Source organism: Rhea pennata, chromosome 3 (assembly GCF_028389875.1).
Source record: "Rhea pennata isolate bPtePen1 chromosome 3, bPtePen1.pri, whole genome shotgun sequence".
In the NCBI taxonomy this organism is placed as follows: domain Eukaryota; kingdom Metazoa; phylum Chordata; class Aves; order Rheiformes; family Rheidae; genus Rhea; species Rhea pennata.
The window spans coordinates 63,984,638-64,128,816 of record NC_084665.1 but is presented as its reverse complement, the minus strand read 5'-3'; positions in this window follow the sequence as shown (position 1 = coordinate 64,128,816).

The following is a 144,179-nucleotide window of genomic DNA, read 5'->3' as shown; positions in this document are numbered from 1 at the left end:
CACACACCATTATCTACAATATCCAGTCCCATGAACATTGGAGGGTAAATCACTAAAATGGGCATCTCTTGGCTGTTGCTGTCTAGAATGCATTGCTATGCATTCCTGCAGACATAGCTGTGTTGACCAGAGGTGTGAAGAAATGTGCTTCTTTCTCTGTCTCAGGAAAGGACAAGCACACACTATAGCTTGTTTGCTCAGGACAAGCTTGAGTTAAGTTCTCCTGGTTAAAATCAAAGTGTTGTTAGGCTAAGGCTGCTTAGAAATGCTTCTTCTGTGGGCAGCTTTTAAAAGTTCAGTGTATCACACCTCTTCCTGCTGCCATCATGGGCATCGCGTGAGTGGGGAGAAGCAAATTATGAGGCAAGATTATTGTGGAGATGGTTTGGTGTGTTCAAGGGATACTTATCAATATCTGAGCTGGCTCCCAGACTGGCTGTTATTAAATTGTTTTTATGAAAGCTTTTCTCTGTACCATTTTCTGAGGAGCTCACTGTCCACGTTTAGCTCACTCAGGATGTTGCCCATACATCCCCCCACCCCTTCTCTTCTGTCTGACTTTTGGGGCTTGAACCAAGAAGTTCCAGCCCTGGCTGTGTACCTGGTCAGGTTGATAGGACTCCAATGGCACCTCCCAGCAATGATCTGTTTTTTCTACTCAGAATTTTTAGTTGAGTTTACTCTGGCATATCCTTTCTCATTAAGCAATATGACATTGCATGAAAGCCAGTGTGTATCATAGCTGAGGACAGAGGATTTTTTTCCTCCACATTCACCAAGGGGGGATGTGGAATAGCAGGCCAGTATTCAGATTCTTATATGGTCTGATCTGGAGCAGCATATGAGCTACAGGTTTGCAATATCTAAGGCTATAGTGTATTTCACAGCAAGTATCTCCTATTGAAGCTGTTCCACTTCACTGGTGCCTGTGAGACACCAACCAGCTAGTTAAGGTGGACCAAGGTTCAACTATGTTCCAATAAATGTATAAAAAGTTTATACAAAGTGGAGAAGCTACAGTAGGACAAATTGAGACAGATTTTTTTCAAAACACCCAGTGACTTTGACTGTGACCGCTTCCCAGGGAAACAGGAGAATGAATTCAAGTTCATGTAATGAATGTGGCAAGGAAGCTTCAGAATCCATTTTCCAACACACATGCGTGTGCCCTAATCCTGGCAGATGTGTGCCCTGACTCCGCTGCTCCCTCTTACCTCCCTGAAATGCTGACTGCGAGAAAGCCAGCAGCGCTTAGGCATAAGGTAGGACTCTGGCCCATGCCTACCTGTAGATCTCCTGCTCTGCCCTGAAGTTTAAGCAGCAATTGAAAGGGATTTGTGGATTGTGGCAATGCTGAAATGTTAACCTGAGATACCTAACGGTGGAGTTAGGCACCCAAGTCATTTGTGGCTTTAGTTCATAAAATCTGAAGTGTGGTGTAGCTTAATAATTGGTTTCTATAATAAGTGCTTCATTTTAGCAATAAAAATTTGTTTCATGTATGTATAAATTGGCATTTTTAATTACCCATTTTTCTAATACCCTTGTGAGGATATAATTTATACTGTAATGTCATGGCACTCAAATGTAACTCAAGGAATAGCATTTTTGGTATGAACAGGTTTTTTCTTGTTACATTTTATTGAGCCTTTTAAAATTACAGTCAGCTGAGAGAGTACGCACAGCTTTTATTATAGATCCTTTCTTAAACTGATTCTAGATGTCCAAAAAACTAAAAAATAGTGACTTGGCATTTGTAACCTCTCCTTTCAGTAGATTTATGCTTTTAAAACTTCATCATTAGCTCATGGCAAAATGTTCTTCATGGTGCCACACCTCAGAGACAGACTAAAACTCCCACTGGAACAGAACGTGCATGTGCTCTTGTTTCGTATATGTAACAGTTTTATGCTTTTATTCTGTAAACTGTGATGGTTTTTGATATGTTTAGGGTTGCAAGATAAAGAATTAGCTTTAAAATCTCAGAACCATAACTATGTTTTGTCCTAGTTAACTCAAAGACCCTCTCCCTTTCATCTATGATAATATGGAATTGGAGATATCTGAGAAACTTGAGCTAGCAGTCAGATGAGGGGCTGGACGCAGGGCACATCCAAGTCAGAAATCTATTACTATGAAATTTGCTTTCTCCATTTGTTTCTGGAGCATGAATCTGTTGACTTTTAAGTCATGCTGTTTCTTCTTCTACATCTTCTCTGGGGAAGAAAGGAGTATTTCTTGTTTTTTTCATTTTTTTTAAATTTTTGAGAGGGGCAAGTAAGAAGGTCTTAAGTTTTTGAACACGAGTGCTCTTCATGAGTACTTAGTCTTAAATGGATGGGATATGGACATTTTAACAATGCTTAAATAAATAAACAGTGTCATAATGTGACATAGCCTTTAAAAATATTAGCTGTCTAAAGTACTGCAATTTTGGTCACTTTCACTCATGGAACTGGCACTCAGATGACAGATACCCAAGGTGTTTCTGACCTTGGGAACATTACTGAATAATTAGTCATTAAGTAAGCATGAAGTGTTGAACAATTTAGTCAATGTCTTTGGCACTTAACATACTTTCCCTTGAAAGCAAGCATCTTCTTGTTCCACCTTCTATTCCAGGACACAAATTTGTTCTAATTTAAAGGGAATACCATTCGATATTTTCCTTGTTTGCTTTTTCCCATCATGCATCTACTTAATGGGAGTAACAGCCTTCTGTTCAGCTTTTGCTTTTTGCATGTGTTTCTTATTAAAAGTATAATAAAGCTTGAATTGCACATCTTCGGAGAGCATAATAATCTTCAATGTATATGGGCTGAGTTTGACATTAAGATTGATATGCATAATGCCCATTGAAATAAATGGGCGAGCATGTTTATATTTGAGAATAAAATTTGGTTGTCTGAATGTTTCTTATAGAATCCTGTGAGGAAGGCAAGCAAAGCTTTATCATACCAATCTTTACAGACAATCAGAGACAAAGAGGATTAATGAATTGTCTGGATACATTGAGAGAATCATTAGTTAAAGCCATTACTGGCACTGGGTTTGCAGTTGTATGCACAATCCACTTGGTCGTATTGCCTCAACTGAGGCACCCTCAGGTGGTGGGTAACTCACTGTACCAGCAGGTTCTGTGGAAGGTTGGTTGTGTTCTTCAGCTTAGCATACAAAAAACCACATCGCTACTTACTCCTCCATGCTTCTTGGCAGTGCATGAAAGCAAATGAGCAGGGAATAAAAGGCTCTGAAGATCAGGGGGCTCTCTGAAGGTCATGGCTGAAGGGTCGGCTGTACCGTTTGGTGTGCCTTTGTGGCACAATTTGTGGGACTATGTATGCTCATCACACACCAGTCAGATCAGGGCGAATGGAGGGGAGGCAGGGGAGGGAACGTCCTGAACAGGGTAGGATGGGATGGGAGGAAGAGGAAGAGGAAATGGGAGGAGTGTGAGAGAAAAAGCAGAATGTGATGGAAAGAGATCATGGAGCTAAATTAAACAAAATGTATTCTGACTTATGTGTCATGTCTCGTAGGTTTTAAACGAGGGTCTATTATATATACTCATCTGCTTATTCTGTATGCTTTACGATCATGCCGCTATTAAATACATATTCCAGGAATTATTTATTTATTCTACAACAGGAACACTAATATGTGTTTTAACTATTGTTGATTTGATCTTCTGTTTTTTTTCATTTCAGAGTTGGTGTTAAAGTTTGTGATAGATTGTAACTGCCTTATGGCAGGCTTTTTTTTTTTTCTGGTCTATACTTATTAATGGACATCTTCGACATTCTTACCTGCTGTATCTACTTTTAGTTTAGGTGAGTCACACCACAGTTAACAATGTGTGCTAGATACAATGATGCAAAAATGCAGTAGTAATAAATTGAGGAAAGAAATCAAGCAAAACCGTAGGGGCCTCCCATTTTCTTCAGGTATATAAATATTTATAGCAGGGAATTACCTCCCAGACCTTTGATAAGCAGTATAGATGTCAGAATTGCTAGCTGAAGTATAGTGAATTAAATCAATTCCTGAAAATATAAAGGTTTGCACTTATTTCCACTGATTTTAATGTCAGATTTCAAATTGACTTTAATTAAAGCAGGATTGTACCCTTACATGAAGTCGTGTATTTCCTGAGCTTTACTTCTTCTATTAAAGGCCATGGATATCCCTTTCACAGCTGGGAATGGAATATGTATGCCCACATTTTAACACTAATGCTCCAGTGTAAAATATGCCCAGGACCACATGACTGAATGCTTTTTTATTCTGAATTACTTAAAGGGACATTTCTGGAATTTTAAACTTCCTGACTAGAAATATGTACTTTCTGGTGGGATGCATTTAAGTAATATACTTTGAATTATTAAAAAAAAATCATAGAGGTTTTTTATTCCCTGATGAAATCTATGAGGTTGTTGAGTTAGGGAGAAACGAGAGTTTGAATATGCAAAACATGTATATAGCAGCTTATATTTAGTATGGGCACATAATCAACTGTCAAAAATTCAGATATGTATTTCTATATTGTTTTTTTTTCAGTTAGCCTTAAGTGTTTTTTCACTATTGTAGATACCAAATTTGGTAAGCATAGCAAAAATTTGGTTTGCAAGCTGACCCTTTTAAGGCAGAATAGCCTGAAGGAAAAGCACCCATTCTGCTTCAAAGAAGATCTGTCAGTAGGAAGGAGGAATAATATGCATGCATAAGTAATTAATAATGATCCGAAGCTTTGATATTTTGTAAGGCCCAGAAAATTACATTTCTACAGGATGTAATATATTGTTGGGTTGAAACAAAGGGTTTAATTCTGGATCCCTTAACAACATTTCTGTTGAGATAAATAGGAACTGAGCTTAAGCAGGGACAGAAGTATCAGATGCACTGGTTTTAGTGGTATGTATGTCCTTTTACAGTGAATACAGTTTTGGATATCACTGCAGTCCTTAATGGGATAATATGGATGAGGAAGATCTTCAATATGGAGTATAATGAGGTGCTCAAATAGCCAGACTTCTCCCTTAATTTGAAGAATTCATTCCCCTGAAAAGCTCCATTTTTACATACCTAATAGTGCAACATGAAATTCAGAGCCCAAATCTCATTGACTAGATTTTGTTTGAATATGTTTTAAAACAGCTGCTTTGACTTCATTAGATGCCTTTAATGTAGCCATTTGTAAAGTCCTTTTCTTGTATAATAGATTAACTTGCAGAGAGAAACTGCCTGATACAGCCTTTTGACAGTCCTATTTTTAGAATCAGAGAGAGGTATAGTCAAATAAACTGTGCTACGGTTAATAAGCTAGATCTCAAGCATGGATTATTATGGGGAGACTCCCTTTGGATTTTAACAGCTCTGGGGGGCTTCCTGCCCCACACATAACCACAGAGAATCCTATGGGCAATTTTTACAAGATGCAAAAGCATCTGTGCATTTATCCATTGCTCTCTGTAATAGCGATATGTGTGTATTTTTTCAGGGGCAAAAAAAGTGAACCTGACTATCAACTTTCGCTACTCATTTATCTCTCCTCTTGTCTGTTGTTTCAGCTGGGCATAAGGATATTGGAGTAACAGGTAAACTCCCTGTTATCTGCCCTGTCTCCAGCACCACCACCTCTGGTATGTTACACAACAGAAGCAGACCACGGTGAGACAACCTGGGGAATATATTCTTATGGTATGCTTGGAACAGTTAAACTACTCAGGACTCAAATGCTCAATTATACAGAAATGTGGAAAAAAACCCAGGAAAGTTAATACTAAACCCCCATGGTTTTAGTAAAAGAAAAATTGCAATTCTGGAGTCAAAGGAAATGGACTATGAACAGGTAAGCTTTTGCTACACTATTGGCACAGGAGCTTTGTGTGGGAAAAATATATCTTCCCTATGACAGACTTGCTGATTAGTTTAATCTTGTGCCTGAGACATGACTTATTTGTAACATTGTGCATTTTTTTTAAGTGTAAGTAACTGATGGAGTTCACTATAGAAGACATCTGTGTATTTTTGTGTGGATAAACTGTGTTTTATATGCAGTCAGGCCCTGGTTGATGTGATTATTGTCAGAACATGGTTATTGCCATAGGATCACTTGAAGTGTCTGCCCACTGAAGTGTGTCAGGAAAGAAGAGAGGATTAGATCCAAGGTTTCCTTCACCGGAAGCTTGGATTAGCCAACTGAGGTTAGTTAATCTAAGTTAGGAGTACATCTTCTTCTGCACATTGATATATGTCTGGTGAGAAAGGCTGAAGATCAAATCTACAAATGCGACTTCCCTGCCTGCTAGCTACATTCAAGTTCCTCTAGTCTTCTGCCGTCTTGTACATTCCCCCTACCTTTTCCCATGGATGCTTAGATAAATTGGTTGTGCTCTCTCATTGAGCACTGGAGAAGAATTTGCGGAGCAGTTCAGCTTAATACAAACCAGTGGTGCTGGGGTTGTGCTCCCAGAAGTCCTTCTATGTATTGCATGACTAGATTACCACTGTGAATGCAGCCACTTGAACACTATTTTGTAGTACTGCTCCTCTAACTTAAATGTGGATATCTAAAGCATTCTCTAAGTATATGAGGCATTCATGATACTTCCAGTTATCAGATATTTTTGGCCACATTCAGACAGTCCTGTTCAAGGTCATTAGTAAGCAACAGAGAGCTAGACACACATCCCTGAGGAACTCATCTTATTACTTCTGTCTTCTGCAATTCATTGTCATCACATTGACTTTTTGTTTATGCCTGTTGGAACAGTTTATTATCTAATTCTGTATATTTACATCCTACAAACAAGTTATCTATTCTAATGCCTTGTCTAGACAAAGACTTAAAGGTGTGATGTTAGCACATGCAACTAACTTTAATCCATGCAAACCTGGCAGAGCCCAGGCTTTCTGAGGGGCTGCAACGCAGTGTAGTAAGTGTTGAAGATAATGTGTCTTGTCTAAAGCTTAAGAAAGAGATTCTTTGACAAAAGCTTTAGGAAGACAGCAGTGTATATCACTAGTTTCTTTGTGTTGTAGTTTGATTCCATCCCCCCCCTTAAAGCTGGCATTTTATATTTTTGTAAAACAATATGTTTTTGTTTTATTTATAAACCTGTCTATCATTTCTGCTTTTGTAGAAGCCTTCACAGTTTTATCTAGGACTACCTGAGGCTCTGTTTGCACTGAGTTTTCAGCAGATGTATTTGCAGTTGTGTTTAATCTGTAGTACGGACTTCTAGGTCTACACTGAGCTAGTCAGATAACTTTCAGAGTAAAGTGTAGTCATACGACTTACTTTTTCATCAGGGTAGTATGTCTACATTAAATAGTGTTGCCAGGGTTGTCCTATATAATATAGAATGTCTTGAATTATGTGGTCATAGTCAGATATTCTATTTAATACACATTGAACTCAACTTTTCAAAGAAAAACTGTCACAAAAAGTATCCAAAAAAGCAGGTTTTATGAATATAAAAATTACATATATATAGTTTGTCTGATTCTTCATTCATTAGAACAGTTGATTGCTGTCCTGAGCAACTTCTTTCTGTATACAATGAATCAAATAAAGCATATGCACAACTTTTCTATTTAGGATGGTCTTGGATTTCAGCATTTAAATCCTGACAGCTGTAACACTTGGTATTTTATCAGTGTACAACCTCTGTACAACTATAGTAATTTCCCACCCCCCCCCAAAAAAAAAGACTTCATTGTCTGTTGACATTAGCGAAAGATTTATCTTCCCTGTGTAGCCTTGGTGTTTCACATTTTCACAGTTTCACTGTTTTTTTTTTATAGGCCATTCTATGTCTTGGGTACATGCCTTAGGATAGCATGCATATCTTATTTGTACTGATCGATTTTCATGATCATTGAATATTCTCAGGTGTCAGCCATTTAGGACCAACAGTATTCCAGCCTCTTATCCATATAGGTTCATCTTTATCATCCAAGCCTGATGGTGGCAGATACTATACCACTGTATTCATCTCTTATCCCTTGATATACTTAAAGCATATTTAAAGAACATATTTGTCAGCTATTTTTTTTTAATGACTGCCTTTTAATGGCTGCTGAATGAGGTAGAAACCTCATTCAGATCCTCAGATATTCTCATGTCCTCTGTCAAGGTCTCTGCTAGTTCAGTTTTTAGTAGTCCGATATCATAGTATTTTGCACTGCCATGCCCTTTACGCAGTGATTCTCCTCATACATGTCCTACACAACTCATTGAAAACAGTCTCCATTTCATCTTTTCACCTCTCACTCACTACCCTTCCACTTTTTATAGAGAATTTTTCTTTTTTGAGAACATAATTTTCATCTCTCTGGTAAGTCAAGATAACTGTTTTGTGCTCCTTCTCGTGTTCTTGAAAACCAGGATAAATCTCCTCTGAATGATAAATAGAACCAAATTAAATATACCCCCTCATATCTTTATTCTCTTGCCATTAAAATACTGCATGTAGTTCCAGCTAAGCATTTTGAATGCCTTCAGAAAAATCTTTGCTGTTCTTCACACTTTAAGAGTTCTGTCTGTCTGTCCAGCAGTCAGAGGATCACATCATCATGAACTGCTCATGTTGCCAGCAGGTCCTCAAAATTCAGTACCAAAGCAGCTCTGTGGGATCAGTTGTAACCAGTCCCATAACACCTTCAAATCTGCAAAAGAAATTTCTTTTCTCATGACTCAGTGAAATGGAAGCACTGTCTTTTAATAACCCATACTCTGATAAATAGTAATCTTCATTAGCATTGGATTTATTCATGTATTTGATTTCATTAGGCAGCTGGATGATGAACACTCATTCTGCCTCATAAATGTAACTTGCACTAGCCTAGTGTTATAATCTGGTGTGAGTTACATGATCATTGTTCACAAATACATTCTTGGGGGGAGGAGGTTGCGTTTCAAATACAGGCACAAGAAATTTGACACCATTTTGACTTGATGAGAGAAGTATGCAGGTGTCCTATCATGGACTGGATGCTGTACCTTGTTCATTAGCAAAGAGATAGCATTTCATCCATAATGCACACAAGCTGTTTAGAGTGATAAGGCAGAACGAGAGACTTGCTAAAGGATGGTCTGCTTTTGCTGAGGCAAGCATGGGACTCCTGCCTTGGTTTTGTTTGTCATTCCCCCTCCTGCGTGACAGTGGTGAGGTCAGGAACACATTCCAGATTTTCATGTTATAAGTTGGAGAAGGTCGAGTGTAATCGCTTAAACATTCAAGAGCTGGAATTCCTCTGTGGAATATCTTTTCCATTGGTGAGTGTGAGCACAAGCACCAATTCTGTATGTCTCATGCCTTGCCCAGTAGGCCCTGATACTCTCATGGAACAGTGGGAATACAGAATAATCTATGGACGAGGACTCTATTTTTACTGATGTTGCTCCCATGAACAATATAACAGCAAGGAATCATTTTCTTTTAGAAAGAAGAGATCCCTATGCAAACTAGTTTTCTCTCACTGCACAAAATGTGGTGGTGTGATCAGCCCAAGGTCATAGGTGCTGATAGTGTCTAATTACTTGTGCTTTTTGTAAAGTTCTAAGAACAATTTTAAATTCTTTCATTATCTTGAGACAGGTGGAAGCCCTGTTCATTAAAAATTTAGCACTCTTTTCATTTATTCAGAATAGATTAATACAGTGGTGCACTGTGAGAGGTGGTTGCATGTGAAACCAGGGATGCTATTACCCTTGAGCTAGATATGTGTCTCTTTCTTAAAAGGATGCTGTAAATGCACATGATTCTCTATCAATCATGATAAAGGCACAGGATTTTTCAGAAGTGTCTATTAGTTTCAGGTGCGTCACTTCTATGGTGCTTATCTTTGTACAACTTAAGAGGAGCCTGATTTTCAAAGAGCAGGTGTCCATCATTTTGTAAAAATTCAGCTATATTAAATTGTCACTCAAAAGTTGAGATATCCAGATGTACTAAGCCATTTTTTGAAGTCTTGTTCAAACCAGTGTCTTCTGCAAGACTTTGTAGTCTAATTTAGCCAAATACAATGTATAGAATAAAAACAAGATGAGGCTTGAGAAGAGAGAGTGACATCAAAGGGAACAGATTGAAAACACAGAATTTGTCATATCAGAGCAGACCATTGATCCAAAGAGGACTGTGTTCTGCTTCCAGCTGTGGCCAGCTCCCTGTGATGTAAAAGAGGGGCCCAAAAATGTGATTCATAGTGTGCCATACAAAAATCCTTGTAAAGGTTCTTCCTTGTGTTGTTCAATGTAAATAGATAGGTTAAGTAAGAGTAAGGTGGAATAAGAAGCAGTGCATTCAAGTTGATAGCTGATGAAGTAAGCGTATCTGTGTCTAATACACAGGCAAAATACTACAAGAATAGTTCACCCTTAGGAAAATATTACCCCTGTAATGCTGTCAGGTTCAGTGGCTACACTGGTTATGTCTACGTTGAACAGAAACTGTGAAATTTGCAAGATAAACTTTTTTCAGAATGGTTTAACTTTTTTCTTCTGATTGCTCAGGAAACTTTTATGTTCTTTCATTCATGTCTGTGGTTCATTTCTCCTTTGTGCAGGAACTATTGCTTAACTTTGCTTAACTCAGAAAACACAGTTCATCAGCTGAGACATTACTTCCTCAAAATGTGGAGGTCGAGTTGAACACTCCAGGTCAACCTGTGTGTCATATCTTTCTCTCTCTTGCAGCAGTTCAAACTTGCACTTTCCTAATTATCAGACTATAAGAAGATCTGAGTAGAATTGTAGAATGGACTAGGCTGGAGAGGATCTTTTGGAGGTCAGCTGGTTGAACTCCCCTGCTCAAAGAAAGACAGACAAATGTTAGGTCAAATTGCTCAGGGGCTCATCCAAGCAAATTTGGAATATTTGCAAGGACGGAGGTTGCATGACCTATCTGTGCCCTTGTTCTACTGTTGGACCACCCTTCTTGTGAACATCTTTTTTCACTTGTATCTAACCGGAATCCTCCTAGCTGCAGCTTTTGAGCATTGCCTCTTGTCCTTCTGCTGTGCACTACTGAGAAAAGTCTGTTCTTTCCTGCTCTATACCCTCCTCTTAGGAAGCTTAAGATAGAAATTAGATCCTTCTTTTAGTCTTTTCTTTGGGTTGAACAAATCCATTTTTCTCAACTTCTTGCCATGTCATGTGCTGCACCAAATTTATGGATGGCTCTCCGCTGGACTTTCCAGTTTGTAAATGTCTATCTTGTACTGGGGAGCCATAGACCAGATATAATGCTTCAGATGGGATCTCATAAATGCTGAATTGACTGGAATAGTCATTTATTTATAAAATGGTTCATGATGGGGTCCCTCCTCTCTCTTTTGCCTTAGTACAAAATAAAAACAAAGTAGGAAAACAAGATTCCTGGGCTACAAGAAAGAGGAACAAAGCCACTGTGATTCTATGCTTATTTTTTTCTTCTGGTTCTTTCAATTTTGTTTTTGTTTCTGCACAATGACACAACTTCAAAGAAGGGGCAGATGGTGTTGCTACTGATCCCAGCTATCAAAGAAATGCCCTCTTTGGATGGAAGTGGGATAGGGATTTCAGCTGCTTTCAGCTTAGCCCTGTCAGCTTTTTTGGGGGGGATGCATCCATTCAGGGAGGACTGAATATAAAGTTAAATAGTCCCATAGATGGGACTAACTAAACTAACTAAAGTTAAAGACATCCAATAGATGTCTCTTTTAGGCATCCAAAATTGTTATTGTTTTGAGGATTTTCTATATTTGCCTGTATTGCAAGCACTCTGCAGCCCCTATTGCAAGTAGAGTATGTGTGCAATAGCTTAGACTGGGCTGTTGCATCTTTGGAAATGCTGCATGTGGTAATTTGTTTGGAAAATTCAGTGCTTGGCTGATTTAAACATAGGAATTGCCCCTTCTAGTTTCTGGTTTTTATTGCAGCTTAGAGTGGGGCAAAGTTCTGTGCCTGAGAAGTGGGGCACTTTCATGACAAAATGCCAGCTGAGTCTGGCAGCTCTCAGGTAGGTTATTTTGTGTCTGGGCACTTAATGTTGTCCTAAGTCCTATTTTAATCATCAGAGTCCTCTTGTCATGGAGTCTAATTCTCAAGACTCAAGTCTTAGAAGTATTGAGGCAACTAAGTGAGCAGATTTTAAGATTTTAAGCAGAAAATAACAGATTTTAAGGAATTTTCAGTGCTGCGGTGCTTCAGTTTCTTGCTGGTAACATGGGCGTAATACTATGTTCTATTCTTGCAAGGATGTTTTGAAGATGAAATTACATCATCAGTTACATATGCAAGTTCTCAGACACTGTGTTGTATGTGGGCCATAAAGTTACTTCATCAGGTTTTATGATACAAAGTTTAATGCTCCTCCTGTCTCAATCCAGTCAATCCTCTGCTTTCCTTCTGCTTGCATGCCTTTTCCTTCCTGTTTTATTGTGATATACTTCTGTTATTAGAGAATCACACACTGATGAATACTGATGGCTGACTGAGGGTTGTGGAAGAGGGCAAGGGCAATTGTTTTTTTTTTTTTTTTTTTTTTTTTTCCTTCTTCTTCTTTTTTGCATGACACTTGCACAAAAAAAATAACCGTAAAGCCATCATGAATAAAACCCAGGCTCTCTGTATCACTGTACAGAGTATAAATCAATGAAGAAGCAGCCTCATGTTTGACTTTAGAATATGGAGCAGAACTGCCTTCACATAGTCAGATGCTGATGCTACGGCTGCCACTCCTAAGCCTCTCCCCCTCTTCTCCCCCCCCCACCAAAAGCTGCTGCTAATAAATTACAAACACATTTGCTCTCATTAATCATTCTTTGAAATGGCAGAATAGTCTTTGCTGATTGAAAATAATTATTAGCTTCTCAAAGGATTAAACAGCCTGTTTAGATTTTCATTTATATCACCATTTTGATGGAGTGATGTGGGGGTATGTACACAGCCTTTGTCTTAAGAGTAATAATAATAATTAATGCTGTGTAACAAAGAGTTTCAGAAGGACTTCAGACAAAGAGGGAAAGAAAAGGCAGGCAAGGTGAGCAGTGGAATAAATGTAGGACACAGAATTGAACATAAGCTTGTGTTGGGCAGGAAGCCTCCTACTGTAGCAGAGCAGTGATAAACACAAAGGAAAATACAACATTCTCAACATAGCAGTGCAGAGACTTGAAATTTCTGGCTAACGTCACAATCTGAGCAGTGTAATTAATCTAGAATTGAAAGAATACCACAGATGTTTAAAATTATTTTTTTCTACTGACTCAGTATCCAGCACATTTACAAATTGTAGGTTGTAGATTAATAGCCCCTGAGGTTCATTACCCGATGGGCCTTGCTCCAAGCTTTGAATTTGCACTCAGCAAAGTGTATTTGAATTGAGATAATTTCCTAAAATCAGGCCCCAAGTTTTTAAAATAAAATGTGTCTGCTCTTGAAGTGTTCTGGGGACACTGGGATGGGAGTGCTTGTGAAAGGTATTAAAAAATAAAAGAAAATGCTGGATAACTGTTAGCACATCTGTACTTCATGATGCAATGCCAAGGTGCCCAAATAGCATAATTCTGTTAATGTCTTATACCTTAAACAGTGGAACACTGCTAATATGATATTATATCCAAGCTTATATTTACCCCAAAGGGGAAGGACTTTCTAACTAGAGCCACCTTTATACTAATTTGATCGCACTGTGCTGATACCTCCACGTAGCGCAATCCAGCTCTCTGTGGATGTACCAGCTGGGAGGTACCAACTAGTTCAGCTTCATTACATGAGGCAGGCATGCCTTATACGAAGACAGCAGCTCTGATGTAGATAGTCTTTGGGGAATTAGGACTGTGGAATGTAAGGGCAGCAGCAGAGCGAGGGTGGTTAGTGATACAGTTTAGCCTGTTTCTTCAGAATCAGGACAGTGTTTGTGCCAGAGAATACAGCAGTTAAAATAGTTCCTAAAAATGAGGATGTATTCAAATCTTAGCACTTGTAATTGCATCTGTCATTGGCTTTGTAAAGCCTCACAGCACTGATTTGTAGGTTTTAGTTCTACGGCTTTATAGGCCAAGAACTCAAGTGCAGAAGGACGGTGGGTCACATACAGATAGTGTGAATTCCACTGAAGTCCCCATGCTTGATATTTCCTATTGGATGTCCCTAGGCAACTCTGCCTTGTGCCTCATTTAGGTCCCTTAAATCATTCCTGAGAGTCTGTCAGGGTGCCTGGTTCTCTAGACACAGGATTTAAATGTAAATCGAGTACAACCATCTGTGATCAATCCCACTTCATTTAGCATCAGTGGTATGCTTGAAGCGAGAACCCAAACACTACATTCATAAATGGAAGCCCAAGAATGGATTGCCTGGAAGGAGGGAATGTGGCATTCCAATTTCTGCTCAAAGAAATATTTACATATTGTTCCAGTTACAGGGATGGAGGTGTGATCTCGTTGATTTGGAAGTTATGACAGATATTTAAGGGTTGAATTTAAATCTCCGAAGTGGAGTTAGGACTTCCATAGCTGTTAAGTAGAAGAGTGACCAGGAACATCCTTGTTTTTATATTTACTAATTTTATGATTTGATGAGTGCATCCTCAGCAAGTTTGCTGATGATACCAAGCTGGGAGGAGTGGCTGATACACCTGAGGGCTGTGCTGCCATTCAGAGAGACCTGGACAGGCTGGAGAGCTGGGCGGAGAGGAACCTTTTGAGGTTCAAGAAGGGCAAGTGCAGAGTCCTGCACCTAGGGAAAAATAACCCCAGGCACCAGTACAAGCTGGGGGCTGACCTGCTGGAGAGCAGCTGTGCAGAGAAGAACCTAGGAGTGCTGGTGGATGACAGGTTGACCATGAGCCAGCGATGTGCCCTTGTGGCCAGGAAGGCCAATGCTCTCCTGGGGTGCATTGGGAAGAGTGTTGCCAGCAGGTGGAGGGAGGTGATCCTGCTCCTCTACTAAGCCCTGGTGAGGTCTCATCTCGAGTACTGTGTCCAGCTCTGGGCTCCCCACTACAAGAGAGACATGGAGCTACTGGAGAGAGTCCAGCGTAGGGCTACAAAGATGATCCGAGGGCTGGAGTATCTGCCCTATGAGGAACATCTGCAGGAACTGGGCCTCTTCAGCCTGGGGAAGAGAAGACTGAGGGAGGATCTTCTCAACGTGTATAACTACCTGAAGGGAGGGTGTCAAGGGGACGGGGACAAACTCTTTTCAGTTGTCCTGAGTGATAAGACAAGAGGCAATGGGCAGAAATTGAAGCCCAGGAAGTTCCGCCTGACCGTGAGGGGGAATTTCTTCCCTGTGAGAGTGACGGAGCACTGGACCAGGTTGCCCAGAGAGGCTGTGGAGTCTCCTTCTCTGGAGATCTTCAAGGCTTGCCTGGATGCAACCCTGTCTAACATGCTCTAGGTGACCCTGCTGAGCAGGGGGGTTGGACTAGATGATCTCCAGAGGTCCCTTCCAACCTTACTGATTCTGTGATTCTGTGATTCTATGAATCTGGGCTCTTGAGAGGGAGACTTGGATGTATACCTCCTCTGTGAATTTTTTTGAGACCCAGTCACAGATTGTCAGGACTTGGGTTGTTGTGTGCATAGCTACTAAACATATTGTTGACTTTACCAGTGGAATTTAAACCTGCAAGGGAATGTCTTAAGTAGTGAATGTTCAAGTAGTGCCTAAGTGTTGGACTCAGAAATCTAAAGGCACATGTAGGGATGTTGTAAACCTAACTGGTCAGCCCCAGCATAATTTCCCGGTGCTAATTTTTGACTATTGCTTCTTGTCAATGAAAATAAAAATCTAACACGGATCTAATACATATTTTGTTTCTCATCGCAAATTGTACTGAGAATCACAATGCAAAACCTTATCTAGATGTTTTTTTGAGTAATGGGTTTGTGGCAAGGGTCAAGGAACCCTTGACTTAATTGTTTGACTACTCTCTGGAGCATTAGTTCTCCAACTGTACAATGGGAATATTAATTTCTCTTACACTTTGTTTTGCTTAGTTAGAGTGCAAGGTCTTTTGACGGGTCTAATTTCTTAAAATATGCATAAATACTTTAAGGGCCTGTGCACTGGGTCACCATTTCTGCTGAGTGCTGTGGTGATACAGACAACAAGATGGTGCATGGCACAGGGTGCTGTAGAAGCATGAAGTTAAAGACAATATCTGCTCCAGAGAGCTTGCAATATAAATATCAATGATTTATTTTAGCAGTTGTTTACATAATTCTTATATCAGTGTGAAAATTATCTATGAAAATATTTGTAAGTAAATGTAATTTATTCTTCCAAAGTTCAGTATGTGGTTCCTAAACATGGAGGTCCAGATGGAGGTTTATTTACTAGAAATGTGTATCTTCCTGTACGTGTGGTAGTATATGCTCTTCTTTCCCTCTTTACAGTGTGTTCATATTCCTACATGCAGGCTCCATTCTGAAAATACTCAGCACCAAACATTTTATTTTTCAGTGACTTTGGAAGACATTTCTGAGAACCGTATATGCTGAAAAAGGGTCATGACTTCCTCATTTTTCTCACAGAGCTCCTTAATAAGAATTGCATCAATTCTTTATTATATTAGTTGCTACTATATGTCCTTCTCTTATTATGTTAGATTTGAAAATTTCCAATGCAGAAATGTGAACAGGGTAGAGTAAGTCAGACCCACAGGCACAGATTCATTGATTTTACCAGGAGAAGGAATTGGTCTAACAGGTAGTTATGAGTTGATTTCCGTAAAGAGCTGATGTCACAGCTTTCCTTGTCAACAATAAAAATAAGAATAGGTTCAAATTATCAAAGTTGTAGAGAATGATATATCAAAATATACCAGTCTTCCAAATAAAACAACAAAGTATGTCTGCCTTCTGGATATTAGTCTAATTCCTGCTTTCTCTGGATTCAGGTCTACTTTGGGAGTCACTTTGTACAGCCAGATAGGGAAACATTTTCCTCATATCCCAGCCTATGTGCAGGGAAGACCCTAACTGCAGTGAAAACTGCAATCTCTTTGTGGCACAAGCATCTGATGTGTGGGTGGACAGAAAGGGAGGACCCTTGACTGAGTCTCTTCCAACACCATCAGCATCATATGGAATGGGAAGGAAGGTGTAGGAGGTAGAGAGCTGCTGCTGTGTACTTCTGCGGTGGGTCAAGAACTTTCTGAGCTTTATGAGAAAAGATGGAGCATTTCTTTCATAAACAGGATTTGTTTGCATGTTAGCTCCCAGTTCTGTATTCATACACACAGGTCTTAAAATTAGATAGTGCCTGGTAAATAATTTTAACTGCTGGGCTTTTGGATTATGAACAATTCTACAATTACAAAGCAGAAACACAAAAGATGAAGAAAATAAGTGAATTAAAAGCAGTAACTCAGAAAGATAATATTTTTGTGTAAACCTGAGCAGGATTTATTAATTACAGGATTTTATATAGCAAACTACATTGACAACTGCTAAAGGCACTGAGAAAGTGGGCAGAGACAGGGTAGCAATGAATATTCTCTTTTTATGCAGTTCTGCTTTATTAACTTGTGTTATTGCATCTGTTTTATTATCACTTCTGTTTTTATTTTTATACTGTTTGGGCCTGATCTGTTATTTTCTTACCAGGAAAGGATATTCTTTGAATAAGACAAATAGGATTTTGTCCTCTTGTTTGTTGGTTTTGTCTGCTCATTAGAGTTCACTTTTGTCTGAGCTGTTAAGTCTGTCAGTGTACCTTAAAGAGTCTCTCTGGATCATTCCTTGATAATTAGGAAATTATATAATATAGCAAATAAAACAAAATAAAATAAAGTATAATAGATGATTGCTCTATAATTTTTTGTAATTGTTACTTTGATTGATTTGTCTATTCTAAATAAATTTTACTGTGCTATTACAATTATTTTACACTGGGAAACAGTAAAAGAAATAAAGGAAGAAATCATATAAACTTGTACTTCTAGGGAGAGAGTAACAGGAGAAAATACCTGTAACATTAATAAACAATATTTGGTTCTGTCTTTTTAAATCCAACAAAAATACATTTTGTGCATGAAACTGAAGTGTATTTAGATTGTTTTATTTTGCTTGGTGCTAGGATAGACTGTGAAACTAAATATGTTCATCCACAGATAACTTAAGTTCCTGCTCCTGTTTAGATTTCATCATCTGTTAGAAATCTCCTAGGTGATTAAACTAATGCACTGTAAAAGAATGAATCAGTCCTTCAGAGCGCTCTCTGTACAGAGAATAACTTGCTCAGTTAACTACTACTGGGGTTTTACTAAATTAAAATCGTAGGACTTTTTTGTACATAACATATTTTATCTACAGAAACTGAACAAAATTTTCTATGTGACTCTCAAACTAAATTCCTATGGTAATTAATAAAGAAGATTTGAATACATTTCTGGTAGAGTCATCCTCAACCAATTTAATAACTTGATTTTCTTAACAGAGAAAAACTCTTATCTCTCAAGACTGTGGTAATATTGGGACACACCATGAAATTGTTAAGAGAATCAGAGGGTCTGTTCTTTGTTGGGAGAAGATGAATTCAGACTGGAAACTTATCTTTTACTGATTCAGGTGCAACACATTATTAGTAATTATTTAATATTTATATTTCAGTTCCTGTATGTATTACAATAGATCCCTGAGACTCTTATCAGAATGATCAGATCTCCCTTGGGTACCTATACATGAAAATGTGACCCCTTCCCTCAAAAGCTTACGTTGTTGGGCCCTGATAAGGCTGCTTACACACGCAAAGTTGGCTCATTGTAACTATTCACATGTTTACAGATAAGCATGAATATTGCCTCTTTCAGGTCTGGCAAAGATAGGCAAAAAATAGAGTCAGATATATACTCTTGTAACATACATACACACACTTGGTCTTTTATTACTAGATTTATTAAATGCTATTTATCACCCCCCCTCTTGGCCTGTTTTTTATGACTGGAACAACAAAGGGGAATTTGAAAGGGGGGCTAAAAAGAGATGCAGCAATGATCTTATCTGTCCGCTCAGAGATGGCATTTCATGAGTGGCATTTTGTGATTGTAGCATGGAATAAAAGTGAAGATATGTACTAATTTTATTTTATTTTATTTTATTTTATTTTATTTTATTTTATTTTATTTTATTAGGGGGTAACACTTGGTCTCCAACTGCAACTTACTCTTGTCCACTTCACTCAGTGTAGTTGTAGATAAAAACTGTACGGAATTCATAGTAACTCAATAAAGCTTCCTCTTATTGTATAACTTAGCATTTATGTGTGCATTCATTGTCTAATTCTAATATAGTCTTTGATTTGTGATTATAGTGACCAGAAATAATTAGCTCAGCTTTTTCATATGATAATTGCTTTTTCATTTGGTAAAGTTTTCTTTTAAAATTCCACATAAACATCTAACTGTGCTGCACCCAGTAAGTGCCTGTACAATATACACACTTCTGTAGATTGCTATATCAATGTTAAATCTGACTAGAGTTGACTGAATAGTGGAAAAAATTGTATGCAATCACTCATTCGAATTCAAAAGCAAATTTTAATTTGATCATGTCTGCTATCTTTTCATATTGCTGTTTCTGAACACTCAAGCACTTGATTCTTACTGCTGAGACTATCCCAGGAATATTTAAGACTAAATATTTGATGAGAACAAATGTTGGTATAGTTCTAACAGGGACAGATTTCTTTGCTGTTTTTTGTAATAAAGCTTGTGATGGTATTAGGAAACAATACTTGTCTTTATAAAGAGTTGGTTGATGTGGAACTTGATTTGGAAGAGAGACTCTCTTGATTAAATTCAATAGGCTTATGCCAGTTGGGGAAGACTCCTGTATTACTTAGTGAATTAGCCTGATGGTTTTCCATCGGAAAGTTACAAAGTGACATAGTGTTCTATGTGAAATGACCAATATTTTCAGGACACTGTTTTTTATGCAACAGCACTTGGCAGATGATTGGAAAGGAGGATTGCATAGTATGGAAGAGTATGGATAGCAGCTCAGCAGACAATGCTTTTCTTAGTTGCTTTGGAGCAGTATGAATAGCTGGCTCTTGCTCTGATGTCCTCCTAAATCAACACTAAAGGTTGGGCAGCTAAGTATGAGAAATCTGATGCACTGTTAATTAAGAAGCTACCCTGATTCAGAGCATTGGGGAGATGAAGAATGCAGACAGACAGATGCAAATAGAAGGAGGAGCCTTTGCTAGGATACTCTGATAACTTCTGAGCTCTACTTCTCTAGATTACAGTCCTTTCTCCACTGGGGAGGAAAGGCTGATTTAGTTCTTTGTTTTCCCTTATTTTCGGAGTAGAGTCACTGCAATGATGCCTGTTCAAATAAAATATTATGGACATAGCAGAATATACTGAAAGTCAAAAGGATTTACTCACATGATGTTGATTTATAGCTTATATTTCCATGAAAAACATTGTCCCAAACAAGAGAACAGTAGTCGCTGACAGATGAAGTCAAGACAGATCCTTCAGGAAGGTCTTTCAGGAGATGGCATTTTGACAACTGGTAGGTCAAGGAATTTCAACTTTGCTGCAATGGAGATTTGGAAGTTTTTCCTCCTTTAGCAGGGAACGCGACAGTCCAAATTTTTGAAGAATCCAAAGATAGCAAAGGGATGAGTAAAAAACAACAACAAGCTGGAGGGAGCACAGACAGACATTTGAATGAACTTACTTAAGAGTAAAATGGCTGCTATTAAAGTATGCATTGTCTTATTAAAGTCAGCAATTATACTGGAAGATTGGAAGATAGCAAATATTGTAGCTACATTTATGAAAATCCACAGCAATAACATGGAGAATTACAGACCAGTAAAGCTTACTTCAGCTCTTGGCAACTTAACCAATATGGTAATTAAAAATGCAGTTATAAAAAAAACTCAGAAGCACAGAATTTGATGATATATATAGTAGGTGAAAAATTCAGCATAAATTTGGTAAAAGAATATTGCATCTCACAAATTCTTTAAATGTGTAATGAATTAGTAGATAAATTAAAAAAATTGATGAAGCATGTTTGTATATATAATCTCTGATTTTTTTAAAGTGACAGCTAATGAAACTAAAGCACATAGATTTCCATAAAACTAGCTAGGGGAGCTAAAAGTCTAAGACCTAGGTGTTCCCTCTGAATCAATGTAGAAGAATTGATCTTATATTCTCTGGATTCAAAGTGACTGTTCAAAACAGTCAAATCTACAGAGATTTCCAAGATTTCAAGGAATGAACTTTTCTGTCTCTTTGTTCTGATAGGATTTGCAGCTCCTGCCAGAATGCCTGTCTGTGCTGAACTGATGCCTACACCCCTCCCATATCTATCTTACTGCTGTCTTGCTTAGCACTTTCTCTGTCAGCCAGCTTCAGGAATCTCTTTGGCAGGTAAGCGTGCCCTTAGACATCGGGGCATGCCTGTGTTGTAGTAGCACTTCAGTATCTTTGATGTTTTGAGTAAAGTAATACTATGGCAGTATTACCTTTGGAGTATCTCAATATTCCACACAGGGACTGAAGTTGGCCTACTTACTAATAATTTGGAAAATGGAAGATTGAGATATTAAATTATACATATGCTCCAAAATCATGTAATCAAAATTGGAGAAATGATACAAACTTCCGCAGGACCTAACAAAACTGGCAGCAAAGTTGACACAATAGCAGACTGAAATAGATGTTGTCTAAAGTTGTGGTCCTTAAATCTTTTTATGCTAAAGGTACTGTCAAACATTCACTTTCATTATGGATGTCTTTTAAAAGTGTAAGTGCAATGATGTGATCATCTAAAATGAGTAACAAGCTACAGATTCAAAATAAATTTAAGAAGAAAATGCATTTTCTTCTTATCAGACAATGAATTAGAGAATTTGCTATGCTTCTGAGGACTGTCCAAAATTTACTTGTCATAGCTTAGCAGAACTCCATAGAAACCACAAGAATTTGGTTCAGGATCTCTTGGCCTAAGAAAAGCACTACACATTGAAAGATACAGAAGATGATACAGCTTTAACTATTTTTATATCTTCATGGTTTTAAAAACCTGAATACCACTGTTTGTAGTTCAGCAAAGTCACCCATTGGCTCAGGCAGTTTTCTGTACCAAAGGCATACCTAATGTTTTTCAACTTTTTTTTTTTTTTTTTTTCATTTATAGATCCTTTAAATTTTTCTATTAGAGGTGCAGGTTCTTGTGTAATAGATGCAAGCTTTCTAATACTAGGATTGCTTTTTAAAAAATACCATTTGTAAATCCCTTAGCAGTCCACAGAGACCCAAGTGTCCACGGATCATAGGTTGAAAAATACTCCTTTAGCTCAATAGACATTTTGTTTCACTCATGAAAACTCTGGTGATTAGGATTAGAACAACTGTGCCTAAGCAAATTATGGAGTGTATTTTACATTTCGTGCCATAACTCTTTTTAGCATCCCTACTTTATGTTTTTCTATTTTAATTCAGGTCCTTTGTTTCCATTATGACTGAAAAGGAAGGCATTTTAGAATAATTAGAACATCACTGCTCTCTCCATTCTATCTTAATGCTCCCTTTTTTCTTAGATTTTTTTTTAAAAATTAAACATTTGTGCTTCTGAGACTTTCTGAGTGCATGGACTTGGGGAAGCAGCAGGAAAGCAATATACTTAACGTGGTGAAAGGTGAGATAGCAAACTTTTATGTGCCCTGGGTACCAGGTATTAATCTCTTGGTAACTGTGTTCACATTTGAACTTTCCGTCTCTTTTGTGAGATCCAGCAATCTTTGTTTTTTTTCTGTTCTAAGAGCAATTTTCCGAATCATTAATTTTCAGTGGCCAGGCTTCAATTAGCTTAATCAGGCATTGATTAGATTTCTCAAGTCCCTGGCATTTATTTTCCACCTTGCCTATATGGTTCCTTGACTCCATTACCTGATTGTTCACTTATTGCGTATAAGGTTGATTCCTCTCCATTAACATTCCCTGATGAGGCGTCTCGTTAGCCATCCAGCTAGCCACTTTCATTAGGGACGGTGGCGGTTCATGGCGAAGGCCAGCTCCTACTGCCCTTGCAAGGGAAGATACCTTCTTCTGAGCAGTGTCACTGAATCAGCAATCTACTCGTAGACTAAAGTACTGAATATGAATATGAATGTATTATGAATAGTTCTGATCCAAAGGAAAAACGCTTTACTTGGAATATGTTTAATAGTTGGTTTAAAAACTTGTGAGATATTGTACAAAATGAATGAAGTAAACCATTCTTATTTTTTCAAAGCATACATTGTAAAAGTTTGGGGATTTTTTTTCTACCACCTTTGTTACTGTTACACATTAAAACACATTTTCCTAGCCAACACTCCTAATTTCTGCAAGAATTTGATGTAGTTTCATTACCACAGATGGTGTAACTCATATGCAGAATCAATGTCCCCAGAGACTCCCGGCCCCATAGACCCTTTCCCTGTTCCTAGATATCACTCGATCAGCAGTGACAGCTCACTTTCAGACACCATCCTCAAGGCACATGATTTGAGGCGATGATGGCAGGTAGCAAGACAGGTGACGCTTGAGGCTGGAAGAGAGAGGTGTAGATCCCAAAAAATTAGACTTTGGGTTCAGGTGATTTTTTCTGGATTATAGAGCGTTTTGGAGATCTGAGTCTCTAAATCCTGCTCAGGGTCTCACATTGTCTATGGTCAGATCTGTTCATTATGCTTTGTTTTTACAAACATGTCTTCTGGAGGCATGGATGTCTCTGAAAATGTTCTCTTTTTTATGTCATAGACCTGCACTGTTGCTTGGACTAGAGTGCCCTGAGGTTCAGTGAGCTAGTGCCAAAACTGATAGCAGTGAAGTTTGAACAGCATTGAGTTTTGATTTTAAAATATTTTAGTAATAAATGTTAAGTACAATTTCTAATAAAAAGTTATTTTAAATGATAAATACAGTTTACAATTACAAATATGGATTCAAATGTTTAAGCAATTTTGCTATAACTTTTTTTTTTTTTTTGAGTTGGGAGAGTTGCCAGCATTCCCCTTTCTTTGTAATCAAATCAAATTTGTTTAACTTTGTTTTTGATGATTCAACATTTTTGAAAAAAATAACATTTTGCAGGAAGCTCCTGCCCTGCTGTAATTATCACACACTTATATAATTAAATACATCATTTGTTATATAATATTGGCTCCTCTTCCAGTCCTGGACGTACGCATGCCTTCTAATTTAAATGATAAAAGATGATCCTTCTCAAAATTCAACATATTCCCCTCTTTCTTTCAGATTGTTCTCAGAAATATTTTGAGTGTTATTTTCAGCGTTTTACTCAAACATGATATCAGAAAAAAATATTTTGTAAAAACCACTTTTCATGATCCCTTTCTTCATAACAGCTAAGTGAAACAGTGATTACATTCAGCTCAAGACTGTTCTGATGTTCATTTCCTCTTTTTATATCCTTCGTTTTTAAAGATTCATTGTGACTTGCTGGATATTTAGATAGAGATGGAGAAGATCTCTTCATTTTCCCATTCAGTTCTTTGACTGTCTTTCATGACATTATTATACCCCCCAAAACTGTAGCCACCCATGTGAGAAATATAATTTTTTTAAAAATAGGATTTCTCTCTTGAAATTCTTCTAAAATGGTTTTTAAGGGGATTGCAATAGTTCTATGCACGTATATGAGAATCATTCTTTCTTTTTCTTAACCCTCTCCACCCTCTGTTTTGAAATAAAACAGCTCCATGAAACAGTCTCATCTTCCCCTCCCTTTTGAATCAGAGGTCCCCTTCAGCAAAGAAATTTTCATGTGTCTAAAGCTACCTTTCTGTAGAGACCATGGTCTCCTGTGATGAAAAAGCCCTTTGAAAATATCTGACATTTCATCTTTGCAATTAGTAATTTTCAGTTACTGCATTCAAAATGGCATGGAGCATTAACATATCAATATCTCCGAAGTTACATCCAGTGTCATCACTCCTTCAGTTTTGATCATAATCGATCAGTGAAGTTCTGGGCTTCCTGGGGCCATTCTGGACCTCTGTCTTTTCTGATTAGTGAAAACCACTGTGGATTTACTGCGATACTTAGGCAATTATTAAGTCTGTATGAGTAACTGCTAGGAAAAGATATTTAGTTAACTGTAAGGGTAATGTTGGGGGCACATGTTGCTCCAGAATCAACAGCATAATTCTGCTAATCTCACCAGCTGTCTAACCATGTCTTACCTCCAGTTTTGCAGCTTAAGCTCACTGATAGAATATGGGTAAACGGCACTGTTCAACAGTGAATCTTTTAGATATGAGTTTATCTGGTTCACCCAGCTAAACCACCCTAGCACATAGCAGATGTGAAAATGGTTGCCCTGAAGTTCTTCTCCTACCCTCTCAGGCAGTCCCAAAGGGCACTGTTGGGAATTACACTTCCAGTACTTTCCTCATGGGGGTATTTTAAGATTTTGTTTAAAAATCCCTCAAATTCAACATATACATAAAATAAGTTGTTAGGTCTAGGAAGAAAGCATAATCTTCTGCAGAGTGTGCTTTTTAAACCTTACCTAGTTTTGGCTACTCAGAAAATTGCTGTAGTACATGTCATTTCATTTGTGTTTTTCCTGTTGATAAAACAAATATACCTATTTATTTCAGATCCCCAGCTTACAGCACTTACCAACATCCTTTTCACCTCCTGACTGGTCCATGGCAATATGCCTCCACAAGGCAGCATCTTGAGATCTCAAGATTGAGGCTAGTAAAACTACTTGAGTTACTGAACTGCATTCCTTAGAAAAGTCCTGTAACATCCTGTTGCTGATAGCTCAAAACTTTTGAGCAAAGGTGAAGTTACTGGTTTTACTTAGAGCCAATCCGAGTAAAAGGAATAGGAGCCCAAGAAAATCCTCATCAATGTTTGTTTCCATTTTTCATCGAAGCATTCTTTCTACTGAATTTTTCGGAAATGCAGAGATTACCTACTTAAATTTAGGTGCAAAAGCTGTCAAAGATCAGTGTTTAGTTCTAGATTCTGCAGTCAAGGGAGAAAGACAGGCAAATCTCAGGTTTACATGAGCCTAATTGCATACCGATACGATTCCTTCTCCATTGGCTATAGATGACACACACAACAGCCAGCTAATTGAAGAGCTCATGAAAATAAGCTTAGATAAAATGCAGAAATGTAGAGGGAAGAATCTAGACCTGAGGATCTTCACTGCAATGGCAATGGGTAGATGGGGTGGATAAACTATGGCTGTGTTACCTTAGGATAGGGAGGTGGCTTAGGAGGATGGTGACGGGAAGGGCAAAGCGAGCCATACTATCCCCAAAGCTGAATGTTGAATAAATGACCCAGGAAACATTTAGGACTATTAAGCAAAACTCCTTCTGCCAGAGAGGCTTAGTTGCAGGCTGAAAGGCTCCATCTAATTCCAAAGGGTTGAAACAGACAGATTTGAGTGCAGAATTTTATTCTTAAATATATTTTTCTTTCAAAAGACATCAAGTAAGAACAAAAGATAAGACCTGGTCATAGTCTACCACTTCTTTATCCCTAAACATTTTGAAGTAGCTTGAAAACAAAATTTATGGCTGAAATTCAGCTCTGTATAAAATAAGAGCTTAAAACATACCAGTGCTTGCTCTTCATATATAGTGGTTCACATTTTGTCTTTTTGAAAAATAATGAATTTCAGTGTAACTACAAGCTTAAAGTTGTATATCAGGAATTATTGCATACTTTATTAACTGCTTCAAGGTATGTGATAATTATAAATAAGATGTATTTTCTTACTAAAAGTGAAAATAGATTTGGTACATTTTGTGCTGGACCTAAATGGAAAGAATAATTCATTGGCTTTTGGTGAGGTACAGTAGAGTTGTGTATTTATTACAGCAAAAATACATTATGTCATGGCAGAATGTTTTTTCAGTGTGATTTTGAGACAACAATGTTACTAATGATTAAAGTAGAGTAGATCATCTCATGCTGGTATCAATAATACCATTATATCATAGTACTTTATGCATTAAATGTGATACATATATTGTGCCAACAGAAAAAATATTTTCAAGGCAGTTAGTTTAACAACTGTATTGGAAAAAAAATCTTACTTCTTCCTCCTTGTAAACTCTGTAGTAGTTTCCACCTGTACATCTACCCAGAGCCTCAGAGGGACCATAAAAAGATCCCTGAAAACAACTTTAAAATATTGAGAGTTTGAAATTTGATATTTCAAGGAGTTTTAAGAGCTAGATGGAAGCACAAGGACCTATTGGGAAACCTGTGGTTTCTCCTTTCAATTACCATTTCTAGTTTACAAGACTGGAAAATTTCAAGTTTTAAGATATAATTTTTATTAATACAAAATCTCTCTGGGACAGAGTTTGTCCATCTTGGTCCTTAGGAGTAATTTGTGAGGAAGAAAAATAAAGATTTCAGGAACTTCTTAGGGTCCTGAAATGTTAGACTAAGTCCCAGACAGCTGGATTAATGTGCAGGGATGAACGATGCTTGATAAAGTTATTTTTTATATACTTAATTTCGCACATGATTCTTAGTGAATGTGTGATTTTGCCATATCACTCCACAATGACAGGTAAATTTATTGGATGGTGAGCATAGGAATTTCTGCAGATGGAGGAAACATTTTTCCTGGCAGATTGATTTGAAAATAAAATAGTTTGTCTCTGCAAATGCATCCAGAAGAAAAAGGGTAAGGGAATGAATTAAAGGTCAGTAAATATAATAGGTGAATCATATAAATGTGTACATGTACTCAGATGGTGCAGATTTGACTGAGTATTCCTTGTTCTCGTGAACGTTAACCTGGCCTGGGGTTTTTTGTTTTGAACATGTTGATTTAGGGAAACTAAACCTCTTTATAGACGCACACTTAGTTTTACCTATATTTTTGTGTTCTTCAGGCGTTAGGAGAGAATCTGAGTGGCGGAAGAACAGCCACCTTTTCCCCGGAATAACTCGCTGAGTGACGTGGACGTGAGCGAGCAGGCAGGGTCAGGGGCCCGTGCGCTCGGACTCGATGCAGGATGCGAACCTGTCTTCCATGCCTGGGGTAATGCCTTTCCCCTGGCTGCCCTCGCTGCAGAGGGAGGAAGTGCTCACTATGAGTTGTATAAAACAGGCCATTCTTAACAGTCAGACTTGTGTGTGTGTGTGTTGGGGGGGTTGTGGTGTAAAGAGAAATTCTCAGACTCTGAAATTTCAGACATAAAATTTAGATTTTCTGCAAGTTTTCTTTTAATTTCCGTATTTGCTTTTGGTTTTATTGTGTAATATTTAAGTTCCTTCACTTAAAAGTGTCCTGTTTAATAAAATTCCACCTAAGTTCTTTTCAGTATACTTCTTCTTCCTTGTGATCTCTCCTTTGTTTTCTTCTCTTACTTCTGGCTTCAGCCATAGAGCACCTAGACCTGAGATGGCCTCCTGTTCTAATATTCCAATTTTTCCTACAATTCCTGATTCAAACCACTACTTACACAGTCTCTACTTCTTCTCTCATTGCTTGTAATAATCCTTTCACATTGATCTCTGTTATACAGATGAGACTGAGTTTTGTGGCTGGGTCTTACCACTTTCATTATTCTTTCAGAGGTGTTCTTTTAAGAAATCCCTAAGGTTTTAGAGGTTTATAAGTCAAAGTTGAGAGGAAGATCTGGTAAGGGTGCAAGGGACTTTGCTATTCTTTGCTCCTTTACCCTGTTTTTTTCTTCTTACAATATTTTTCCATATGCAGCTTTGCTCCATTAATAGCAGTTAGAACCCCTGGGACCTGTTATCCAGTCACCCCTATTCCTAAACATTTAGGGTAAAATATAATGGAATCCAGCCCACGTAACCTCCTGCTGTTGGGCAAAAGTCCGACTAATGCTATTTTGATAAAACACCAAAAAGCCACCTCCACCCCTACCCCCAAGCAATTTGGGATTTATTTTATACTTTTGAATTTTACAGAAAGAAGCCGGCGTTTCATTTAGCACCTCCTGCCTCTGGGCGCTCTTTGGCAGGCTGCGAAAGGCGGGGTGCACCGGGGCGAGCACCCTTTTGCGTTTTGCATTACCAGTTCCCGGAGCCTCTCCTCCTCCCCAAGCTCGTGCGTGCATGCACACAAACAACGGCCTATCTGCAACCCTGTTAAACACTGCTAGGAACTACAGCTTTTTGTTTAACTGTATAATTGCTCTCTGGGTGGGTTTTTTTTTTCCTGTCTCAATTTGTTTTCTTAATAACTAAGAACAGTACATTTATATGGTCCTTTTCTTTTTCTTTTTCTAACAAGCATATGAGATGTAATGAGATATGCGGCTAAAAACATTAATCATATTAAAACTAATTAAAAACTGAAAAGTTTCTATGCATTCCAAACACCGGGGGTGGAAGGGGGTGGGGAGGTCTTTGGTCTGAGCATTCTTGTTTCCTGAGTGCAAGCAAATGCCTGACACATGGACTTAGCCGAATTCCAAAATGTAGCAAAACAGTGCCTGCATATTTGGCAGGAATTACAACCAGTTCAGGTCAGTGTCTGCTTCTGCAAAAGATGAAGCCCTGCGCGGAACAGAGGGCTAGGAAAATAATTCAGAGGAAAACGGGAGGAACAACATGTGACATTTTGTAATTGCGGCACTTCGGTTACCCAAGGAGCACCACTCTGCAGCCTCTCTGTAAACACTTCCTCCTATGCAACTGGGCTTGAACAAATTTTGTTTCATGGGGGGAGGCAGAGGGAGGGGTGAGTAGGAGGTCAGGGCTTTCAAGCTGTTAGGATGTGAATGAGCGAGGCTTCTTTTTAAAAACTTCTTCTTTTTAAATGGTGAGTGCAACTGTGTAATAAATGTTTTAAAGAGACACCAGTGAATCCGTGGCCTGAGGTGGATCCATGGTACAAGGGCTGCTACGAGAGACTGCAGCCCCGGGTGCCGGCTGGTGCGGAGCCTGCAAGCGGAGGGGGACAGGGGGCAAGGCCAGGGGACGGGTATGCGTGCCTGAGCTCTGCAGCGCGATCCTGGGGTGCCCAGCGCGTGGGAGGACCGCTGGGACCCCTGCGCCCCGCGTCCCCCCTCCTGCTTCCCCCGTGATGCTCGCCGGTCCCCAGGGCTGGCTTCTCCACCACCGTCCTCCCTGCGGGGCAGCCTCGCTGGCCCCAGGGCACAGCCTGACCCCCTAATGCATTTAGGAGCAAAGGAGCCTTTTGAGCCTCTCCTAGGAAAAGCAGGAGCAGGTCATGGCGATTTTAAATAGCGTTTTGGCCATTGTCTTTTCGCTGCTTTCTTGATGCTCAGCCTGCTCAGCTGCCTTTGTTGTGGAAGAACTTGATATTTCTTCAGAGATAGGGCTGTATCACTTGTTATTGTAACACTTATTGGTGATAAAGTTCAGACTAAAAATTAAGCAGCTGCAATGTTGCAGCACAAATTAGTTTAATGTAAGCAGTCAGGAGCAGCTGTTTGGCTCGGGACTCCAGTTCAGCAGTGGGGGAAGGGCCCTGTGATGCTGACAGTGTTTTTTTCTCTACATAAACATTTTCGGCTGTTGCAGCTTTTGTGCCGATCATGTGACAGTGTCCCTAGGCAGATAATTTATTTCTGTAGCTTTCATGAGCAATCATTAACCTTCAGACACTGAGCTTGCTTTCTGCTTTGTGGCATTTGTTATTTTTTTGGTATCCTAACTAGTTTAATTCACAGAGTGTCAGGAGAAAATTACAACCAATTTATAATAGACTGTAATGCATAATACTTATGTTTCTATTAAAACAGACCTTGCTTACAAGACCGTTCTTACGGCTTAGCTTGTGTTCATGGATCAGAATAATTATTTTCAGTGATGTAAGTGCAGCTGTCATCATGATACTCCCATAGTGTCTTATTCTGAATGCAAAGCCCTTCAGAGTCTTGGTTTGGGACCACCCTTTTGATTTCTCCCTTTGCCAGAGACACTGCAGAGTTTATTGAGATGCAACAGGCTTGGGAGAAAGGGCAGAGCATTTATGCTGGCGATTGCTATTCTCCCGCCCCGGTGACCGCTGAACAGGTATTGACTGCTCCGAAAGCGGGTCTGGAAGAGAGGCGAGACGTTACTAGTAACAGCTAGAGCTTGCACATGTGCTGACTTGGTTGAGGGTTTCCAAGTAGACTGACCAGCCAGGGCTGAATCACAAAACAATTGTGGTTAGGAAAAGGCTTAATTTTTATTCCCATTCATTTTCTTACAGCAAGGGAAACAATAAATTAAGTGACTTTGTCAAGGTCACTGAAGAAATAAATGTCAGGATAGGAATTTCCCCTTCCACGATCCTTTTCCCCAGGTCCTGTGGTTTTGCCTAGAGAAGATGACAAAAGGGTAAAAAATACAGTCTCAGGCAAAAGGACTGAAAAGTAAGCAATACAAAGGAAAAAGATATATAAAAAGAGCTCCAAATCAGGATGAGTGCTGACTTGCTGTGAATATCATTTTCCTTCAGATCTGAATGTGATTTTTGCTTTTGTTCACTGTCTCTTTGCACTGTCTTAATTTCTTTTTCTAACTGGTCATTCACTAGCACCAGCAAGTTCATCTTTTTTATCAAAGAGTAAGATAGTACTTTTGTATGCACTTGTGAATAGGTGTACTCTAGCCATGTGTATTCCTTTGTATGTTTTTTAAAGCTTTATATAACTTATCTCACAGTAGAAGGAGACATTTTTGATAGAAGCTAGAGTTAATATAGAGTTAAAAATCTTTAAATGGACAATCCAGACAAAGGGTGGAGGGGAACCAACATGGAAAAGTAAAAGATGAAGATGATGAAGAGAATTTTCCAGTGCTCGAAGGAGGAAAGGGGACAGTATCATAACCTGGTCAGTAGAAGAGCAATATCCTGGTAACTGAACTATTGGCCTGTCCACTTAGGACTCAGAGGATACTTTGACTATCTTTGGATTACTCATTAATTTATGAAAAAGGCATGTAGCCAGACTAACTGTAGCAAGCCACCAAAACATATACCTAGTATGAGATGTGACAGTGGTAGATGCTATATCTTCCTGTGAAATGTAAAAATGGGTGGACAGATTTTGCTCTCAATGTCAGGAAAAATATTTCCTTTCTCATTAGTTAAAAATAATAGTCTGAAAGGAGTGTTTTAGTGATGCTGGCTTTCTGTGTGGAAAGATGAATGAATGAGTGGCTCACTGTTTGAAACCTCCATCTTTTAAACTGCTTAATGAAAATGAAAGTGGAACATATGGTACATGTGGACTGGAATCAGGGATAAAAAAAGTAGAAAAAGCCTCTGATGGGCCACCGAAGGGCAAATGATACTAAGGAGTGGCTTGGTGTTGCATTGCATATAGAAGTGTAACATTTTTGGATGCATCAAAATGATTTAGGAGCTATCATCCCATTGACTTTTGGCTAGAGTTAGGATTTAACTGCCTAAATCAATTGTGAAAATGGGAATTAGATTTCTAAGTCACTTTAAGGTGCTTTTGAAATTTTTACCCCTAATCCCAGGGAGATTAATTTGTAACAAGGTGATTCATTTATATCTTTCTTGTCTTTAGTAGACTGAGTGACACGTTGCAATGCACTCTGAAAGCACAGGTAATAGTCAGACTGCTACCTCAGCTACTCTAAAAGACAATTGATTAATTTGAAGGGTTTAAAGGGTTCTGAAAGCAGGAATGATGCTTTGGAGCTGCTTGGGTTGAACCGTCACTTCTGTGCCCTTGTCTTCATTACTATTGTTTTCTGAAAACAACCCCCATCTTCCCCCACTGCTGCTAACAGCAATGCAGACCCTCTGGTGACAGAAAAAAATAGGAATTCCACTGTAGATGCTTTGTTCTACTAAATGGCTGAGTAACTTTAGACAAAACGGTGTCCAGGAAGCTGCTGTGAACTTGTCTCTGCTAGTTTGCCCTGAGAACTCCAGGTACTTTTGCTGGAGCTGCCCCACTGATCGCAATGCTAGGAGAAAGGATTGTACAGATGCAGTTAGGGCGGCAGTGCTAACAGTAAATGCAAGCCTGCTAACCTGCTAATTCATCAGAAGATAAAATAAGACCGATTACTTTGGTATTTCACCAGATTTTGTTAGATTCTTGGTAAAAACATACTGTAGTGTTTTATAAACTTTTTTTTTTATTATTATTACCACCTTAAAATTAATCTACTGTTGCAAAGCCGGGACTGTAGTGGTACCTGTTTAGATGTGGTCAATCTATTACATAAATGTCTGTCTACTGCTGTGTTAGGTCAGGAACTTTGTTGGGAAGGTTAGTTTCCATGACTCCCATGAACCGCTAGGTTTTAGGGCGTAACTCACAACTTTTCTGGAGTAAAAGGAAGACTGCCAAGCTTGTCTTTGTGTCTTTTCAAAAACATCAGTGCTTAACAAAAACAGCAGACATTAGAAACCCAGCTGAATATTCAAGCTGGTTGTACTTTCAGAATCAAAGAATCCACTTGATGATCACAAAAATTCTACCTCTGTCCTGATAGAGCTGTGACCAAATCAGATTCTCTGCTTAATTTGGAAGCTGGTGTCTGGTATTAGTTTTACTGTTTGGATTAAGGAAGTCTGGGTTTGCTTGAATGCGTTTAAGGAAAGGAGTACAGAGACTGAATGCAATGCAGGTTTGATTTATGGACTAATATCTCCAACTTTTGACTGTGGAAATTATTTTGCAGAATGATTTGTTTCATGCAGTTTCAAAATAGTATCACTGAGAGCTACAAAGTTACCTAATTTTTCTGTGCTGCAGGCTGGAGAGACTCATGGTCCCAGTGAGCCCTAATGAACCTCTCAGTGCTTCAGCAGTCTCCATGACTTTACATCTTTGGATGGAAGGGTTCCCAAAAGTACCTAAGGAAGACTGGACACTGGAGAGTAAAAAGGGGAAACATCCCTCTGAGAACATCCTTTAAAGCTCCCTACTGTCATTCACAAAAGAGTAAGAAAAGAGAGAAGGTGCATCTCAGTCTGTCAGTCTGGGCTGTAGCATCTGGGCTTTTATTTCCTGGGTTCATTGCTTGGGACGGGGAGGGGGGGGGGGTTGGGGGGGGAAAGTGTTGCAAATCATCACTCCTTGAGGAATGAAGTGCCTTGTATTGATAGCCACCCCTCCAGGCATTTCTGGCTCACATAGTTGTTTAGGACATTCAGTCCTAAGTTAATGAGTAACAGAGCTTTCCTGCTTGGTAGCCCCAAACTGTAGAAAGTATTCCCAGAAGACCTAAGGCTACCGTAAATTTTGCCACCATCAGTTCTTTGAACTTGCTCCTTTTTTAATATGAACTGATACAACCTGAGCGTGTAATATTTAGAAATATTCTAAGACAGATTACAGGCTGTTTGCGTGGCTCTCAGGAGAGAATGATGAAACAGATTGCTTCATGCACTAAATGGACAGGGCTCAGAAATGGTGATGAACACAAATAAGAATGTGTATAGAGCACAGTAAACCTGGGCTTTGAGGGACTTGAACTGGTGAATTTCTTTCCCTTGTATTTTTAACTGCTTCAAGGAAAAAAACAACAACCAACACCCCCAAAAGGCAAACAAAACAAAACCCTAACCAAAACCCTGCACAGGAAATGAAACCACAAGAACATTTTTCATGCTAGCTGATTTCAGGGCTTCAGCATAAGCACAAGAAGTCTAGGAAGTTCACAGGTGGAGTGTCCATTCTTTAGATTGCAGATATGTTGGGCTTTCTTGCTCAATGCACTACACGTACGCAATGCTCTAATGTAGTTTTAAGCCTTTATTTTAACAGTTTGATTTTTTACCACACCTAATCCACTCATTCTTTTCACTGCTTTGCAGCCAACTAGATCCAGAGGCTTCACATTGGAATAGTCTCTCATTCCAGAATGTGTATGACATATAAAGAAATTTGAGCATATGGAATTTATTTTCAGAAGAGAAAGAGATACTTTGAAGGAAGAAGTTTGTAGTTTGCAAATCAGAAAGTATTTTACTTAACTGCAAAACACAAAAGAAGGGAGGAGCTGGCCAGAAACAGGAAGCAATTCTCTATATTTTTGATGCAATTTTTCCTCCAGAAAATTAACAACATAGAAAAACCAATGTGCTAGTAATCAGAAACACTAGATGTTTTATGTAAATTTTAGTTTCTTTCTAGGGTACCTGGCTAGAGGTTCAGGAGTCTGGCTATAGGTGTGAACATTTTGGCCAACTGTTTTTTCCTCCTCTTGGAGGAAAATGTATAATATTAACGCAAGGTTAATATTAAGCTTCTGAAATATTTTTGTTCATTTGTATCTGGTTTGGTTTCACTTTCTCCCAGTTTAATACTAGGTGGAAGACTTATATTTTTCTTTGTGGTTTTCCCTCCATTTTCTAGACCAAAAAAAAAAAAAAAAAAAAAAAAAAAAAAAAAAAAGATTTTTCAACAAAGTTTCACTTTTTTTTTTTTTTTTAATGGGTCTTGAACATTTAAGTTATTAGAATCCTGAGAATGTGTGAAAGGAAAGATGAGCAATACACATAATAATAGCAGTATTACATAAGTGCCTTTTACTGTTATCTCTTACTATACACTAGGAAGTCTATCTCACATTATCTATAATACTTAATTGACTCTTTGTACAACTAACTTCTCCAAGAGATGGTGAAATACTCCAAATATGGAGAGAAAGTCCCAGAATCTCCCAATCAGAGAAAATTTCACAAGGAGGTATAAATAGAGCATAATTGAGACTTAAATGGTACATACCCTGTTGTGACCTCTGCACAGAGGATATTTTCACCCTTAGCTAACTGTTTGAGCAAAGATATGTATGGTATTGGTCCTGTAGCAAGTAAAAGACATTCCTTCCCTTTAAATGTGAATTACTGTGTGATCTGCAGCTCCCAAATGTCAGATGAGTTTTCTTGGAGGGGAAAAATCTGGTGCCTGCATGTTGCTTTCTAAGTGCCTAAGTGGATTTGAGATGCAGGTAGCCATATACTTCCTGGAAAAAACTAGTGCTTGAAGCAAAAAATGATTCTCAGATTCCCTAATCAGAATTTAAATAGCAATTCTCTCTCTTTTGTGTGCTCAATATGTAGCAAAGATAGGACTTATTACAGCTAATTGCTACTCTGAGCTTACATCCAATTTCTTCACTGAAGCCCAGATTTGGCCCACTATCTGCCCTGGGAAAGAAATGCTTACCAGCTTATGAGATAAAATGACAGAATTTGGTGTAATATAGGAACTATAGGAAATATGAAATGGTCCAACCAGATATAACTAGAAGTAATGGGATGAAACTGAACAAAGAAAAATCTGTGCTGGCCATGAGGAAAAATTTCCTAGCAGTGAGGTCTGTTAGTCTGCAGAACAGTCTCCCAAGGGAGCCAGTGGAACCCTTGTTGCTTCAGTTATTTAAAAATGAACAAAACAGTCGTATCATTGTAGGGAGAAAGGCTTAATTAACAAGAAGACAGAAAAAATGACCTAATAGTTTTTTTTCCACCTCTAATATTCATGACTGTATTATTTTAAGGCAAAACCAGGTTTGGCAATAAAATTGTGGATTTCCAATTTTCACAGCCATTTTGCAGCACTTTTATTCCATAAAATAATAGCAGTACTTTCCCACTCTTCATTTTCCCCTGTAAACTTTTGTGCCTTACTTTTCCTTCAGAGAGAGCTGTTTTGTAACCCTCTGACTAAGAAGAGCTGTCAGGTGGCATGATTTACTTCAAACAATAATACTTGTAACTATAAGATAAATATTTGGACCTTGTACCTCCTGATTTTCAACAAAAACTCTTCAATCAGATGTAAGGACCAGGGCAACAGTACTGGACAAAATATTATTGTCTATATCTGTGCTTACTGAGGGTCATCCTGTGAAATAAGGAGCTATGATATATATATATATATATGTATGTATGTCTACACAGTGAAGTCTTGAGCTCCTGTTGACTTCCTCAAATATAACATGGAAAGATACAATGAGATGTGACCCAATTTTGTTGCCAGTATTTAAGGCTTTTTACACACTTTCAACACCTTTTTTTTTTTTTTTTTTTTTTTTTCCTTTTCTTGTCATAGAAACCAGTCTTTGACTTGGAGGCTTTCTGCACTAATAAAAGGTCTGGGACAATGTGAATGCATGGTTTTTTTGCTGCTGCTGATCCCTCCTGCCCAGCACTGTGCTGCCCTCTTAGAGCATGGCTGTGTGCACATTCCCTCTGGAAGCAGCTCAAGCCTGAATTGCTCCTGTGCGTGCCACATACGCCTGCCTCGACCCTGCATAATTTCAGTTCTTCCAAGAAAACTCTCCATGGGACTGGATGGTGCATTGGCCCTGGCCACTGACAATGCAGCAAAAATAACAGATAGGAGATGATATGAAAAGAGCAGCACTGCCATGTGGCCTTTTATAGACCTGACTCTCTGCAACTGTTTTTTAAGATTATGATAACATGAATTTTAACAGTTAAAACTGATGTGAAACTGAAGTAATGCTATGATGAGTCAGGTCCTGCTTCTTCGAAGTGCTTTGCAAATATTTACTAGTTACTCTTCCCAGTACCCAACAAGCTGCGCAACCTTGTTGCTGCTTTACCAAAGACAAATTGATTGAGGTAAAATGCAGGAAGTTCTAGTTGTTTTGTTACAATAATGCAAGAACATTAAGCAAGTTGTAATGAAGCCTGTGCTACAAAAATAGCCCCAGATAAACTTGTGAGTACTATGAACAAGATGACTAGAGTATAAAATGGAGAGAGACATGGTGCTAATTTATTTATTAGTGATTTACTGAGATGGATGTTCATCCCAAGAGTTAATCCAGGTCTATCCAAACCACTGTAATTATCCTTGCACAAAGGCTCTCTATTATTTGCCTGCTAAATAACAAAGCCTTTTCATTACCTGGTACTGACATAACTTTAGCTGTAGAGGTAGCCAGACAGTGAACAAGCTTCCTGTGTTTGTGGGGGATAGGATATTATGAGACGAACACCCTCCAGCTCCTTGCAAAATACAAATGGGAAGGCCACAGTTTTCTTTGAATAAAAATAAGTATGATTGCTAACATGCCAAATTTCCTGTAACACAAGCAGCTGAAATCTTACAAGTGATATAAAAAGCACAAATGAACAAAATCCCATCTCACACAGAAGTGAAAACGTAGAAGTACTGGCCACAAGAATGTAACTGTATTAAAATTGGGAAAGGATCCAAAATCTGCAGTAGCTCTCTAATCTGCAACACAAGAGCAAGGATTTTCATTATGCTTTGCATTCCACATACGGCTTTGCTTTGGAGCTCTTATGCAATTGGTGATGCAGTAAAACCATTGTATTCATAATGATTTCAAGGATGTGGATGCTTCCAGGGTTTGACCTATTTTACCACTCATGCATTATACACTGTGTAAAGCTACTCTCATAAGGCAGAATCATTAGTACTTAAAATGTATCAGTCTACTGCTATCCCTTTTCTCTGCAAGGTTGATCATTTTTTACAATTCTAAATAAGTTAGTTTTATTTAATAACTCCTGTCTGTACGTATACCGTATACCGATGGAAACTGCCCGTGCACATTTCAAGGCAGAATTTAGCCCATAGAGATAATGTAAGGGGTTACAACAGTTATTAGACTATAGCAAATACCTCTTACAGGTTTTTTAACCAAAGTCTAAATGTTCCCTTGCATTTTTTTTTTTTTTTTTTTTTTGCTTTGGAGGTGTAAATACCTGTAGTCATTACTTCCAGAGCAGCAGTGCAACACAGCTTTCTTTTGAAGCCTCAATTCAGCCAAATTCCTGATCATATGCTTTGCTTTCAGTGGGGGCTGAAGCTTTCCCCAATGAAGCATGTGTTTGAGACCTATAAATGTCTGCAGGACTCAAACTTTGCTCTGCTACAGTAAGGTGCAAATGTCTTCTGGAACATTAGTGTAATGCCACAGAGCCAGCGTACAAGCCAGACGGGGAATTTTGTGTGCTGAGGTCACCATTGCAAGGGCAAACCTTTCTGCTTCTTTTTGAAAAATGACGAATTGTGCTAAGCCATTTAAAGAATTACTATCTGATCCCTAAACATTGTAGTTAAGCACTCATTTTCTTTAGATTCCCTGAGCCATCCTGCCCTGTACTGCCAGCAAACCTGATCTCCGAGAACAGCATTATTTTCTCAGGGCTCTTGCATGGAGTGATGTAGTAAGGACAGGCACAGGACAAATATGTGCTCCTACTGTTTAAGCAGTATCACGGATAATGCATACAGCAGATACGGAAGATACTGAAAGTAGGCTCAGACAAAATGTTTGCTTGCGGTCATGGGGGAAGCTAGTGAATACCTTCCTTCTCCACAAGGATCTTACTTTGTGTGGGCCAGAATCTTCTCCTTTCTATGCAAAGGATGGCTTAATCTCTGTGAAGTAGCTGCAGAGCAAAGGCTTAAAAGCCCACAAAAAGTTTTCCATCTATCCCAGCTGGACTGGTAGCACACTAGGGTGCACATCTCCCCTTTACCTATTGAAGGGGAGAAGTTCATCACCATAATGCTCCTCCTTTTGACTCAGCTAACTCCTTTTCAAAACTGCTGGGAGGTTGATGCCACTGTGCCACTGAAGAAACCCATCCACTGATCACTTCAGTGTGGAGGTGACCCAGTACAAACAGCAGAACTGCAAGGTCCTGTTCCAGAATTAATTCAGAGGATGAATTCAGGGCAGGATTGAGGTTTTACTTGCTTCAGGATTCTTGTTTTATAACTTGACTCTGGGTTTCAGCTGGACAATGTCTCTCTGGCTTGCTGTGTCTTCTGGAGTGCTTTGGGGCCAAAGTGTGGTCTATAATCACACGTTAAATGAAACCTTTGCTGTTTCTCTGACCTGCCACAAATAGGCAGAAAGTGAAAACGGAGGCAAGAGTCAATCAGCCAGTGATTACATTAAAGAAAATGATTCTCTATGGAAAGCATGAAAGAAAAAACAGACTGGGTGCTGAGACTGAAGAAATGAAAACAGGACTAGTGGGGTTTTGAGGTCTTTTACTTTATTTTGATCCTTTAGTAGTGTATTTTAAATTCATAAATAATGGGATAAAAAAGACCCCAACAAAACTCAGCTAAATGATCTTGAGCCCTCAAGCCTCAATCAAAAAATAAACACTGTAATACTTTTAAAAGGAATTAGTAATGCACAGTTATAGTATTCCATGTTTAAAAATAAAGCTGTTGAATAAATGAACAATACCTTGGCTGAAAAGTATTTCAGCTGAAGAGTGAAATCCCTGCAGAGAGTGATCTGTGAGATTCTGCAGGAAATCTGCATTACAATACACCATTTCCATTTCCAGGGAGGGACTCACAGAAGGACACATGGAGGAGAAAAAAGAAATGAAAAAGCCCCAATCCTTTATGCCTAGGTTGTAGGGGGCCTTGGCCCATCATTCTCATGCTAAACAGTTACTTTTTTCTACAGGTATCCAACTGAAATGGGAATATTTTTTGAAGGAATAGTGAATGTGAAAAAAGGCTAACAGAACTGGCTCCTTGGATAAAGAAAATTGACCCTATAGCTCACCTAGATACAACAGATGTGTGTTTACCTTGGTCTTGCTGCAATCAAAATCAGGAGTGTGTCTGAATATGGTAAGAACAGTGCTCCTGTGCTGCTCTTTGTCCTGAGCTCCTCCATGGCAGTGCTAATGAAATAGCACTACTGCAAAGCAAAAATTTCCAGCTAGAACGTAAGCCCCCTGGTCATACTGCTCATCTGGGATGAGGGAGGCATGGGTCTGAAAGCTGGTCCAGTGGCTATTTGGTGTTGCTGTTCACCAGTGTGGGGGACTGAAAGTAGCCTTCCCTAAGATCGAGTCTTCTGGCTGTGATTTAGGAGCTGGGGCGATGGCCATCCAGGGACTTGGATGCACAAGTATTATGTCCTGGCTGACTGCCCCCATCTGAAAGCTAGTATTCAATGGCCCGGTTTCATTTGTGTGTGGAAAAACTTACACAGGGCTTGTTTCCTTTTGCTGCAGAGTGGGAAAATTTGTGAAATCTCAGTTAAATTTGTAGGATGGGAAAAGGAGAAAGGCAGCAAGTGGAAGAAAAAGGAATAAAATTCCTGGCTTCCAGTCCCTGGATTATTAAGCAAGCCCTAGCAGAGTGCGACTAGGTCACTGGCATTAGCATGTTCATGTGGTTACATCAGTGAAGAATAACATTAAAAATATAGAGCTGTCTGTGCCTCTCACAGTGCACGTAGAAAATGTGGAGGCCAATATAAGGAATGGGCCCATCAGCTGCAGTGTGTTGCTACTCTGTTGTAGCAACAGAAGACAGTCCAGGTAGGTGCAGTGCTTCTGCTTCCTTAGTATATCATTACACAGAGAGTGTCTTCTGCCTGGGTACATATTTAAAGGAAGAAAACCACACAGCAATCAGTCTCTGCTTATTTTTGCTAATCAGAGGTTTGTGGTGATCCCAAAAAGACAAAAGTTGCTCATGAACTTCACCCATTGAAAGCACTGAGGGTCAGTCAGAAGCATTTCCTATGTTTTCGGTTAGAGTGATATTTTTTGCTTATCATTCATTATGGCTCTATAAAACTCCCCCAATACAGTCTAATTAAGGATACAGTCAATTGAAATTTCTGTATTCACACAAATGCAAATACTTTTTATATGTATTTATTCACATATAAACATTGCATATTCTTACACGTGAATGTGCATATGAGTATGTCTATGAATTTGTGTATTCGTGTTTGTGTAAGTATGTGCATAAAGGCAAGCATTTCAAATATGTGTGTATTTGGAGGAGCAAATTCAAAGACTTACCTTACATGGTATAACATATACTGCTATATAAATCACAGAAAGAATTCCATCTCCAAATTAAAGTATGCTCCAGAAAGATCAATTATTGCATCTATTATTTGTTAAATTTGTGAGACATCATACAATTTTATTCATGCTATCATCTACTGTTGCCTGAAAGTGTAAAAAAAAAAATCTTAGCCACTAGCAGAGAAATGTGCAAAATACTATCAAAGGAATGGCAAAGGTCACTTCTATTGCCTGCCTTTTTATGAGTTTCATATTTGGGTTTTTTTCTCATTGCAGTTTGTTTGTGTACATTGCTAAACTTTAATGGAAGAAAATATGAGGGGCAAAATAAATAAAAAAGAACACTCTGTTGTTGAACAGTGCTGAGCTGGTATTTCCATGAGTGATGTGAGATTCGTGTTCAGAATAAAAATTTGGAAAGTCCACCAACAGAAGCTTGCAGCATTTCTTTTCTTCTTTTCTGTCTCTTTTTTATACTTAATAGTTTTTAAAATTAACATCTCTTTCTGGTTATCTAGATAAATGTGTTATCATTAAAAACAGCAGTACTGATTCTGTGAGGTACAGAAAAGAGATGCCATGAAACAGCTGGAGTGTACATTTTCTTCAGTACTGTAGATGGCCTATTGCTCTGTGTATTGGATTTTGTTTGTGCAAGTTCAAATTCCAAACTTGCTTGCTTAACTCCTGTAATAATAGTAACTCACTAGGGTGTTACAAAGCAAACAATAGCATTTCCAAATGCAGGTGCCTAACATCAGGCACTGAACCCCCGGATGAGATCCCTAGGAAAAAGGCATCATTTGCAGTTCTGTTTGAATTCCATTGGACTGGCATGTCCTTAGTATCTCCAAAAAGCAGAAGCCCTTAACTTTGGAAAATCAGTTGAAATATTACCTCAATCTTCTCAGTAAAGTGAGATGATTTTTTTTGGCTCAGTACCTGGTTTAGCAAAGTATATGAATATACGCTTAGGTTAAAGGCAAGACTATAAAGATAATCAGATTCTTAAATGCATTGCTATATAAGGACCTACCTTAAGTATTTCCTTGAATCAGTGCCTAATTGCATGTTTTGCCTGCCTTGAAATGAGATTTACAGATGTTTTGGCAATGTTGACAGACTAGGTAGTTTCACAACCAATTGTATAGCACCCTTTTTACTTTTTGCTATAACTTTGACTTATACTTTCTTACTGAAAAACTCCTTCATGAAGTAAAGAAAACTCCATGTGAACTATAAGCAGAGTGCCCGAAGGGACAGTTTATTCTTTGAGATAAGAAAAACATTAGAAGTAAAACATTATGGATAAGCTGACCTCTGTAAAGAAACACTTTTGTTTTCTGCAAAAAATGCCATTCAGTAAGAGATGGTGCAGGTATTTCAATCCTCACAAGACAGCATGCATCGTGACAAACTTAGCAAAGTGAAAAATGGTGGAGGAAGAGTGAAATTACAGTTAATGGCTGCATCTTCTGTGTAGATGCAGAGATAACACCAAGCAAAGCTAGTGCAAAAACTGGGCAACCCTTGCCCCTCTGCGGACATGAGGCTGTTGATAAAAGTACTCTCAGAGGTCATTGCAAAAGAGAAAACTGGTAGCTGAAACAAGGCTATTTGTGTTACTGGACAGTGCTTGAGTGCCAGCAAATCTCAGCTCTACCTCCAGGACCACAGCGAAGGCAGATTTTAATTTCTCTCATATGCAAACACTTGGGTTTGGATGATGCACTCCTCTGAAATGCCTAAAAAGTTAGAAAGAGAGATTTAACCACAGCTTTTTACAGCTTTCTTTCAAGTTCCAGTATTGGTATCTCAGTGCAATGATATCCTCAATGCACATATACAAAGGACATAGGGCAGCGGCTTGATTTCTAATCATATAGATACTTTTAAAATAATATTTGAGCTTTAACATCTTTCCTTAATTTGAAAATGTTTACTTTTACAAATTTCTCCGTCCATTTTCATTTGCTGATTTAGTTCAGGTCAGAAGCAATAGTTCCAGATTATCAGGGTGCTTTTGTATTATTTCTCTTTGCAACTGCAAGTAGGAAATCCCTGAAATCTCCTTAGATTGAACCGTCTTAGGAGAGTTCCAGCATAATTTTTCAGATCAAAAAGTTTAAAATTCAAAGGTTTAGATTTTAGACTAACACTGAACTGACACTGGAATCTCTATGATTCACCAGGACTCAAGTTAGAGACATGAAAAAAAATCCTGAGAACTCCAGTCCAACACTGTAAACCAAGTGTCTACTTGCAAAAGTGTATTTTAAGAAGTTTTAATATTATTCCACCTATAGAAAAGGTTATATCTGGGCAGGAAGCATTTTCTCAGCACTGTGAAACTGTTTATGGTTGCAACTATTTTTCCCATTGGAACGAACCCAAGATCCTTTTAAAGTTTTTCACAAGGAAGAAAGCACATCATTGAATGCTTAAGAGCCTGCTCTGTAGTGAATTAAACCCGAGGCCATCCACATCTCAGCGTACTGACTGTTTGGGCTGGAATTTGTGTATTTGTCTCTGTCTCTGAGTTATAATCAGGAATTCCTTCTTGATTTTAAAAAAAAAAAAGGAAGAAGAATAGCTCTTGATCAACACTATAGGCAGTCAAATAGCTAATGATTAAATTTTTTATCTATTTCCTTTGGAGGCTTTGAATTCTAGAACAATCCATGTATGAACATGTGGAACTAATATTTTCTATCACCAGAGCTTTTACGATTAAAAAGACAGGGAGACAATTATACCTCAATGAAAACTGTTTGTGATTAATATCTCAGACTGGCTTAGATCCCTGTAGCAAAGACCTTCACATATTCCTAACACTGTTCCCTTCTGTACCTAAACAGAACTTCTCTAGCCAGTAACTAGACATGTTTCATGCCAGACATGTTTCATCTCTGACCTAGGCTAAAGGTATCACAAAAGCCACATTTGCTTTCACCTGGTTCTGGACTGAATTCAGCTCTGATTTCTAGCATGAACTAAGCTCCAAATTCTTCAAATTAGCATTGGCTGCTAACTTAGCCACTTTTATCTTCTCCCTGACCCCCAAAACACTTCTCCAGCTCAATCAATCCCCCTTCCTACCAATATACCTAGAAGCACACATCTAAAAAATAAGTAATTATTTCTCTGTTTGCCTTCCAGTAAAATAGTTTTGCCTGTCTACATTTCCCAGGCCTTTCTGAAAGGGACTTTCCTTCAACTGTGACTCGTGCAAGCAACTACATGCATCATTTCTGTTTGATAAACAATAAAATAATGCTAAAATTAAAACATTCTTTTTGTCAACATATGTAGCTGGAATGCTGAAGGCTGTTCTGGTAGTAGTAAGAGATCTTGCACACATTTATTTATCTGGTTAAACGTTGTGGCTTGTCTTTAAAGCCAGCAACGTCTCAACTCCTAGCAGCAGAGCACAAGTAAAGGCAGATGGTTGAATGAAGCAGAAAGACTGACTATAAAAAGCTCAGCCTTCCAATAATGCTGCTGCCTCCCAAATTTTTCATACAAATCTCTCCATTTTGCCTTCCAGAGACTCACAATTAAAATTCTATTCTGCCTGTCTAATCAAGACAGCAAATCTATTGAATTGCATAATGCTAGGGATAATCAAGGAAGGATGTGACATGAATCCATTTTTTTCTGTAGGTAGAAAATGAAATATTTTCTCTCCATTCGTGAAAACAGATGGGTGGCTGCGGATTTCATGTTTGGCCTAACTTCCCCTTCTTGTTCATTTACCCTTGGCACCAGCCCTGTACTGGTGACTAGCTCTGCTCACCCGGCGTGAGTGGGACCAGGGAAAACAGCTGTGGGAGGGTGTTTCAGAGGTGGCAGCGTCTTCCTGGTGTGGGAGAGGCACCGCATGCAGCTGGGTGCAAGTGGATTTAATTGGCTCTGTTCAGCTCCTCGCTGCCTACTCCTTAACCAAAGGTTATTTTTCCAGTGGCAGGGAGAACTGCATAAAATGCACGTCCACTCCCTAGCTGCTGTAGTTAAGCCCTGTTTATTAATGCGCAGTGAAATCCCTCTGCATCTCCTCTAATTCATGTTTACGTCCTTCAGGGCTGGCCTGGGTTACTGAGAAGAAAACAGGGGCCTGCAGGAGTTGTCTGCAATCTGTGGGTTCCCATAAAGCACGCTTAATGAAGGGGCCAAACTGAAGCCTGGAGCCAGAGCACATCACTCCCATCAGGCTGTTTCAAGAGGAGCCGCGTGTGTTTACGCCGTGATTGAAACTGGCACCCACCTGCCTATTCACTAGCAAATCCTGGTGCATGAAGGTGAACACGGGGGCTACTTTTGTGTAAAGCGAGACGGAGAATCAACCCAATTGGACTGAATTGGTTTGTAACCCAATCACGCCTAATTCAGTTACAGGAAAAACAAGGCCAGTGGAGTTTCAACCTTGTTCCTGCACAACATCAGGAATTTGATTTGTGCCGATCTCATAATCGGGTGCAGACAACAAGGAAAACAAGTCCTTGCCGTGGTTTCTTTACTGAGCCTAACAAACCACATCTGATAAGCTATATAATTTGCTACAGCAATTTGTGCCAAAAATAAAAGGCACAGTCCTACAGTGCAGCACGTTTCTGAGAAAAACAGAACCCCACCCCTTCCCCTTGCAGCATCTCTCCTTCTCTTGCTTTTGCTTTCTCAGGGCGACCCGGGCTCCTGCCTCCCCCTCGGCGCTGCAGTTGGGCTACGTCTTGTGCGCTGCTCCCCACGCTCCTTTTTGTCTCCTCGGCGAACCTGGAGCATTAGCGAAAGCAATGACACTGGCATGTTTAGGAAATGATGACAGTAGCATGATGACTTAAACAGCAGAGGTTTTTGGCTTACAGGGGGGAGGAAGCTGAAGGTCTTCTAAATCCTCAAGTAACAAGCTACCCGACTATTCCTGAAAACTAACAGTTTTGTTGTTGGGTATTTGACAACTTGTAACTTGTAAGAAACGTGTCCCTTTTTAGTTCAGTGATCAGAAAAGGAACTAGTTTTTCATGTGTATTTTACATATTAGGTCCCCAGTGGAGAGAAAAAAAATTCCTATGCCTTTTTTTTTTTCCTCTCCTGCTGCTTACAGAGAGAGGGAAAAATAAAAAAGCAAACAACACAAAGTTCTGAAGAATGCAAGCTGTCAGCTATGCTGTGAAGTAACTTGGAGGTTAAATGTGAATCACTGCAGTATGTTTTCTAATTTGGGTTTTGCCAAGGTTACCTTAAAAACCTTAATGCTTTTTGCAGTGTTTACAGCAAAACCTGCAGATGTGCTTCTCCGTTATTAAAAGGAAAGCATACGAGAGGGCGGTGAGCAAAGAGGAGAGGAGAATGAAAGGTCAATGGCTTTAATTCTACCTCACTGAATTCCAAAGTTTGAAGGGCTAGATTGCCTTGAAAGATCACGTTATGGACGGTGCGCACCCCAAATGTGGCACTTGGGAGGTTTACAGTGGACCAAACAAAAAGATAACTCGCCGGGATGCCTGTGTGCCAAAGGTGACGAAAGTCCGGCCTCGTTTTGCAAAGCTTCTCAGCCCTCTGCAAACTGCAACAGACTGGTGTTTGCTTTAACTCCTTAGATTAAAGGCGCATCCAGAAGCCAACAAGATTTCTCTCTCTCTCTCTCTCATTTTTTTTAATCAAAAGCAGCTAAAGGAGAGAGCAGCATACTTCATATCACAGGAGTCCTTAAAAATTTCAAGGCTTGCATTTCAGTTTATGTTCCCTTGAATATCGTGCTGCTGATAGTTTTGGAGGGCAAATGTATCACCTTTCAGTCCTTTGCTCGTACAGTGCCTAGCACGATGAGTTCCTAACCTAATTGGGGTGTCTAAGCACTACTATAATACAATGGTGAATACTGGCAATATTAATTGTTCTTCAGAAAAAGTTACGTAGCAGGAAGTGAGACGCATCATGGTATTAAGAAAGTCTTCATTTAACACCTCCCTTCCCTTCCTCCCTTTAGCTGATTCTTCCTTAGTGCATTAATACATTTTAACTACATAATGCTACTGGGAGGAAGGAAAGTATTTACAGGAGGAGAAGGACTGAGGCGCATAGTAGAGTAAGTGACTTATACAAGGTCATGCAGGAAAGCTGAAGCTGAGCCAAGAACAGAGCACAAGTTTCTTGAGTTCTTGTCAAGGGCTTTGCCCACTTAACTGTTCTCCTACCTGCTTGCTTAAGCTGAAGCAGCAGCTGCAGCCACACACATACATACACGCATGCATACATGCATGCACATGCTTTACTAGAGAAGACGTTGTGCGTGCAAACTCAAAACAGTTGGAAATAGCACGCAAAGCATGCCTATGCACCTTCAGTTTTAGCTGTTCCCACTGTATGTGAGCACGCTGCATAATCAAACTCAACAGTTTTTAAAACTGCAGCCCACAGAGCACAGGCAAGTGCAATCTTTAAATGGACATTCATCTGGCAACGTTTTAGTGGGATAGTTGCTCATCCCAGAAGTAAAGTACACCGAATTTGAAGTGCATGGACACAAGGGCTTTCAAGGGAATCATCACCGGACTATTTTGACATGATAGCCCCTTGCCTCATTGTCAGAAATCTTTATTTGAGGCAGAAAAGTAGCCTGAACATTTTCAGCCTGAATCATTAGTCTGGCACTCACAAGCAATGGTAAACAGGATTGTGTAATGGTGTCAGCCGCATTAGGAATAGCTGGTGCTATCCAGCCTGTGTTTAATCCTACAGTGAGTTTGACTCAGTGATTAGACTCTACTCCTGTATCCATGCAAACAGCTGAAATTTTGTCTCTGCCTTAAACGAGAGCAGGATCAGGCCTTTCAGAAAGCTGCTCTTCCTTTTTTTCAAAGCTGTACTGAATGAGTATGTTTTGGAAATACATCAGCATGACCTTTCAGCAATGTGCCAAAAAATGGGAAAAAAAGGAAAGACTTTGGGAACTGCCAACCAGGAAACATTGTTTAGTTTGTTTAAAAAAGAAAACCAGAAACACATCCAAGAATTTTTGTGCAAGTTAGAGGCTAAGTCACTCTCCTTTATAATCACTCTTCTTTTTCTGGATACTGTATTTTCAGTGAGGGTAGATAAAATCTGGCAACATGCTCATTGGCTCTGTGTTTGGATTCAGTCCCCTTGACACTCACCTGCCTCCATAAACTTTCATCTCCTAAACCCAGTACAAGTTCACCCAGGAAAGGAAAAAGAAAAAGGGAAGGGGGGATGGGGAAAAGGCTGGCAAACTGCACAGTAAAAATCCAAATTGCAACTTCTGTCATTTCTCAGTGAAGAAAACGTTAGCAATGGCCAAGAAGTGCAATAAAAGGCCATGAATCACCCGGCTTTATTTCCTGTATGGGAACCCTCCGTATAGATGAAGTTCTGGCAATTTCTGGATTCACGTAGGTTTGGCAAGTGTGATTATTTCATCAGGCTGTGTTGTGCCGAGTGCTTTCCTGACATTCTCACAAAGTACACTGAATAGAGACCGAAAGGTGAAGAGCTGTGTATACTACTCCGGCACGCTGTGCTCGTCTCCCCACCGCTTCGCCCCTTCCCCCACGCCGGCTGTTCCGCAGTGTCAGCCTTCCATGCATGATCAGTTAGCTACAATCTGTGGAAAACCCCCGCTCGGGAGTCAGAGACCTTGTGCAAAGCCCTATTATTTGGCTATCCTGAATGCGCTCCTGGTGCGTTTCGTATTCTCGGGCTGCACCCTGTTTACATTTCAGCTCATTTCTCATTCTCCATGGGAAAGGAAAAGATACTAGCAGGTAACAAGGGGCCCTTTAAATATTTCCTGATTCCTGCTCGCTAATTCGACCCTGAAACTTACTGCATTTTACAGGGGTTCTCGACACAATATGCTTTTAATAGCAGCGTAACTCTTTTATTGAAGTTTTATGTTAAAGTGAAAAAAAAGTTCAAACAAAATCATATTTTTTTTATTGCTAATTGCTAATATTTAAAGTGGAATAACTGCCATTTCTTTAAGTTAGTCTGACAAAGCAGTCTTCAAATTTTACTTAAAGCTTAGTAATTTTTTCTTACTGCCATTTAGTTTAGACCCCAATCTGATCCACTTTTAAAGCTTATTCTAATTTCATAGGGCATTATAGCTACCTTATTTTACTTTAAATGTACCTGACCTCACAGAGTAATGAAAAGATCCCCAACAGCCAGTGTTCCTCTAGGACCTATTAACCCCCCCCCAACATTTTATGCCCCCTCTCGCTTTACAGCTGCAATCAGCTAACAAGCGCCGAGCCAAATTCTGCCTGTGTAACACAAACGCAGCTCCTCCTGACCTTAATGACAGTCCCATGCCCAAGTCTGAGGACAGAATTTGACCCATTTTTTCCGGAATGGGAAGGGGCTCAGATGCATCCTCTTTTTTTCCTATTTTGCTGCCTTGATGGATGAGTGCAGCGCACCGGCACAAACAGTTGCGGTATAGATCCGAAACATAAATGCAGTGTTAATTTCAAGGTCTATTAGCAACACGGCGAAAAAAATAAATGTTTGACAGGACAAAATCTGCAGGGGAAAAGAAAACATTATTCTCAAGCTTCAGGGAGGCTATTATTACAAACAATGGAGAATCGATAAATTATATTTAATACTATTAAGAGTACTTGACAGTGTTCTTTTGAGCGAGCACACCGAGGCTCTGCACAACGTGTAACCGCGGCTCGTACACCAGGCGCTCTTTAGCTGTTGATCAGGTCAAGTTAAGAACAATCCGCGGAGCTTTCTTGGAAGAGCTGCTGGAAAGCGTTCTGTGCCGAACGCACGCGCGCTAATAACTGAGACACCGCCCCCCCCTTTTTTTCCCTTCCCCCCCCCTTTGTTGTTGTTGTTGTTGTTGTTGTTGTCTTTTCTCCCCACCTTGTTGGGCTTAATTTTCGAGTTGGTGAAGTGGGCTGGTGTGCACGCTTCGTTTTTGTAAATTGAAAGCGAGTGGAAAGACAAAAGCAAACAGGGTTTTGGCTACAAAAGGATGACCTTGCTCGCAAAGAATTTAAGTCTTTTAACTTCAGAGGGGAATGAGGCAGGAATGCTGTTTGTATCAGAAAACTAACATGGAGAGGAAAGGGGGGAGGGAAGCGGCATCTTCCTCCTGTCACTTCGGTGCTTTCAAAGCTCCCCATTTCCCAGAACTACCTCTGCAGCAGGATAATGTAATTATTAGCAGCTGTTAAAACAAACAAACAAAAACAAAAAGCACACACACCAGGACTGGCATGTCTGCACAGGCCTGAACGCTCTGACCCATCGCTACACGGGGATCATCGCAGGAGGCCCCCTTCTCCAGCGCTGCCGCTCGTATTCGGGCCTGGCAGAACCGCAGCGTGGTAGGGCAGAACGGGAACGGTGGCCAGAGGCATTTATTGTAGCCCGTTCACGTTACGAACGCAGAACGCTCCTCCGTTCGATGAGCCGAGCACTGACTCCTTCGCTTCTCAAACGCGCTTTCCCCTAAACAAAGAGCAAGAGAGGTAACTTATTTCAGATTTACAGAAACCCGAGAGAACAAACAAAACAACGAAAGGGACAAATGCAAAAAATTTCCTGCTACAGGGAGCGAAAGCAGTTAAACTTTCGCCTACTCTCACGGCTTGAAAAATCTTGCCATTGGTATTTTTTGCTGTCAAATGGTGCTGTTCTTGGGATCAGAAGACAGCATGCAGATCTTTCGCTCTTTTTCTTACTTTTTAATGTGAGCCTTTGGGGCTTATATTCAGGCTAAAAGTTTATAAACACGATCCTGGGAATCCATAAAATCACAAAGCAAACACTAGGAATCCCTCATGAATTGTTTATTAAAATCACATGATTTTTAAGCAGCTCTCGTGATTCCTGTTTCATGACTGCGAATGCTCAAGGCGGGCAGTATAATTTCTACCTGCTCCCCGGGACTACTTTTTCCGATTAGCTGGCTCTAGGCAGCTCCCTGCTCCCTGCTTTGCAAATTCCTGTTCGGAAACCTAGTTCATTCATTAACAAGGCAGAAGGGCATAGGTAGTCTTTCAGCCCTATGAATATGAATGCCAGCATTGACTGATCTGACTCACAGGCACCAAAGCAGATACTTAGAGCAATTTAAAATGTTACTGCCTCCAGCAGTTTGCTCCCTCTCTCCGCTCAGAGGTTTCCATGCCCAGAACTGAGCTGGCAGAGCCAGGCGTGCCCACGGCTCAGCTGCTGCTGTTTGCAATCCAGTGTATTAGTGCAAAGCTACCTTTTATCAGCGAGTTGAGCGAATATGCTGCACTGCGAAGTATAGCGGCTGAGGCATGGGCATATGTTTCCTTTGGTTGCCAGTGCTCTAGGGGGAGGTAACATCTGCCACAGGGGCAGGGCGGACAGGACTGTTTTAAACCGCTGTAGCAAAATCCACTAGCTTTCATCTGCTTGAGCTTGCTCTCTGAAACACTCTGCAGCTCAAAGGAGTTGCAAAATGGCACATATTGCATGCATGCCCCCTTTGGCTGGAAGGAAGAGACTTCACCCTTTAAAGGGGCAGTACACAAAATTAGTGGTGTTTCTGACACAGCTGAGTTTGCTGGTGTCTTTCCAGCCTGGATATTAAATGGCAAATGTCGAAAGTGTTAAAAAATATTTAACAATAATTAAAAATGTGACTAAATATGGAAAGTTGGAGTTAAATCCAGGCAAACCCCTCAGTATATTGGGTCAAGCCAGCTCTAACTATTCCCAAACTTTGCAGCTTGAACTGCTCTCCACTGATAATGATGGTCAGTCTTGTTATCATGGACCTCTTCCTTTGTCCTTTTCCTGCCTGCCAGGCAAAGCAACTATGCTGCATACATTTTCTTCTTGACCCTCCTTGTCCTTTTCTCAAGTGCCTCTTATGTTGGTTAGATAAAAGGTAGCACTGTTCTAAAATGCTGCCTCTGTAGTTTTGCTATGTAAAATGACATTCATTCGAAAGAGTGGTAAGAAAATAATGATCTCATTAGAAGAGAGTTTAGCTATGTACTGGTTCCTCTCTGTAGTGGAGATTAAATAGCAGCTAACTACAAACAATAGTCATTTAAACAAAGAGCCTGCATCAAAGTTATTATCTCTCTTTCTGCCCTTCAAGAACATCATCAGAAATTGATCCTCTCACCGCTGCACATTTTCATCAAAGGTCCTGAATTTTAAGCTTGAAACACTAATTGTTTTTTTGTGTGTATCTATATGTGTGTTCTCAAACTAGCTCCTCAGGTTGGTGTTTTTGACTAATTATTGGTGACATTTCACTTTCCTTTATAATGAACTCCCTCAATTGTTTTTTTTTTTCTCCCTCAGAAAGAAGGAAAATAAATTCTTACTCAATATGGGAGGTGAAATGCCAGAAATAATTAAAGAAAATAATAGTGTAAACAGCTTTCTCTTTTCTACATCTAAGGAATGCTTGGAGTACGTATCTGCTGGACATTTGGGAGACTGAGTACGAGTGATGGTTCAGAGTTACGAATGCTGCCCAGGTTGTAGTCAGACTATGAGAAGAGGGACAGCTACTGTGAAACTGGAATCTTCCTACAGGCTGCTGGCACCCAGTTTATCCGTTGTCTACTGGAAGTTTAAAGCTGTGTGGCAAGACAGCATGGAGGCTTTGAAATTCACAACCGCACCTCTCTCCACCGAGCCGATGAACCCTACCCTTCAACGGCAGGAAGACCTTCCTCCTACAGTTCTTGCAAGTGATAGTGTATCATTTGTTTTTTTCTGAAACAAGAGCATACTTTGCTTGGCAGATCTTTGTGGGTAGCAGAAGCCTCTTCTTGCCCTCATCCAACCTATGACTGTTGGATGCTAAGAGGCATGTAAGGCAACCTGTACAGGAAGACGTCGGTTAAAATTGGAGGTCCCATGTTGCTGCTTGTGCCGTCGGAATTGCTGCCGTGCAGCACTGCAGAGGTCTGTTTTTCAGTGATGACAACAGCCTATGAAGTGGGATATGATGCTGCTGCTGCATAGATGCATGCATACAGCAAATCCGAAGTTATCTGGTTTATGATTGGCTAAAGACCAGACATATATTCTACATAATTTAGGAAGGAACAGCTTATGAGAACCTTATGCTCACTGTAGTCCATGAAAATGCCTCATGATTCTGAACATTTTTTTTCAGTGTGAAGACCCAGATCAATGAGGGCCCAGGATACAGAGCTATCACAACTTTTTAGAAGGCAAATGTGCCTATGCAATCACCAACATTCACAATGACCTCTACAATGAGAGTTATACCCCCTGGGAAATTTGAAAGAAAAATGTCAGACTTTTTCATATGAATTCCCATGAAAAACGAAAACTGAAGTAATAAGTTGGTTAAAAATCTCTATCTATGTTTTGTTCTGATCTGAATAAATTTACTGGAACCCACTCTGTGATGGAAAAGGTTGTAAAAATGTATTTTTTCCTTAAAAGTACATTTTTATTGAAAGGCATGTTTTCATCTTTTAACTGAAGAAACATTTTGATCAACTCAGCTATAGACATAAAAGTGCCCAAATACTAGCAGGGCTAAATTCCTGACCTCTGATCTGGAGAAGTTACTGAATGCATAATGTTGAAGAATATCAAAGAGGGAACAAAGTGTAATAAAAGATAATAACAGTGACTTCTACTACCCACATACAGTGAAGAAAAAAGCTATCTAAGGACACTGTAACACTCACAGAAGCAGTTGAAAAAAAGCAGGAGGAAAGAGAAAACAAATTACGATTAAATGGCGAAGTTCAAGATGCTGTTTGAGGTAAGCAAAGCGCCCTGGAAAATGGAGAGGGAGCAGGAATGAAGCCAACAGAAAAGTGTAAGCTAAGGTAAGGAAAAAGATGATGGAAGTTCTGAAGAATAGCAGTTAGTTGATAATAAGGGTTTATTTAAGTATATGAGAAGCTGGAAGCCTGTCCATCGAAAAGATTTCAAATAAGCAAAGAGAACAATTAAGAGGGACAAGTTCTTGTTAGAGAATTTGGACAAATTCTTTGCCTGCCAGCAGGGCAGATGGCACAGAGGAATTCAGTGAGTTTGAGGAAGAGTCAGATTATTTTCCCATTAGTTCCATGTAACGAAGCAGAAGAGCACTGCCTGTATAGCCACATCACCCACTCTGCTGGTTATCTAGGGTTGTGGCTAGGAGCAGTTTTGCCAGAGCTAGCAAGAACCTGCAAGACAGGAACTTGTGGGAAGTTGACAGGAACTTATGTGGATAGGCAGCTCTTCATAGGAGCTGGCTCTGTTGTTTCTGCAGACTTGGCCATATTGCTGCAAGGCTCCGGGAGTTCAGCTCGGAGGCTTGTCCTGCCTCTGTTGGGGGATGAGGCAGTAAAGAGGGCATCAGCTCAGCAAAAGGTGTGCAGCTGCGGGAGGCCTTCTGCACTTTTATTCACTGTGGCCTCAGGTTTTACTTAGCAAAACTTCCTTCACCCACAGTACAAGTTTAATGCTGTCTCTGATACAGTATGTGGCTACTGTACCTTGACTTTCAATTACATTAAATCCTATTATAATCACTTTCTTTATAACAAATCCTCTTTAACACCTGAAAAGCTCAGCTGCCATGGGTGCAGTGCTGTGTTTTTAAAATAAAAAACAGAGGAATTCTAATGGAAATGCATTAACTAGGAGAATACTTTGAAAATGTAGCTGGACTGAAAGGCTTTCAATGTACAGCTTACCTTCAAATAGTGACGGCAGAAAAAACTTTCCAGAGTGAAGCACTTGTACACTAGCTGCCTTAAGATATAGTGTCTGAATCACTGTGTTATCACAGTAAAACATCTTGTATGGAAAATCATCACTATCCAAAGACAGGTCAAGTACAGGTTATCTAAGTACTATTATTATAGAACTGAATGTTTTCCATCAAAACAGGAGCAAGAATTTGAAGAGATTTACAGTGATGACCAAAAAGCTCAGTGATACAGTGAATAAACCGTGAAGCTTCTTTGCAACTTTATTTTTTGTTGTTTTTTTTTTCTGTTTGGCAAGAAGACACAACAGGCATTTTATCTGTTTTTGTTACAATTCTTTTCATGGTTCTACCCTTCCAGGAAAGAAGAGGGATTTTGCCCACATTCACATGATATTTATTTTTTTCTTGTGTGGAAAGATATCCTACTTTTGCTATCCTGACACCCCTCCTAAGCTGAGATGGACAATGGTGTCTATTGAAATGAGAAATAATGATTCTATTTCACTTGGCTGGGGGAGAGACAGAGAGAGAGAGACAGGGAATATTTCTAACACAGGTGCAAATCTGGTACCTCCATCCAAACAACTGGGACTTGCCCAGTGCGTATTATGTATAATTTGAATAAGAAATGGTGACTTAGGAGTCCTGGGGGAAAGCAAATAAAATTGAATGACATAATTCCCAAACTAGCCTTTACTGTACTGTCTTTATTTTGATTCTGTTTCCCTTGCTAATGGAGTTTGCTGAGAAAATCTGAAAGGCTGAGCTATACCTACTTAGTTGCTACTTACTCATGGGCTCCTCTCGCACACTGATCAAACACTAAAGAGTATAAAACGTCTTTTTATATAGTTCTTTGCTGTAGAAAAATCCTCCACCCTGCCCTTATGCTATCTAACCTCTGGTTCTTTGTGTTTTGGTGCAAGACCACTACGTAGAGCTACCTAAGTGGAAAAGACTTTTTAAAGATAGTTGTTATTATAAATATTTTCTTGCCTTAAGGCCTACAGCTCTGGGTACAAGTGACATCTATGAAATTTCTGTTGCTGCTCCATTTTTCAGGGACAAGAACTTCTGCATTTACTTCAGGTTTTGAACTGTCCAAGACAATGTGTTGCAATGTGTTTTCATGTAAGCCATGAAGCACATGTTGTAAGCCATGTGGATAGGTCATTGAACTCTCAAGGCATGATCAGACCTGTTGATGGCATCGCTGATTTAAGCAGGTCTCTATCACCCCACTAGCTTTCCTTGCTACTCGTTCATCCTCCTTGCTTGTGTTATGGTTCTCGTCATCTTCTCAGCTGTGCTCCTTTGTGTGGCCACCCAGTGAACTGCTCCAGGGAACTCATTCAGCTGAAATTTAGTATTATAGAAACGCCATTAGCATTCAGCTGGACCAGAGTGCTGATATGTCTGTCTGTGGGGCCGTGTGGGTAGCACTGCTGGCAAAAAGAGGTTGTGGGAATGCAGGGTGCAGGTCCGGAGAGAGGGTGATATGACCCCTTTTGGTGACAGTGTGGCTTTAGATCAGCTTCTGATGACAGTGAAAATGTGCCTTGAGGAGCTGAAATCTTGTCATTAAGTACATACACATATTTCACATTGATTTTCTAAGCAGGGAAACAGGAATATGTGCTGGCAGGTTCTGCCATGTATTGTCAGAAACAAGGCAAAGACTGATGGTTTTGTTCAATGGTGAATGTGCACTAGGACATAATGCAATACTCTTTTTAAAAGGAAAAACTCATATTTTTTCTATATAGAAATCTTTTTATAGATTATTGTATGTATAATTCTCAGGAAGTAGCATGCTTCTTTTTGCTAAGTGGAGCTCAAAAATTGTCTGAATTTTGTGGAAGGGTTATGTAACTGTACTCTTTCTTTAAATAGTACTTTTTATTCAAACCGCTTACTTTCTCATCAGTAAGGGGAAAAAAAATAAAAAAATGCATATTTTCCTAACACAAAAGGTAATTTCCAAAGGGCTGTAATTAGTTCAAGATAACTCTGCCTTTTGTCATGTCTTCTCAGTTGAAGTGGAAAAAAGATGGACCTTTTTTCATTGTTAAACCCAAAACATAGCACATAAAGTAAGGAACCCTAAAGGAATCATATGACAGGATGTATCTTTAGGTCTACAGAAAATGATAGTGCAGCAGCATTGTGGATTCATGGCTTTTCACTTTGATTGCCAACTTTTCGAAAACTTAAAAGTGGCAACTGTCATCTATTTCTTTGCTCATCTCTCCCGAGAGAGAACTTGGAGCCTTATAAGAAAGAGGCATAGTTCAAGCTCTAATGAGGTGATAAGAAAAAAGGTATTAAAGCTCTAATCCTGCAAGGTGAATTCAGCAAAGTCAATAAAGTCATATATACTTTCGCTATCTGAGGATCAACTGAGTTCAACATCAGTTTTTGGCCATAAGAAGGGAAAGGGGTGCTAGCATAAGGAAAAATACTGGCAGACATTGGAGTAAAAGGAAAGGAAAAAGATGAGCAAAGAGGAAAAAAGAGAGAGAGAAACTGAAGGCAATGGGCAATAAAGAATGGGGCCTGCTGAAAAAGAATGGTCTGATGGAAAACATATTTACACAAATAATCGTGATCTGTTTTGGTTTGAACGGTTTATGAACAGATCATCATTTGTAGCAATAGCCTCAAGTCTTTTATCTAATTTGGGGAGTATTCAGAGAGGGCATGGACTACTTTAACCTTAAGTGAAAACCTTCTATAATAAGTTTATTTCATATAAAGAAAAGAGAAAGTAAAGAAAGTATCGGAAGAGGAGAGAATGACTAATCTCATCCTCTTACACTCGTCTTTCTCATATGCTCTTATAATAAAACATTGCCAATAAGCAATTTATTTATAATAATAAACACATGATGCAGCCGTTTCTGTTACAGTTAGCAGATTATGATCATGGACGAAGAAGGAAGAAATATCCTCTGAACAGAGATTCCTCTTTACATAAAGATATATCTAATCCTAAAAAATGATCTTGTAAATAAATTTTGGGCCTATGAATAGAATTTAATTTTAAAAGGCTTATTTAAATAGGCCCAAACCACAAAATAGAAGTTTATTGAAATAGGTTTTTTAAATAGAAGTTTATTTGAGTAGGCAGAAGCCACAAATTTCAAATCCAGATTTAGAAAACCCCAAATTTTAGGAGTGTTTGGAGCTATGGTTTTTGTTTCATCCCATTATAATGCTAGAGGTTACTTGTCATTCAGATTAGGGTTCACATTCCCTATGCATCTGAAATCTGAAGTTTTATTCTGTGCTTTGGTTTAAAACCATAATGAGTGAACAAAAACCGCTATTTTTTGCCACTTGTGTTTTAATTAGATCCCACAATTTCCTTCAGTAGCTCTGTTGTCATTCTACATTTAACAACCATTTTTAACCTGAGATGTTTTAATAACCATAAAGACATTGACCATTAAGGTAATGAAATTAGTGAAGGTAGGAAAACTATAAAAAATATTACAAGATATTACTACACATACATCTAAGGGGATTGAAAATATTGTATGGTTTATTACTTGAGAAGCAACATAGGATACTGTAACTAAAATCTGTTTCATAATTCATGTACACAGGAGGGTAGACTTATGGTTGTAAATGGTGTACCTCAGCATAAGTTTAATGGAACTGTGCCAATTTATAACAGGAGACTCTCTGCCTCTCAGAGGGGTTCACTTTGGCTTCTGAAAAGATTATCAACACAGTCATAGTCTCTGCTACTGCAGCTGAAAGGTAGGACCTTGATGACAAAAAGCCAGTGCTGTCCTCTGGGGCATCGTGATCCTGGCCATGCTTTGCCTTCATGGTGGTCTAGGTCAGTGAAGAAGTGAGATACTTTGTTATTTTTTTGTATAAAGGAAGAGAAGAAAGCTGGTGCTGGAACAGCACTGGTGCCGGGATTGGTGTGTTGGGTTTCGAGGCTGGAGAGAAGGCTGCGGAGGGCAGCAGGGAGCACGCACCTCTGCCGCAGCAGCTCCTGGCCCAGCTTGGCCAGCAGCGGAGGTGGTTTTGTGCTGATGGGCCAGGCTGTGCAGGGAGGCTGTCAAGGCACTGGGCCACTATTTGGAGGTAGCCTGTGGGCCAGAGCATGGTGCACAGCAATCCTGTGAGGCAACCCCAGGGTTTGCTGTAGTGTGCCTGGGTCCGAGCCTTCTGGGATGGTCTCAAGGAGGCGTTTAGCAGAGCAGCCCCTTTCTCACGGCAGGTCTTCTTAGCCAGTCCCTGCTCTGAAGAGAGGGTGCAGGAAGTGGTTAGGGTGAGATAAAAGGGAAGAAACATGGGTGTAAGGAGGGCAAGGTAAATATAGCAGTTAATGATGAAAATATGTGTGACTGGTGCTTTTCAGCAGAGCTCCTGGCTAAATCTCATGAATCATTCTGCTTTGCAGAAGCAGAAAAACTTGTCATGTGAAATGCAGGCTCACATTCATAGGGAACTGCAAGTTTCTTTTCCTACTGCACCACAGATTGTTATTGTTACAGATAGAAAGGTGACTGTTAAGAAATGACACCACCTTGCTCAACATATCCTCTGTTTGGGCTCAATTCTGTTTTTCCACAGCAAAGCATGCTACAGGCTTGCTGACTGAAAGCCTCATCCTGCCAAAGCCAGTGGGATTTTTGTTATTGCCTGCAGTGGTGCTGGGATTTCAGCTTTACATCAGATCTTCTCTGAAAACATAACATAAAAAAAAAACCCAAAACAAAAAAAACCCGGGTCCTCTGAGACTGAAAGTTCCTAAAAGTTCCTCATTGAGTTTGCTCTGTTTTGTCCTTTTCATTATTTTGATCACACTTTCTAGGCAGCCTGACTACATATGAGAGCTGGAAATTTGAGTGCAAGGGCATGACAGTCTCAGTGGGTTTTCAGTGATTATTAAAAAAAGATAGGCTAAGATTCTGGAGACGTACAGAGAGATTCCTTAATTTTTCTGAAACTACATGTTCATCCTTAGTAGACCTCTCATAGACTCCCTGTCATTTTACTCCTGTGATTCAGTATTTGGCATGTCTGTCTTCCAAAGAATGGCATCTCAGAAGAAAAAGAACTTTTGCTCACCATTTGGTTAGTTTCTCATTTACTTCTGCTCAAAAGCCTGATTTTCCAGGCTGTAGTGTCCTCAGAGTTTAGGGCTTGCAAGATAAACACCAGCTAATATACCAGAAAGAATGTAGTATCTCTGTGGAAGCAGAGCTACGCATTTGATTTTGACCAGGTGAATAGTGAGGCAGCTACAAAATTTTTTTTTATATATATATATATATATATATATATATATATATATATATATATATAAAAAACCATGATGTAGTGTTTTAGAAATTTTAAATAGCTCCCTGTGTAGCTTCAGTAGGTTACTGGAGACTTAAAACGAAGCTTAGCTCAATTAATGTAAGTCAGTTTGAATTTTTTCAAATAGCAGATAGCCTTTGAGTTTCAGGAACGTATCTCATGCATTTGGCGAAGGTTGATGAGTAATATATATTCCTTGTGTGTTCAACATTAGGATCAGACTAAAATTAACCCCATTCTGAAGCAGAAGGTAGCCAACTTGACACTGTGATCCATTATGCTAAAGAGAAATGTTTCTGTCTAAACCCAGAGGTAAACTGCACAGACAAGGAGTCATTGAAATGAATTATGTGGCCAATCTTGTTAGGCCTAGGTCAGAAGCAGAGATATCTCTCTATTTCTATCCCTCCACCTCCTAAGTACATTTAGCCTTTACACTATTAGACTTCCCTGGGCCCTTTTTTAAAATGTCACCTGCTCTACAAATTCCAGCATTTTGTATTTTTAGATGCTGGGGTCAGGATGAGTGCAAAAATAATGACATTTCTGCCCTTACAAGTAATTCCTTCATTTTATTGCGTGTAGGAATGAGCCATATTATGGAGTGAAGGAAAACTGCTTAACCATTTTAACCTCTCACAGTCTGAGAAAGAAATTACAAAGAAAACGAGCCTCTTCCTAAGCCGATAACCCTCCTTGTACCTACCACCTTCGTGAAAAACCTCTTCCTAGCATGCTTTTGAAGCTGCTTGGATGGCGGACAATGAGGGAGTGTATTGTCAGGTATTGTGTTCATATAATCTTTTTGGAAAGCAGCTTCACCAGAAAACCTGCTGATTTGATACTGTTATTTCACCAATAGTTATTTTCTATTTCATGTATTGCTTACTATTTTTTTTCCCTTCAGGAAAAGGTCAAATGCTTATTCTAGGCCTCTCTTCCTGTCTTTGAATTAAAATCCTTTTCTTTCCCCCTGTTAATGTTCAAGGCTATGTCAACACTCTTGGACTGCTTCTAGCAAGGAATTTCTCTGTGGAATCAATTGTTACTGGCAGACCCCAATATGCAATCTGTGAATGGGAAGATCTTGCCTATTTTTTTCCCTAAGATATATTGCTCATTCCACAAGAATTTCCATTTTAAATGCAGAAATATTTTTTTTTCAAACTAGCAAAGTCTTTCAGAAAATAGTAAACATAAAGACACATCTTACATTTTTAACTGAAAGGTGCACTATATTCCAAAACTGGCCAGAAATGTGGGTAATAGCTTTTCAGTGTAGTTGCAGTTCAACAATATTTCAAGATTTGGATCAAAGACACACTACCTCTTACATACCTTAAGAAATACCCTCTATTTGCCCTCCTGTTAACTGGGAAGAAGAATTCTACATGTCTATAGATAGAAAAAAGATACTGAAAGCAACACATAAATGTTTCTTGTCTTTAATTTCTAAGTAATTCTGGTCTTTGATTTTTTATTATCTCAAAATGATATTTTCTGTTCCTGTTCTTCATAAGCAGAAATTGCTTCCAGCTAAGAAGAGCAAGATTGTCAAAATGAAAAGACAACCTTATTGAGGTATTCTCAGAAAAAGTGTGTTAAACTGAAACTTCTGCGGAATGCATTTTTTAAAACAGATCCGATTTACCATAAAGCTGCCTTGCAGTGGTTAACCTGGTGTAGTTTTCCACAGGGGAATACATCCAAGTGTGGTGGTGGAATAAGGAAAAACATGTGTTTTTTATTAAGAACTTTTAGCCTTTTACCATTTCTGTAAGGAAACACCACCACAGATGATAACTGAGCAAAGGAAAGATCATATTTTAAGTGAATTCTTGTGCAATCAGTGACGATTTTTCATGCCTTTTCATCACTTTTATTAGTATTTTAAAACAATAATAAAGAATATCTAGCTATTAAAACCTTGAAACCCCCCATAAACCCTTCCATTCAAAAAAGGATAAAAAAAATCTAAACCACTCATTATCATTTGAACATTTTTCAAAAACAGGATTTTAAAATAGGAAGGATAAATTACATGTTGATCTATATTTAGTGTAATCAGGCTTTTGAATGAAGTTTTGAGGCCCATATTTTCATAATTGTATGTGTGCAACTGATTGGAATTTTATGGCAGGCAAGTTATCCTTGAGGGAGGGAGATAGATTACTGAGTCAATATTCGAGGGCTCTTTTGTTTTGCTTTGTTTTAATGTTATTGAAAAGTCTGGGTGGCAGCCATGATAGGTGCTTCATAGTTCAGAGATTAGAAAAAAGAAATAATTATGCATAGTCTACAGTCAATTGATTTCACATGGTCAGTGCTAGGGAGCAACAGTTTAAAATATTTGTCTCGTATGCTTTACTTCAATGGAAAAACCATTCTACTGATTAGCAGAATTTACTTGGCTTATGAATCAAGCTAGTTTGTATTTTATTAGAATTTCAAACCTCCTTGAAGTGCTGCCTTTGAGACATACAGTGAAATGAAGTGGGGAGGGAAGGGTGTTATGTTTTCTGATATATATTAATAAACAATGAAGTAGAAAGCTTTAATTCTTAAAGATCTTAAAATGTACTCCTCTGGTGCTCTAAAATGTCTTCAGCATCGCAACAGCTTTGTGTCAGCCTTGAAAATGCGATCGTGAAAAGAGAAAGGTAATGAGAGGATACATGTATATATGTAGCTACCTACTTGTGTACGCACATGGGTGAGGCTATTCTGGCAGGATGCAGGTGACGCTGCTGTCCACGTAGGATGTTGCAGGAACTGTGGGAAAGGCATTAAGAAGTTACACTGCTGGAAACAATACTCCTCTGTCAGATCTTGTAAAGCAATACAAACCAGAGAGATTCCATAAACTTTGCAAGCTTCATACAACCATGTTTCTTGAGAAAGACAACTCCCCAGTTGCCCTTGGCTCCGGCTAAAATTTTTGACTTGTCTTTCACCATGTACTCTGAATAAGATTAATCCCTAAACTTAATGAGACGTTGTCAATTAAAGCAGCCAAGAGACCAGATTTTGTTCTTTTTTTGTTTCTTTTAGATGTTTTACAAAACCAAACATTGATTCAAATGTGTAGAGTGCACACATACACAAGCACGTGAGTGTGCACACACGTGCACACTCACTCACACGCAGATGAACCTTGGGCTTCATTTTTCAGAATTTCCAGCCCTCTTGTGTTTTCCAGGATGGAGTTATGCATCCTCACTGAAGAAAAGAGGAGAAACAAGGTATCTGAACTGAGCTTCATGAACCTGAGGTGCTAAGTCAATGGCTGCTTTAAGAAAAATATCGTTAATGTTTCTCTATCCTGTTATATATAACAGTATTTTGCCGGACAGAGCACTGGACAATTTATATTACAAAAAAGTTGTAGAGACATCTACATTCTGTTTTAGTCCCACATTAGAATTGGCTATTGATAAGAATAATGCTGTATAGTTGTTTTGGATCTTTTGTTAAGGGGTCAGAGAGATCTTTAAAAAAAAAAAAAAAGATAAGTATATGTTTTCCTGAATTTAAAGCTGTAGAAGCAAAGAGACAAAGCAGAGAAAAGTGATTTTTCTCAGTGTCACTCACCATGCCAGGGACAGAAACAGGAACGAAATCCAGATTTGCTGAGAACCAATATAATATTCTATCCACTTTCCAGAGGCTAAAAAGCATTCTCCCTGTTATGGGATGGTATCACAAACACTCTTCCTCAGGCTACTTGTCTACCAAGCATGCACAAGAATGATTTTTCTCTTGTTTATTATCACTCAATCTATTTTTTTTTAGCGTGGAACTAAGCACAAGAGACCCATGCTAAATTTCACATCTCAAAATCAGATATTTTTGCAGGAACTGTGTTACTTGTTCTTTTTTTGTTTTGTGGGTTTTTATAGTGAAAAAAAGATCTCTCATTCTTTCATACCTCATAAAACTGCTGAAAACATTTCCATCAAAATTTCTTTTTAAAAATCACCTCAGGCACTGTCTAATAATGAAAAATTGAAAATAGCCTCCAGGTTGAATGTTTGGAGAAATGCTGCCTGTGAAACGATGATGTCTTGAAAGCAGCCTGCCTGGATGTGTTTGGTTTTGGGGGCCAACTGGAAAGGCAGTCTTACACATGGCCACAAGCTGTGGTCATGACACCTTCCCAGTAGTCACAAGAGTGTACCCATCTGGTGCAGCACAATAAGTTTTTCCTTCACTACAAAATATTTCTTCTGGACTTACTTCTTGCTTGCTGCCTCTTGTGAGAATTAGGCTGAGACGCTAACTGTTGCCATTAAACTATGTTTTTGGAAACTAGGGTGATGTAGGATTAACCTCCTGATCACATTTTTTTTAAAAAAGATGCATGTAAATTAGAAAATAAACCTTACAACTGTGATGTTTTCCAAAGGCCTGCCTGGTTTACTCTGTCAGAAACTTCTCTAACGGATTAGCTATAGTATGACCTTTGTGCAGTTAGCTTTGGTCTGGGGGAAGTGGAACTGGAATTTTAGTCTTAGGAAAGCTTCTTCACTTCTTCTCAAGGAGCTTTTCTGTCTTCAACTCTCTGAGCTTAATGCTTTTCTTATATTTTCAAAGGACACTCAACGTCAGTGGTGTCATCACCTGGCTTAATGATGACTTTGCAGTCAGACTGCCTTGTTACATTAGAATAATATTCACTACTCTTAGAGCTGTTATCTTGCCATGGAGTTTCACACAAAGGTGCCATTGACTTCAATGGGAATTTCATATATGAATGCCTGGAAATACTTGTGGTGTTGCCCCAAATTGCATTATATCCCATGAAGGCAACGAAAAGAACAATAATCAAAGGCTTGCTAGGCAATAAAATTATGTCTGATTTCTCTCTTCTGTATATTTTTTTCCTCCAGGGAGGCTTCCATGGCATGAAGGGTACATTTTGGGACTGTTACTTTTTGACATCCCTTTTTACAGAATAAGAGCCTAAAAATATTCCACAACTTAACCATTCTACTGAAAAAGTATCCAATGTCTCCATTGGATCCAAGAGTGGACACAATTGACATTTGCTCTTGTAAAATTTCTTCTTCTAAAAAAGGAAATTAAACAGTTTTGTTTTACTAAAATTAAACAGTGAGCCCTGACAATAGGAATGATACTGGACTTGATCCAAAACCCTCTGAAGTTAATGCAGAATCTTGCATTTACTTCAATGGGCTTTGGATCAGGCCAATTTTGAATTAAAGACAAAACACAAACTTTGTAACAGAATTGTCCTTGCCCTTTTTTTTCCTTGGTATTACACACCTGCTAATAATGTGACACATGCTTAGTCTTTCAGTTGTGGCACAATTAAAATGAAGAAGATCCCTCCAAATCTACCCACATATCATAAGTGTGTGACTATGTGTTTAATATGGATGTCTACATGTAAATACATGCACATACAATTTACAAAAAAAAAAAAAAAAAAAAAAAAAAAGGAAAAGAAAAAGAAAAAGATGCATGGACTGAATGCCTTTCTAGGACACAAGTAGGTGAAACATTATGCTGAAGAACAAAGAATAGCAAGTTTGATGCTTTCCCAGATACATACAGCTTTTGTTTCGTTTGCTCTGAGCAGTAAGGGATTTTCCCTCCCCCATTATCTGGGCATACATTTCCCTCCCAAGGTTCTCCTTGGATAAAGCAGTGTCCCACTTCATCTGCCCCCTTTTACTCCCACCTACACCCTTTAAAAAAATTCAAGCTCTTATTTGAGGAACCAGGGTTTGCTTAGTCATTTAAGCTGCCCACCACAAAAAGGATTCATGAGAATGATTTATTACTCAGAAATGTGTCAGAAAAGTGCTCATTTACATATAACAACATTTGTTCATTAATGAACCCACTTATTTATCAGAGGTTTTCAAAATATTTGTTCCCTTGACAAAGAGCACTGTACACTGAGATGACAGTTTCCTCCATAAGAATTGTGGTCAGATTACCCCACCCACACAAACTAATAGCAAAGTGACTCAAAACAGCCAAAAAGGTTTTACTCTGTACAAGGGGAAAACATCCATATTTTAAGTTTGTATTGCGTCCTATCAGATAATGTTAGCCCTTTTCATCTAATGCAATATTTACAGTACTCATAAATCACTCAATCTGACATAAATGTAAAGAATATTCATTTTTCTCTTTGAGTAGAATGCAATCATGCCTTAATGCTGCCTTAAAACCAGTGAGAAGTCATATCCAATAACTATCCCAATTATCTCAGCACAATGTTTTCCACCTGCAAGGAATGATTATGTGTCAGTAGCGATGATAAAGTCCTTAAAGAGATGTTGATGCCTCATGGAAAAATTTGAAAGACATATTGTTTAGAGAGAGTTCTGCTTATAGACTGCATTGTATGTATCTGAGGTATTTCTTTTCCCTATTTTTTTGTTACTAAGGACACATGCATAAAGAGATACTGTGTCTCAGGGAAATAATCATTATATAGCTAAAGTAAAAAATGGCAATCACATGTGTTCTATTTGTGCTTTTGCACAGATTTTACAAATGACCTTGGGGGAGCTTCTTTAACTTCTTACTCCATCATAAAGATGATACTTAAATGCAGCTGAATATTAATTCATGGTAAGGTGTTCTCCTTCCATTGGATGGAATGTACCAGGCAATGGGTTGGATTATATTTTTATCTTTTGTACCAGCAGTAGTATTTCTCTTCCTGTTTTGCCTAGATGCAGAAATGGGCAGCAATACACTACTGTGCTTGGTGCTGTACGAACCTAATAAAAGATACGTTGAAAAAATTTCAATGTATATTCAAGGAAAAGAAAGAGGGAAGACAGTGATATTGTGAGGTGACAACCTTCTACCAAAGTCACAGAATATTTTGATATCAAAACAGGGAAGAGAACCTGTACAGCCTGACCTGGAGGGCACCTCTACATCAGCAGGTAGAAGCAGATCTGTGCTAATGCTGCTTGGGCTTTAACCTGCTTGAGCTGCTGTGTGTTACACCAGCATATTAGCTTGAGCACGGTGCTGTGTGAATATGGCTAGATCAATTCTAGACAAAGATCTGTCAGAGGAGCTTTGCTCTGTCTGTGCCCTCGGTGTAAACAAGCTCCAGGTCTCACAGCACAAACTGCTTGTAGACCACCTCCCACCTGGCTGTCAGGGCTGTAAACATCCTTGCACTGCATGGTTCTGTTCTTTGATTTGCAGACCCCACCCAAATTCACTCAAAATCTTCTTTCTTTGCAACATCATTTTAAAAGGGTGTTTTAATGAGTCATTCCTGTTGAAAGGTACCAGAGCCATATCGCTTTGAGTTCCTTTCATTTGTCCTCTCCTCTTTCCCTTCTTCCTTCCCCTCCTTCCTCTCCCTTCTCTCCTATGGAAACTTTTGATGAGATTCCCATCTTGCTATTGATTTCCAAACAGTATGTCTCCAAATTTCATGTTTCTCTCCACCTCTTTCTGCCCTTAAAGTATCAGGAGCACCTATGATACCAAATATTAGCTGTTTTCACCATGACCAAATGCTAAGATCCACAAACAAAATTTTCAGAAATCAAAGTCGTTCACACTTGTTGGCTTTACAAAGGTTTTAACCACCTGCAGCTTACAGTGACTTTAGCAGGATTAGCAGTGACTCCCATTTCTATACATGAAATCACCTCTCTTCAAAGGTCTGTTTCTGTTTAAAGGACTGGCTGTAGGCAGCCAGGTGGGGGAATTATGGCCCTTCCCAGGATTCCTTCGGCATGTTATGATGAGACCAACAGTTCAACGCGTGGACCACAAAGGTCTGCATAATCACTTGAACTTTTAATTACGTCTCTGAACTGAATTAGCTTCCATCCTTTCTGAATTTTTCTATCCCTTGTTTTAATTGACAGTGCTCCTTGATCTGGCTGTCATCATGCAAAATGTATTGTTAAATGGTTTTAATAACTTCCTGCATGTGCAGCAAGCAGTATCTAACATAAGTTAAGGGATGCATGTCAATCACTATTGACTTACTCATCATTATTTCATCGCTTTTGTGAGTTTAAATCAGATTCTTAATGCTACTTGAAATCTTCTTTTGTGGCCACATTTTAATGCTTTTTGCTAAACCTTCCAGAACAATGTCCTTTCCTGCCAGCTGAAACATTGAAACCAGTGACAGAGGAAAAAAAGATTGTCATTGAAATGCATGAAGATAAGAATGACAGACTGTTCACTCAACTTGTACATTCAAAAATACATACTTTGTCCTTCCCAGACTGAAATGGCTGCTTTAGAGTAATTGTGGTCTCCTGTATAATGTCAATCCACAGTGTCAGAGTCATCAAGATTATGTCAGAGCCATATACAGATGTGCATATTAAAAAAAGTCTAAGAAAAAGTGATTTTACATATTCAGCCACTGACATTTCTATGTTAACAATGTTGATTTTAATTTCTAAAAAAAAAAAAAAATATGGTACTCTAGGGGACTCTTTGATTTGTAAATGTGCAGACTGAAAAGTTGCTTTTTTAAAAAAGTAAACTTTTTTACTATCTAATCCTAGCAAGCTGTTTATTTTCCAGATTATCTTAACATTCATGAGATATATTGTTTTCACAATTCTAGAACATCTGTTTGCTCAAAGAAAGCATAAGTGTGAGGAATAAAAAGGTCTTCATATTGTTCTGTTAATACATCTTGGCCTTAATTTGGAGTTACTCTCTAGCTTCAACTAGCTCTTCATGTCCATTGTGTGCTTAAACTCTCAAATGAAATTAATTGCTTCTTTCATTATTGGTGATATTTATACCTGTTCATTAGGAATTCTAGGGAAACACAATCTTATTCTTATTATACAGTCCTTTTAGAGCAACAAAGAACATCGATACAGTTTAGTCTCCAGCCAAGTGATTTCCTGCCTGCTACCCCGTATCTCATTATCAATTCCTTGGCACACTGTGTCTGTAATCATATGTTTATTCTTAATGCTTACTTAGCACTATGATAAAATATAAGATCCTAATGTTAATTTTCAAATAGATTAAAAGTGTTAGGAGGAATATTTAAAGACAGTCATTTTCAATCTTATGTCCCTGTCCCTGGTTATCACAGTGCCTGAAAATTCAATTTTATTCCCTCCTGTTAGAAAAAAAAATGGAAATGTTTTCACTACAAATGTTTATACCAAGAAAAACAGAAGCCTTTACATGTTGACAGAGGAAACATGAATCAACACCTTATTTTTGAAGGTAATGATGAAATTGCAACAAAAGCTTTGGACTGAGAAGGCTGTTAAGGTTGCTCCAAGTTCAACGAACAGAGAAACTGAAAGTATTTTTCCAACATATATTGAACAATTGCCAGAGTGAAGGGATCACAGACCAGGCTGGAAAAGCATTTGAAAGCCTATCTTCGGGATATCAGAACTCTCGGCCTGAGTATTTTGTACAAGAAACGATATGATGAAGTTTACACTACTCAGGAAAAATACTAACGCAGGAAAGCAAACAAGCTTTAAAATCTTTAAATATCTTTAATATGGGAGGACTGTGAGAAGAGGATAGTTTAATTTTATATTATCTTGGTCAGACTGTGTACATTAACCATTGTTTGCGGAAGTAAGCACAAGAGCGAAGGAGGTGCACTTTGTCATGCATTTCAGTTGACCTCAGTCGAAAAGTTGCCAGTGTCACCTGTTACATGTGTTGATTCATGCCATAGGAGCTGCAGATATATCATATGAGAGCAGCTCAGATGCACTAGGCAGTGCACAATTGAAATGTCAACAAGAGGCAAAAAGCTTCTCCAGAAAAATGAGATAGAAGAAGACAAGAAAGGAATGATACTGTGTCATTGTGAGTCATTGTTTCAGCATGCCAGCAAACTAACTCTTAACAAGGTTTCTGTAGGCAAAAGAAAAAATTAAGAATGCGTTGGAACGAGAGCAGGCTTTGTGGGTGTTTATGGAGAACTTCCAAACTTGAGGGGAAGGTTGAGAGAAGAGTACAGAGCCAAGGGTGGCAATGAAGAGCCTTGGAAAGAAACTTTATATGTGGAGCAACAAAGAAGAAAAAGCTGCTGAAAGGGTCACAAAAAAGAAAGTGAAATGTGACTGAAGCAGTTGATTAGGAGAATGGTCCATGTATAAAGACAAGAGAGGCCATGTCTTAGAGATGCTACACAGAAGGAAGCTGTAAAATATAGCATAGCTGTGAAGGGCTAGAGAAGGGTTAGCAATAATGATGACATGGTTGTTCCTCACCTGTAGTAAACTACAGTCAGATTAAAAAATAGTAGAGATGATAATAAGGAAGAACAAAGATACCTTGAATGAGAAAGAATTGATAATAATATTATGATCAGAAAGAAGAACATGTATTAAAGGTGATAGAAAGCTAAATAAATAACTGACTGAAAGACAGAAAATGGGAGGCTGTTCTGGCCTGAGTCAAGCAGACTGCTGTGCTGGATTTCTTTGCTCTCTGCTTTCTCCCTAAGAAGTAATACACTCCTCTCTTCTTCCACATGAGGTAGGAACCTGGCTACACCTTAGACCACATTGTTTCCTTTTAGACCAGTTTTAACTTGCTTTTTAAATAAATGTTTTGCTAGCAGCAGGCTGAGCTGGATCTGAAAACCTGGTCCAATCTGTAATAGATAAGGTTAATACCTGCTTTGAGATTTCTGCCACACCAAAACATCAGAAACAAAAACTTCACCAAATTAATGGCATGGTATGATAACCTTAACTCTAAAGTACCTTTATTTTGTGGATTTAAGCAAAATACTGAAATTTAGATTCCTCTGTTTTTATATGTCAAACATGAATTCAGATAAAATTGGCTTCATATATATTTTAGATATTAGAATCATAATAATACCACAGAATTGTGAACAGGTTTCACTACTTTATAAATATACTGCTTGACAGGATATAATCCAAATATATAATTGAGTACTATAATTGTTATATACTTATGACATTAATGGAGTGAGAACATTATGTATTGCATTTCCAATGCTCCAGATGCAGTCATGTAACTTAGGCGTGAGATTGCCATGTGTCCTCTGAAATCAAAATAAGGAAGAAATAAAAAAAAATCATATATTTTATCATGAACAGAAAACTAGTACCCTTCAATATGTTGGAGAAAGTATGCGATGACTTACAACTAACTCGCATTCTTATTTTATTGAAATATAACAATAATACTAATTCTTCATGGAAGCCAGCAATCAGCTGTATTACAAAAAGAATGTCCTAAAGACTTAGATGTTTATATCTACTCAGAATTTTATATCTGTACTTCTTTTATGCAATTATACAAAAGCATGGTTATATGGTGCTCCTAATGAAAATGAATTTCTAATGTCTGGAAGTACAGCTGTCACCTGGGACCTAGAATTAAATCCGGTCCATTACAGGTAAGGAGGTCTCACCTGCAAAATGTTGAACATAGTTTAATTTTAAATTTAGTAGGAATTTCTGGAAATTTAGAACAGGGAGCATGGTTTCAGCTTTCTAATTGCTGGTTGTATAAGCTTTGTCATCCCTCTGAACCATCATTGCTTATCACAGGGAATGGGATATAGGGCCAGTGCTCTACCCAAATGTATCCTTAAAGGACATAGATATATTTCCCATGATGATTCTTTTGCTTGCAACATGTAGAGTTCTGAAGAAGGCAGTGTTTTTCCAAAACAATAAAATATTTCAGTCAGTGCATCTGTATGAACAGCATGCTTTTCAATCAATTAATTGTTAATCAGGTATAGGGACAGATACAAAGGAAAGAAAACTGGATGAGAGACCAAAATGAGGGACAGACATAAACCTCTCATCAGAACAGAACAATTTCCACCTGAAAACTAGTATCATTGACATCCATTTGTCTGTGATTCTCATATTTATTCATTGACCATTTCCTTCATCAAACTTTATCAACTACTTCATCAATTGAAGAGATATTAAACCATGGTTATGCCTGTCGTGCATGCCTCAGAACTAGCTCACATCTATGAACTCTTCCTGGTTTATGAATACTGAGTTAAATTTCTTTTTAAATTGTATTTCAATGAGAACTTTTCTTTTAAGTCAGCACTCAACAATGAATGATAGAAGGATGTAGGGAAACATTGGCTTTTCTGAGGATATACGGTAGATGACCTTATGTCCTATGTCCTTGTTTCATTTGAAAAGAATAATTACTAATCAATAGTGAAGGGTTAGGTGACACAGTAGGTTAATTTACTAGCCTTTTGCCTCCAGAGAGCTGGATTCTGGCTCAGGTCACATGTAAAATGGGTTTGGTGGTTTCAGTCTTGTCCCTAGTGGATGTCTGGCTGTATCACAGAAAACAAGCCTGAATTTGATATGTGTTAGATGGTTGGCAGTTTCTGCTTAGGGAAATCTCAGGGCTAAAGCTGTGGGGATCCTGTCACAAGCACACGCTGACTTTCTGTGTCAGGAAATGTTGCACAGTATCGCAGTCTGCCTGGCCACAGTGGCCTAGACCCTTAAGCAGAGTTAGGGCGCATGACTGCTGTGAGAGTTGTGTGTTAAATATATTTAAAGACCTGAGTTTCTCTCTCTCCATGTACATATTGTAGGCGTGCAGCTACTGCCTTCCAGGACTTCCCATTACAAGGTCCAATTTTCAATTAGCTTTTTGTCAAAATTAACCATCCAGGCAGTTGTTTCCAGTGTGTACCTCAAAAAGGATTATTATGAAAGCCTCAGTAAAAACAGTCTATGTGTTTCTAGACTGAGAAAAGAATATATTTTCATCCATTTTGTAAATATTCTTACACCTTGTTCAACAATTCCAGCCTATCTGTGCTTTGAATGAAGGTCTTGACATTTTGTGGGAGGCTACCCTAGTGCTGAGGTAAGCCCTTTTATGAACATCAGTATCAGTATGGATTTAACTTTGATAGTCTGCCGAAAAAAATGCTCGTTTTTGCCTAAGTTATGAGCCCTTGAAACATTTGTGTCTGCATGCTCAATGTGTGCTGATTTGAGTGTGACAACTAAAGTTTCTGAAGACTGCAGCTAAAATAAGGCCACTCAGTATCTCTCTGGTTTTATGTCCCAGCTGAACGCTGTGTGTGATGCCCCTACTGTGACCCAAGACCTTCTGTTTTTTCCCTTAGGTGTTTTTCTTCACAGCCACAGAGGGTAGAAGGGAAGTTGGGAGTAAGGAGACTCTGTGTTTTTCATTGTTTTTACAGTGCTCCCCTTCTTTTAGTGATCTGTCTCACTTGGAAGGGGAGGAGTGAATAAGGTTGGGACCTGCATGCAGCAAAAAAGACCTCATGCTCAGCTGCAGGTAAAGTTGGTTGGAATTATAATTTGAGCATATAAAGTACTGTAAAATACATGACATTTTGATGTTTCATGTTGGGCACAGAAAACTAATGGACAATTTTGACAATTTTGGCCTTGCTCTCTTCTCTTTAGCTGGAAGAAGGACTTCTGTATCCATTCAGCCCTTAGGGACTTTGTAAAGATCAGTGCTTGAGAAGCCTTTAGCAGTGATGATGTGAGTAACCTGAGGAGGAGTTGGAAGGAATGAATAATTTTATAATCAATGCAGATTTTGATATGCATTAAATAAGGAAATAAAATAGCCAATAAGGAAGATGAAATGAAACTTTGAATAATCACCCATTTACAGAATATGCCAAGAGATCTATGGAGGAGAAAAGCATATGATCATGGAACTAAAGGCTGTCATACTACATATATGCAGAAGAGGAGAACAAAGGTTGCATAGGCAGCATTAATTCTGGCATTTCCTTATCCCTGAATGAATAAATCTGGAGTCATAATAAAGCTCTTTTAAAATAACTTTTTTTGTGTGTAACAATGTAATCATGATGCATTATTATTCTGACATGGTTGGTGAGGCTCTCTCACACCTGTGTGTCTAGGCTGAATCACCAGTATGTGGCTCCATCCAAATTTTCTTACTGCCTCTGCACAGAGATAGACTGCTTGTAGCACGTCAGTGCTACGCCTGCTTATATTTGCCCTGCTGGATACTGCCAGTTGAAGCTGGCTATGTAGGTGCAGTGCTCTACTAGAGCCTACACACTGAATTAGTTTTTCCACAGGAACGAGGAGGCAGCCTGGGAAATAATTTATTAAAGGTCCAAATCCCTTACACTTCATGAAGATGTTTCAAAATGACTTCCTCGCTGACACTATTTTGTTTTGACCACACAGTTCATTTTTAATCTATCAAGTTATTTAAAAAAATAATTTTCTAATGCTTATTTCTGATTCGCAATATATACCTATTAGGCTTGCCATGTCATGCATTTTAATTGTAAGTTCTAACTGACTGGTTTAATGATACTTTGCAAAGTAAACTCAACATGTAGGTCATAAGTTCAGAATGAATGAATCCCTGGATGTTTACCAAACATCAAAATTAAATTACATTCTTAATTGTTTTGCAAATACTTTGGCCTAACTAATTAAATAGGAATGACTTTCTGCATTGCTATAGTGCAAGGAATATTAAAGTCTTTAGGACTCATTTCAAATTAACAAACTCTACTAGTTTAATTATATACCATGTGGTCAACTGACACTTTAGAAAAAGTAACCCTCCCTACACCTCAAAACAAACAAAACCAAATAAGTGATGCCATGATATAACAAGTTGTAAGCAAAATCTCTTGAGGACAATTATTATTCTGAGAATGTTCTATCTTACTAAACTTTCATCTACATGGACCAAGGCTCTTAAGGAGTATTTTAGAGTGCCCAGATGACTTTTAAGATTATAAAGAATGTATATAAATAAATATTTTCTGTTTTTCTTTTTCCCTGATTCTTTACAAAATCAGTGGGACACGGACTCTGGTGTATACAGCTAGAAAAGTAATTCAATAAGCAAGTTTTGCCATCTGCTGTGAAACTGCTGAGATTTTATTATATCTTGATCTCTTCCAGGCATGAACTCCAGATTCATGTACTATGCGGTCCTCCAGAAGTGTATTTCTCTCTTGAGGTTAACAGTTTCATTGCTCTAAGGGAATACAGCTGTTGTAAAGGGCAGGGCTGTGCACAGTGACAGTTGCACAGTGAGCCAGACCATTCTGCAAAGTTTTCTGAAACCTTCGTTTTGACTCTGTGCTCAGCTACAGTGCAGAGTGGCTGTGTATTCTCTGTGGTCTGTCAAGGGGACTGCTTTTTTGCCCCCCCCCCTTTTTTTTTTTTTTTTTTTTTTTTTTTTTTTTTTTTTGAATTGTGTGTAGCTTTTTGGTAGAGGAGGGCTCTTTGATATTGCTATATCAGGGTACAAAGGATTACAATAATAAGCCAAGGAATCATAAATGTTTGGGTTATATTTTGACAAGAGGAAAATGGCTTATAGCCAGCTGTGGACAGAAGAAAAGTTATAGAACAGAATGACTGTAGAATCTCTTAACTTTATGTATATCCTTGTACTCACCACATACCAATACATATTCAGTGTACTGTTCTGGCAAAGGGATGATACAGAGACATCAAGATTTTCTAGAGTCCTTCTCTCTCCCCAGCAGAATCAGTAAGCTCTCTTGGAGCTATCTTCAGCTATTTGCTATTTTCACCAAAGTCTCTGCAGTGAATATTGTTAATGCTTAACAAGACTGTTGTGAACCACTGATGATTTTAACTTTTTTCAGAACAAAGGGAGAAAAATCATAGTAAGATTGTTTGCATATGCTCTGCTACTGGGAGAGCACAGCCTCTGCAGAAGATGATAGTATCTTTGAGTCCTGCCTATGTCATTTTCAAACTTGTTCTGCAAGGCAAATTAAAAATGTGGAGGATGAGCTGAAGTAAAAAATCTGATGTCTTTTTCTCAGAAATAGTTATTAAACTCTTAGTTCTGAACAAACCATTGAGCTGTGCTGAAAAAAAAAAAAAAGGAAATCTTTTTTTTTCCTCTATGCTACGTTTTAGTAAAAGTGGTCATGTGCAATGCAGTTGATAACATCAACAACTAAAGACAGGCCTGAAGTAGGAAAAAACAGACTGCTATGTCTTCATAGAAGTATTAAAGGTTTCTGTAGTAGATAACTAGTAGATATTACAGAGAGTGGCTGAGAGGTTTATGGTGCTAGAAGCAGGATCAAGGTTTCCATTACACTGAATTTTTTTTTCTGTTTGTAAGACCTGGTTGAACACTTCTGGGAAACTATATAAAATGTGAAATCACCTGAAAGGCCTAACTAGCCATGAAAGCAAGCAAGCAACCAACTAGTTTGTATATTCTAAATATAAATGTCTTAATAAGAGGATTGCATGGAACATGTTCAGTGAGTGTCTGAAATTCCACCATGAAGTGGAACAACATCAGGAAGTTATTTCAGGTAGTATGATTTTAGCTTTACCTTAGAATAGAAATGAATAATCTTCTAAACAATGTTATATTGCCAGAAAGGGAAAAAAAAAAAAAAAAAAAATTGAGCGCAACAAGTGTCTTTCAAAGTAAATTTTCCAAACTCTCTAAGAATTGTACTTTTGCCTAAGGAATGAGATTTTTGTGCAGACAGTCGCACATATCTCAGAGGTAATGATGCTTATAAGAATCTCTGAGCATGCTGAAATGCTCCAATAAGTATGTATTTAGCACAGTAAACTAGGATAGGCTGTGGAAAATTTAGCCCCCAAACTAGTACTTTTGAAATTGTAGGTAAAATAATGGATTTTACTGTTAAGAAATTCCTTAAAGTTCACTGAAACTAAGCTCTAAGAAGAGGAAATGGCCAAGAAAAAAAAACCAAAATGTACACAAAATAGTATATTGTCGAACTGGAAGTACACTTTTAAGCATATTTTATATTTTGCTGAAAGTAAAGCAGAGTTCTTTTCAGTGAAATGCTGTATCTCGAATGATTTTACATAGAAAATGAAGAAAGGCTTATTTGCTTTTCAGATTTTTCCTCACTGAAAAAAAAATGTATTTTCAGGTTTGTATTTATGTTTTTGAAAGTTTATTTCCTGTTTCTAGTAGGATCTCACAAACAAAAGAGATTTCTCAACTGATAACTAAATAAATCCTGTATTCTGTCTTGCTGAGAATCTTCATTGTAAACACAATTTGTGGTTTATTGGTGTCAGTTGGGAAAGGGGGAAGATGCTCATTGTATTTCTTTCTCTTACCACAGCTCTTACTTTTATTGTGCCACTGTAAGAGAAAGCCAATTACCCAATGGAGTGCTAAGAGATTACATTTTATTTTGGTGCAACATCATTTTCAATGCCCTATATCTTATTTTTATTTTGGGGCAGAGCCCCACCTTGTTATTCACTTAGCATAGTAGGGCATGAACTTCTCTGTGTAAAGATTCTTTGTATGGAGGGTGGGACCAAACATCTTCAAAAATACCTGTTGTTTTAAGTAAATAAGAAAAGTGCATCCAATTAACATCAGGTATCTTTTTAAACAAGTTTTTGCCAGTATTTTCAGGCAGTGCTTACTCCACTTCTGTCCAGAATGAAACCTAATATAAACCTGAAGAGCATGCATATCTAAAAGTTTAAAACAAGAAGATCTAACTTTGTTAGTAAGGCTATAAAAATGATTGAGTTCCTCAAAGATATACAGGTGGACACAGATTTTCATATTCCAGTTGTATTAAATGTGACAAGAAGTGAAACAGGGTTTGGGTCTGTGTGGCATGTTATGTGCAACACCATAGCAGATTTTCAGCACTGACAGTGGGAATCACATCTGCAAATTACAACCTTTCTTTCCTCCAGGTACTGTTTACCTCTGAATTTATCTTTATTGACCAGATAGGTATATACAGTACTTAGAAGTGAGCAATATAAAGTACTTAGAAATAAAGTATAGATTTCTTTATTTTAGTAGCCTCAGCCTTCTGAAGCTATTGGCAGAAGAACTTAATTTGAATAATATTTTAGTGATTTTTTTTTTCCTTCTAAGGACAGAATACTCTATGAGGCATACTGTGGCACGAATTGCTATGCATACCTTTTTAAGAAGTATAGTGATTTAAAATACTTAAATGACTAACAGTCGTTAATAGTGTGTTCTAATTGCAATAGCTTCTTTCTTGTATCAAGCTCCACTAAGAGATAATTGACCTCTGCATCTGTTAAGCACTCACAGTTGGCTTGGGAAGCATAATTCACATCACAGCCAATTACCCGGCGATATAGCCTGCTAAGCTCAACTATTGCCATAACTCTGCCCTTTCTTTCCCTTTCTGTCTTCCTTCCTTGCCTCCTTCTTTCCTTCCATCCTTCCATCCTTTCTTCCTGCCTTCCTGTCTTCCTACCTTCCTGCCTTTTCCCCTTCTTTCCTGTCTGTAATATTCTGGCTGTCATATTTGTCAGATGGCCTCTTTGTTCTCTTTCATCTATCCTTTACTGTAGAAATCCAAACAGCAGAGAATAACCAACTCAAAACAACTCCTCAATTTCAGTGCATAAAGCTAAACAATGATTTACAGTGACATAGAAAATAGCTCTCTCTTAAATATTGTTTTTAGTTAGTCTTGTTTATAAAGCCTTTTAAACTACATGCTGAACTGTGTGTGATAAGCAAGTCTGATAAAAAAGATTCTGCCTTGCTTACTGCTGTAGAATTGCCTGTTATTGTGTCAGGTACCTTTTTATCTCGATTTAACGAAAGCCGTTCAATTGCTCTTGGTCCTTTAATTAGTTTTTTCATATCTGTTATACTGCCCATCACATTGGCACCTGGGCAGTTTACATAAGTTAAAACAGTAAATTAAGAAAATATGACTCCTTTGGGAATAAAAGTCTCAAAAACTAAAACACTGCCTCTGTTATTAAAAATGGCCTGGAGGTCAACTGAAAATCAGGGTGATTAATAAATCTAGTAGACTCTTGCGGAGTGCCAGAGCCTGGTTCCCTGCTGAAAACCCTTTACTTTTGGGCCAGGAAAACCATAAGCAAAGGAATGATGGCAAGTCTCATCCTTGATAGGGATAAGCTGAGAGACGATCTGACTGATAAATGGGTCCCAGTCTTCACCTCATAACTCGTAATCAAAACCTTAAGCTGCCTTCACAAGCACAAATTTTGTCCACATTGTACATTCCTGTCCATTACAAGACTTGTTTGCAACACACCAGCAGGTCTCCTATTGACAGTGTCTTATTTAGGCTGACTTCAGTTGCTTCTGGCCTCACCACTGTGCTTGTCAGAAACTGGGAAAACACAGAAAGGACAACAACCGCTTTTGAAAACACTAGACAACTCTGAGTTCTAAATTTCCTGGATGCTGAAAGGTTTGTGACTGAATGACTTCATTAAAACACAGACTGCCAATACCATTTTAATACAGATAATCTGATCTACAAAGAGGCATTTGGTAGTGAAGAGCTAGTGCTACATAACAGGGTTCTCTCAGCAACCCCATTTCTCATTTTCTTGTTAAGTAAAAAGCTGCACAAACTTGTTTCTGGTGCCATGTCTTGTTTCTTATGATCCTACCACCTTCCCTGTCATGCATGTTACTGATCTAGTAATGATTGAGCTCAGCGATATGATAGATGTCGAAGCTCTAAGGTCTGATGTTAATTGCATAACATGTCTTGACTACAGAAGCTGTAAACACAATGGAAACTTCTTCAAAGTGGCTAGAGTATTTTCCATCCCATCAAACTGAAAGATTTTTTTTCTGAATCTGTGAAGTACCGCAAAGCTCAATACTTTCCACCACTCTATCACATTGTTGCAGGAAACTGTTAGGACGCTAGTGAGAAACCATGCTCTCAACTCTATACGAATATGCAAAGTTGTCCTCTGAAATCAATACATCACCACAGCTTGATTCTCTCAATGACTAACTGAAATGGGCATCCTGAATACAGATGAGACAGAAACTATGGTATGTTGGTCTAGGAAGACGTAAGAGTGGTAGAAGGTAAGTACAAGAACATACAGTTGAGAGTGCTGCCATGTAGATTAATTGGTCTGAAATCCTTTTAGATTCTATTAGCCCAAAATAGCCAGTGTGAGGAACTTCACTTTTATACTATCATAGCTATCACTGTTTTGATCACCAGACTGGAGACTCTCAGCTCTCCATATTTAGAAATGAAAGTGCACATGGTGTGGCCTGTCTCCAGCCCCAGCATCCTACCCATGGACTAACACATGGCACTCAGCACACATCATCTTTCTACTTTGCTTTCTATGCTGACTCAAATACAGTTCAAATCTCCAAAATTCAGACGCTTTTGTATTTTTAGAAAATTGTCTCCTTCCATGATGAATATTTTCCTGTGACTTTATATCTTGTTGCAATTAGAACCTTAATGGCTAGCTTGGAGAAGAAGAGAAGTTTACAAAGCAATATCTTCTATACTGGAGTATAGGATTAAAAGCATGTAACATGCAGTGCTATTTTACAGATCATCATTTCAGTGCTCATACTTCTGAAGTTCTTTCCAGGAATTTATTGATAATATCCTGTGACTGAATTCACTTACTAAGTCTTTAATTTGCTTAATATCTGTGACAAGATAGTTAATAGAGGGTTGAATTAAAAAGGTTGGTGTAATATATATTGTATATACTGTATTTGTATTATACTAATCCCATGCTTTAGGACTTCCAATGATTACTTTTGGGGGCTAGGAGGAATTTTTCCTTCTTTGATCCATAATGTGAGTTCTTTTTTCACATTCCTCTGGACTATGGAGACAGCTAGACAGAGATGTATGCAATACTTCTAGTGGCATTAAATTCACAGGTGTATGGTTGATATATATCGCTCAAAAACTCAGGATTAAACCAGTCATCAGACTGACCTGACTGAGACTGACCAGTGAGGTGTTTCTTTTTTTCAACCTCTTCCTGTAGCATGAGGCATCATTTGCTTCCTAGCACGTTGTAAAAATTTTATTTGAGAAATGCCTTGCTGTCAGATATTGGAGAGAACCTTGATCTCTCCATCTCTCTTCTTGAGGCATGTTGTATTTACATGCCATACTTATGAAAGGACTTAAGTTTGTTGCAGGAAACTGGTAAGATTCTGTGGCTGACTGCATGGATCGCTGGTATGGCATTAGATATTGTATGAAGCAGTCTAAATGGACAAAAGATATTTCTAATATAGTAGTCCATGACTGCAGTTTCTGGAGCAAGTGATACATTCAATTCCTGTTTTCTTGTGGTTCAATCAATCACATCAGAGATGGACTAGAACCAACGTGATCTAGAATCAATTTTCTAGCGTCAATCTTTCTTTCAGTTCTGTTCAGAGAAAACTAGGCAAAGAATGGGAACATGAGGGTAAGCAGTGGTTGAAAGCCTGAGTGCAGGAATGTTTGAAACCGAAACTGAGCACAGCCTGTTGTATGGAACACAAATTGGCTGGAGAGGGATGGAAGGTTGTGGCTGTTTCCATTTCTGTTCTACACTGGAGAAAATGGTCATGGCTGCTTCTAGGTTACACACTGTGCTTGCAGTCCTAAGCCTGATGTCTCATCTGTTTCTTCCTTTCTTTACCTAATGCTAATAGTAGTGTAAGTGTGGGAAATTGTAGATATGTTTCTGATTTAAATAGAGAGTACAATGTGAACCTATTAGATTAATAGTTATAATGAAACCTGCATGCATTTTTCTTGGCAGTCATTTCAATCATTTCATTGTAAGCAATCCAGCTTTCCTGTGTTTCCTCAGTAAAGCATATTTCCAGAGGATTCGGTCTTTCCAAGTGCATTGTCAAGTGCTGATAAATTTTTATGAGCTTCAGCTAGTGGATGACAGCCGCCATGGATATCAGAAATTATAGGAGAGCACTTAATGTGTGCTGCTCCTGCTTTGGAGTACATCTCCTTCAAGTGTCAAATCATGACTGGTATAATCTTTACTTTTTTTTTCTCTGCTGTTGGAGTAATAACTAAAAGTCTCCTCAGAAAACCCAAACAAGGTTTCATTAGAATAGCAGGCATTTCACTGAAGTTTGCCTGAACATCATGAATTCGAGAAAAAGCTGAGATGGCCTGGGATACTAGAACGCTGCATCTTTGGTTATCTATTCCCAGCTCAGAGAACAGGGCAGTGAAACTAGCTAGGATGATGCTTTAGCTGACCTAAAGCATCCCTAACTGAGTACTGAGTATCTGTAATGTTGAGCTGGGAAATGTTGAATATATATATATATATGTATATGTATATGTATATATTCAAGTCTTCTCTCCCTAATGACCTCTCCACTGAGGCCAAAATTCATTTTACCTTATTTTAGACAACTGAGATTCTTTGACTGGAAACAGCTCCATGCTATGCACAGTCACGGGGAAAACAAAAAAAAAAAAAAAAAAAAAAAAAAAAAAAAGGAATTTTCAGAGGTATTTAGCTCACCCAAGACATCAATGTCTATTCTAATATGCATTTACATGGGGAGAAAAACCCCATATGTTTCCAAGCTAATATAGGTATTGAAAACATGAGAAATGAAGAAAAGCAGAATCTAGTGACATCCACTGTTTTAGTTCTATTAGGTATGTAGCTACAAATTGGTGAGTGCCTCAGATAAACTTAGTTATCATATATTTTTCATTCTGAGAACTCAAAGTCTTTTGTAAAAATGGTGAAATAAAGCAGAGAAATGATAAGATGGCTTGTCTAAATACTATACAGTAGAGAGACAAGTGTGCTGGCTTCATCTAATGCTCTATCCAATAGGTCAAGTTATGTTAGAAAAAGTCTCCAGAATATACTAGTAATAACTTTTCAGGCATTAAGTCCAAATTGCTGATATGAGTATGTTTTAGGCACTCAATATGAGCAGTTCAGCAATAATGAGCTAATCTAGAGAACTGGAGGAAGAGGAGAGGGGCAGGAATTTCTCTTTTCCTTAGGTCAAAGCTTGAGTAAGAGCTGCAGTGGGGTTCAGTCAGTGGCCATTGCTGCAGTCACAAAACTGGAGAGAGGGAAGCTGTTTCAATAAAGTCTAAACATGGGCTGCTGAGCTGGGGAGAACAAAAAGATTTTAGTGGAGCATGGCAAGAAGATGGAGAACATGGATGATAGAACAGAGAGAGGTGGTGAGCTAGAGTATGTAGCCAAGAACTAGGAAAAAATAAAAAGATGAGGTAATTAGGTGACAGCAGCAGAAGCAGTTTCTGAGTATAAATACATGTCTTAGTTCTATGATATAATGCACAGTACAGTGAAAATTTCTACTGATACACCTAACTATTCAGTCTTCCTAGCCATGAAGTGAATCCTACACTGACTAAAAGTTTTGTCACATCCCTTAATATGATCCTTGCAGATCTGAGCACTGTTCACTTATTTTTTTGACATATTTGGTTAGAGTATAATGAGTATGTAAAGAAAATAAAACATCATTATATGTAACACAGATGTACTAGATTTTATTTTTACATTCCTCTGGGTTATAACATTTATATGACAGTACCATCTGCAGTCTCTGGCTGAGCTGAGGCATTCTACAGATACATAAGAAATGACAGGTACCCTATGACAGCTTATTGCGTAGCAGAATGAATGAGCTGATGAAGGAAAGAAGGTAGAGTATATGAGTGAACAGGCTGGGTGAGTTAGGGCAGTAACAAAAAAATAGAAAATTAAATTTGTGAAACCATGTAAGTCATCAAGGAATCTAACTCAAAAATGGATTTCAAAAGTGAATTGTGCACCATTGTTTTCCAACAGATCTTTGTCTCTTGAGCACTCAAACATCTTGAAAATGAGATGCTGGCTGTCACACAGATCAGCATTTCCTGGTCCGTTGGGTACACCAGAGGAGGTTCTTTCTCATGTTCTGAGAAAGCAGGCGAAGACATGAGAAGGAATGTTCAACTTTTTATCCATGCACTGCTTGCACCACTGTGTGTTGCAACCCCTTGTCTAGTGAGACTGGTTTTAACTTATACCTTCAGTGTCTCAAAACATTACAACAAAGGATACTTTAATAAAGTAAACATATTAAATTGCTGAATTCAGCTAAATTAAGCAACCAGTTTGAATTAATTGAAATGGACAATATCAGATTCTTATCAGACTACTCTTGTCTTCCAAATTTTCATTTATGTTGCAAAGAAAAGTCCAGTAGATGTTTATCTGAAAAATGACTGAAAAGTGCATTTTCATAAAAGACAGCAGTGCCCTCAATAATATGAAAAAAATTAATTGTATGTGTAATACTATAGTAAATGCACTAAGAACTGAAAGGTCATTATATCTTGTGATTTTACAACAAACAAGTATTTCCTTCTGTAGGAGGCTACAGTGAATATTTTCTGTTTCAGAAAGCTATTTTGAATATTTTTGTTTAATTTAACTTAATTCCACCTTGCTTTGATTATGGTTTTTCATTATTCTCTATTTACTGAAAGAAGATTATTGATGATGGTACATGACACACAATCAAACAACATTGATGAGTGATGATCAGAGAAAAAAGGTCTTGAATATAGAAAAGACACTGGTCAAACTGGGAGTATCTATGCCATTCAATACCAACATACCTTGTATTCATGTGTTCACACTCTCTGAAAGGCTTATCAAGCTTATGTTAAAATTTTTTTTTCAAGATCTCTGTAAGAAAGTGTTTGGGCAGGTTTGTATGTAGCTGAATAGAATCATCAGTTCTAAAAGTTTAGGTATTTTCTGCTGGTGGAAAACCTCAAGGTTTGATGTAGCATTTGACATTGATCCTACGGTGAGAAATTGTCCTTTATTTGATCATTCACTATCCCAGGTGATTAACTCTTTCCAAAATTCTCAAGCTCAAATAGTTAAAACTAGAAACTCAGGGAAAAGATTCCTAAATTGTTCACATACAGTTATATTCACAACAAGCAATGAAATAAATTAAGGAATATTGCACATGTGCAGCAACTTTGAAAAGAATTTAATTAGATTATTTAAAAGACAGAATGTGGTTGCTTAAGTTTGAAAATAATGCTGGTAGATTTCACCTTAAAAAAATTCATAGAAGTTGCATGCAAGGAGGTCAAGTGAATATGCAAATGTTTGAATAAGCTGGAGAGAGATATGGCAAGGAAAAAATGTAAGTAAATAGTAAATGACTTATAATTTTCAAAGTAGCACATTTTTTATAGTTCATTTCCTCCACAATGTAAAATCTATAAAAGGATCTTCAAGGAAGTTGTGCTGGAGTGTGGGGTTTCATTAACATATTAGAATTACCCTATAGCCATTCCTTGCTGTAAATCACAACACTGCAGCAAGTTCTAAAAATACAAAAATACAAAAGGGTGACTATTAGCAACAGATTATTTTTCCCCTCTCCACACAAAACGTGAGAGTTTAAGAGAACAACCCAAAGGTTCATCATAAGTAGGCTTTAATTTGTATCTACACTGTGTTCTTCTCACTTCATTAGCCTCAGAATTTGTGACTGAACAGCACTCTTTGGGCAGCCTACTGCCTAGTTGGAGATGTCAGAAGCAATTACTTTCACAGATTTAAGATTTTATCATACAAACTCTTTCTAGCTTTCTCAGTGGACAGCACAAGTACAGCCATTTGTTATGCATTTCATCATATCTTATCAACAGCCCTGAGTCTGCATCTCACCACAGATTCTATCTCACTTTGCATGTGAACAAGTGAAGGAGAACTTTAGTTAAAAGAAGTTGCCACTGCTTGATAGTTGAGTGGCTTTCTTGGAAGGCTGACTGCTTGCCTGAGGCCTGGAAGGCCAGGAGACAGGAGGTGGGACGTGTGATGATGGCAGGTACTGAAAAGTTCCTCAAGTAGCATCTTCAACCAAAATAACTTCAGACCTATCCCTGCAGTAGCTTGTGGTCAGCTTTTCATGCGTGGAATTGCAGCTTAGGTTTGCTTCATATGTAGCTGATGTGGAATACTGTTTTCAGATGTTTGAATAATGGATTTGGAACAACTGACCAAAGAGCACTCCTCTATTGTTCTCATGCATTCCTTCAACAGAAGTTGTGTTATTAATACTTTAATTTTTATCTGAAGATTACTAAAAAGACACCTTCACTATGTAATGCACGGACAAACACATTTCAATCTTATCATTTTAAATGCAATCTACTGTTAAAGAATGGCTGTGACCTGACAACCTCAGACCCTTTGGTTCTTTATCTAGCCACTGAAAATACATTTCATGGCTTAGACATCACTGGGAAAACTTTACTCATGCTGTCTTGTCCAATGTCCCTTTTCGTCTCCCTTCCTTTCTCTAGAAAAGTCAGTATGACTATTTCAGTTATACTTCTGGCATTGGTACTGTTCTATCAGCAGTTTCTGCCCCATCTTTAGACCTCCAAATTCAAATTGAGTAACTAACAATCTCTCTCAGAGCTGACAAACTTGTCGTACATGAACTAATAGGTTAAAGCCAATATTTTCCTTATAAGCTTGAACCATATTCTGTAAGACAATTTTCAGTGATAAAAAAAATTCTTAGCAATGTGTCATACCATTATTATAGCAACAAAATTTTGTTATGAAAGATGATGGCATCAGATGATTTTCTCGTACAAGAATGGTATATATTTTAATATCTTTGAACAGCAGGATGGACAGTGTGGCATGCTAGGGAATCTTCCAGCTTCTATTTTCAATAATTTCTAGTTTTAGGAATAAAAGTATTGCTTTTCTTGTTTACCTATAGATCTGGAAAAATTATCACTCATTAAAATATTAAAGAATTTGGTTAGCACCCTGTTTTTAGCAAATATGTTTTCCTCTAATTATAGTATTATTTGTACTTTTTTGTCTGACAGTAATATCACACATTTAGATTTATTCATGAGGCCTCTTGTTCACACATTGTCCATGAGCAGAGATAGTTTATATGATATTTTTCTTTGCTAAGCTATTTTATGTGAAAAAAAATCAGCCTTGGACTGCTTGTCAGGAATTTGCAACTTTGGTATTCCTTGAATAATATGTAGTAGAAGTTCAGTATCTGAGCTTATGATTTTTATTGTTCTCACTATTCCATTTTATTACTGAAGGCCTAGTCTCTTTATATTCCTGATTTCAACTGAAAGAGGTTTTTGGTTAGGTAAGGCTAACAAATGGGTGATTAATTTTTAACTGACATTCCCATTGGCTGGCAGCCTACAGCTTGGTAGCCCAAGTGTTTTTTTAGTTAATTTTATTCCTATCTGATAAATCTAACCCAATTATAACCCCAATCTGACTTAAGAAAGCACTGAAGGACTCAGAGCTAAAAGCTAGTCTATATTTGAAGAAAAACATGCTAATGTTAAAGCCATTTGTTAAAAAAAAACATTTAAATTATGAGTTCAATCATAATAAACTGATGTCCTTCAGAAAGTCATTGAAGTTCTCCACAGTTACACAATCAGATTAGATTCTGATCCTGTAATCAGATATATGTCTTTTTAAAGGAGTACTGACTTAATGCAGTGTTCACAGGATCTCAAGGGCCTTCTCAAATACCTCTCAGTAGTCTTACAATCGCTCTTCTCCAAATGCAAATTATGATATTATGTCAGAAGCAAATACATGTAATAGTCACCATTTGGTGGTGTCCCCCAGAATTCATTTGATCCCTCCTCAAGAATCTCTTTTCCACCTCACTTTAAAAATAAGAATATTAATCTCTTTTCATCAAACTTTGCTGCCCTTTTCCTACAGAAATTCCATCTTTCTGTATGGATCAAGTTATCCTTTTTGCTCTGACTCACCTTAATTTAGGCCTGAGGAATCAGTGCAAGCAGAGTATGGGGAGATGGCCTTTATCCAGATAAGAGGTGAAGGTGCCTCCTGGCTCGCTAATGTGTGCAGGCAGCTGAGCGTCATTCATCCTTTTTCTACCAAAGGTTATGGTTTAGCCTCAGGCAATTTCTCTGGTTTTCAAATTAGCAGAAGTGCTTGGAGTAAGAGTTAATAAGGAACAAGGGAAAAGCAAGGGCTGGCTATTGCTCGGGGGAGCAGGGGGGGGCTACCAATCAAGACAACAGATAGCACTGGCAGGCAGCAGTCGGTTTAGCACCCTCAGAGCACCTTGTTGTCTCTACAGGTGTAGGAGAAGAGATAAGCCTGTGGCCATGACCAGAGAGAAAATACTAATGCCTAGTTCAATCCCATCTACATAACCCCTTTCTGTAAAGGTCCCGTACACAGACTGCTTTTCTTCATTTTGCCTAATCTGTATTAGATTTGGGGGATTCTTCTTGTTGCTTTTGTTTATGGTATCACATGGAGCAACTCTTTATCTTTGGGTATAAATAGATGGAAGCAAAAGTTACATTCTGCACTGTTATTCTGAAAAAGAAATATTATTAGCAAAATAATTAGCAAAAATTATTATTAGAGTGCAAAGAGCCCCATGAATTTTGCTAGTCAAAAACACAAACAAATTGTCACCCTAAATTGTCATGCTAAATCTAGCCTTTTGCTTTTTCGGATGTTTTCTCTCATATCTAACACGTACTTGAAGGAACCACCCATGGGTGGTTCACTGAGGATTCTCTAAAGGAGGAAATTGCTCATAATCAACCACCCAAAATAATTAAAGTTGTTCTCTTCTACTCCCCATATTAGATCTGCATATCCTGCAGAGCTAACCAACTTTAAGTGCAAAGAATAATAATAAATAATTTCCTTTCCTTCAGCAAAACAACGTAATTTAATTTGGCCAGCCACATGAAAACACAAACAAAACCCCCAAAACACAAAAAAACAATCCCTTCCAGCAAAACATCACTCATTTGCCAAACTACATTTCCCAAAGTGTTAAAGATCTAAAGTCAAAGTTAAATCGCCTTCTCAGTCATAAAATGGCTGGGTAAGGAGTCCAGATTGCAAACAGGTTATTCAGAGCAAGGAGCAGCTTCTCGTCTCAGAAGTCCATACTGCTGTGCAACAAATATGCAATATTTAAATAGCAAATGCAATATTTAAATGGCAAACCAGATAAGACATCCCTCTTGTTATAATTACATTTTGACCTTTTCTGAGTTGCATAATATTGGAGTAATTGTATAATCGGTCTCATTTCTTCAGTATCTATGTTCCCTACTGGAAAAACCCAGCTCTCGGCAATTCTCACCCTCTTGTAAAACTTCCTGAAAGGTCAGGTTTAAAAGTCCTCTTGAATCCAAAAGCTATTTCAAGGAATCCACCTATCAGCTTCATCTCCTCCTTTCACTCTCCACTTGTTCATGCACTTATTTGATATAATACACTATTCTCCCCACGACGGCTTTATGCTACTTCAGTTAACTTCTTCGAGTGCTGTTAAGTACAGTGTGTGCTGTTAAGTACAGTGTGCAACAATTATGAAACATTTGAAAGATTTAGATAGCTAATACTTTTTTAAAAATGCTATCTGATTAGCAAGTAACATGCTTCATACTAACTTGCTGTTTCTATAACTGCTTCATTTCCCTCAATAGTTTTTAGTTGCATTTTTTGACAAATTACAATATAATGATCGAAATTATCTACATGTATCATGGTTTGGACCAGTGATTAATCGAGTTGTGTGCAACATAACAGCAGGGGTTTTTATTTGCTTCCTATAAGGCTATTTCCTTTGAATTCTGTGCCATTAATATTTGTGGTGTAGTTTTGGCTTCTGTTATAATTATCTTAGACATTTTGTTAGCCATTTGAGAGATATGCTGTTCCCAACTGGAATATTTTCAAGGACACTTCTAAAACTAAAAAACAAACAGGACTTCTTAGGTGCTTTGATGTCCCTTGTTTTTCAAACATTTGCACTGACATATGTGCCTATATAATTATCACAATCACAAACAGAACCTGATCAAAGCATACTGCTGCTTACAAGGGTTGAAACTTTAAACTTTTTGTTTTTGCTTTTAGAGATTTTCTACTTATGGTTTTACTACTATAATTTTTAATCATACTATTATTTTTAATCATTGAGAAGCAAAGCTGTACCACAGCTGAAGACAATGGTAATTTCTTCTGCATTGTTCCAAACTAGGAGTAAATATCATACTTGATTGGTGTAGCTCTGTTGGCAAGTCAAAGCAAGAAAATGTGATATAAGAAAGTTGTACCCAGCCCTGTGACCAGATAGACCACATACTTTGTTCCTGTACCAGGAGAGGGCTATATGCTGCAGTCTGTGCCACACTTCCTAAGCTTTTGCACAAAGTGACTGCTGTGCACAGGCAGCACTTCTTACTGAATTCTGCTCCTGGGGAGCCCTAGCAACAAGAGTAGTGGGAGTTTAAAGTAATCATCAGAGTACTTCATGCCAGTCTGTGGCATTCCTCTCTTCCCTGGATGTTTCTTACCCTTGGACAAGGCTGTGGGAGGGATGGATTGTTTTCCTGGTAGCATCTGGCTCCAGAGCTACATCTTCCTCAGAAGCGTGCTTTCCTTCCACTCTCACCTCACAGTCATGAGGCTAAACACGAGTCCCTCATACGACAGAAGGACTATGGTCCCCCCCTTCAGGAAAAGTGAAGACCAGGAGCAGATTGTTGCAGTTGCCAGAGTAATTCTTTTGGCTCATACAGCTTGCTGCAGCCTAGCTCCTGCCAAGGAGGTGTGTGTGTGTGTGTGGGGGGGGGGGGGGGGTTGATGAACCAACTGAGAAGACCTCAGATGGCTTGCAGCCATGGGTTGAACATGTCTCCATTGGAGTTCAGGAGTAGTGCCTTCCTGTCGGTTTGCCTGTAATTCATTCATTAGCTGGGTAACTGCTGTATCTGTATCCAAACCTAAAACAACCTCTGAAACCAATCCTGCAACCTTGTGAATCTGAACACAGACTCTTTTGCTTGTGTGGTGCCTCAGTAATACTAACAGGACTGTGTTCTGGTCAAGTTGCCAATCCTCGTGAAACTATTTGGGTTTTTGACATTTCTACTACTGTTCTTATTGTTAGCACTCTTTGTCCTTTTTTTCTACTGTTTAACTAGTTCCCCTTTGTTCATCTTCACCTGGCTTTTAATGTCTTTCGTAATCAACAGAGAAGGAGCAACAATCCTGACATTTATTATTGCGCCCATGTACATTACTAGCCTCCCGTTCTATTAAGTGCGTTGTTTATATGAAATTTAATTTAGCTACTGCAGCTCTACTAATTTTTATTTCTTAAAATAAAGATATTAAGAGGGGGAAAAATGAGCAGGTATTCAAGGAAAGTGCTTGTGCTTATGCTCCTTGCTGACATTTGCTACGCTCTTTTAGAGGCCTGGGCTGTTGTAATATCCTTCTGCAGAATAAGATGACCTAATAGGCTATTTCAGTCTCTAATTTCTATAATTAAATGAACATCTCTGGTAAGAATGAGGTGGAAGTTCAAGTTCCCATTGCATTTTCCAAAAGGAATAGGAGATAACCTGAGTGTCTTAGGCTATGCTGCACTCACAGCATCAGAACTAGAAATAATTCAGCACTGAAATCTGTGTGGCAGCTGCCACTACCCAAACAAATTACCTTAAAGCTCCCATGTGCTGATATTCGAGAGAAAGATTTAAGAGAACAAGTCTCACCAACTCTTGTGGACCTTTATAGATGCTTCAAGTAAAGTACCTACCTAAAAGTTTTCAAGATCAAGGTTTTATGTTGTATATAAGTGGCATGAGTAAGTCTTACAGCAACAATGGTATAGAGTGAATGTTTGGAGTATAGTACCTTTATTAATTCTATATTTACAAAGCTATTGCCAAGGTACCTTGGTATCACAGTGCAAACAAATAATAAAGAAGTAATATATTTTGATTTTTCCCTACAAAGTTCCTGCATAATGCTGAACTTATTCTTAAGTGCATTCTTTTAAACAGCACTTGAAGAGTAAAGAGACTTTAAATTTGCAGAATTTCTGTCAATATTTCTTGAACAAAAGACTTCATGAGCTGATACAACATTGATATAGCTTTTATTTACAGACACACTGCTAGTGTAGTCCAGCCACATCACTCATATTTACTTTCTGTATCTACTTCTAATGCTTCCCACTTGCAACCTTTGCTCTTACCTCTTATTTCTATGCAAATTCCTACCCTTTCTGGCCCTAATGATAATAGAGAGGATCTAGGACATGACTGGACTACTGGGTCCTGTGGGGCAGTCTGCCTGATGACGTGGGGAAAAGTGCCAAATAGAGCAAATGACATAATAGTTAAATGGACCTTTCTTTCTACCTTGAATGTAGAGGGTACTGTTTGTTTAAGATACAATTTTGCTCCATTTTTCTTCTGTGTATACTAAGATGTCCTGGTAATTTGACTCCACACTTTGTTTTCTTGCTTTGGGGATGTAGGACCTTGCATACTTCAAGTCTGAAAATAAATTAGATGTTTTTTCAGAGTTATTTGGCGAAAAAAGCAGATACAAATATGTGGTGAAGGAGGCGATATGCTCTGGATAGACATCCAAACGATACATATATAGAGTTATTATATTTGAAGCTTAGGGTGATAATGTGGAGAGAGATGTTTCACATGGATCTGTTGTATGTGAGACAGTGTAATCTGTCAACCACTTTGATAAACTTCACCAGTTTTTTGGAGGCTGTCATATGATGATCTCATAAACTGAATGAATTTAGGCATTCCAAGCAAATGTCCTCTAAAATGCCCAAATGATGTATATGAAGAAATGATTGTTATGTTTGTGCCTAGAGACCAATGCATTTTTCTTCATCTGTTTGTCTGCTATGACACTGCTGTAGCTTCTGGAGTTGCATTTCAGTAGGACTTGCTGTTGATTTATTTTTAATTTGATCTTAATTAGCTCTTCTATTCCTTTTCTTTTTGCCATTTTATTTACTTAAGTATCAGCACAATTCCTCAATAAGAGGTTTGGAAAGAGAAAGCTCACATTGTCTGGCTTCAGTAACCATCAGCTGTATTGCCACATGCACATCTATCAAAATTAGCTACTTTTCCAGTACATAAAATCCATTTATGTAACAAGAAAATCAAATAAACACCACTGTGTTTTCTTAAAATCTCTAGTGTCCTTGCCTTTCTTTGGCCACATAAAAATGATTTCTGGGAATTTAACAACATAAAGTTTAACTGTTATTTTAAAGTCTCAAGTGAGCTGAATGAAAAAATGTAGCTGTCAATGTCCTAGCTGAATAGGGAAAATAGGTGAGGTTGCCTTTTGTTCAAAAGATGTGAATTTAAATAAATTCTTTGTTATTTCAAGCATCATTTTACATCTGGTGAATAGATGTGTGCCCTGATTTCTCAGCAATGAGAACACGTTTGTCCCACCTGATTGTTCACTGTTGTGCACTGCTGTGGAGTGGTCTCTTCCAGGTCATACCCACTGCTCTTTTTGGAGTTCCTCAAAAGGATGCTTACTTTTCAAGAGACAAGTGGTGAGTCAGTGATATATCACTGAAGCATGAACTTAGCAGAGAATTTAGTAAAATTCAGAACAAATGGCAAACTTACCTCCATGGGTTTTGGGAACTGTCACGTCTGTGACTGGAGATGAGCAGTTCACCTGGCTTATGATGGAAAAGGCTGTCCAACCTCTCCTAGCAGAGTACCATGGAGCTGTCAGAGGTGTGCAAAGAGGGGTGGGGCCAAGGCTGGGACTGCAGGCATCTCTGTGTTAGGATGTCCTGTAATATAGCTGAGGCCTTTTTCAAAACTGAGTTTTGGCCAGATAGCCAGATAGTCTTTCTTCCTCAGGGCTTTCTGCTCGGCAAGTATTGACAGAATGGTTGTAAGTCTAAAACCTTACTAGTCATCTCCATATTTTGGCACCTGTGCTCTCCTCCCCCATTTCTCTTCCTCTCTTCTCCATAACTCTTCCTTGTGCTCCAGGATCCAACTTGTCTGTAAGGCATGGCGTATTCATACCATACATGAGAAAAGTTCCTAGTAAAATATGAAGATGGGAATTTCAAAGAGGAAAACAAGTGCCAAGATAGGCTTTTAAAGGGAAAAGAATACTGTGCAGCGTTTATTTTTGGGTGGTTTCTCATTAACTGTTTATCACTGTTATGCCTGGATCACAGCCCATTGGCAGTTTTGTGCCGTCAGTGGCACAGATAGTATACTTGTTATCCAAAGATAAAAGAAATGAGGCAAAAATGATTGAAAAAATTCCTTTTTTTGCTTGGACTAATTATTCCTTTATTGCATATAGATCCTTTCTAAACTGAACAGGGGTTCCCTGTTAGCAGCAGCAGAAGTGGTCCAAAGTTTTAACTATTTCCTTACATTTATGGGTGTCTGGAGTTCAAGGAAACATGGTATGAATACATGGAATTTTTTGTGCTGGTCTTTTCATTATGTGGTCCATAAATACATAAGATTTGATTCTCTAGTCCTCATCTGCCAATCCACCAGTATCCTTTGTCTTCTTTTCCCAGTGGAAGTCAATGACATTCACTTTGGCATGTCTTTTTTCAGGGTGGTATTTCTACATGGGAACCAGTATATGTGAGTGTGTGTGGGGCGGGGAATGACGGTCACCAAAACTGGGAAATGCTCCTGGATCCCATAGAGTAGACATAGGTTATGTCAATAACTTGCCATGGGTCACAGTTTAGGGCATTTCCCAGAAAATAGTCTGAAATTATTCTATTCAGGTCAATTTAAGTGTTGTAGAGGCAAGAGATGTAATTTTTTGGTATTTTCAGGGCAAGTCCTTTACATATTCTCTAATGTGGATTTCATTTTTGGAACTTCTTCCCTGAGAAAGCAAATGAACAAATATGCAAGTCTGTGAAAGCTGATCTGTGGGACATACCTTGATTTAGATGTGCTTAAAGAGAAAAGTAGCTCCTTCTTCACTGTGCATTCACTAAGTGTGAATAAAACATGAATGTCTATTGAGCCCTATTTTCTACATTTTCATGATTCTTTAACAAAGAATATTGAGAGAGGACAAGGGAGGCAGGGTCTTTCAAGTTAGAGCTGAAGAATGTTACACCATCTTCTGTGAATGTAAATTTCTGTAATGCACTGTGTTCAACTCTAGTTAGGGCTGTAAATCCTTCACTTTCATGAACATTAAATTCACCTACAAATTTCATTTTTTCCCTCAGAGTGTTGTGTCACAGAGGAAAGTTGAAGACATGACAAATGTTTGGGCTAAATGCCTCCTTTGGAGTAGCTGATTTAGGTGAAATATCTAAGGAATGTTAATCCTTTTAGTTTTAGTCATGTTTACAACTAGCCATTTTAAAGTGGTATACATAAAAATTCAGATATCGCTAACCACACTATATCCATGCGGGGGTGCAGAATGATTTGTCGAGTTTTTATACAGTATCCTCTTAAGCCCTCGTCATTCTGTGGTTTCTGTGAGGCTTGCAATATTTTACAAATCCAGTAGGTTCCTTCAAAATGCCTTGCAAACTACTGCTCACAGGTAGTGTAACCTAACACGATCCTTGTAGGCTTTTGTTTACTCTGCACATCCACTAATAAATCCTCAGCAAGCTCTTGTTTACAATTCCAGGAAAGCTGGTTTGTGAAGATAGCACGGCTGTACAACCCATGGTACTGCAGCCCCTTTTAACTGCACTCTGGGGCAATCCATGTCAAGCCTCCCTGAAGGATGATGGGCTGCAAAATGCAGCAGTAAAAATGCAATACCTGGACATTTAAGAAGTCAAGGATTTAAAGAAGCAAGCAAAATCAATCAGACCCTAATCTAATGCATGTGACAAGACACACGGGAAAGCTTTAGACAGCTTGACTTGAAAGATACATCGTATAGTGCAGATAAGGTCTTTTACGTTTGGAAGATGGAAGGTTTTTTATGTTTCCAGAAAGCAGTGTTCATATGTGTTTGCAGCATCATGGTCTCCCTTCATGCTGCTGCCTGGAAGAAGATATGTGCTATTCAGAACAGAGAGAAGAAAAATCTCTTTCCTCACTTTTCAACTTATACTGATGTGAGAACCTTACTGTTTGGAATAGTATAGTTCAAGTAATTATTCCAAATTTCACATGCAAATTAGGACGTTGTCAGAATTTCTTAGAATCCTTTTATTCTAGAAAAAATAACGCTGAAATCTACTTGGTGTCAAGCTTTGTCAAGCCTTTGTGACTTCCTGGTTTCATCCAAACTGTAAATACCATGAGAAAAATCTTCTTGGGTCATCTGATACTTTTGATCTTGGCACTTTCCCAAAAAATAAAAATTCAGAAGCACATGAAAAAATTACAAAGGTTCAGATTGTCTGGATTTTGTATTAAAGGCTTTAGTATGGTCTCATTCAGTTGAAATGTTCTTCTCTTACTTTGTTGAAGTGAAAATGCAGTTATAAATGTGATGTGTGATGCTGTTTGGTTTAGTTCTCTCTGAAGAGGCAACAGCATTTGGGCTTGTACTGAGGTATTCATCGCACTGTGCTATTTTGAATCTGTATTTGCACTGTTTCTTTAAATCTCTTACATTGCCCACTTTGATTTAGTATTTTGGTTAAACTGCTACACAGGGACTCATAATACGTGGATTTTTTTTCCTTGAAGTTTTTTTTTTCTTTTTAATTAAAAATACAACCCCGTGAGTAGTGTTCATCTCACCTAGATTTTTGCAACGTGGACACTCAGATTCTCTTGAAATCTGTGAAGAGAAATAGATACTTTCAGAGGGTCATTCTTCTAGCCTGTGTAGATGCTTAACTTCGGATGTGATTCGTGCTTTAAAAGTTCCTATTTCCCTCAATGGATTGTAAAAGAATACTAGTACTTCATGCTTCTGCATCACAGATGTCTATAGTTCTATCAGTCTTACCCTAAGGCTCCTCTATGTGTATGGAAAATAGCATAGGGTTGGAGTGCAGGACTGGAAAAAAGGAGTTTCTTAGCTTTAATACTACTTTTCTACCTGCTCTGTGGCTTTGATTAAGTTTTTCTTTGTATGTATTATGGATAATAACTCTCAAACAGAAATAGGTTAGTCATTAGGCTCTGCTCAATAGCAATACCTTCATTGTGCATTGGATAATACTGCTCTTAAATGATCCAAAAATAATTATAGGTCCATTTTTATGGCAATATTGTTTTTTGGAAGTAGTAAAGTAGTCACTCTGTGCCTGAATACAACATCATTTTCGTCTGAGGTATATTGGGTAAGAGCGTTGTGTGTTAGGTCTTCTGTGGATAAGGAGGGTGTTGCTCTTAGAAATAGTTCTTTTCCTTTTCAGAAATTAGACAGAAAATAAATTTAATCATATTAATTTAATTTTAATCATATAATCATTGTATGTTTATATATCCCATATATCAAATGATACCGCACAGGGAGAAAAACACATACATGCAGGTGTGGCCTTGAACAAACCCCAAGTGTGGTAGTTTGTAAACTGGAAAGTCAAAAGAGACATCAAAATTTCTTCAATAGTGATGTTGTTTGGAATTATTTTCATAGTCAGAGCAGCTGAAATGGAAGCTGGAATCAGGTCCTAGTTTTTTCACTAGATGTTCTCTAAAACAGTCAGTTATTTTTACTGTAAGATCAGTCCACCATTTTGTGTGCATATCAACTCTCCAGTAACTTCCTGCAAAATTTCAGAGATCACTGAGAGGTGAAGTGATTTTTTTAAATGACAAACTGACACTTTGTACTTGAAGACTGATTTTACTGACATAACACTACAAAACCATACAAGACCCCCTTGCTCACCAGTAAAGAAAAACATCAGTCAGAGAAGGTGACTGAGATCTTGCTAATATAAATTCAATTATTCACGCAGCTTTTAGTATATCAGTAAAAATTAGCATGCAGGCTATCCTAATGCTAGTTGGGAACTCTTCCTCTGAGCTTTTCCTGGGAGGATAAATGCATGCAGCCCATCTTTCAGCTGCTGCACAATTGTATTTATTACATCTCAAGGAGACATTTGGCACTTAATTTGCAAAAAGCATTTTGTCTGAATTATGTCACGTTTATTCCAACAGCGTTATAACGTTCTTGTTTAGTTTTGCAAGGCCAGTTCACAGTATAATTTGATGGTGGAATTTCTGGCAGTCGCTCACATTCAGTGTATCTCCTCTTCCTTTTCTGGTGTTTCTCACACTACAGTGTTAAGAGACAGGTTGTGAAAGCTGATCCGTGGGGCACGCCTGTACTTAGCAGGGAAATGGAATTCCTTCTTCACTGCACATTCAGTATTTACGTAAGTATGTACAAAACATGAATGTATGCTGAGCCTAGCGATATGCTAGGAGATTGTTGATATGTAACTTGAATTGATGTGTTAGATTGGACTGTACTAATTGAATTAATTGCACAATTAATTGGAACGGAAGTGAATTGTTTGCATTACCTGTATTTGGAATTTATAAATATGTTCCAGATATTTTGGTTGTATAATTTTCAAGTTACAAGCTATTTGTGGTCTGTCAGTTTTAACTACTTACTTTTCAGGGCTTGATGATTAATCATGAGGTTCAGTTTTTACTCTCTAATTGGATGACTGAAGCCTTTTAACAGATGAATGATCTTTTTCTGTATAATGCATTTTGATATGAAGTTTTTAAGATTTGTGGACGTTTGTATGAAATGATCATTTGAATATTCATGCATAATACATATTTTAAGTACACAGACAGTGAATTAAATTCAAGCTGTGTGTTAGATAAAGCATTTTGTGGATCTTTTTTCATCATTCAGTTTTAATTAATATACCTACATCTTGATAATGATTGTGTGTGTCAAAAATCTATGAGAGTTAGAGATAATCTACTGTGCAAGATATATGTTTGTGAAGCACTTCTTTTGGTACTACAAAGTATCTGGAAAATGGATACTACACTCTTAAAGACTGACATGCAATAACCATCTCAATATGGCTCTGGAAAATGTGTCAGATGGAACAAGTAATTAGAAAGTGGCATGAACAAAGAGAAATCACTCCTAGTTAAGTAGAATATTGTAAATAATGGATTTTATTCAAACAAGCAAGGATCTGAATTACTATAAAGTAAATATCAATTATTCATTTAGTTTAATATTTTATTGCATCCCTCATAAACATTTACATTAGAACAGCAGTGAGTGAACCCTAGAGATTCAGATTAAGCAAACAAGCTCCCCTCCCGCTTCCTAGGCTTACAAGCTGTCTGTCCATCACTACATAAGCTCAGGATGCTGAAAATTGTATCACTTTGCTGAGACCTCAGGTAGTGCCAAGCTGCTCCATGACACAGGCAGCCAAAGGAGTATCTGAAACTATAATGTCTTGCTTAGAGAGAGATCCCAAGTATAATAATCTCATTTAGATGGCATGTTTGTCTAGTGGAGGAACAGCACAAACTGAGTCATGCAAGCACCTGTATGCAATAGTTTTGAAGAATCAGACTGGGAGATTACCAACTTCACAAAGCAAGAAAAAAATGTAGAAGAAAAATGCCTGACTGATAGTGCTGCACAATGACATCTCCTCCTCACTTCAGGTCATGAGTTACATGAAGCTTTTGCACAAGGTCTTTGTGGGAGGTCAAAATACCCCGGGCAGAACAACGAAAGCTCAAGCAACATTTATACTTATTTTTCTACTCTTGCCTTAGCCCTGGTTTGAGACCATCACCTCTAAGGATATACATGTGGTTCACCCTTTGTGGCTTCGTGATGCCAGTTGTTCCATTTCAATTCTTACACTCTAGGTTGCATCTTATGGTAGAAATACCCAAGGCAGCTAAATACCTAGCTTGGTACTGGAAGGCTCCTAACCATGGCAGAATGGAGTTCCACGTTCCTTGATTTACTCTGCTTCTTGGTTAAGGCTAATCTGAGTAATTCTGAGCAGCAATTCAATCAGCTGGCAGTGTAGATATATTGCCAACCAGGGCATTAGGTCACGGCTATTGTCATAGCTGTGCTGTGTGGTGCCTACATATATGCTGTAAGAAATGGACTAAGACAATATATTCATTTCTCATGGCTCATTAAACAGATGTCAGAAAGCAACAAGTTTCCGTGAGTATGTAGGAAGATGAGAATTCAGACAATGCTGAATACCATATGGAACTTTTAATTCAGGTTTTCCTGGTGAATTTGGGGCATTTTTATGGGGAAGGAATTTCTTATTTTAATGCTGCCTTATTTAGCAAGCCTTTTTTTCTCAAGTTTTCAGAGTTCTGGCTTCTGTTTTAATACAAGTGATATGATGCAACACAAAAATAAATTGAATCAGAGGAGCAGCTGTTTTGAGTGAAATCCTGGACCAAACATCCTGAGAACTGGAGAGTGCAAGCCTCTGGCAAACTTGCAAAATGATGTTTTCAGAATATGCCCATTCCAGAATAAGTAGCTAAGTTATCTGCAAAAGCTACTAGATGCCTTACTGTTTGAATTCTGTGTTTGGGGACCAAGCTTTCAGTGAGTGTTTGGTAGCCTGAAACTGCAGAGAGGTATTCTGACAGATTCTGCTATGTTTTGGAATGTGTATCTAGGAAGCACCTAAATATCATGGAAAATCTTGATCTGAAGGTTCTTTAAAAGACTAAGCATGGTTTCATTAGGTCTTCAAGCCCTCTGAATTTCTCTTCCATCAGCATTCTCTCTTAGAGAGAGACTTAGTCATCCATCAGCGTTATTGGTGCATATTGGAGCCCAGTAAGCTCAGAACATACCTTCTCCCTCAGCACAGATTTCACTGCTCAATGGAGCTAAAGAGCAACACCACACAGGTAGCCAGGAGACCTGGACACTGCACCTAACCTACCCACCAATTCTCTAGGTGAGCATGAGGGAGGCAATGAGGCCACCATTATGGCTAGAAGCCAAACAGTTCTGGGGGTCTTCTCTTTGAGTTGTTTGGTTTTATCTGCTTAACTCATTCCATCCAGTTCTGAAGATTTTGCCATATGAATTTTTCAGATCATAGGTTTTATGGCATATGTGATGATCATTAACTAACTACAGTTTATCTTGAAAACTGATGGTGAAGTTCACCATCAAAATTATAAGAAAAGCAAATGTATACTGAGGAAGCAGCTGTTTCACTTAATTCACTAGAAAATAAGATGATAATTGGACATACAAATATTAAGATAACTTCCATCACTAGTGTCTGAGATGTATTTTGCCTCCTCCAATTAAATTTTTTAATACTTTGCTTGAATGGGACAAAATGCCATTTGTATAACACTTCATGCTTCATTTAATATAAAAGGTGCTTGTGGAACATTGCAGTGCCAATATTTTATTGAAACAATGATATTTGAACTGATGGGAATTTTACAAATTTCATGAAAATAAAAAAGGCATTGAAATTCTGAATTTTCAAAAACTTGGGCAAGTGGACACTGGCAGTTTCCTGTGAGTGTCTGAAGATACAGACATTCCTTTTCCCTAGAACTTTTTCTAGATTATGTCCTGCCAAGTGGATAACAGGGAATAATAGGCTGTTTCTTTTTTCAAGACAATGCCAATGGCGCCAGAATGCCATATGGCTTTGTCATCAGAAATCTCGCTGTGGTTATTTTACTGTTTCCTATAAACTTCCTCTGAAGTTAAAATCTATACAAAAGTATAAACTATACAGGAGGAAAGTGTCTTACTTCACAGAGGGCATGCTGGCAGGTATATTACTATTCCTGCAGCAGAATGAAGCATGCTCTTTTCCTTGAAGAAATGTTCCCTAAGCATAGCACTGTGTTATGCTTGAAAAGGGGTAATGAAAGAGTCAGAAAATCTGATGGTGATAGGGAGGGAGAGAAAGGAAAGAAAGGTATCTTACTTCAAAATGGGAGGTGGCAGGAAGATGGATGAACTGAGGAAGATGCATTTGGGAAGGGAAATGAGTTCTTTCAAGATGAGTGACCATGCTTTCCCTTTCATCTTGTTCATTGACTTCCTTAGGATCGCCCTTCCCAGGCTCAGGTGGCAGACGAAGCAGACCGTACATGCACTCTCTGCTGGAGAAGCAAGGAGTGCTCTGCAGAAGCAAAGACTTGAGAGCAGGCCCCTTGTGTTTCTGAAGTGGAAAGCAAGGATGTGTGGTCTCACTTTCATCAAAACAGCATCTCATCAGCCCTTGATCAGTAGTGGCTCTGCAGTAGTGTTAGTGGCAGATATGAGTATGTTGATCAAAGGCACTCAATGGCCTCTGCAGCGCATTTCTGTTCAAGGAGAGGCTATTCCATGCCTGTGCTGAACTGGAAGGGCAGAAGCAACTTATGAGAGTGGGGACACAGTGGTCAGGAGCTTGGTTCAGCAGGCTGCCGAGATGTGTCCAAAATGAAACATTCAGCAATGTGCCTAATGCCTAATAGTGGGCCCATTACTGAAGTATCCCTGAGAGCTGGGTCTGCCTTCCCAATTCTGTCTCTGTTCAGGTGAAAGTTGCAGAACAACCTCCTATTCTTTTTGACGCTCACTTAGTACATACTTCAGATAGGGACCATTTTTATCTCCTTTTAGGACTGGTTATTTAGTAAGCTTAGTTATGTCTACGATAAGCTGAAATTCTTCCATGGAGAAAGCTCTCCTACACGTGCCAAGTATTAATATTTTGAAAATGTAAACTCTGTTTTGTATAAAACAAGGCTCTTGTGCATAATTGTATTAATTTTGGCAGTATATGTTTGAGGACAGGTGTGCCAACTCAGTATTCCTGGAATAATAAAAATAAAGTATGTGATTTCTTAAGATTCTGTTTTTGGTATATATTTTGAGGGCCCCATCATAAGCTAACAAGATGATGTAACCTGTTTTTGTCTCTTCCTCAACAGATGTGCCTCAGGGCAAAGGTTGGTGTTCAAACAACTATTTTATTTTTTTAAAACAAAGTTGATTGTAACAAGAACTGCCTAATCTTAAGAAGCTTTAACAGGATGTTTGGTAAATGTCAAAAACATTAACTTACAACCAATGCCTGTGATATCCCAAGGAGACTCAATCAAGAGCACATCCTTAGTAGCTTTACAAGCTCTACTTTTGCTTAACTTAAATTAATTTCCTACTGAAGCTGTCTAATACTATTCTCTCTCTAAAGTCTGTGTGCCATTGCTATTACACTTTTATTGCTGAAGCTCCTTTTACGTAGCATGTGAACACAGGAGAATGAGAAAAGGCCATTCTGAGGAAAAGAAATAAAAGATTATCATGAATAATCCTTCTGTCCCATGAGTCCTCTTTCTTTTCCAGTAGATCTGGAGGAGGTGATCAGCATTAATGCTTGTCCCAGAAAATGACTAGGAATGGCAATGAACAATAACACTGAGTATAAAGGTAGAACTGCCATTAGTTTTGCATGTTTTGTCCTCACTATTGCTGGTCTGGCTACAGGATTTCATCAGTGCTGTCAGGCAACTTGGTCAGTTTTGATGTTTGTGATACTGTAGGTGCTATTTGTCATACTGTGTATACACACTTTTGATCTTTTTTTTTTTCCTCAGATGAAAAAGGAGAGATGAAAGAAATTCAATTAGAATTCAAAAGTGTCCAATTTATTTTGAAATATCTTTTCTGTAAAACATGCTATATATACAATCCAACATGGCATAGCAAAGGGGTTTTATCAGCTGTGATTAGAACGACCCATATAATTAACACATGCAGATAAATCCTTGATATCTCATTACAACATTATATAATCTCTTGTAAGCCTCTCAAACTACCCCAGCAGCATGGGTACACGTACACACATGCACACACACACACACACGTGTGTGCACACACACACACACACACACATACACGTCCACTTTGAAGCAGTTACATTAAGGAAATCTAATAAACAGCTCTGCTTCCCTTATCCTGCCACTTATACCTATTAATCTAGTAATTCTGATAAATCTTATGAGAGCAGCTCAGAAGGTTTAGCACTTCTTTTTTTCCTTTCCTGATAGTGAAATGCTACAAGTGATCATATGTCCATAGCAGCAGGATAAAATGAAATACTCTATCTCTTTTCCAACATCTTCATGGCTCTGCTTTCCTTAAGATTAAGGGGTGAAAGTGGCAACAATAATGCAGCCGACATTTATGATAATGCCGCTTGCTGTCACTTGCAATCAGACATATACTATAGGATTAGCAGTAAACAGTGTAAAAATGCTAGAAGCATCCAGTGTATTGGGCCTGATTCCTTTTTTTTTTCTTATGCCAGTGTCAATTCATTGACTTCCTCTATATGCCTAGCATCCAGGGATGTGTAAAAGTCCCAAGGCAGTTCTGCGAAAGCATAGCTTATGTCACTACCAACTGATTCTTGTCAGAAGCATGCCACCACTTTGGTGACAAGCTCTGGTATCTCTTCAGTGTGATATTTTGGGTCCATTTTATGTGTCTTTTTTTTTAAATTTATCTTTGTTTTCTGAAAACTGATGAGATCAGTTCTGAACACTAGAAGGCTTTCTGCCAACCACATATCTAACAGAAAATAAAGATATTCAGATGTTCAGTCTCTTCAGCTGGAACTCAAGTAGAAAAGCATTTATAAGCAGTCATGATGAAGTCTATGCTTGAAGAAATTTCTCAGTGATATGAAGGATGTTAAATGAAGGTTATCAGAATTCCTTTTTCTTCTTCTTTTCCTTCTTCTTATCTTTCTCTCTGAATGCATTTCTCTCTATATCTGTACTTAACGATCATTATATGAGTTTTGAAAGATACTGGACATCAAGCTCTAATAGTGTAGAGCTTTATTACTCTCAAGAACTCAGACTGAATCTGAAGGAATAACTATTAGCTACGGCCCAATCAATATCTATTCTCTTTCTGATTTGGCTAAATAAAGCTAACTTTTATGTTTTGCTTTTCCAGTATCCATTAGGGCTTTCCAGCTTAGGTGGGATGCAATAGCAGGGCAAATAGCATTTTTTACCTTCAGTGGGGACAAAACAGTCATAAGAAACAATGGAATGTTCTTTAAAATACATATGTGATTTGAAAAGTGACCTGGAAAATAGCGGCTTTTTATTTAACGACCCCTTACCTTTGGTGTGCTGGGGTGGGAGGGGGGGAAGGAAATGGAATCTGATTCTTCTTGTGTGTTGTCAAGACTGTTTAAGATATTCTGATCAACTGCACCAATAATTCACTGCAATTTGGGTTACACATGGGTAACAGAAAGTATAATTTGAAGCCAATGGGGCTGCACAGGTATAAATGAGTAGTTACACTGGTCTGCAGCTCTCTGCTGAGGATGTTCAGTAAAATGAAGAAAGTTCAGCTTCACTCTGGATTTGCAAAGCTTTGCAAATTGATTTAAAAGCCATAATTAGTCTGAATACATTTGATATGGAATTGAGAAGATGATAAAAAACTGGAATTTTTAGAGAGCAGAACTGCAGTCTAATAATTGGGAATATGTTGCAACTGCCTGGGATTTTTGGTCATGGTTAGGAAAATAATTGACTACAGATGGAGAAATCAGGACAGTATATGTATGTTGGCAGTAGCAGCCAGAAAGATTTGGGGGTGCAGTGTTTGGGACTGTAGAGTGTGGTTGTTCAAATTTATAAGCACATTTTTATTTGCATGTAAATCTGAATGCCAAAGGCATAAGCCCCACTGCTTTTAACCAAACCAAACAAAACTTTATTTGCCAAGAAGATTTGAAAGAGGCTTTTAAAAACATTCTCCATTATAGTGTGTGCTTTTCTTAGTTTCTTAAATATTTTTTCTCAGAAAATAAAATTTCCTTCTCCTTTATTTTGCAGGTTTCTCTCTGTCACTGGGTGGCTTATTTCAAGTATTTAAGTCTCAACTGGTAGTATGTCTTGCGGCTCCTTACATGTAAATGGATTTTGGTAAGATATCTCTTTTCTTCTTTTCCCCTCTCCTTTGCTTCACTCTCACATTTAGAATGGAATCTAGAGGGAGAAGCAAAATAATTTCAAGTAGAGGATCTATTTGAATCGGAAACTCCTCAACAGATATTTTGTGCACTTAGAAGTAAGCAATTAGACTTCCCTCCAAATTTTTAAATGTTTACTCTAAATGCAGGTTTGAGTTTTTATTTAAGAAAGATTGTTCTCTTTCCAATGCTAGTGACCTTGACAAAAGCATCAAAAATGAAAAAATGAAAAGAGGAATGAGAAGATGTCACCTATGTAAAGAGGAATGGGAGACAACTGGGTGTGATTATACTTGGTGCCTTGTTAGCAATATTTAACAAATAGTTTCATGAGTTATTCTTACATAAACTGGCTATCTTTTCTGCCTACATGTTTCAGCTTAAAACTTTTTACATACTCCTCTGTACTGATGGAAAAGACTGCACAAGGAGCAAATTTTGGCTGATGCCTGGTGATGAGTGAATAGAAAGAAAAAAAAAATATTGCACTCAACATCTGGATTGGCCTCAGTGGAGTTGAAAGGAGTCCAAAATGTTTCCAGTCTTGTGTGCTGAGCAAAAATGACATGGAAGTCATCTTGGAAATGAATGCTCTAAGGGGAAAAAAAGTATTTTTTGGCATTTACATACTTTTATTTCTTAAACAGAGTGTTACTTTGAAGCTGCAGGAGATAAGGAATTTTCAGAATTTTCCCTCATCTTATTCAGAATAGCTTGATATTTCTAAATACTATTTTAGGAGAGAAATAAAATGCAAAATAATATTAAAAAGCACTTAAAATAAATTATTCAAGAGACCTGCCATGAATTATCCATTGATACAAGCATAAATAAATAGCTTTCTATCAGCTATATAAGCCATCTGAAACAGCTGGACCAGCTACAGACCATTAGATTTGCCATCAGGTACCTAATCTGACATGAAGTATATTGTCCTTCCTCACTCCACTTGTGTGCGTGTCTTATTGTGTGACTCTCATTCTGTGATGTGTCAGCAATTGTGGTGTTGCTGCAGTGCAGTGGGATGTCAAATAAGCAATGTAACAGTATGTGTTTCTCAAAGTAGATGTTTCATCTGTGTGAATTTTCTTCAATATACCCTTTTTTAATCAGAAAGCAATAATTTGTAGGATCTAAATGCTCCCATCCAGAACTCTAAATCCGTAAAGCTTTGCATGACTCTTGAAGGAGCAAACTGTTTGGAAGGAGCTGTGCAATGGTAACCAGTCCTACTTGTGTGTGTTAGAGTCTGGTTTTGATTGAACTACTACACTAAATATCAACAGTTTTATTTAACAGAGGTTTCATTGGTGTCAGAAGTTGCAGAGACCTGATGACTTACTAAACTGTGTGTTCCCCTACCAATGGCTACAATTAGACACAATCCCCAACCTGCAGTTGTTCCACTTCTTTCCTTATCTGGGTAACTTTCGTCCTTGGGTTTGGTGAAACAGGTATACTTGAGGATGAAGTGTATAACACATCTCAGCATCTGTATTTTGCCACATATTGGCAACAGCAGCAAATACCACCTTCAGTGCTCTTTGGGGCATCTGTATGAAGCAAAATTTGTATGCACCTGAAAATGTCACTGCTTTCATCTTTCAGGACCATTTCATTAAAATCTCTGTATTATATTTCCAGGGACTTTTTTCTGACTCAGGTGTATGTGAAAATCCCAAGGTGTATGAAAATCCCTTTTCTTTGTGAGTAGGAGAAACGAAAGTAAGGTTGACTGAAATTAGTTATATTTGTCACTGAAGCCTATCAGGGGCCAGAATTTGATTGCCCTCAGCCTTAACTACTACACTTACAGAAACCTCAGTTCTTGTTTGTGCCTCCCATAGCCAGGGCAGATCCTCCTGGCCTGTGAAACCATCATACGTAGACTGGCCTGATTGGAAGGGATACAAATTGAAGAAGAAAGGATAAGTACATCTTCCAATGTTTTCACCTGCTTCCTATCCATAACTTATCAAAGAAGTGGAACCAGAATTCAGGCCTATGAGGCCAAGAGATAGACAGAGAAATGAAACCTGACAGCTTCTATAGCAATTGCTTTATTATTGCTGTGCAGCCCTGGGAGAAGGGATGTCCATGAGGGTCTTCCTGCTGATGATTTCAGATGTGTTACCTGCAACCCCTAGTCCAACCAGCAATGCCCTTGCAAAACCTCACTGCTGATTTACTGCTGACTGTCCTCACAAGCAGTCATTAGTTTGGTAGCCTCGAAAGCACTAGCACAGTGAGGGTTAAATTTAAATATTATGTCTATTTCATTGTTTGCTTTCGAAGCTTTGAGGAGCCTTTTTCATTTTATTTCTGTGACTGAAGTAAGTCCAGTAATTATCATCTGTTTTTGTTTGAGTCTAGATACTGAAAGGAATAGGCTGAAGCTAAGATAGTATGATTGGCAGGAAGAAAATGGTAGTAAAAGTAAACAGTATTTACTTTTCAGTTCTTGCTTTTTCAAACCAATTTTGAGGGAAATGATGTGAAGGAGGGAATGAATCTACATTTCCATACTTACGGTAGCACAGCAACTCTTCTTAATTTTTAGTGTGTGTGTGTGTGTGCGTGCGCGCATGCGTGTGTGTGTGCGTGTATATTTATATACCCACATTTACTATATACTGACTCACAATCTTTTAATGGTTTTGGTTCAGGCTATGTTGAAGTGTGTGTGGGTGCGTGTATTTGTGCCCATAGTGAGATGTATTGAGGCACTGGGAATGTATTAGCTGTTCTGGTTGCCTAGAGCATGACTGACGGCACTGTTGTTTTTCTCACTGGCAGCTAGGTCAGTGGGCTGCACGACCAAATTAAATATACTTTGTGGGAACTGCAGTAGTTCACTTTGCAGCGAGCTGTGAGTGGAATAGGGTTTGCCTAGAGTATCCAGGGCTGGAATATCACCCTTTGTCCTCCGGTGCTGCTGGCCGTGTCCTTCTCTTTTCCAGTCTGAAAATGAAAAATAGTAAATGCACAGATCATTTGCTCTGCCTTTCATTTTTTTCCTGTGTATTAAGTAATAAATTGGCTAACTGACACAAAGCTGCAGAGCCTAGCTCCCACTGGAATTGCTCATTAGGACATACACCTTGCTGTAACAGTCAATGAGAACATTTTCAGCAGTCAACAGCAGTAAAACTTACTGCATTGAATGTACAGTACAGTGTCTGGTCTTCTCAGATGTCTTCTCTTGCCTATTCACAAGCCTTCAAGAAGCTTGACCAAATAATGCACTGAAAATTACCAGAGCTGGAGCTTGGTTCTGATAGATATGAGGCAGTTACTGATTTTTAGTGAGGTTGGGTTTTAATTACAGACATTGGGAACAGGGGAGAAGCTTTCTGAGGTATGTTTGAAACCTACAAACTTTATCTTGGGAAAAGGTTTAATTCAGTAAGGGCCCAATGAAAACCCTCCTGGATTCAGTGGAAGGGATCCCACTGTGTTCAGTATGCTTTGGATCTCTGCCTAGTAACAGTGTTTCTTAAATGGCTCCGAACTTACTACGGGGACTATTTACAATTCACAAATGCTATGATTAAGTTAGCTGTCTAAGGCAGCTGGCAAAATTTTAAAGAGTGACCATACATATGGTTCTATTTATAAATAAGAAGTGATTTATTGAACTGTATTGCTATTTTGTTTTCTGGTTTTTTAGAATGTCTAGTTTATATGACTCTGTAGAGTAAAGATGTCAAGATCAGTTGTCTTTTTGACTAAGTGAATAGCAGAGAAGTTACTTACATCAGATTTTTAAGCTCTTTAAAAGTATTTTGAAAGTAATTCTTTGGAATTTTCAAAGGAAAACACATAGTGCACCTGAGAATTAAATACAGTAAACAATTATACTTTGCTCCTTCTGTCACACATGCATGATGAATGTTCATAAAGATTTTGCAAAACGCCCTTTCCTAAAGAAGCTCTGATTGTAATAATTTTAAAAATAAACTATAGCTAGAACTCTTAGATCAGTATTTAGATGAGCAATAAAGTAAAAATCTGACAAATTGTTATTTACACATCCAGGAATAGATCTTCAACAAAGATGTCTCCAATAACAGGCGTGTGGCTGGCTACTACCAATAGTGGCTATATACCACAGCTGCAAATTTTAGGTCAAATATCTGGTCAAAGCTTACTGCAGTCACTGCTTGCATGGACTGCACTTCTTAGTTTAGTGACAGCTGTCTCTTTTCCAGTTCTTTCTTGTAGGCAAAGCTTGGATGCACACTTTCTACAAGAACTCAGTCATATACTTTTCGGAAGGAACTTCTGTGAATTTCCTCATCATGAGATCATTCAGTCAGCAGCATCAGTGATTGTCATCAGTCATTTCTGACACCTTCGTCAGAAAGAACTGCTCACCAGTGTTGCTTGCATGAATTAACTCTCTTCTTCCTTTGAGTCTCTTCTTGTTAGGAGCTTACAGCGTACTTGCAAAATATCTTAAGAATAATGGATTAAAAGTGCTCTTTATAACAGCAAAAAGTGTACTTTCCACTGAACATTTTATCATCTTTGTCCAAAGCTCTGTGGACCACTGTATACTAGGCATATGGAGTGAATACAACAGACAGGTGCCTTGGGACACTCAGGTCTGCTTATATATGTATAAATATTTTCCATAATTTTATTTAAAACTTGGAAGCCTTAAACAATCAAAGTTACAAAGATTTCATAAACTAACTGCAAATATTTTATTTCCACATACTTTGGAATGACAGGTGTAATAGTTATACCTTAGTTTAGGTTACAGGACAATGCATCTTGAAACGAATTAATGATAGGTAGTACTGTGTAAGCTCTGCAGAGCACAGACCCTACTGAGCAAACCAGCAAATATTTGCCATGGCACACAGAAACCTGGCATAGCCAAATGAAAAGGAAATATAGGCAAGTCCACAAAACTAAATGGGAACTTCATGAATCACCACTTAAAAGCTTGGTCCCCACTGGCTGGTTTAATATTTTTTTTCTTTCAAATTAAGCTTGTGCTTGAATGAATGTGCAACTGCATGCAGGCTGTGTACATTCATCTCTTGGTTGCGCATGCAAATTGCCACTTGGATGTGCATCAGTTTGGTTAGATCAGCAACATGACTGAGCTCAGGAACAAACCTGGAGATGAGACAAATTGGCATGGAAGTATGGAGAAAGTTTCCACAGCTACCGTACCACTTCTTTAAATAAGGAACATTGGTCTTGTGCACTTCTATTTTGGCACCTTTCACTAACTTTGCATGCACACAGAAATACATGATTAAAATAAACTTGTTGGATAGGATTTACACAGCCCAGTCTCAGCTGCCCTTCAGTAGCAATGTCTAACACATTATGAATAGCATGGTTTTCAAATAATATCCAATTTGCCTGTCTGGTTAGGTGTATCACAGAATATGGAGTGCTCCACCCCTCCAAATACACGTAAAAGACTTGTTAAAAAATAGATATTCCATGAAAATGGAGTTACCATGGTTATGAAAACAAATAGGGTTTTTGCAGGTGCAAACAGTCTATTAGTGACCTAACTGATCATTTATTCGTGTAGTTATTTCCGTACAAATCTGTGGCAACTGCATGGAAAAAATTATGTTTGCTGTGGTGCCCACATCTTGAGAATTCTAATTTTGAAACATCAGGAGAAGTCAAAAGTTCAGTAGGTTTCAGAAAAGCCTTGGACATTGTTATGGATAATGATCTTATTCACGTGATATTAGGAAAAAAGAAAAAGCTTTTTTTAAATGGCTATGCAAGTCCTCCAGCCTTGGAACAATAAAACTATTGCTGTGCTGGTGAAGAGGAAATGTTTTTATGTGAGCAAGGTATCCCATGACTGTCCAGTAGCAGTTTATCAAGACCACCATTGGTTCGTTGTTAGAGAAGGAATTACGGATGAAATGTCTCAGTGGCTCAGGAATATTAGCTGTCGCATGTGTTGAGAGGAATGATTATATTTTGTGTTTGATTAAACTGATGATATTTGGCCTTTTTAAAGTAACACTCAGTTTTCTTACTTTTTTGTGACATGAACATGTTTGAAACTGTTATTAGACTATCAAGTTTCTGAAACATGTTTCTGTGAATGCACCTTGTTAAGTAGGTATATTTTAAATTTGTGATGATGAATCTTTAACATATAAACTTGATAAAAGGGAACTAGGCTGAGCTTATCTTGTTCATAGAGGACTCAGCCATACAGGTCTTATTCTTTGGATGTGATCCTCAAACAGTCAAAGAGAGTATTAATCAAGATAAGTATGATTTTTATAAACAATCTGTATATTGGCTCTAGTTAATTGTCTGGATGAAGAAAGACTGGGTTTCTTAGATTTTAATGAGCAAAGTAAATTTAAATGAGGCATTTAGGCCAGCTCCTGTTTGCCTAATTTGTCCTATATGTCAGTGGAAGTTTAGGGGCTTCATGTTTTTGATGACATTGGCAGTAGATTACAATGAAAAGTTAGAAAAGCCAGTGGAAAGCTTACTGCTGACTTCCACTGGCTTTGTTCTGGTCCCTAATTGTGCAGATTCAGTGAACAAAATTGATGGCAAATTGTCAGTCTTGAGCACTGATGTTCTCTCCAAAAAGAAACGGATGTTTTTCAGAAGGAAAAAGTGCCAAGTACTGCACATAGATAGGAATAATCAACTCCACAAATATAAGGTGAGAACAACTAGTTGGATGGTAATTCGATAGAAATGGTTGTGAGGAGTATAGTGAATCACATCTGAATGTGGGCCTAGCATGCTGTCCTGTTACGAAAAAAGGCGAACGTTGCACTGTTCTCATTAAACAGAACTACTGCGTGAAATAATCTTCCTTTCTTGGCACTGATGAGGCCTCAGGTGCAACACAATTTCCCACCCTGCGCTTTAAGACATGGACCTGCCAGAGAGGCCAGAGGAGAGCAAACAGAACGATCAAAGAGCTACAAGCGTGACTGTGAGGAAAGTGTTAATAAATTGAACCTTGTTCAGTGTAAGAAGTGGTTTAGGAGGACTGAGGAAGAATATCATATAGTGACTTGCAAATATATAAAAGATTGCAGTGTTATGGAAGAGAATTGTTCTTTCTGTCCCTGATGGATAAGATGGAAGTAATAGGCAAGGCAGCCATGAAAGCTTTCTTACAGTAAGCGCAGAAAACTGGAATGGGTTATTTACAGAGGTCACGGAGTTGCAGTTGGTGTATATTATGTTAGCTTTTAGTCTGTGAGAAATGAGATAGATATCACTGGTTTTGTTTTGTGCAGAAGATGGAACAGGTGATCGCTCAGTCCTCATTTGCACTCCTATAATTCTGTGATTTACCAATAGGTTGGCATATGTTGCTCTGTCAACTTAAGGCAACACTGATTTAGAAGACGAATTGAATCATACTTTCAAAGAGAATGTTAATTAGACATATTTCTGGTGGTTTTACCATGTGAAAATGCACCTTAACTATCTTGACAAATCTGGCAAAGATAAGAATAGGGAAGCTGATGAGTTTTTCAGTTTTCTTTTCTCATTTTTTTCCTATAATGCTGGTATATTTGTTGACTGATTAGAACTAGAAACATCTTGTTTGCATTTTAACCTTTACTGATAACGTTGCAACATGATCATGCTCCTGTCTACATGCAAGACAAATTGACCACCAACCTCTTGGAAAACTGAATGACCACATGAGACAAATTTGAAAGCCACAGAACATGTGTGTAGCTGAATTTTATTCTTTTGCCTATCCCCATTGTAAACTTAACATCACAGCACTTGATCAGTCTTGGAGATTTCTCCTTCTGTCTGAGCCCCTCATCTTCAGCTGTCAACACCCAGCCCTTTCATCATGCAGGCTGTCAGAGTTGACGTCTGTATCTGGATGACGAAGGATAGCGCACATGGTAGAATCTAGACAGGATGTCTCCAGGTTCACCTTTAGGAATGTCGATTGTTTTATATTCGTAGCATTTAGGCTTGCTCAGGGGTCAGTACTGCTTCAAAGCAGTGAGGAAAACACAGCTTGAATAAAAGCTAGAAAGCTGAAGGAGGAAGGCTTGGTTATTTATGCTGCCTACTGCAGATAGGCCCACTTTGGCATTTCACTAAGGCTGTGTATGAAGCTGCCTTCTACTCTGCATGCATTCTTTTGCCTTGTTAACTGGAAGCAGTTGTAGAGGAAACCATATTTTTTGGACTATCTTCTATGCTCAGCATTGATGACAACAGTTTCAACCTATGGCTTAGAAGATTAGCAGTTATGTCTTCATATAACAGATTCACAACAACTGGAAATCACTGATCGCAGCTTTTCCTTGAGATACATAGGTGAACTTTCCAGAGAGGATAATAGTACAGAAGTTCCTCTGACAAATGAAGAAAGGGCAACTGAAAAGGTGAGTTATCCTTCCACAACATGAACAATCACATGTACTGAAAACAACAGGGCCTATAAAAATCTGCTTATCTTTTGCATATACATCATTTCACTCTATTAGTTCCTGCAGCAGGTCAACACAATTCAATGCTAATGTCTTCCTACTTCACATTCTGAAAGCCTCTCTGTGGCAGGTAAGGTCTTTATGGGGCAAATGGGCCAGATGGTCAATTTTTTCAAAAGAGAGGATCTCGGCAGGTTTTTAAGCTGATGCTTTAAGGCAGAAAGCTAGAAGAGGATTCTTATCTTTGTGAGCATATACAGTGGGATCAATTTTTTAAACAAAATGCTACTCCCTGTCTTACAATTTTAGAGTAAGAGTCTTTATTTCAGATTTCTTAGTTTTAGTGTGCCTGTGATCTTAAAAGAGGATTTTAAAAACACCAGTAACTAATACTAATTCCACAGTGAATTGTAACTCTGGTAAGTGTCTGGAGCTTTCACTAATTGGTCTTAGCACTCTGACAAGAAGAGCACACAGGTCTGTCTTTGATTTGAATTGGAACGGAACACTTGTATCAGTGAAAATGTTTGACAAGTACAGCTGTCCTATTTGGGATTAGGAAACTGTTATGTGACAACAGTGAAAAATCATTCAGAGGGTCTCTCTACTTCATTGAAAAACTTATTATTTAAATGTCCATTCTACCTTGCTGCCAAATAAAGAGTCAAAGAAACCACTTAAAATCTCCTCCTGTTTCCTTGGATTACACTGTTTTTTGCTGCCAGATATGGTATTACAGTAGCAAAACTTAAACAAAAGCAAGAAGAAAATTGAAGAATCTTGAGTTCAAAAACTGTTGTGACATCTCTGAGACACTCTGACATTTTAGAAATGGTTTATTTTCAAGCAGTAATAGTGGAAGTTAAGACAATTAAGGGCTGAATTAGCACAATGGTAAGAGAGGATGCGTGATGGCCTAGGGACCAATGGTTAAGTCATATCCAAACTAAGCTACCTCTGTATAGTAAAATAAAGAGTGCCGTTGGCATTTCTCTGTCCTTGTGTCCCATTGGCATGGTGTGGCTGCTCTCTTTGGTTATATTTTCTTGGCTTCCAAAGCAAAAAGGAGTTTGGCTGCATTTAAACTGCTACCTGGAATAGCCTGTGGGTTAACTTCTGAATCATACCTGGGAATTGCTTGAGAAAGTGCTTGGTGACTTGGTCAAAAAAACATGCCAGACACCATTCTCACCATTTAGCAGTGTAGATGATAAGATTTAGCACTCAGACTATGAGCCTTGCAATATAATTTACTGGTACAGGTGCGGCCTGTAGACTTGGGTTGATCTGAGGTAAGTTTGGAGGGGAAACAGGGACTGAAGAAAGGGTTCAGCCACCCATCTGAACTGTTAGTTATTCATGCCAGCTTACTGCTAGGCTCTTCAAGTTTTGATTGTCATCACTGCAACACGTACATGATTCTGGATCTTTCTGAGTTTAGATTCTTTTCAGACTTGGGTTTCCCATGTGGTCACCTGCCAGAGTGTGCTTGAATGTGCAAAAGTTGCTACTTCCCTAACCCAGCGTCATGGTAGTGCCAGAAAGAGCTCTTGCTAAGACTAGACTGCACAGACCCTCAGGAGCTCTTGTCTCATGTTGTTTGAACGTACAGTGTTGACACTATCTTTGGGCATATAAGCAAGTGCCCACAAAGACAAACAGGGCATAGGGCAGTTTTTCCCTTCAGAGCCATTTCCGATTTTAGAAGCGCAGCCAGTCCTCGATGAATTATGATTTGAGGCTGACTCAGCAAACGTAACAAGACTATGATAAGGGCTTAGCTACTGGAGAGTGGCAGATGCCCGTGGTATTGCGTATCCCTGCTAACACAATGTGCTCCATCTCCAGTTTTCTTGGCAAATAGCACAAAGCTGATTAGCCCTTTGGAATTTTCTCCCTTTCAGCATATTCCCAGCTCATGCTTTACAGTCTCAGCCACAAATTTCCTGTATGACACTGAGCTTATCGCATACAGTACATCTACATTGGTCTTGAGTGCAGTGTCATAGTGAGGTAGCAGTACTCCTTCTGCGGTGAGTTACTGTCTTCTCCAGGTGCTGTGCTGTATGGCACTGTGTAAGGTATTTGGAGCCACTTTGGGATCTATTGTACATCACGCTGTACAGTATTAACATATCCTTAATTGCTGTGTATCTTATTTTCCTGCTATTTTCCTATTTCCTTTCTCTTATTCATTGTTTGCATTCTGTATTTGGCTATTAAGCTGTTCAGGGAAGCCTTATTTTCTTCTTCTGTATATCAAAATATAGCATTGAGCACTACATAAAACAATAATGCAATACAAATGAGTATCATTATAATGCTTCTGGTTGGCGGTAAAAGCTGGTAGTTACTCCTAAGAACTTGCCATTTGCCTTAGATAGTGAAATAATTTTGCAGCAGAATTTCAGATACTGCAAATATTGGGGTTACTTTTTTTTTTTTTTTTTTTTTTTTTGAGGTAAAATTTCAAGTTTTAAATGCTTATTGCCCCTCAGGCTTCTTTTCTTGACAGTGCTTTTCTTTGCATAGTTCTCTCAGCTTCAACAAGGAGAGGTAAAGCAGTGATCACTGTTTCCCCATACATGCTATTTTCTAGAATAATCAGTGCTTGGCAGAATAAGCTAAGTGATGTGTTGCAGCACCAGGGATCAGTTAAAGTAAGGCTTGAGTTTACGGGTTGCAATATCGTATTGTAAAATCAGAGCCTGTCTTTTTTTGCTTTATTTCTCCCACTTTCTATTCTCCTTCTTTCCCTTCTTCTTTCCTTCTTCTAGGGCGAGATCAGGCCAACTACACTCGCTCATCTGACTGGATAAGTCTTTTAGATGGAATTTTTCTCTGTTCAGAAGAGATGATCTAAAATGACCATCTTACTTTAAGAAGGAGAGCATTGATTTAATGATATAGGCCAGTAGTTTGCAGTCCTTTCTGGCTTGTGGATTCCCAAGATTTCCAGTGAGATGAAGACTTGTGAAGAAGTTTCCTGTACCTAGATTGCTGTGTGGTGTATGTGAAAATATACTTCTTGGCATCATTTATGGATCTCTTTGGAGTATGCTGTTGATTCCCAGGAGTTCATGTGTCAAAAGCTGAAAAATGTTGACAGAGACAATTATTATGAACATTGACTATTGTGATGTCTGTGTATTTTTGTGAAAATGTCTTTCTCAACTTTGCCCTGTATATGAGTGTGTGTGTTGATAAGTGCAATAGTGAGGACATGTGTGAGCTTTATGACTCATACCTGCCTCTCACAAAAATAGCAGGATTTTTATGTATCATTATGGTACTTTATACCTGGTGCCTCTTGATATTATTGCTTCAGGTACTAAATGGAAAATATATAAGAACTTACAAATGCTTATTCAAGAGCTCTTTATGGCTCAGCTATTTAACCCTGATCTCTGGAGTTAGAAAATAATTACTCTTGTCATATGACAGGTGATAGCAACCTGTGAAAGCTTTCCTGATGGATGACTGGGAACAGAAAAAAAAAATCTCTTACGAGCACTTCTGGGCATCCCACAATGTCATCTTCATCTGTTCAGCCTTTAGGTGGGAGGGATGGGATGAGATCTGACTGAATGGCAGTGCAGCCTCATTATCTTCCCACATTATGTCATATTTTTCTGGTCACTTATCAAATATATCCAATGGTGAAGACACGTATTTAAATTCCTTTGCAAAAAATCTGGAATAATTCTATAAAAACTGTGTTTTCTCCTCATCTGTTCAGCTAGCACAAATCTAATGGGGCTACAGCGTATTATAAGACCTTCATTTGAAGAAGTCCCATACCAATGTACTGACATAAATTACCTCTGTGGAATTTTTTTGTTGAGTGACTGTGTAGTTGTTAAACTTTTCTTTTCTTAACCTGAACAAGAAGCATTGTTTAATATATTTAATTTCTCTCTCTTTTGTTAGCGCAGCAGAGTCAAGGGGACGGCTGCTTTGTCTGACCTCCCCTCCATGGGAATAGTAACTATAATGGGTTTAATTAACTATGTGGTATTGACGTAATTAGTTATCCCAGTGATTATACTTCTTTAATAAAAGCACTTCATTTGGGATGCATTTCTCTTCTGCATATGCAGAGCCCTACACCTATATTTCATAACTGTCTAGACATCAGAACTGTGCGCATATTTTAGCACCGGCCCTTGAGAGAGAGGTTATCTTGCATGGCTTAAGATAATTGGGAAGTAATGATTTTGCCCCCAGGTTTCAGCCTTGCTCGCCTACCAAGAGCAGGACAGTGGGAGGAGGGACAGCAGCACGGTTTGGGGAGCCTGAAACGGGCAGCGGGGAGGGCTGTGTTTGGAGACCGCGCGCTGCCTCCCTTGAAGCTGCGGTGCTCAGGGACAGCAAGGCCAAAGGGAACTGAGTGAATTTAACTTGTGGGCCAAAAAGGTGCTATAGATCTGGTTTATTTATATGTATTTATGTACACAGAACTATTACTGCAGGTGCTTATGACATAACCCTATAGTCACTGTGTTATATTTACATGCATCCAGCCTCGGTAACTTTGTTACTGCTATCACACAACCAAATGGGCAATAAGGCATGAATTTTAGTTTTCAGTTTGGTTATGCTGTGTGTGTGTGTGGTGTTTTTTTGTTTGTTTTCCTGGAAAGGCACTTTTCACTGTGTTTGATCCCTCTGGCTAATCCTGAAGAGCAAAGCTACAAGGAGGAGAGATTACCATATGAAAATGTCATTTCCTACCATATGAATATCTTAAGAAAAAAAGAGAATAAAGGTAAAAGGTCCAAGGGAAGAGATTAACTCGATGCTCATAGAACAATCCACACAAAACACCTCCTTTAGCTTACCTCTCATTTCATAGCTGGGGGGAGGGATTCCCAGCTGATAAAATATACTAAGAGATTAATGCATTCTGCACAGTCTACTTTGCAGGTAGGAGGTGTTATTCCTGTTCCTGTTGCTGTGCTTTATCTAGCATTTTTAAAGATTTTTTTTTCTCTCTCTATCTGTCCTTCTTCATCTTTTTAGTTTGCAGCACTGTGCTGTAATCCCTTCAGTCTTTCTCTCTTTCCCTGTTGAGAGAGACAGACTGAAATCACTGCAGGCATTTGAATGCTTCATGCAGCACAGGAGTGAACACTGTGGGTCATCATAACAGTCAAATACATAAACAGGTTCCCAAGAAAAGGAGAAAGCCAAGCAAATGGGGAAGAAGTGGTTGTGAGATGCTACCTGTAAGCAAGGCTTGTTCTCTAATCACAAGAGGGGCTCAGTAAAAGTCCCCATCTCTCATTAAATCAATAAAATCAAGTGTCCTTTATTTTAATCCTGTAATCCAGCAGGAAGGAGAGAGGCTGAGGCTTTTCATTTCATTGTTTCTAACGAATCACTGGGAAGATATTGACAGAGGTTGATTCCTTTACCTTAGTGTTTGAGAAAATGTCAGTATGGAGGCAGGTGCTGGGCATTCAGCCACTCTTTTTCAAAAGCAAAAAAAAAAAAAAAAAAAGGAGATCTGTGACAGCCTAGCTGCAAATACTGTAGCTTTCTAAGACATTTTGTTTGGTTTGATGTTGTGCTGCAATGACGAGAGAGGAAGGATCTGTTATGTACAGCTGCATGAATCTCTGGATTGAAGTTTTTACAGCCTTAGATCCTCTTTTATACAGTAAAGGGGAGATGAAAGCAAATAACTCACATGCCGTGAAACAGAGGTACAATGGGATTTTGAAAGGCTTAGCATTCCTGGTAAGTATTTGATCAAAATTCAGACAAGGGAACTTTGCACTGTCATTTGGTGGAGTGACAAACATGGTAAAAATACCTCCAAAATCTTCTTGTTATTTTGTCAGCTTCAGCTTGATTGAATTAGCAAAGAATGAGTCACAGCTAGAAAAGAGCCATTCTGCACTGAAATTTATTAAAGTTTGGGTGGTAAAGAAACACATGTTTATTTGCTAAATGAAATGCAGGCAAAATATGTATCAGGCCATGTAAACAGCACTTCTACTTTCCTGGGCAGCCATGTTCAAAAGTTATCTTTTACTGAGATACTAAAATGGCTCCAAATTGGGTAAATGGGGTTTCTGTTCTCCATTTTTTTTATCGACACACAGATATTATATATTTTCCGTGAAAAAATACTTGGGTATTTTATCACAACAATGATAAAAATAATAGGAGTAAAAGTAGACCCCCTTACAACAACAAGGGCAACTCTCACCTTTAGGTATGCCACCACACAGACTTTCAGTTGATCAATGAGTAATGTAAGTTTGGAGATAACAAAACTCCATCAAAAATCCAATTTTCTATCTTGAAATTTTCTAGATGTATCATGATCATAATTTTAGAGCTAGTAGGCACCTAAATATACCATGATCCTAATATTAGATCTATTAGGCACCTAAATAAATAGAAATAATATAACACATCAGAGTGGCTGCCCCACATTAGCTTTAACTAATATTTTTCCTTCAAGTGATTTTCTTTTTAAAGGTACTAGTGGTACATTAGTCAAGTTAAAACCTAGCTCATCCAGTCAAAGCTTAAGTGGCTTCTGTAGTGCTCTGTAGAACTAATGTATAAAGAAGTGTCTGACTGTTTTACCAATAGAATAAGGAGAAATGCTCCAGGGCTTTGTGTATACGGCAATCCATTGTGAAAAGGAGGAATAAATGGTGTGGCGAATGAGCTAGCTTCATTCCTAGGATTATGGAGCTCTGCCTGGCCACAAAGGTAAATTAACCCAGAAGATTTGCATACTACTGTGGCTTGGTAGCTAGAGCTAGGTTTGGAACTTTTTTTCCCACTTGCAGTCAGGTCTGCCAAATCTCAGAGATCTCTTTTTGCCCAGTAATATCTAAGACAGCTTATTTAGGTGGTCACATGCTTTATGGGAGTTCCTGCTGCTTGCTTATCATAACAGAAAGTTTTCTCTGATCTGTATTAGACAATTCCATGGGAATAAAATATTGTCAACATTTACCAACCTTTTGTTGGTACTTTTGTGGTCATTATGACCTGGAGTTTCCACCCAGAGCGGTGGCAAACAGAAAGCAGAAGGGAGAAATTGGCCTGGCTATCAAAATGCTCTTTATATCTAGATGTGAACATGCTGCTGAGAAACTCCCGAGGGACTTTCCTACAGATTCAGAAAGAATTCTGAATTGAATCTGTGCTGTATATAGACTGTTTTCTGCAACTCACTGTAGACTGAAATTGCAGCAAGTGCACTCAGAGAAGACTCAGAAAAGGTGCCAGGTTGCTTACTTGCCACTTTACTTTGTACAAATAAATTAAATATTTGTGTACTTTAGTTTCCTAACCGCAAAATGAGAGTAGCTACTAATAATATTTCCTTTTCCAGTGTGTAGGTCCTAGTGTGATAAAGAGACCTATTCTTATTATATGACGTTGATGCAACTGAATTACAAGTAAACACATAATCATGATGATGGCAACAAATTAGGATCCTGTCTATTGGGAGGAATAACATCTTTAAAGCATGTTTACGTGCTGAATTTTCAGAGTATTTTCACTTCAACTACTAAGCACAACTTTAAAAAATATGCTTGAGCTCCAGCAGCTGCTGTGCTACACTTTTAGGCACACTAGACCAAAATGACACCATCAGGAGATATTTGTCTGTATTTTGCAGACCATAAAAGATTGCTAGATGACCCTTCAATCAGTCTTTGAATCAATATAATATTTAGAAATATTTGTTTCTGCTTATGGTAGACAATTTTGTACGAGGTGCCTAGTGACAAATCACTGTTATGTTTATGTTTATTTTTATGTCACTATAGCGAAGAAATGTGATGGACTAAGTTCAGGACTCAGATGAGCTGAACAAGAAAGCACCACTGTGATTGTAAGACCACTCTTGTGCTTCTTCAGAATGAAGTGTGTTCCTGTGATTCTCAGTCAATAATATACAAGTTATGAGGGTAATAATAATATAGTTTCTCACTTCTTATGCATCCTGTTCTATTGGCTCCTTTTTGCATATATTAATGAGGGTTGGCTGGAAGAACTCTGAATGAGTAATTTTGTATCAGAGAATGCAGTTTTATCCAAACCAAACCACTTCACAAAACTGCATCTGTTTGCTGGAATTCTATTTTTAAGAAAAAGGGGAAAGTGAAGTTGTAATGGAGTCAAACTTCTTCATTTTTGATAGCATAAAAATGAAAAGTGTGATTTTTTCATTTTGAAATGATACTTTATCATAATGTGCATTTTATATACTAGTAAAACAAACAAATTGTCAAATTGAACCAACTTGTTTTCCCAGTAGTTAAAGATCTGATTTGTGTGAAATATAACCAAAAACTTTGATAATGCAGGTGAATAACTTTTTTCATTTTCTGATTTCATTCAGAGCAAATTCAAAAATCTCCAAGGAATGGAAATTACTTTCTCCATAAAGCTCACAAAATGCTTCCTGTATGCATGAATCAAACTCTGGCAAATCAGTTTAATAAGACTTTTTTTCTAGTGCTAAGCTACACTTTGGCTGTGGAAAATACAGAGGACACTGATGTGTTTCAGATTGTGCAAGATGTGAATGTGAATACTGTGAAACATGCCACATAACATGAGAAATGATACCAATAACGAAAGACTGTGGGTACTGTTTTGCAATCCAGTTCTAAAATATAGGTGAAATAGATATCTAGTATACCAGGCTTTATCTATTGATAGTCATAGATTTAACATGAGTAAGTATAATCTATATTCCATTAAAGATTCTAGGAGAAAAGTATTATAAAAGATAGCATTGCTTAAATGATGTAATTACAGGCTTCATTCATGCAGTCCCTTTACTAGCAGAATTATCAGTGATGTGAAAGTCAGCATTGCATAAGAAGTGAGAAACTATATTATTATTACCCTCATAACTTGTATATTATTGACTGAGAATCACAGGAACACACTTCATTCTGAGGAAGCGCAAGAGTGGTCTTACAATCACAGTGGTGCTTTCTTGTTCAGCTCATCTGAGTCCTGAACTTAGTTCATCATATTTATTTACTTTAGTGACATAAAAATAAATCTGTATTTCTGTTTCGTATTTTAGCCCTGAAAAGTCAACACAGCAGTGTGTGGGATGTGGAGTTTTCCTGTTATGTCCATGAATAGAATAACTAACACAGATTCTGCTTTTGGTTCTGCCAAGAAAGGCGAGGATCTTGCACAGGTGTACAACCAACATTTGGCTGTGAGCTCTTACAAAGGACTGTGAGGCACGAGTCCCAAAAGACACATTTAATAATCAGAATGAAGGCTAAATTTGTAGAACTGGCTGTTGAAGAATGCATCTTTTTACATCAGGAGAGAACAAATGTGCCTTGGAAGTTCAGAGGCCTTAATGACAACATAACATCAGGTTATATTTATTCCTCCAATTAGAACAGCACTTGCAGGTTTGAAAATATTTGAATTTTGGGGAACTGAGTTAGAATTTTCCTCAAAATAGCAAAAAAAGTTACTGGAAGTACAGGAAAATTCAGGAAAAAACTTATTCTTGTCTGTTTTCTAACCTAGCACTGATACTTCAGTCAAATTTTTCCTATATGTGCATTTTAGATAAGAAGTAATAATAGAAATCTTTTGATGTGCACTGCTGGGTACACAAAAATCCCCAGTTATACCTTTTAATAGAGATAGTAAACTGATATTTAAAACAAAGTTTTGCAGGTCAAACACTGTTTGGTGAGCTGTACAGAGTTTGTCAAGTTTTGTCAAGAGTGATAATTTAAGCCGCAAAAACATACTGATAATTGAATAAACTGTAGGAATATTATCCAATGAACTTTGCCTATAAGAATTAGTGTCATTATGTGTCAAAACAGCAGAGCATCATTTAATATTTAGAAAGAGCTCAAGTAAGTTGGGTTAGGTGGGAGAGCACAGTGCTGTTAGAATTGAGGGTCTGCTTAGGCTGAGGGTGCATCTAGATGCAACAGAAACACACTTAATAGATTAATAAGGTTCTTATAACCAAGATATCCCCCGTCAAAAATAACAAAGAAATTTCCAGAGCCACCAAAATAGTGAAAAAGGAAAGTAATTCCAAAGTAGCCTGGGAAATGATGATACACAGTTGAAGACGAAGGGAAAATAAATTAACTTTGGAGACCTTCCTCCATATCAGCTTTGACTGAATAAGCTTCTTCCAGCTACTTTTAATGTGCTCTCAATGTTAAATTTCACTGAAGAGCATTAGAAATGTAAAATGGTAGAATTGCAGCCATTAATTCAAATATGTTACATTAAGTAGAAAGGAAATATCAACAAATACTCAAGAGTAGTAAAATTCACAGGACCTAAGGACTGAGAAGATCATGAAAATTTCTAGTCTGATCATAGACCTTTGAATTGTGCTTTTTACTTTCTCTACTGAGCCCATAAAACTCAATGTTATCTTCCTCTGACTTTAGCAGTTAGCCAGAAATCCAGGCTCTGTTGAGTTGTTTAAGTCAGAAGGAAAGAGAAATTGATGCTAAATCCTATTTATTTAGGAAAAAAAAAAAGTACAAAGGCTTCTTTCTTCAGTACAGCAAATATCAAATAGGGAGAGACGCTATCTTTCCTTGAATCTCTGAGCTCTTTTCTAATCAGCACTTATCCCAATAGCTCTCTCTTGGCTTGGCTATGGGCTGTGTTCCCAGTTCGTATTCTGGCTTTGTCTGTTGCTCTCTTAGAGTGTTTTTTTTTCCTGCCTCCATTTCACAAACGCGTACAGGCTCATAGACAACATTCAGCCGTAGTTACATGAAAAAATCTGAGAGAGGATTAGCTAGTCTGATCTACTAATTTATCTTTTGTTTGAATTCATATCTTCCATAATGGTAGCTCCTTATTTCAGATGGGTATCATGGTTTGAAGACATCAAAAGATGGAGTCCTCTGCTTCGTTTGGCTGAATGTTTATACAATTATTCACCCTCACTATCAAATCTCTGTGTTGCATTTCTCACTTGATTTTTCCTGGTTTCTGTTTTCAGCTTCTGCTTATTTGTGTTTGTTTTTTGTTTGTTCTTTTTTTGTTGTTGTTTTGCTTTCTCTATTATATTTAAGGGCCTTTAGTACCTGATGATTACTCCCTATGGAAGTACTTATAGAATGATCAATTAATCTCTCAGCATCCTTTTTGATGAATGAAATAAAATGAGCTCTTTAACTCTCTCACTGTAAAGCATTTTCTTTAGCCCACAAATCATTTCTGTGGGTCTTGCTCATACCTTCACTGGTGTGTCAACATTGTGTGAAATGTGAGCATGAAAAGCATTGCTCCTATCAGTACTCTAGACTGAGAAAACTCATCTCTATCCTGCTCCTCTTCATTACTCTTCTGTTTATACATCCAACACCTGCACTAGCGGTTTTGCTGAAACATTGGGAATCATGTTAAATCACTTACCCAGTGTAGGTCCCACATCCTTCTGAAGAGTCACTGCTTTCACGGATATGGTCCCAGTTCTGGAATAATGAAATTTTAAAGCTTGTACATTTTGCCAAAAAGAACCATTCTGTTGAGTTGTTCAGATTTACAGTAGAAACTGATGTTGTAAATGAGAAAATGTATAGCTTTATATCTGAATTTATTAATACATGTTTGTAATGAGCTGATGGGTATTCAAATGACTATTGCATGTAAAACTGGAAAGCTTAGGTTTCATACAAAAGAGCTTTACACAAATAGCCATGGTTTTGAGTACTGGTTCAAGCAAAATCTTATTCCATTGTAAAGGATTTTAGAGAAACTATAGGGAATAAATAAACAACCTGCTTATTCACCTCCTGGAGATATTTCTTGTCTACAGGGTCATGACCTAACTTGCATTATTATTTGAAGTCAGAGGAAGAGAAAGAGGGAGACATCTTTTTCGCATTATACAAAGTTGTTAAAGTAACTTCCATCCATCCAATAATCAGGAAAAAAAAAAAAAAAAAGATAACTTCCCAGGGACCTCCATTTTCTGCGGGCTATTTTAGTAAAAAACAGATGGTTTGTTTGTTTTAAATATACACTAAACATCCAGAAGAGCATTGGGAAGTGGGAATCTAGATCCAAGCTAAACAAGGAGACAGTGGATGTGGTCTGAGAATTTGCATCACAAACTCTATTGTGCTAAGTGGGAGAACTAAGTTCCCTGTTTTCTCCTCTGATCTGGAAATCCAAATCAGCCAGATTCAATAATGTTCTTTCCACTGTATTCGGGTCTTTATTTGTCTATATGATCTGCCAGTTCACAGTTACATTATTTGGTGTCTGTGTCTGAACTGTCTCATGTGCAGAATAGGACTAGATAAATAAAATAACCAGCCAAAGATTTGATGTCAAGACAGAATCATTTGTGTCTATCTGGTCACACCTGTCCATACATAATCCAGGATATGCAACTGGTCCCCCTAAAAGAACTTTAGGTAAACTCTAGTGTACTGTCACTGAATATTAATTTCAATAGGAAATCTTCATAAGGATTGCAAGTCCTGTTCAGCTACACCTGTATTTTATCAGAAACAATGATTCTCTCTCTGATCCTGTGATGAAACATATGCAGGATTTTTTTTTTTTTTCAGAGGGATAAATAGAAGATAAATACAAAGCTAAGTGAAGGTAAAGCTATAAATGAAGCTAAGTATATGGTCCTTAGTCTGAAAGCTGCTTTATACACATCCTGTTTTATTTCTGACAAAGCCTCTCCAAAATCCTTGGCTTTGACAGAATTTAAGGGGACCAGATTAAGCTCAGTTTGAGGTACGTATTTGGCCATTCTTTATTTAAAAAAGAGATGGTGTTTAATATGTTTTTGTAAAATGTATTTTGGAAAAGATTTACAATAATTAGAATTAGGGTGTTCATGAGATTTAGAGATTATACTCACTCACTTGTATTTGAGCTTATTTAAAAGGGATTCCACTGGCTTTGTCAGGATCACATATTTTGAAAAATCTATATCACTGTATTATTGTTAATATCTTTGATTATTAAAAGATACATTAGCAAGTAGAATTAAAATTAGAATTAGAGTAAATTTTCTCCCTGATGTTTCAGCAGATACAAGTTTATTTTGGCCCCAGTAATTTCAGAATCAGGGAATGGAAAGTATAGGCTACCTCAAGCTATTCTGAAATGTGTAATGGATTAAAAAAACTCCCTAATTTGTAGAGAAGGTCAAAATTTTTTGTCAGATAAGGTGGATATGAATAAAAAAAAATAATATTTTTCTAAATTTGTAAAGTCAATTTGGTTGAAAAAATCTAAAAGTACAAACATTAAAAATGTATTTTTTTGAGATAATGTTTTATACTCAATTATATTTACATTTAATTAATTTAAAGAGTGGAACCTGAAACCCCAAGACCCTAATTTGCTAGGTAGGAAAGCTAGTTTTAGTTCTGTGAACTAAAAACCTGTTTTCCCATCGTGCTAGTGCTGACTTTGGAGACCATAGCTCCATATTGATATGTGAGGCAGCTGAGAGAGGTAGCCACCTGCACAGGCATTTGCACAGAAGGCAGCAAGAAATCCAGCTGAGGCAGGTGGGGCAGACATGTGCTCTGCAACCCAGCACAGCACTATCAGCCGTGGCCCCCAGCACCCATGGCAGCACCCACCTACCTCAGCACAGAGGAGGCCTTGGCCCCAGCCGAGTGACCATGGGAGGACACAGCTCTGGGTGAAGGCCAGGGTGACTGCCTGGCTTTGCTGCCCCATGACCTCCCCAGCTGCCCTGCCAGTATGGTGACTAGGGCAAATTTCTGAGGACTGTAGGGAAAACAAAGTCATTCTTCAAGAGCGGCAGGAAGGATCTGAGGAGCTACATCCTGGTCAGCCTCAGCTTGGTCCCTGAGAAGGTAACAGAGAGAAATCCTCCCAGAAACCATTTCCAAACTTATGAGGCACAAGAAGTTGATGGATTTGCAAAGGGGAAATCATGCTTTAAGCCCGACAGTCTTTTATGATGGAATGACTGCCTCAGTGGTCAAGGGGAGAGTAGCTGATGTTGCTTATCCAGACTTTAGTAAGGTTTTCAAAAGTCTCTCATAACATCTTCACTGGCAACCTGATGAAGTATGGACTATATAAGTGGCCACTGAGACTGCCTGAACTATGATGGACTGACTGGCTGGGTAGATGAGGGCAGAGCAGTGGACGTTGTGTACCTTGACTTCAGCAAGGCTTTTGACACTGTCTCCCATAACATCATCCTAGGCAAGCTCAGGAAGTGTGGGTTAGACGAGAGGCCAGTGAGGTGGATTGAGAAGTGGCTGAAAGGCAGAGCTCAGAGGGTTGTCATCAGTGGCGTGGAGTCTAGTTGGAGGCCTGTGGCTAGTGGCGTCCCCCAGGGCTCAGTGCTGGGTCCCACCCTGTTCAACTTATTCATCAACAACCTGGATGAAGGGACGACGGAGTGCCTCCTCAGCAAGTTTGCTGATGATACCAAGCTGGGAGGAGTGGCTGATACACCTGAGGGCTGTGCTGCCACTCAGAGAGACCTGGACAGGCTGGAGAGCTGGGCGGAGAGGAACCTCTTGAGGTTCAACAAGGGCAAGTGCAGAGTCCTGCACCTAGGAAGGAATAACCCTAGGCACCAGCACAGCTGGGGACTGACCTTCTGGAGAGCAGCTGTGCAGAGAAAGACCTGGGAGTGCTGGTGGATGACAGGTTGATCATGAGCCAGCAATATGCCCTTGTGGCCAAAAGGGTCAATGGTATCCTGCGGTGCATTAGAAAGAGTGTTGCCAGCAGGTCAAGGGTCAAGCCCCTCTCCTCAGCCCTGACGAGGCCTCATCTTGAGTAGTGCGTCCAGTTCTGGGCTCCCCAGGAAAAGGGAGATATGGAGCTACTGGAGAGAGTCCAGCGTAGGGCTACAAAGATGATCAGAGAGCTGGAGCATCTGCCCTATGAGGAACATCTGCGGGAGCTGGGCCTCTTCAGCCTGGGGAAGAGAAGACTGAGGGGGGATCTTATCAACGTGTACAAGTATCTGAAGGGAGGGTGTCAAGGGGATGGGGACAAACTCTTTTCAGTTGTCCCATGTGATAGGAATGGGCAGAAACTGAAGCACAGGAAGTTCCGCCTGACCGTGAGGGGGAATTTCTTCCCTGTGAGAGTGATGGAGCACTGGACCAGGTTTCCCAGAGAGGTTGTGGAGTCTCCTTCTCTGGAGATCTTCAAGGTCCGCCTGAATAACATGCTGTAGGTGACCCTGCTGAGCAGGGGGGTTAGAATCATAGAATGGTAAGGTTGGAAGGGACCTCTGGAGGTCATCTAGTCCAACCCTCAGCATAGCCCATACGGGGATTGAACACATGGCCTTGGCATTAGCAGCACCACACCCTAATCAACTGAGCTAAAGCTGCCCTTAAAACATTTACAAACATACTTTGTGCACACAAGATCTGTATGACACAGAATCAGTAAGGTTGACAGGGACCTCTGAAAATCATCTAGTCCAACCTCCCAAGGATTTCCTGGTTCTGGTTCCACCAGGGCTTGAACCCAGGATCTTCAGCACATAAAGCAGATGTAATAACCACTACACTAGATGATCTCCAGAGGTCCCTTCCAACCTTATGGATTCTATGATTCTATGAACTGCTGGGCTCAAGGATTATGATGAGCTGCACAAAGTCCAGCTGGAGGCCAGTCACTGGTAGTGTACTGCAGGGGTTGATCCCGGGCCAATAGCATCTAACATCTTCATGGATAATCTGGATAATGGGTACACCCTCAGCAAGTGTGTAGATGGTACAAAATTTAAGTTATAGGAGCTCCAATTAGATATCTTTTCTAAAGATGTCACCCTGAGCTGATGTACAGTAGAATAATCCTAACACAAAATGCCAGCTCTCTGACAGCTGTACATAGAACAAGTGACCTGCTTGGAAATCTTATTAATATAGTATTACTGTTAAGGAAGTGTTCCAAATGCAAAGGTTTTTATTTTGTTACAACTTTCTTGAGTTCTGATTTTGGATGAGAAATCCATGAGTATTATTCCCTTTCAGATCTGGATAATGTTTTGAAACCTATAGAAATATACTAACATCCCTCTAGTCTAGAAACTACTATGCAGCTAGGTATCATCAGACCTAGCAATAACAAAAGATTGGTACATTTTTAATAACAACGTGGTATTCCTTTTTTTCTCAGCAAAAAATATCGATAGTTCTCAAAGACATAACACAAAGTCTTGGTTCAAGTTATGGTGTGCATATTCAAGTTATTTTTATCTGAAGAAACTTCTTCCTGTGGCTCACAGAGTAACTGAAGCTCATGCCTTCATTGTGACACATACTATGCATTCCTTTCTTGGAGAGTTAACAGTGAATGACATTATCTGCGATTCTCCAAAATATGTTCAGTCCAAGAGTGTGGGCTTTTGTAAGTGAATAGTTAGTTTGTGCAGTGCTCAAAGAACAAATGTTTCACCATGCTTGCATAGAACTACAGGAGTGTGTGAAATATTGCCTGGGATTGTGGGTCTTTGTAAAAAGGGTGATGCTATGTGCTGCAGTATATAGATACAATGGCTCTGATTCTCTTCTCTATTCAAATAATTCTTTTTTTCAGGAGCACTACTAGAAGTACTGCAGTGTGCCTAAGACCTCAAGGGAAGACCTCCAGCAAAGAGTCTACAGTATAAGCACGTGAAAGCAGATAGCCAGAGGCAAACAGAGGAATCCAAAGAAGCAGTGAGGCAGGTCTACAAAACAGGCAGTGGTTTCATTACACCAGTACCTAAGCCATTGCCAGTGTTTTCTGCAGACTGAGTGGCAAGAGAGATTACTAAGAAACTATTTAAAGTAGTTTAATGAAGTGAACTTGTTAACTGGAACCTTCTCCCAATCATGAAGGAAAGCATGGAAGAAAGCATGAAGATGCTTTCACGAAGATGAAAATTTAACAAGTGATAGGAGTATTGATGGTGGGAGAGGGAGTGAAAGACACAAGGATTGCTGTAGAGCTATAGGAATCTGTCATACAGTCTCATGCACTTGCTTTACCTATGTAAGTATATGTCTGCAGTATATGTGTTGCCCTGGAGAAGTTATGCAGCTAGAATTCATAAAATTTAAATGTACTCCACATATGAAATCCTTAAGAATGGTCTGAATAGCAGGTGAAAGTCTAAAGCATAGATATACAGGCAGAATGGTGGTCCAGTATGAGTGAAGGAAATTGTGCTGAGTGAAGAGAGATACCAGAGAATCAGGCTGGGATTTTTGTTTGGTCTAATGGAGACAGATATGTAGCAAAAAGGCAGCTTTGTGAGTTGTCTGTTCTGAGATAATAACTGAATGAATGTTCATTAATGTGATTATCCCAGATAGAGGAGGCAGTTGAGTTGATATTTGCAGATGAGATTACCCAGAAATATGGTAGGTGTAGTAGGATGGCCATTTTTCAGTTTAACATTCTACTTTTAGAAAATGCCAGTTGGTAAAAAGTGCAGAGTTTTATAGATCAAATTAATTTTGAGTGTCAAGAATTTGACAGTTGTTAAATATAAAGGAATTTTGATTTATGGAAACAGCATTTCAGTTGACTCACCAGGATTTTGCTTGGAGAACTCGTCTGGCAAGAAATACTTCTTCTTTGTTCTACTTCTGAGTGGAAAAAAAATAGTGAAGATGTCAGTGAAGCAGAAATTCTGGTTCTCATCTAGGCTGGACCTTGTGGTAACAAAAAGTTGTTACCTGTGTTGAAAATGGCGGTCCACTCACAGAAAATGAGGAATACATGCTGCTTGTTGGACCAGGAAGACATCATTAAAGACTTTAAAGAGTGTAGTTTCCATTGAGTACATTCTGTGGTGGGGGACAGTGCTAGGAAGAGAAGAGTGGATCATAGACAAGGTCACCTCCCTCAGAGAAAATTAGTAGGAGTCTGTTAGAAGAAAGAATCTGAGGCGATAGGAACCCATATAGTAGTGGCTCTGCTCCTTCCCCTGTAAGGACTGCTTTCAGCTCCTCTTTAAAAAACTAAATTTGGTCTCTAGGATTCATCCTTGGGTGAGAAAGTTCATAGTCTGTGTAAGGCTGTTAGAAAGGAACATGTCAACCTCTATTTAGTCTCAGCCAGCAAAGAAAATAACATCTTCAATATAAAGATGACAGGACCTTTTCGTCTTGCATTCTGCCTGTTCTTTCCTAATCAGGGCCTGCGTAGAACATTTTCTTGAGCCCAGGTGGGTCCTTGGAGTCTTTGCTTGAACTGCAGAGCAGAGCTGGACCTTGGCATTACTCATCCCGTTGTGTTCATTTCTGTGCACAGTAGCAGCAATGGAATGAAAAGAGTTGACACTCAGAAGTGCTGTGGCTTTCTAAAATATATAGTTTTCTTGCACTAGTGGCTTTTTCCTTCTACAACCTTAGTATTATTGAATTTTATCTTATTCTTGGTGCTTTCATCATTTTATAAAGTTCTATGACAGACAAGATGGGAAAAGACATCTCACATTTTATGCTCAATAAATACTGGATGCTACTCTGTTTTGTGTTCATGAGACACAGGCAAACCTGTCTTAACCGAACTCTTGCTAGCAATCTTCCTTATTGGAAATTATAATCGTACAAGCTGCACATGATACAATCATGGGAAAACCTTTTGTGTGTGAACCAGCTGAGTGTGCTCACAGCGGGAAGAATTTAGTCCAGCAATGCTATGCATTTAATAGCTTTATCCATTCAGCTTTATAGCTTGCCATTGGGTGCAGATGTTTTATGGCTTGTAACAGTTTAATGTGTCCTGGTGGATTACCCTCCAAGTTTCTCTTCATCAAAGCACTTGCTCCAGGTAACTGGAATGTCAGATTTAAATGAAGTGCAATGTGAGAATGGGGATTGTCAGATTTTGCGCGAAGCATGCAGTGGTGCTAAGTAAAGTTTTGAGCATGTTGTGACATTTCCATGGCTCATCTCACATGATCTCTATACTTCTCTTCCTTTCAATGTGCAAATTAGTGTGGCAAGAGAGGTAAAATAGTCCTGCACTGTTCCACTACAGCACACAGCCAAGCTAAATGACATCTAAAAAAAGAGAGAAAGAATGTTTTGCTTGAATTCAAACAAAAGGATGTAAGGGACAGGGTAGCCTCTGTCTGTCCCCCAGTGGTGAGCAAGCCCCTTATGGACATGCTGTTAACCAGCAGCGCTGCAAGTCCTTGCCTCACTCCTTTGCTCCTCCTCCTGCTATCCACACCTTTCTGAGGGCCAAAAATATTCCCAGCCCTGCTTCCTGAGGTTTCTTCCATCTTGCTTTTCCAAACGCACCTACTCTTCCTCCCTGCTTTTCCCGCACCCCCTCCATTACTCACCACTGGCTCTGGCTTAGCACTGGCAAAACTATTGAACCCTCTGTAACGCTTTTGTTAAGATGCTGTGCCGAGCAGGCAGGGCATGGCATGCTGGTAATCCCCAGAGTCTTTAAGTACCTTCTTTAACTCCTTTTGCGGAAATTTACTGGAGCAATAAATCTGGTGCAATGATGGAGAAAAACTAAGGCAGGGGATCTCTGGAGAGAGGGAGAGGAAAAAAGAACACAAACAGCTAAATAGCAGTTGTGCTACTTTTGCTTGTCTCTTGACTTACTGGCATGTTTTTCAATAAAGCTGATGTACTATGAGAGGAGAAGGGGAAATAAACCTTTCTGAGAGTGGATGCACTGCCACAAAGGTCCCACATGGCTGTAAAGTCCAGATTTCTCAACATCTGGAAAGTCAGTGTTAAGTAGGTTATCTGATACCTATAGAGTCACAAAGGTGGCACTGGAAATGATATCTTTTCCTGCAGCAGACAATGAGGCAAAGATAATCACAGTGCCAAAAAAAGACAATACATGTCACACTGAGACAGAAAGAGTAAAAACCTCCAAGACCTCAGAGTGTCTCAGAGAAGAGACCTTCAGCTTTTTTTGACAGGTTTTGCATGCTTGACTATTATTAACCCAACAAAAGGTTGCACATGCTTATTACTGAGGTGGGAGCCTCCTCTGGTTCACTTTTTTGTTTGTTGTTCTAGGAGCAGCGCAAAAGAGCCACTTGTTTTCTGTCATTGCACATTTAAGCTGTGATGGCTGGAAGAAAGGTTTTCAGATTAAAAGGATAGATAGTGAGCTAGAAAACATTAGTGGATTTAAAAGGAAATGAAGTCCTTTTATTTTCAAAAAAGGAGTTTTCTTTAGAGGTCCCTAGGGTGTTATTCTATAAATACCACTGAGCAAATAATTAATATCACTATACCAATAAGATGTCTTGGTTTCTATTAACAGAATATCTGTGAACAAAATATCCCTTCCTTCTGGCTATAGTTACCATTTGTATTTTTCAGATGGTAAAAGCATATAGGGATCCCAACTAATATTATTGTCCCACTGTGTTAAGAACTGTTTGGGCATGTAATTTGTGGATTTACTGGCTTGAAATGACTCAAGCTGATCATATTTTAAGCTCCATGGCTTGTGTTAATTTGTGCTTTGTTTGCTGTCTGTCAACTGTAATTCTTGATATATGTAATATTGTTTCTGTTTTTTTAGCTCTGATGAAGAACTCACAGCAGCATTATCCTATTGGCAGCAGGCAGCGAAATTAAGAAGTTCAGAGGGAATGCCAGTGTGCAACCTCAAATTGTATTTTCCATGAGTATTTCAAGTATGTTACAGAGAAAGTGAAGAAAGAAGGACTGTGTGATTGTGACTTTGTGTACATCTGTTGAAAATATGATTTGAGTAGTCACAAAAAGACTTTTTATGCATTATTTATTCCTCCATAGTTAAATATATCACATTCATTTACTATGGCTGGTAAATGTGAAGCTGCAGAAAGGAAGCTGTTGAGAATATGATAAAGATCTTGCTCGGGGAAAGCACAAAATTTCCACTAGACTTGGGTACAGTTACCGTGCAGTACGAAAGTTAATCTTGAGATGATGAAGATTCACTTGAGGGAATTGTAGTAAGCTTGTAACAAGAGTTATAGCAATTTGTAGCTGTTGTATAAATGCAATTATTTAGATGAAGTGTTCACAATAGTGCACTGCAATAGTAAAAAGGTAGTGGAAGGCTGCTTCTTTTCTAACTTATGGTCTAAGACACTCCGTACACTTCATGGAGAGATAAAGACACTTTCAGAAAGTGTTTCATCTCATTTTAAGGCAGGCCTTAAAAAAAGCCTTTTTCTCTCCCTAAAGGAATATATACTGGTTTTTAGACTGAATCCCATCCTAACAGGCATGCCAAGTGGTTAAAGTAATATGAACACCTGCAAGCAAACACACTTCACATGTCTTAGCACTCTGCGACTGCTCAAGTCAAACACAACATTATAGTGATTGACTTTATAACAAATTCATTTAAAGTAAAGCATGAGAAGCTCATCTGATGAATCAGTCATAATTGTACTCAAATGCATAGCTAGAGCTGGGACTAAGTCAAAAGGTATACACACAGCTAGCTAGACCAAATTCTGTACCAGTGTGGACACCCATTTAAACAAATCAGTGAGAATCTGATGGTTTTAGGATATCTGTCCACTAGATCCTGATACAAGAGCAGAGTCTAATTTATACTCTTGGAAAATGTTTTGTGGACAACTGAAGCAAAAATTTACTGAACACAGAACATAATATTTCAGCCTGTAATAAATTAACCTTTGCCCTGCAGACAAGTTTCAGTTTGGATATGTGAAGTTTGTATGAAGTTAAAAAGAACTTTGGAACGACTGCAATTTTTTCCCCCCTCTGTTGAGAATCAGGATCTGATGTTGCAGATATGCTGGGCATTTTCTGGACACTGATTGTTTTCAGGGCAGAGGGGCACAGTGCCTTGTGAGACCAAGGTCATGTAGAACATCTGCAACTGAGCTACTGTGTTCTTTAGATGTGTAAAATTTTGAAATGACTCCTAAAACTATCACTTCACTTACCCTCAACTACTGCTTCTAGCTCCCAGGCAGGGAAGAATCAGGTGTCTAATCTTGGCTGATTGGCCGGGCTCCATCTATAATTGATGGAGACAAGCACTTCTGAAGGGAGATTCATCTGGTCTACTGAGATTATTAGTCACATTTTTCCTGTTTCATGCCCCCAGCTATTTGTTGGCACCCCTGCTTCATTTCGTGACACTTTTCAGTTGCACTGATATCACTGTTTGTGGCTGCAGCACTAACCAAGTGGTATGGGTTAAAATAAATTAAAAAAAAGTGCACTCCATAACAAATCAACAATTAAATGTCTGCACCTTTTTTTTGTTGTTTTTTTTTGTTTTTTTTTTGAGGGAGGGGAAAGGGAATCTTAACAAAACCCTTTATTTTTAAATGGCAATTTATCCACGGAACTAATTAAAAAGAAAAAATGTGTTTTTACTGTGCTCAGTCATTAAAGAAGAAAATAAAAGGAGGTGTGTTAGTCAAAATTGTCTCTTAATAGTTTTCTTTCTTAACTTCTCTAGTTCTTCCCCTGCCTGATCTGGCCCTTCTCAAGCCCTGCAGATCCTGGGGGGAGGGAGTATATACTAAATTCCTTTCAGCCTTGGTAAACATGCTTTGCACAATCTAAAACAGGCTAGGGTTACGTTGGTTTGCTGGACCCTTTTGAATCCTGAAGAAAAAAAAAAAAGGCAAAAAAAAGGATATTTCACATCTGCATTTTATGGAAGTAGCTACAAGCACTGTTTATTATGGAAGAATGGGACAATGCTCAGGATTTTGAAGCAAGAGGAACTGACTTGATTTTTTTGGCCTCCTATCTCCCCTCCCTCCTTGCCTGAAGGCCTGCTAAATGTGCACACATTCCCACTGGAGGAGGAGAGATATTCAGCATGCTTCCCCCAGCTCTGTGCAGGGTACTTAATGGCAGGCAGGCTACATAAGGGAAATTTTACTACAGATGAGGGAGAACTTATTTCACATTCTTGATGTAATTCTCTTGCAAAAGGGTTCAGCTCTAACTTTTGCATATTGTAGAGGAACATGGATCACTTTGTTGCTGGTCTTAGTTTCATAGCTCCCCCTTTCTCTGCTTAGTCAATGCAGTTTCACACAGTTGCTTAGAATCTGTAGTAGCAGTAGTAGTTAAAGTAATGAAAAACTTCATGTTTAAATAAATACTAGATTTACAGTGAAGATAACGGATGCTACTTATGACTAGGCATTTATTTCTGTGGATATGTGAGCCCTGTAATTGCAACCCTGTTCTGCCTCACATCTACTTTAGAGGAACTGGAATGTCTAACTAATGTTATACCCTCTCCGAGTCTATAAATAAAGCAGAGCTCAGATGATCACTTGTACAGGGAATTTGACTTTTTCCCTGTTCTCAGGATGTGTGAGAGTAGCCCCTCTTCCAAGTGCATTCATTATTAAAATTTCTTGCCACTGTCTTCTCTCTCATATTCTGTTCCAAGCAGTTTGCTGCAAGTATTTGTTATTCAGAATTCAAGCTGTTGGTAACAAGCCATAGAAGTGGCTTTGTCTCTGCTCTTGTGGCTAAATGTAACCCTTACAAACAGGAGAAGAGCTTTGAGAATCCACTGAGGAATTGCTTTTCCCTTAGAGAGGTAGCAGATAAACAGGATTACAGTATTTGCACAGTCTTGAAATCTGGGTTGACTAGGTCTTGCCCAAGGCATCCTTCTTATTTAACTACAAGATTTGATTGACTGAAGGCAGTGTCAACATTTAGTTTTCTATTCTCACCTTACACAAGCCAGTCGTCTGAATGCACTCGGCCCAAATTGCAAAAGGTGTGGTCAGATTTTTCACCTGGTTTGTTAATTGGCTCAGCCTCGAGGCTCTGATAAATGACTTGAAAAACACTGTCCTTTTGCTGTACGCAGCAGTTTCCCAGCTATTCTAAAGCTGAAGCTTTGGTTGTGTTATCCATCATGTCCTGATAATGGCAGAGACTGAACACAGTGGCAGATTTGCCTGTGCACAGGGTCTCCTAAGGGCTTGGTTCATGTGAGCCACAAAATGATGGTGTTCAACTTCATCCAGCACATGGTGCCTGCAACTCAAGTGTGTGCATGTGCTCCCTGAAACTTTGTGCTGAGGTTGAGGTTGCTCAGGAGTGCTTGGTGGGCGGCAGCTCTGTCTCCCACCTTGCTCTCAGCTCCCAGCTCACTTTCCTTCCCCTGAGCAGGCATTCCTCCTTTCGCTTGTGCGGCTGCACTCTCAGCCAGGCCCATCAAGTGATCCAAACCAACCCTCACCCCAATGCCTTCTTTCCAGGAAAAAAGAAAATCATTAAAGAAACAACATTTCAAGGCAGATCCATTTTTAGATCTTGCTTAGGGTACAACCATGCAAGCAGTTAAGTTGGCACAAATGGAGGGGATGCAGCTGTTTGTGGAAGGAGGCACATTGTGTAACATGACAGTATCTTATACTGCATCTAAAAGTCAGGTGGAAATGTAGCCTCAGACTGTGATTTCATGATTAAAAAACAGTGGCTGTTCTGGCCTCAATAGCTGATTTTGCCTCTCTGCTGCCATCTCTATTGTTTTATTTTTTATTTTATTTTATTTTTTTAGTTTCATCAGTTTCCTGCTATGGTTCACAGTGCAACCTCACAAATGGTTGTGGTGACAGAAACAGGAACAAGCATCTGTGTGTGTGTGGGGGGGGGGGGGGGCAGCAACAGTTTAATCCAGTGCTGCTTCTGAACATTTGGTGTCACTGACCACAGCTCAGTGTTTCCCTGGATAAACAGTATAACTGTATCTTTTCATCCAGTGACAATTCACAGGTTATTTTAATTCTAGATAGATACACTTGTCTCTGTATTTATTTTGGTCTCCATTGAAACTGTGCAATGAGCAAGCAAAAATAAAGGTATCAGACTAAACTGTTTTATGTTATTACCACCCGCTCAAGGACAATACAGTCTTATTTAGCTTTTCTGGGCAATTTCTTTGAGCTAATGCGCAGAAAACTAGAACTGGGCTGCAAGGAAGAAAGCAAGACACTTAGCTTTGAATGACTTGTGTGGACTGCTCACTTGGGAACAAGAATGAAAAAAATAAACCACAGTTTATCACAAAAGATCATTGCCTTACTGCAGCAGTAAAAGTGATAGAGCAAAAACATATTGATTCTCTGGGTGACTGAGAAAGCTACAGCACTGAAAAGATTCCTTGCAGTAAATCTGACTTTTATTTTTCCATCCAAATGTCCTCAATAATGCAGCCTTCGTCTGCTGGTCACGTATGTGTGGTACTGCTAGAGAGGATGACGGCAGTGTTTATCCAGGATATGATCCTGAATTCTTGTGCATCACAATTCCCATCAGCTTCACTGTGCAAGGAATGTGGTATCTGACCTGGAATGTTTACTTGAGAACTTGCTCATTGCACAACAATAGAAAGATTCTTTATTGTTCCTTTTTTTTTTTTTGGCTGTAATTCTCATCCTACTGGAATTACTGCTGAATTTCCATTAAACCAGAACACTAACATGTGCACATGATACATACACATGCATTGTAGACTGCCTGGCAATCTGAACTCATTGTATATTCATTATGCTTTCCTTGTGGCAGAGTCCTCTCACCCAAGACAACTACGAAGTATGCTCCACTGAAAGATTTCTGTTGCATGGGTGCACATGCACACGTGCATATGTGTGTAACACGCATACACACGTGCAAAATGGAAAGGATTAGATACTCTAAAGAGCTGTCTCGGTGTAGGTCTGCATGAATGGTATCATATCCCACAGCCCTGCCTCCCCCCTTGTACTGTGCAGGATAATGATGTGGTGGAAACCTTGTATCTGTTGGGGGATGGTTTAAAAGCATCATACTGAGGCTGGGCATTCTGCCAGGGGGAAGGGACAGAAGTGAAGTACTCCTGGAGGTTTTCTTTTTTTAGACAGTGATTACTGAAGGGGAAAGAAGGCCAGTCATCATGGTAGCACAAAAAGAAAAAAAAAAGAGTATTTACTGTGGGCTATTGACAAATCCTTAAGTCTTACTTTAAGCAAGAATTCCTCAGCAGAAGGGGAAAAAAAGAATGAAATGGTTTTGTTTAAAGAAGGTAGTCCAGTATTGCCAACCGTTTTAAAATTAGCGATTAAAATTAGTGATAGCTTTGTCATTTCCTTTCTTCTCTCCCAAACATGCACGCATGTATTCACACTCATAAAATGTGTGTCCTGAAGACTTGAAGAAAGGAAGCTGCAAAGGGAATGTCTTTGAGAGTGAGTGATTTATTTTTAGTTAAAAACTGAAAATTCAGTGTATGCAAGTCCCCTTTGAGAGATAAAATAACAGAGCTACAGAAATGGCAGGTCAGTAACTCTCATTTGCCCTGAGCTCACTACAGAGTCATTCAGCTTCCTGCTGCACTGAAATGTGGAATATTTATACAACTCAGAACCGCTGGCATCAGAGACAAAAGCCTCATGTCTCATTGGCAAGGCAGGGTTGTGAAAAACCCTGATATTTGTTTTTTTGGGGTAAAGTGTTCCCACAAGCCGTGCAAAGCCTTTCATTGTATTAGCACTTGGGGACAAGAATATCTAGGAGATTGAACAGCCTTTTTCTGCACCTAAAGAAAATCATAATTATAAGGTTTGAATTCACATTCGTTGTTAGATGACAGCATGTTTAGAAAGCTTATGTCCCTGTTAAGCTTCTGACTTTTGAAATTAAATTAGGCATGGCAGAGGGAGGGCTTGGGGGATGAGGGAATATTTTTTGGCAAGTGAATACAAAACTGAAAAGCCAGATTTGCCAAGCATTTTTCTAGGGATGTTTGCCTGATTTGCATGTCCCCACTCAGTCTTATAACACAATCTCAGTGTGAAACTGATGGGGAGTGGTAGGGGAATGACAGCTGTAGCTGAGGAATTAAGGGCAACGTGAAAACTATTTGGGTTTCCCTGCTATAAGCTAACTGATGATGGTGACTCTGTGGTGCTGTTTTCTTTCTTTCTTTCTTTTCCTTTCTTTTCTCTCTCTCTCTCTCTTTTTTTTCCCCCTCTCTCCCCTTCAGGAAAATTCTTTCATTTTCTCTTTTTAGTAAATGCTTCAAATTAAAACTGTGATCATTACACTAGCAGTAGTTAGCAAACCTTGGAAGGAGGTATCCAAAAATTTGGAAGTACTTTGGTGTAGAAATCAGACTAAAAATCTTTCAAGATCAAATTCCCTTATGAGATTTCCACTTTTAGATGTGAACAAAGTATCAGGAGGCTATTCTTGCATATCATAATATTGCATATCATAGTAATTCTCACTGCAGGACTTACAATTCTGTGTGAATATTAAGATAAATAAATAGCCGAGCTAAAATGTTTGAGTTCATTTCAGGCAATGGTTCTAGTGCTGATACACTTTCTGAACTGCTTGCTTTGTCTTTAGGCCCCAATTTAAAAAGCATTTTAATTGATAGTCAAATTTAAACATCTGGATTTTCCCATTGAAGGCACTGCTCTATTCACACATTTAAAGCCAAACAGGTGTTTGGGGATTTTTTTCTATGTAGATGATTCAGAGGAAGGTTTTCAAAAAGCTGAACTGTCTACAGAATAAGCAGGAGAGTCTGCCCCAGGCTCCCTCCATTTAGAGAACAAAGAAAGCACAACTTGCTGGTCTCCCTGAAAATCCAGTGTGCCCAGTAAGGAAAGTGTCCAGTTTCTAGCAGGACTGGGCCCATGACTTTTGTGAAGCTTTCCTCTTAATTAGCAAGTTGTGCTTATACAGCAGTCATGCACAGGATACAGGGCTATGAACAGCAAATTCAACACTGTGACACTTGGGGGGAAAAGTCTTCCTGCAGTATCATCAGTAGAGCTCAAGAATGTCTTAAATGATTACAATGCAGTCAAATCATTTTTACATGATGGAAGCACGGAAAGTAGTTGAAATTCTGATTTCTAGACGAGAACTGGAACCTGTCTTAACCCCTTGTTAAAAGGCAACAATCCTTTGTGGGAACTTTTGGCAGGAATGAGGGCATACATAGAATCTTGCATTGTTTTCCGGACACCTCATGATGTCAGTGAAACTGCGGATAAATCAAGGAAGATCTAACATCAAGAAGAGATAAGAAGAATTGATTTATGACAGAAGATTAAAAGAATCAAATTTATATAGCTTGCCTAAACTAAATTACATTTCAAATCATGATGAAAAATCACTTAAGACTGTGAACAGCAATGATAGACGCGTTATTTAGAGTTTTTCAGAGAATTACTGCTAGGCATAACAGAATGAAGGTAAGCACCAGAAAATATTGTCTGGAAATGATATTGTTAGAAATGGTCTATAATGATATAGAAGTTCACAAAGTAAAAAGTATCACAAATAATTAAAACTGTTTTGAACAAAACATTGGAAAACTATCAGATCTCTATTTTAATATCACATTCATCACTTGATGATCACTTTCCCTTCTGGAGAAGAAAATTTGTCTTACACAGGGATGCATTAGTGGTCCATCTTTTTCAATTTCAACTCTAATTTCTATTTTATTTTCTGTCTCTACTATCTGTTTCTTCCTAAGAAATGTATACGGATCTTCTGTCTAATATTCAGTTTGTAATCAGTAGTACCTCGGCCGTTATTTATTTCCCTTTATGTCCTTTCTCACAGAGATTTCTCAGGTTTCTATGGTATGTGAGTTTTGTCAGTATCATTTTGCTATGCCCTGTCTGATGTAACAAATATGGATACTCTGGACTGATGATGAGACTGTACTATCAATTAATAGCATTAGAAGTAGTTCATACAGTCATGGAAGTTGGCGACAGAAGAGCTCTATTAAATCATCTGGTCTGGCTGCTGCCATTGCTTCTTTTTCTCAGTTTATGCACTATGGTTCAGGCTTTGTGAGTTTAGCATATATTTAAATACATCGCATTGATGGACATGTTATTTCTTTTTAGTGGTCCTCTGTTTACTTACTCTACCTTCTGTTTCACCCCAAATCTCACCTTAAAGTAATTTTAATCTTTACTGCTATCTTCCTTCCTCACTCCTCTCTTACCCAAACTTTATATTTTCATCTTTTTCCATCTTAAATCATTCCTGTTAACAAAGTCAAAAAGATCTGCCTCTCCTGGCCTTCCTCCAGTATGTCAATATACTATTGATAATACACAGCATAAATCTGAACATGATGACTTCGGCCCTGGTCCACGAATGCACACATTTAACTCTAAGGAGGTAAGCAGTCTCCTCGGCTGTGTTAAACTA